The sequence below is a fragment of the Microtus pennsylvanicus genome, chromosome 3 (assembly GCF_037038515.1).
Source record: "Microtus pennsylvanicus isolate mMicPen1 chromosome 3, mMicPen1.hap1, whole genome shotgun sequence".
In the NCBI taxonomy this organism is placed as follows: domain Eukaryota; kingdom Metazoa; phylum Chordata; class Mammalia; order Rodentia; family Cricetidae; genus Microtus; species Microtus pennsylvanicus.
The window spans coordinates 49,261,077-49,405,255 of NC_134581.1; the positions used below are offsets into that span (position 1 = coordinate 49,261,077).

Sequence of the window (144,179 nt, forward strand, 5' to 3'; positions counted from 1 at the left end):
GGATTATTTTAGATATAATAGTTTGTTTGTTTGTTCTTTTGTATGAAGTTGAATAATGCTCTTTCGAGGTCTGTAAAGAACTCTATTGGGATTTTGGTGGGGATTACATTAAATCTGTAGATAGCTTTTGGTAAAATGGCCATTTTTACTATGTTAATCCCACTGATCCATGAGCATGGGAGATCTTTCCATCTTCTGCTATCTTCTCCAATCTCTTTCTTCAAAGACTTGAGGTTCTTGCCACCCTTTACTTGCTGGGTTAGAGTTACCCCATGCTATTTTCTATTACTTGTGGCTGTTGTGACAGGTGTTGTCTCCCTGATTTCTTCCTCTGCCCATTTGTCGTTTGTACACACGTAAGATTTTTAAGCAGCCCCGAGCTTTCACTGTATCACTGAGCCCAAACTCACAGAGGTGTCTTCTTGCCTGGCTTCTACACAAGCTCCACCCCAGGAGAATGTGAAATCAGTCACTCCCTCAGAACTGCAGCCCTCGGGACAGAGACTTTCCATCGGCTTGCTTTGCTTGTTCGAACACTTACAATGGGGCCACACATGGCATGAGTGGTCTCAAACCATCACAGAGCAGTGAGGCAGGTGGGCCATTTTGTCACCCCATTTTAGGGGTAAGGAAACTGAGGATCCGAATGCTTAGTTTTTCAAAGGCGCTTGACTAGATGCTGGTGGAAACCCTTTGGGGTTATTTTCTTGGGTACATTGCTCTCCTCTGTGGAATGAGTGTGTTAAAACTGAAAAACATCAAACTCTAAGGTAAGCGATACGTGTGACAACCTCTGTTATCTGTGTCCCTCACTCTTCCCCGGACCTTAACCGACAAGCCTGCCCACCCACCTTCCCGGGCAGGCATTGGCAGTGCAGGGCTAGGAGTGAACAGTGAGTACTTCCACTCTGCATACTGGTGGGCCTCACACTTCCTTCTGGATCATCTGGGGACCTGAGCTAGTTGTATTAATACAGTGTCTGGATTTTATTCCGGTTTACACAGATCATTCACGAGTGGCCAATGGAGACTGAGTTTCTGCTGTTCCACAAACTACTCCTCTCTCCTAGGTTTTTTTCCCCAAGCTCTGGTTAGCTCAGCACTGAGTTCCTGCTTCTCGCTACTCATCCACCTCTGGGGAGTAATGAGATCCGTCACTTTAAGTGATCAACAGGAAGGAACTGAAGTAAATTTAGCATCAATCCATCAGCTGGACACCTCTGTCTGGAATCACAGAGGGTCTTCCTAGGACCCCAGAAACCTTGTCTTTGGTTGCAGGTGTGGCAGGGCCTGGAGGACTCTCTGGTCCAGCCAGGAGTGCTGGGATTGGTCTGCCTTTTATGCTGCTCCGAACATTAAATATGAGACCTCAAGTGTTTCTCTAAATACAGAGGGAGAGAGGGCTGAAATCAGGCTATTTGGGCAGTGGAGATGGCTTGGTTTCCTAAGCATTTGCCTTGCAAGCATGATAAGCAGAGTTTGCCCCCAGATCCTATGAAAGAAGCTGTGAGACACAAGAGTCCACTGGCCAGGCAGCCTAATGGAATCAATGAGAGACCCTGTCAAAACAATGAGGCAGGCGACACCTAAGGAATGGTATCCAGAGTTGTCCTCTGGCCTCCACATGCACACACACAGGCACATACCTGCACACACATGGGTACCTGTTTACACATGAACACATGCATACAGAGAAGGGAAGAAACAGGCTGAGAGGTTCATGTCTAGCTTCTTCAGCTACCATGTAGAAGGGGCAGCTCTTTCCATGGCTTCCATCTCCTCCCCCATGGGCTCTCACGATCATTACCACCCCACCTGCTCCAGAGGAACAGGAGGAAGAAGCAACTTCAGTTGTCCCAAGACATGTAGCACGTGGGACTTTAAATAGATACCTGCCCATCCATTGAACAGCAGACTTCATGGTGAGGGCGAAGGCATAAGTCACAAACAATCCCACACCAGTTTGGAATTATGATTAATAGAATGGTTATTTATTTAAAGGGGAAAAAACTTACAGATCACCATCCCAGACAACAGCCCTCTGCGCAATCAGGAAGGGAGTCTAGTCCCTGGAAGTGGAGCAGGAAGTAAGAGAGAGCGAGGAGGAAAGTGGCCGCTTTTTTAAAGAGAGAGACCACGCCCCAATGGGCTGGTATCTCAGCGGCTATTGGCTGGAGGAGAGGAAGGACCTCCCACAACACCTCTCCCTTTTGTTTAAGTAAGAGAGTTCTAAACCTACTATGAAATTATATACAATAAGTACAAATATCCTATTCTAACTAGCTTAGGTCTTGTATAATAAATAACTTGGCCAAGTCATGAGAGAAAAGTAACTACATTTCAACCTCATCGAAGATGAGAAGGGAAATAATGTTAACTGGGGAATTAGGAAGTTCAGTAAAACAACTTCCAAAACATGCAACAAATCACAGAGACAACTAGCTATCTGGGCAATCACCCAAAGTCACGTTTGCAGCGTTGAAGCAACCAACTTTGGCTAAGGCCTAACATAACTGACATACCATTTTCAAAGGCAAGCAACTTTTCAAAACTATCTTACCCTGTCTTGGCAGGATATGACAGTCCTGTTTTATCCATTGATGCACGCTCTGTATCTCTGTCAGTGGTTGAGGTATGGGCTTTTCTTTGCACAAAGGCCAGTTCTGCCAAAAAGAAAGGCTCCAGGTGGAGTGTCTTTGGTGCTCAACATTCTCTCGGGAATAGATCGGTGCTCCAGGAGTAATTGTGTCTCACTATCACGAAACTCTGAGTTAGATTAAAGGCCATTTTCTACAGCTCTTTGAAGAGGTTTAAGATTATCTATCTATACTGAGTATAATCTCTATTTATCTAAAGAACATGATTAGTCTAATTATAAATGACAAACTTAGATGACTATTGATCTATATAATTCTCAATATCTATCTAACTTAAAGACTAAGGCAATAAACAACTGTGTAACAAATGAGGATAATGACCTCCAAATATAAACAATGTACAAATATACATTGCAATATGGTAAATATATATCAATACACAAACAATATATATGTATCTTAATCAGAGGTAGAAATGCACACTGCAATATGGTAAATATATACAATATATGTCAATACATAAAAAATGCTTCAAACAGAGGTAGAAACATGCATGCATACAATAGTCAATATAATTTAACTTTGTATCAATATACAAGAATTGATACCAATATATTTGTCTAAAAACAGTAACTCACAATTATAAATCTATTATCCCATCATCCAATTATCCCCTCTTCTTTTTTTTTCAAAAGATCCCTGAGCTTATAAAATTCCTCCCCCAACCTCCCAACCCTCAACCATATCCCACTCCTGACACCAAAGGGGAAATGATGGGGGAGAGTCTTCTGTTTTGTATTAATTTCATTTGTTAAATAAAGAGACTGCCTTGGCCTTAATAGGACAGAAAATTAGGTTGGCAGAGTAGACAGAACAGACTGCTGGGAGAAAGAAGCCGAGTCAGGCAGTCGCCATGATTCTCCCATTCCAGACAGATGCAGGTTAAGATCTTTCCTGGTAAGCCAGCTTGTGGTGCTACACAGAATATTAGAAATGGTTTAGATCAATATGTAAGAGCTAGCCAATAAGAGGTTAAAACTAATGGGCCAAGCAGTGTTTAAAAGAATACAGTTTCTGTGTAATTATTTCGGGTAAAGCTAGCCAGGTGGTGGAAAGAAGCCCGCAGCTCCTATTACAACATTCATGGTCCCTCAGCCAGCTGTGAGGACAACGGAACACCCTAGCTCTCCAAGCTACATTCCCCAGGGAAGCCTTGGGTGAGAGAAGCTTCTGTCAGGAGACCAGACTGCTTGTGAAGTCTTCATCCAATAAGAGGAAAAGGGGGGTGGAGGCTGGTCCGATTGTCACACAGGTTTGAGCCCTGTGTGCTTCGTACACTACTCAGCCATGCCAGAGGGTCATTGCAAGACCTAGAGGCGCTGACAGAGCTATCTTGTCACTCTGAGTGTCCTAGATACACTGCTCATCACTGGACAGGCTGGAGGGGGAACGTGGGGGACCTCCTGGAGTAGCACAAGGCCCCTTTCTCGGCATTCCTTGGTTGCCAGTAATTTTTTCTTTTTATTTATCTTTGTTTTAAAACTAAGGTTGAGTCCTTTTGGGATTTCCCCATCCATGCCAGTGTGTCTACCAGTGTCATTATTGTTCAGTTCTCTTAGGTAGCCAATTGGTGAGATTTTAGGGGCATAGCTCTAATAGGCCTAGGAGACACAGCCTTACAGCAAACTTCCTATTTCTCTGGCTGTTACAATCTTTCAGACCCTTCTTCTACAATGATCCCTGAGACTTAGGCACAATGGCTGTCTTATAGATGTATCAGTGGGTACTAGGCCCTACAGCCACATTTTGATTGGTTGTGAATTTCTGTAATAGTCTTTATTGCAGAAAGGTTCCTTGATGAAGGGTGAGGATGACCCTTACCTTTGGGTGTAAGGACAAACACATAGACCGTGGTTAGGAATTGTGCCGGTTTTGAAAATTGGTGGTTAGAGATTCTCCTCCAGGATTCATGACTTCACCAGCCCTGGGTCAGGTTTCTAGTACCAGGGATGGGCTCCCTTCTGTTAAGAAGGTCTTAAGTCAAATTGAAGATCTATTTTTTTTTAAATCACTAAATGGCTTAATTTCTTTTCATCATGCTCCCCTTAGTCTGTGTCTAGAGATACACTTATGGTTTTAGATTCAGTGTTTGGAGCAGTAGAAAGGGCAGACCAACTCCAGCCTCCTGGACGGACAGTTCTCCAGGCCTTGCCACACCTGTAGCTAACTGCAAGATTTCTGGGGCCCTAGGAAAACATCTTCCGTGTTTCTAGAGAGATTTGTCCAGCTTGTGATGCTGAATCTATCCCAGTTCCTTCTTGTTGGCCACTGAGAGTGGAAACTTCTGGCACTACTGTCCATACAGCACACATGCCGCTTAAGTACTGGGGGCCTCATGCCACGAGGTAAGCATTTCACTGGGCCATCTCTCTAACTGCTTCTTCTGTCTTCTGACCCGACAGAGTGCTGCTCTATTCGCTCCACCACACCAGAACTCAGCTAGTGCCATGGGCAAGGTTGCAAAATTAGGATGGAGCAGAGCTATAAAAGCTGTACCACCTTGGTAAGGGGCTTGTGAGATGGTAAAGAAAGCCACAGTTGGCTGACTTACTTTATGCCGTAAGATTTGCAAGGTAACAGGCCCAACTAGCTTGCCTGTATGCCCATCACCTTGCCAGTGTCTAGCATGGTGAATGCACACTTGTGGAGAGAATCACAAAATGGGACAAGAAAGCTTTCCTCGTAGGCTACTCCTCTGACTACAGCCTCTGGGTGCTCCCCTCTGGCCTTGTTCCATTCTGTTCACTCACTGTCAGGGTAAGAAAGCCATGTGTAGGGTATAGAAAGACACCCAAGCAAAGTCCCTTTTCTCCAATACTTGCTCAAAAGTTCATTCTGGATATCTCTGGATCAACCACAATATCCATGTCCGAAGCTCTAAGTCAAGATCTGCCCCTACAACTTTGATCCATGCTTCAGTTTCTGGGGCAGTGGCCACTTACCTTCCTTCTTACTTGCCTTTGAAACAATCATTATTTTCTTCTTTTAGATTCATTCAAGTGGTGGTAGCTTCTTTTCTTTCCTTTCTCTCCATCCTTAGGACCCACACTAGTATTGTATCAGACTTTATCTGACCTTGGCTACTGTTACTCTGTAGCAAGGCCACTTCCAGGGCCTCTGGCTGGGCCTGTTGCCCGCATGCTGGACCTGCCTGGCCAACCTGTTAGTCTCGCCAGGCTTGCCTCACCTCTGTCTCTGTAGGGTTTTGCTTTCAGCAAGACTGCTCTCCCAAACTCACCTCAGCCATACTGCACATACATACGTGCGTGCGTACACACACACACACACACACACACAATAACCGTGTTCCAAAGGATTCATCACCCTAGGCCTTTCTCTTGCTTCATCTACTTGATGTGAAGCCACTTCATAGGAGCATGGCCTTACATCTGCTTCTGGCCCAAGGGGCTCCATTTTTCATATTCCGTTTGTTCCTGTAGGGGCCACAGCAAGGAATCCCACCCAGTCCAGAGCAGAGCATCTCTTACTCCAGTTTGCTTTGGGCAAAGTCATTTGTTCATGTTTTTGTCTCTTTTGACTGGAACCTCGACAGATTCTGAGGGTTGGAAGTGAGGGGTGTGGAAATCCTAAGGGTGAGACCATTCCCTAAAACCTCCACTCTGAGGCTGATGTAAAGGCTCAGCAGGTAAAAGTGCTTGTCACATAAGCCCAACCGCCGAGTCTGATTCCAGAAACCCATGGTGGAAGAAAAAACCACTCCAACACGGCCTTATCATGTGATCTGGCATGTGCATTCCTATCCCCATCTCTCTCTCTCTCTCTCTCTCTCTCTCTCTCTCTCTCTCTCAATATGACAAATGACATAAAAAATCCACGCTTATTATAAGTAAAGAGTGGACTCCAAGAGCACAGAGGATGCCAGGAAGCCCTAGGCAGCAGTGCCGTCTGACTCACAGCCGAGATGGACCCCATCAGCTTTCCAACCTTCGATTTTACTTCCCTTTGGTAAAAGTGTAGCTACTGAGACACGCCCCGCAGCAGGAGCCCTGATGTGCGCTCAGGGTGTGTGAGTTCCACATCATAGATTCCTTTGAGGTTTGTTCCCAAAACCTGAAGTTTACACATGTCTATATTTATGTGCCACAGAAAACTGTAAACACACAAGTTTTAAATAGTGTGAGAGCACAAGTTTGTTTGTTTAACCTTAATGTATTCTATAAAATACCCTCCCAGACTTCGGCTCAGTCACCTAAGAGTACGCCCCCGCCAAAAATCCCAGCTAAGAAGGAAAGACAAAAATGGGCTCAGTGGGACAGACTCACAAACACAAACAATCCCAAGGTATACACAATATAAATGCTTTATTGCTAGCACAGAGGTTTCTTTTGAAGTAAATTAAAAGTCATAAATCTTCATTTTCACATTCTACACTGTGGTCTGAAGGGAACTAGCTGGTTAATGGTGTGTTCACGTGGGTGCGCTGCAGGAAGAGCAGGGCGCATGTCAGGGCTCTGTCTGCTGAGCACATTGTCGTTCGTCAGTAACGGGAAGGAGAACTTGCTTGAAAGTATGTAGACAGACAGGTTATAAATAGAAAACTGAAAACTGGTTTGTTAGAAAGTGGAAAACCGTTAAATAGAGAAGGCGATAGATAGGTGCCCATATTCTACACCTAGGTTATATTTGGCATTTTTAAATAAATGTTGTTCACCCAGGTTAGAGACTGGCTTCAATTTGGCAGCTGGGGAGAGAAGGGAAGGAAGCCAGCGCTGCCCACACCAAATGAGGTTCACTGGAAGGCAGAGGGAATGAAGGGTGGGGAGGAAGGAGAGTCAGGCTTGCTTCACACCTCCCCCCTGAAGGCTGAAGCTCACTAGCTGTGTGTGGACGAGCGGGCCACAGGGCATGACAGATGAGGCCTGGTGGGACGTGGCAGTCTTGGCATACTGGTGCTCTGCAAATAGAGAAGGGCATCATCAAGCTGGGCCTCATCTTTAAATGCATTGATAGCAGATTCCAGGCAGGTGTCATAGCACTGTGGGCCAAACCAGACAGCATTGGAGTAGCCGGTACTGGTACAGTGGGCATGGGGATGCAGAAGAGGCTGTGGTCCTGACTCCAGCAATAACTCACTTCTCCAGACTTGCCAGCTGGCCTTGGAAACAGTCATTCTTCCAAGGCCTCTGGCATTGCTAGCTTCCTGAGTCTACCTGGACTGTTTCAGTTAGTCTTAAGATCAGCTTTGGAAAATATCTCATTCATCAATGGAAACAAGGGCTGTGGTCCTTGCTCTATTCCAGAATAATCAAGATTTCACATACAGACACACACACACACACACACACACACACACACACACACACACCACAGACTATCTCCAAACCATGCAGTAAGCTCAGGAACTATGACGTACATGTGATGATCTATGACCTTCATTACCATCCATCTATCTAGTGGTTCTCAACCATCCTAATACTAGGACGCTTTGATCGAGTCCGTCATGCTGTGGTGACCCCTAATCACAAAAGTATTTTCGTTGCCACTTCATATTTGTAATTTTGCTACTGTTATGAATCATAATGTGTTATCTGTGTTTCCCGATGGTCCTAGGCAACGCCTGTGAAAGGATCATTTGACCTCCAAAGGGGTCATGATCCTCAGATTGAGAACTGCTCCTCTAAACACACACACACACACACACACACACACACACACAAGAAAGCTAAGAAGCTGTGAACTACACAAGATGACCTCTGACCCCATCTGCATCTTCTTTTTGCTGTGTTAATTATGGAAGTAAGAAAAGGACCTACTACATCCCTACCACTTAGAACATCTGCAGTGTACCAGCTCCTGGCATTTTTAGTCTGCCCTGGCTCTAACTAAAACCATTTCATGTTTTGCTTTGAAGAAATGGATAACATGAAATGGTAATTTGGCTGCAAAACCTTGGAAAATTGTTCCCGGCCCAAACATCTGCCCTAAATGAGCTCAGCTGAGGTCTCCTTGGAAGAGGGAGGAGTGAGGAGTGGGGAAGAACTGGAAGGAGGAACATGAGGACAGTGCTGCCCAGGCAACCTTTCCTCCAGGAAAGCTCTCCGTGATAATGGCACCAAACACTGCAGCTCCCTTATCCCATCCCATGCTCCACACAGCACTGGCTGTGCCAAGCACTCCCCCACCTTGCCTATCTCCCCACTATTTGGTATGATTAAGGTGACTCCTTCCAGAGTGTCTCTAAACCATGCCTCGCTGGCCTGTGTCAAAAGTGCAGTGACCTGCCTGCTAATATCATCAATTCAATATTTAAAGAAGGCCTGGGCTCAACTCTGCACTCCTCAGTGCTGGGCTCTCCAGAGAAAGCGGGGGAGTGAGCAGTACTTCACCTTTCATCTGGGCCTCTTAGGAGTTCTTCTGGGGGATCTTCACCGTCACGGTCTTGACTTCAGAGTACTCTCGTAAGCCAAACTCTCCCCTGAAACATACAAATGGCAGATTCAAACACCAATGGCCCCGGGGATTGTGCCTGGCCTGTGGTGGCATCCTCAAGAAGGTGCAGCTGTCCTCCACACGTAAACTCTTAGTGGACAACGAGCAAAGCCCTCCTCAGTAGAAAGCTGCCCTCTCATGGGCAGATGTCCTGTCTTTAAGGGTCACTGGTTTTCAGAGCACAGGATAGAAAGGAGGTGACTCCTTGGTACCCTGAGAACCAGGCCTGGTTTAGCCAAGGCAGGATGGCTCACAGCTGAACACCACAGCAGCAAAAAGCCAGGCCCGAGATCTGCCTGGGCCACGTTTCCGCCTCCGGTGAGTGCTGGCCCTGCAGGAATGGGTGTACCACTCTGCAGAACCCTGCTCCAGCCTCTGCAGACTTCCGACATCCCCACGCTGATAGCCTACTTAGAGAGCTCTTCTCTACCTCTGAGGTGGAAGTCTTAGACCAGAATCCTTACCAGCATACAAAGTTCCCATTTCTCGTTCCTTACACTTCCTAAATGAAGAAGGATAGGATAGCCAAAGGCCTACTGTGTGAAGACAGAAACCACCTGGACCACCTTAAATATGGCCCTGACAAGTGCTGTCCATGGCCCCACAAGGCTGGTGAGAAGATTTAGGAAGTAATTAAGGGGACCATTAGGGAGCGCTCTCCACAAGAGTCTCCTAAATCACTTCTCTGCTGGAATTGGGGCTGGTGACAGGTGCGGGGCTGTCAGGAAGCATTTACTGAGTTATCACTGATGGATTCAGGGAAAGCAAAGCCAAGGAACTAACTGGTGGGAGCCCAAGTACCTCACAGGTGTGTGTTACACAGAGAAAGGGTCCGCCAGTGTCACTTCTGTCCCCAGTGAGCAGAGCTCATTCATCTTGCTGTCTGACCTCCCTAAAACTGTGGGCTTGCTACACTACCCAGCACACTGAGGACACAGAGGGAGAGGAGGCAGAGGAGAGGAGGAAAGCTTTTGCGTACAACTGTTTCCTCACTTCTACCCTGGTGCCACACTGTCTCCCTCAGGGAGGAACTACTCAGAATGGCGTCGGTATGTGAAAGGCAGTGAGAAAACGCTCTTCTCCATCAGTCAGCTGCAAATGATACAGTTCCTACAGTTGTACAAGTAAGACCTAGGGCAATGGCCCACCCTGTTCCTTTTGGGATCTCATGGCCCTCCACATTGCTCCAGCAGCATTGCCAGTAGCTCTTCCGGGCACCACACCCAAGTTGACAAGGGCCCCTGGGAAACTAACAGGAACCAAGAAAGACTGCAAGCAGAAACGTTACTGTCTGGGCCACTCTACTTGGATGTTCACCTTCCTAGATATGGACGGAGGGGGGAGGACCTAGGACTTACCACAGGGCAGGGAACCCTGACTGCTCTTTGGACTGGAGAGAGAGGGGGAGAGGAGTGGGGGGAAGGGGAGAGGGGTGGGAGGAGGGGGAGAAGAGTGGGAGGAGGGGGAGAAGAGTGGGAGGAGGGGGAGGGAAAGGGGAGGCTGGGAGGAGGTGGAAATTTGTTTTTTTTTCTTTATTCTTCTTTTATCAATAAAAAAATGTTAAAAAAAAAAGAAAAAGAAAAAAAAAAAAGAAGAGTGAACTGGGCCTCCTCAGAAACTGTACCCTTACAACTCCACCCAGGCCCTAGGCGCCTACTACCAGTTTATTCTGGCTTTCTCTGAATTTTTTCCTGACTTAGGACAATTCTGAACGCGTCTCCTCTTTAGAACGTTCTGTGCTTGCTGGTGGCAGTGAGGTCAATCGCTGCCTTCTAGTTCCTTATGCATGCTCTTGGGCAGAAGAATCCTTTCTTCCCACTCTTGTCTCCAATCTGTGAGACCTATGAGGACATATCTGTGGAATCAGAAACATGTCACTATGGCTGCATTCAAGTGTCCCCACTGGCTCCCACCATGTTTGTGTGTGTGAAGCTGTGGTGGCCTCACTGGCTGGAGGATCCTTGTCCAGTCCCAGGCATGGATGAATACACAGCCTGCTCAGAGACAAAGGTGACTCACACCTAGAGTCCAAAGGGCTGCTTTGTGCTGAGGTACCAAGAGCGTCAGTGAGAGGCCTTGGAGTAGTGTATCACAGGCATGATGGAGCAGAAACAGAATCCTAGAGTCAGTGAACAGGGAAACCAGCGACCATCCACTAGTTAGCTGAAGGGCTTGGTTGAGCTACCCCTTTCCTCTTGGTGCCTAGTCACCTCCCTTGTGGCAGCTCCTGTGCCCCAGCATACAATTCTCATTCAAAGAACATGACTACACTATGGCTTTTACCCTCCCACACTGAAGGTTCTGCTTCTGTAGGTCTGGAGAGGGCGAGCTGGTCATTCTGCACAGTCTCTGAGAGGACTGTCCAAGGGACTCTAAAATCTTTGAAGTCTGGATTCTTAAATCTGTTCACTCTGGTTAAAGTCTGTGGCACATCTAGACCTGCAGTTATCAAGGAAGAACCTCATTGCGGCTAAAGAGGCTGGCCCTTCCTTACTGAAGCCTTCATCTCTGATTGGCCACCATCATCACTGCACACCACCTCTTGGGGGCACAGAGACCCTGGCAAGGCCCCAAGCCTGCTTCTCTGCAGACCAGGCTAGTTTCTGAGATGGAGCAAGGAGCTATACCCAGAAAGAAGGGAAAAAATGTTAGGTTTTGGAGGCACCCAGCAAACCATCTTAGAAACTGTTGGGTTTCTATTTAGAGTGTGCATTTCCCCTAGCTTCTATTTGGCTTGCTGCAACAGTTTTCTGAATGAGGTCCCCACACCACCTGCACCAGCACCATTCCAGAAGTTTATTACAACATGAAGATCCTGGGCTGTAGCCCAGATCTACTCAACCAGAGTCTCTGAGAGTGAGTCCCCAGACGAGCATATTTAACAGTCCTAACCACTCAGACCACAGATGACTTCTGTGCACATGCATGCTATGTATGCAGGCATATGCATGCATCTGTGCGTGCACGTATGTGTGCATGATTTGAGAAGCTGCACAGCATCCCATCCCATTTCTCATTCTTGCAGTCCTAATCCGCATTGTCTAAGATGCCCACAGCTCTCTTTCCAACCCTTTGGTTCAGTGTGAACTGTAGCTTGTATTTTCCCACCTTTTATCTCTGGGGACTGTGATAAGGCAGGAGAAAAAGGACAGAAAATGAATGGGACTCTCCGGGCAGGCAGCCTGGAGAAGCACCCCTCTAGCCTCTGATGGGGGCGGGGCACTCATCAGAAAACCTGTAGAAAGCAGACCTCTTAGAGCTTGGAGAAACTGAGGCTAGGTAGTCCGCCTTCCTTGCAGCTTGTTTGTGAAAGGATCACTTCCCGTCTCTGCCCCAACTAGGGGTGGGCAAGGAGACTGGGATGTGAGGCAAACAATTCTTCCCAGAGGGAAGGCGAAGGAGATTCTCTGCAGACTATCAGACTAGATAGAAGGCAGACCAGGCTCTTTTATTTAAAGCATTTCCTATTACTCTAGGTCACTAAGGAAGAGAAAACACGTTTTGAAAGTAAGTGGAGACTGCGCGCCAGGTCACTTACATCGCAGCTTCTTAGCTGTGGCCTGTAATGGCTTGTGTCATGAAAACAGTTCCAATGTAGAGGTTTCTGAATACTCAATGGCCAAAAAATTAATTCAAAATAAAATATACAACATTTGAGGCTTTCTAGGCTGTGTTTGCCCATTGCATTTTGTGGCTTCATGTGTGCCTGCTTGATTCTGAACATGCAACACACACTTAGCACTGTATATGCCTTCATGCCATCTACCAAACTTAACACCTCAGCTCAGATTTCAGAATACTGTTGCTATGAGTCAGGGAATTTTGTTATGAATTACATGTTTATTGGACACAAAAGGTTTCTGCTAGAAACATAATTTTTATTATGAAAAAAGAAAAATGAATAAATTCATTATTTTCCTATCATCCTCCTCAGCCTATCAGTAGCAAATGAGTACATCTTTGGATTGTATTGTTAGAATGTTTGATTTTAAAAATTGCTATCTGAGTTTTACAAAAATTAGTTAAATGAATTTTGACTTTGGATTGAGACAGAGTTTCCAACAAGTTCTGAAATGGTTCTAAACATGCTTTTGCTGCTGGGCATCCATGTTTATGTGAAGCAGTGTTCAGCTCTGGAAACTGTTGAAGACGTTCTTTGTCCTACAGCATCAAATAGCCAGCAAATTTAATTCTTTATGTAAAATTAAGCACATCCATCTCATAAATAGGCAAGATTTCATTAATCTTTTTTTAGGTTTCATTAATCTTTAACAAAAAGTAAAATGACATATATTCCAAGTAATTGTTTTATAAGACATTTCTTTATGATTATCAAGAAATATTTGGGTCGTATATATATTTTGCATACTTACATACCCAGTGGTTAATAAAAATTTCTCAGGCAATAAGGAATCACAAATGGAAAAAGGCTGAGAAACCCTGACTTATGGAAGATGCAACCAGTCTCACCAAAGAGCCCCAGCCCCTCATGATCTTTTAACTACAGTGGGAAGGCCACATGGCCAACACATCTCTAAGGAGACAGACACCGCTCTTCAGGTTTTCTTGGCTGTTGTTCTCTATGGTTTGACAGAGCTGAACTGTCCCCCAACCAGCTTTCCAGAAAAGGGACATTTCTTCTAGGAAGAGACCAGACTTACATAACATGAAAAGTCTGAATCCCAGCAAGGCCTGTTCCGGATGAGGGATAAGGATAGCCTGGGACTGCGCTCCATTACCCAGAGGCCATTTATTACAAGTTTATATTATCCTGGTGATTCACCCTGTTAATGATCTGTAGCAAAACACCAAATGAGAACAGTGTTCCCAGGACCAGTGACTGTCCAGACACTTCAGAGAGATTAGTGAGGACAGCCACAGAGGCCAGAAATGAGCAAGCAAGTGGAATGCAGCCTCAAGCGGGGCCAGAGAGTTAAGGCCGAGAAGAGGTCCTGTGTGCAGGATGGTTTGGAGCAGCTGATGGAGCGCAACCCCTGTGGGAAGAGGATTCCAGGTGGGTTACAGTTCTACTGGGAGACAAGTTAGAGAGCGACACAGGTGCATAGGAGAACAGAAGAGCCGGGCCACTGACTGTGGGGCAGGAAAACTGCCACACTTCAGGAGCAACCTCCTCCTGAAGCAAAAGAAGGAAGAGCCACCATTCTAGCAGCCCCTCCTTGATAGCCACTGGCAGCTTCACTTGCTGGAGAAAGGCTTTCCAGGCACCACTACATGTTTAGCTACTTAATCCTAACATATCCACAAAGCAGCACTCCCAGGCAGGTACTGTAATTATTTTCATCTTCTAGAGAAGGACATCAAAGCTTAGGAAGAAGGCAATTTCTGTCTACAAAAATTTACAGAGGTAGGAAGCACAGTGCCAAGATTTGCAAGCAATATGACTTTCCAAACTGCTCTTAGCCTCAAAGCTGCTCACCCAAACAGCCCAATGCTGAGCGGCTAGCCACGACCAGCCAATGCCAGCCACAGAATATGAAGCTCGTAGATCCCCTTCTCACGTTTAACCGGGCCCCTGCACATCCCGCAGACAGCATCCCTACCTTTCCCCCAGTACTTCTGCTCACACTTCCTCTCGACTACCTTGCTTTGGCCTCCAAGTTCAAAGGAATATTCTCCATTTGCTGAACTACTCCCCTCCTTAAAGGCCGAGTCAACCCAAGTGCAAGACCATGTTGAAACAATGTCCAGACTTTCTCCCTCGTTTCTGGGCTTCTCGTTCACTCCAGGGTTTCTGTCCTGGGGTCCTTCTGATACCTGCAATGTACATTTCATTTACCCAACAACATTCTAAGTGCCTTACTGTGCTGAAGTCTCTGAGACTAAGCCCAGTGCCTTGCTTGCGATGTTCACTACCATTTAGTAGACTGTGGTCTAAACATTTGTTATTAAAAAGTCATTCAGTAATGGCAGAAGGAAGGGGAGGCGATGATGCTCCTTCTTGTGAGCCACAGGGGTCAGAAAACAGATCTACTCTTTTCAAACGGAGATACATAAATAAATGGGGGTGTCAGACCAGAAAGTTTCTGGCCACCATTCAGTCCCTGAAACCACTGAAAGAAAAATCAATTTATACTGAAGCCTGCTCTGAGGAGTCTCTTGTCTATTTTACTTCTGTGGTAGCCCTGTTTCTATAGATCATCAGCATCTCAGGACAACTGTGCTCGTTCTGAAGCCTGTTCCAGAAGAGTCCTTGTGCTTGGTCCCCAAGCTTCCATGGCTAGATGCCATGAGACTATATGAAACCACTGGGCCTTAGGCTAGAATGTCAGACCTGACACTTACTGACTGAGACAAGCTGCTTGACCACTCTACTCCTTGGCCAGGTCTCCTGCACGCAAAGTATATCTATATAACCACACAAATCAAATGGGATAATGTGAGGGAAGGAGTTAGCACAAAGCCAGATACACAACAGACCCTTAGCCGAGGGCGGCTGCTGAGGTATGGATGTTTGTGTCAACCCAAAATGTGTATGTTGGAACGCATTGTGCAATGTGATAGTATTAACAAGAGGGGCCATTGGGAACTGATTAACTCATGAGGGCTCCACCCCAACAAATGGGATCAGAGCCCTTCTAGGACAGGCTCCAGCACACTTCCTTTCCTCTGAACTTCATGAGGACATGGTAAGTACATGTGTGAGAAATGAACCCCTCCCAGACACCGCATCTACCAGCACCTTGACCCTGGACATGGCTTCCAGAAGCATGAGCAGCAGTTCCCACTGTTCACACTGGCAGAAGCAGGCTGGGATGCGGTGCTACTGCTGGTGCACCCTTCTTCTGCTCCCTTCTCCACTAGCCTCTGCCAAGGCACCCCTTATGTGCCAGGCATCTCAGCCTTAAAACTGGTATCTCCCCAGTTTCCCAGCAATTTCCCTGAAAGGCCTGGAGATGTGTTCAATTTGTACCTTCAGCTACTCCCTCCCTGACCCCATGTCCTAACTCTAGTCCTAACTTTTAAAGGACTTACAGGGATGAGCAGGTGGGACAGACAAGTGACCAGGATGGGCACGGAAGGAATGGCAACCAGCAGTTAACCCCTGGAAGCTCCAGGCGTCATGGGAATGCACAACTGTGGAGCTCGGAGCTCTGGCGGCTTTGTTGGGGAGCATGGAAGTAAACACGCCAGCCAGGCTTCACATACAGCCTCATGCTCCAGAGGAGCAGCTCGAGGTTTCTGAAGGCACTGCAATGTTCCTGTGGCAGGCCGTGCTCCTTGGCTTGGCAGCTGGAGAATGCCAGCCCTGAGAACTGCAAAGGTGTGTTCTCGTGGGCTCTTTTCTGCAGACAACATGCAGCTTTTCCCCTGTCCTGACAAGACGCAGCTGAATAATGGATCCATTTCTCTGTCCACTCTGAGTGTGAGGGAGTTGCACCTTGCTCACTTTAGTGCCATGTAATACTCAGCTTATGTGAGTTCGTACTCAGTAAAATGTTAGATTAAGCTGGGTATGGTGTAATCTCAACACTCAGGAGGCAGAGGCAGGAGGATTACTGTAAGTTTGAGGTCAGCAGACACTACAAAGATCCAGGTAATTCCAGGCTGCAGAGTGAGACCCTATCTCAAACAACAGCACAACAAAGCCTATGAACAGAGGCGTGGAGGTGAAGTGAACTGTTGTGTGAGCGCCCTCTGTGCTGGCACATCCTTCTGCGTAGACACCAGAATCTCTGACACTTACATTTCTCTGCCGTTTCCAGACATCTTGAAGCCCCCAAAGGGGCTCTGGGCATTTAAGGCATTGTAACAATTGATCCTGAAGGAAGAAAACAGCATTGTTAATACGAACCCATCTCAGAGAAATAATCCAATTGGTATATTTCTTGGAGTAAAAAGAATTTTCAAAGTGAAAAGATCAAAATGACTTTAATTTTCTGGTCTAGTTGATTAGAGTGATTTCTCAGGTTGACTTCCCCATCCTTGCCGAGGCCCCTGAGAATTATAATGCCTTGCCACAGTCTGGACGTTGTTTGTCCTTTAAGGACTCACTTGTGGACATCTTGGTCCCTGAGGTGGTGGTGCTGGAGGATGAGGAGGAACTGTTAAAGCTGGAGCCTAGTGGGGGCTCCTTAGCCACTGGGGGAGCTACCCAGAAGCCAGGCATTAAGGTAGTTCCTGCAAGAGCAGGCCACTCTAAGCAAGTGCCACTCCTGAATCTTGCTTTCTGGTTTCTGTCTGGCCATGTCCTCATCCACCACCATCTGCCATGCTGCAACAGACCAAAGGCCCTGCGGAGTCGGACCATGCTCACTGGGCTCACAGCCTCCCTGTGGGCTAAATAAAACTCTTTGAAATAAAGTTAGCATTTCACGATAGTGATGAACTGTGAGCTAGCAAGGCTCCTTATATCACCAGTGGATATAAGTCTTACCAGACAGTCCCAGCTTGCATTGCAGAAGACACCGTGAGAGCCTTGTTGATGTCATTAGTGAAGACAGCTGCTACAAGCCCAAAGTCTGAGTTATTGGCTCTTTCTATAACTTCATCCATAGTCTTAAACCGCAGGATTTCCTGAACAGGACCAAAGATCTGCAACAAAATTATGTATGCCAAGATGAAAAGTGTTAAACTTGATGACTGTCCTAACGCTCTGGCAATCCCAGGAAAGATGTGGCCATTGTAATGTGCCCTTGATACCTCCTCCTTGGCAATCCGCATGTCATCAGTGACGTTGGAGAACACGGTGGGCTCAATGAAGAAGCCCTTCCTTCCCAGTCCTTTGCCTCCACACTCCAACTTGGCACCCTCGGCCACACCACTCTGGATGAGCTCCAGGATCTTGTTGTATTGTTTCTTATCGATCTGCGGGAGAAATCACTTGATGACTCTCAGAAGGCCTTCCGTGAAAATAGAAACACGCACATTCTCGTGAACCCCTGTGTGGTTTTCTCCCCCAACTGTCACTGCATCCAGTCAAATCATATGAAATTAATATTACCTACTCAATTTTAAATGGTGAAAAAATAGAATTTTTTTATGGTTGCACCTTAGAGATGGAGGAATCTAAAGAATGCTAATGACTATCTGGCCTGAAATACCAGGTCAAAATTTTTTGGAACTTATCAAAATGCTACCTCAACTATTCACAGTTTCTATAAAGAACAGTTACTTCTGTCCAGATGAATAATAAGCAAATCATATGCTGACACTGAAAAGACAAAAACAGTGGATCACACAGCCTCTTCCACTAGTGCCGCCCTATGTGCTGTTGGGTTCATCTTAGAGGAGCATCTAATGCATGGCTGCTGTCTTTAGAGAGTGAATTAAACTTCCCGGGCGAAAGATTCTGATTGAAAACAGAAGCCAACACCAAAGCTGTCATTGAGTCATTATGGTGAGTGACATAAGCTATATTCACCCAGGTTTCCTTATCTAAAATATCAAACTTCTCACCAGAGGTACCCAAACAGAGATGGTTTCCTTTACTAGAAAATTCTTACTTAGTGTTGCAGATGAGTTTAGACAAACCCTTGCAAATTCTGACCCTGAGTAGATTAAAACCACAGGTTTGGGAACTATCATGGCTACAGCCAGGCTGGAGTGCGGCCTGCTGCTCAGGACATACATTTATGATGTCTCCATTGCACTACAGGTGTAGCGCAGGCACAGTAAGAAATAACTGCACAGCCAAAGAGAACCTCAACCAACCTTTCATTCCTACATGTCACAGACCATTGCAGGGACAGAACTGCTGGCAGCTGGGAAAAGGGAACAGAGTCTGAGAAGGAGATATCCACCTTTCCTGACCTGAGCATCTGAAAAGTGGGCCAGAAGGCGTAGGGTGGGGCTATATTACCAAGATCCACCCTGCCATGCCCAGAAATCTCCTCATAGCTAAATCACCCCAATGTTCCCCAGAGATTATATTTAGTAATGTAAAGAGAGGCAATACGTCAGTGCCTACATTTCAACTACGAAGACAAGACACAGGAATAAGGAGGCAGCTGGAAGTGGAAAAGGCTGTTTTGCCTGGTTCCATAAGCATCAGGATCTGTGCTGGCCCAGATTAAGTTACACAAAGATAATGCTTATGGTTTCTTACCTGAGGACCCTGCTCAGTGGTGGGGTCAAAGGGGCTCCCCACAATGCGCCTCTTGGCCCTTTCCACACTTCTTTTTACGAACTCCTCATAGATGGACTCCTCCACAAAGATTCGAGACCCTGCGGTGCAGCACTGGCCTTGGTTGAAGAACACGCCCTGGTGAGCCTGCTCCACAGCGTAGTCCACTGCGAGAGGAAGCATTGTATTCTTAGCACAGCCTTGCCTGTGGCCTGTTGAGGTAGCACCTTCCTTCCCACTCTCCAAAGGCCTGGGAATAATGCCCTGCTCATCGCAGCCTATGCCAGTGAGTAGCTCTGGACTGAGAACACAGACAACGCTTGCTATGTAAACTTGGATAACACTGCCTCATTGAGCCTCTTTCTTGTTTCTGCAAACAGAAGGACCAGCCCTAATCACTCATAACAGGAGATTTAAATTTCACTGTACAAAGACCCAGGATCATAACTGATGGGGGAGAGTCTTCTGTTTTGTGTTAGTTTCATTGGCTAAATAAAGAGACTGTCTTGGCCCTTTAATAAAACAGAAAATTAGATAGGCGGAGTAAACAGAACAGAATGCTGGGAGAAAGAAGCTGAGTCAGGGAGTCGCCATGGTTCTCCCACTCCAGACAGATGCAGGTTAAGATCTTCCTGTTAAGTGCATCTCATGGTGCTACATAGATTATTAAAAATAGGTTAAGAGGCTAAAACTAATGGGCCAGGCAATGTTTAAAAGAATACAGTTTCCGTGTAATTATTTCGGGGCATAAGCTAGCTGGGTGGCGGGACGCAGCCCAGCCTGCCGCTCCTAATACAACACATAACTATAAATCTTCCAGGTGAGCAAGAAATGCAATGGAGACTAACAGAAGCCACCACAGTTGACTGTTAGCATACATGAATGTAAGCCCAGAGTTTGCCAAACCTTTCCAGTTTGAAGGAAAATCAGAGGTCAGAGTTTTAATGTAACCTTTTAAGATTAGTGTAATGGTTGGAAAAGGAAACACATATTCTATGCGTTTGGCCTAAGGCTGCCCACTTAAGACTCCTGATCAACTGGATCAGGAGTATGTTTAATGATCATTTTGGTGGTTACACGTAATGACAGTGCTACTTTGTAGACACTGTATCTCCTCTCTATAGAATTGTTCAACAGCAGTGTGATAATGCTTCCCCCTCTTCTCCAATGTCTTACACGTCAAGGTAATACTGACAAATCTGCATGCTGGTTGCTAGATGACTGACTGGGTCAGTGGAGTGACAGCAGACTGCCTGCTCCTCAAGAGGAAGAGGCATGAAATCTGAGTGTTTTGAGATTGATTTTTATTGTTTTTAATTATGTGTAGGTGTTTCTGTCTACACGCAGGTATGTGCACATGAGCGCAGGTGCCTTAAAGCTTGAGTTACAAACAGTTGTAAGCCACTTGACTGGATGCTAGGAATGGAACTCAGGTCCACTGAAGAGCAGTGAGTGTTATCTCTCCAGTTCCAAGATCTCTAATCTTGACAAGAAAGCTAAATGTGAACCCTGCAAAGCTCAAGCTGGGAGGTGGTTTCAATCTATGCACGTTCTTGCTCCTGACTTCTCCAATTACAGAACTGAGAGTTGCCTGGAGGGTGTGAAGAAGAAATGAACGGCTGACGGAGACTTTGGAATTTCATTCTGGAGAGTTTTTCAGGATAACAGTGCACAGACTAGGTGGTCTCTTCCTGGAAGGGTTTCCTAGGTTACCAACCTATGCTTCTGGTAAGGCTTGTTCCACACAAGTCCTGAGAGTAAGGGAAATGGGTTGGCATGCATAACTAGAGGAGCTGGTATGGGTTTGGGAATGTGTAGCCAGTGCTCTGGAAGCAGCATTTATGTTTTGATGACTGGCCAGCCAGTTGAGTAGATGATAGACCCAGCTGAAAAGTTTCAGATTTCTTGGATCTAAGCAGAGACTATTGATGGAGGAGGGTCATCTTTCTATCTGTTGATTTCATTGGTTAAGCAATAAAGAAACTGCTTGGCCCTCATAGGTTAAAACATAGGTGGGTGGAGTAAACAGAACAGAAGGCTGGGAGAAAGAAGCTGAGTCAGGGAGTCGCCATGATTCTCCCACTCCAGGCAGATGCAGGTTAAGATCATTCCTGGTAAGCCAGCTTGTGGGCTAAACAGATTATTAGAAATGGGCTAGTCCAGGTGCAAAAGTTAGCCGAGAAAAGGCTAGATATAATGGGCCAAGTGGTGCTTAAAAGAATACAGTTTCCGTGTAATTATTTCGGGCATAAGCTACAACTAGCCATGTGGGCGGCCGCGTGCCGGGGACGCAGCCCCGCTGCTCCATATTACAACAGACTATATTTGAGGTGTTAGAGTCTTGGAATGTTGTCTTTTCCATTACATATCAATGGGCAAACCTTCACCTTTTCTACCCCCCTTCTACAACACCAGAAAGTCAAAACGGCCCTAGACTGTTCAGTGTTGGTTAGGTGTTCTTCTTCCTATATTAAATGATCATCTCAGAGACATTCTGGAAAGAAGTGGGCAGAGGTGGGATTCAGTACAAAATGTGTCCTCTCCTCCCTACATTTATGGGCCCTTCCTTTGGTGAGAAACTGGCAGTGATAATTTTGAACTGGAAAAAGTGAAATGTGAAATTTATGCCATGGCAACAGATAGCTCAGCAATTAAGAGCACTGCCTGCTCTTCCAAAAGGTCCTGAGTTCAATTCCCAGCAACCACATGGTGGCTCACAACCATCTGTAATGAGAACTAGTACCCTCTTGAGAAAGAGACTTGGTCATTCAGCCTCATCAATTTAGACCATGAAACCCAATATGGACAAGTTCAACAGAACCACCATATGTGGGCTGCCCATGCATGTGTCATTATGGCAAGGGCATGAATTTCATTCAATTTTTACTTCAACGATATGACTCTTGACATTCTGTTAAGAGTGGATACAGAAGAGGAAGGGGAAGGGTAGCATTCTGACACATGAGAGATCTGTGGGCCACTTACAGTCAGCATCTGCAAAAATAATATTGGGGCTTTTCCCTCCAAGCTCCAGAGTTACTCTCTTCAAGTTACTTCTTCCGGCTGCTTCTTGAATCAGCTTTCCGACCTGAAAGGAAGGGAAGGCAGAGGGTTGACACATTTTCCACTGCTGCAGTCAGAGGTCAAAGCCAGCTCCAGGCGACAATGGACATGGTAGTTAAGTGACCCTAAAGGCAAAATAATCCCAAGGGACAACTTCTGTGGGCAGCTTGGGAGGATGGAGCAGAGACAGCTGGGGTGCACTAAACACACATGTTGAAGAGGATAAAAGGATGCTCTCCTTTCACCGTGGAAGACACAGGCCAAAGACTCTGTTGGAGATAAATAGTATGCAACACGTGACTAAAAGTTTCACCACTACATTATGGCTTTTCCTTGGGATGTGGCTTCTGGCGGGGGGGGGGGCAATCATCGAAAAACTGTTCATTTATCTCCAAAATTACTCTGCTTTGGGCTACAGTTAAAGTGTTATAGAGAGTTGAGAGTCTGTTTCTAACTAATGTGTAAATGCCTATTCATCTAGAATTCAAGCGAACAAAAGGCCATTTAAAGAAAAAACATTTGACACTAAGTAGATATCAGTCAAGGAATTGAATGTGTCAAATGGAAATAGGGCTATGCCATATAGAGGCTCTGCTCAAGAAAGTACATGTTACCTCAGGGGCTGAGGATGCTTTCCGAGGAAAGACTGAAGCTGCCAGACCCTTCAGGATCTGTCTAGGCAGGGATGGATGCTTTGGGGATGGATGGCCTACATGCACTCAGTGATGCCAGCAGGCTACAAAGGCCCTGTCCTTGCTGCAGTGCCATATATGCCTCACTATGTCTAATGTGGGAGACTAATGTTGTCGAGCCTGCGCTGTGATTTATCTTCCCCTTGGCAGAGATTCCTGATGGATGTCCTATGCAAAAACTATACCTCAGTGATGGCCTCAGAGGATCCACCTGCAATATGGGTATCATACTGGAGAGCACAGGTCACTTCATGAAAACTGCTGACTGTCATGTAGCCTATACAGGAAGTTTGGTCTGTGTCGAGGAAACATTACTCGTATGGATTCTACCGAGAAATGAAACTTTTAGAAGTCCTGAGAAGAGAAATGCTACATTTATGTCTATGCCTAGAGTCTTAGCTGATTTACTGAGACTCTACAGCAGGATAATAAGTTCTCAGGCACTGGAAAGGCATGGTTAAGAGAAAAGACCCCAGTGCCTAGAGTTTTCACTGCCTTATACGCAACTGGGATCTTGAGAAATCAGCCGCTTTCTGAGCTTTGGTTCCCTCCTCTGTAAATGGGGATAAAGAGAATATGTGCATTTGTGTTTAGATATGCTGTGATATAGTGATTTAACTCAGACGGCTCTTAGAACCCAGCCTAGCACACTGTAAGTGTCCACACAACCTATCCACACACAAGGGTGAGGAGCAAGGAGGGCCTGTTCTTCTAAGTTCAATGCAGTTCATTAGGCGGCTGGGACAGTAGGTACCACTAGACTTTCCGATGTGTGTCTTCCTCAGCCCTCCCCAACTATTTCCGTGCACGGTAATTACTCAGGAACCGCCCCCGCTGCCAATGTTGTGCAGCGACGGGGTTGATGCCACTGCTTTCACTGCAATTCTGCCTCACTATCATTTTCTTTTCTTTTAAGTAAAAAATGACCTCATTCAGAGAAAAGAACCTTTTTTTTGTGGTCACAAGGTATTTGTCCAATGACAATCTTCATGTCTACAGTAACTATATAGTCCATGATCATCAGAGAAGAATTTGTTATTTTCAGAGAAGTCATATCTCTAAAAGACATAGAATTAGTTTCTTGTTTTGCACAAAAATGTTATTCATAAAGTGTAATAAATGCTAAAATCTGGTCATAAATATTAATAACTGATTTTGGTTCACCAGCTAAAGTTCTCCTTTGCTATCCTTCCAGCTTGGGTCTCTTCTGCCTCTAGACAAAGTACTTAGGAAGACTTGGGCTCAGTAAAGGCTATGTTTCCAGAAAAGCAAACATGCTTTCTCTCTCTTCTGAGAAGAACACACAGAGACACAAAGGCAGTCATGGCCCTTTGGTCTGACAGACAACAGTATGAAGGAGAAATTATGACTAGAGCCTGAGATACCAAGAAGACGGAGAAGGAACCTGTCTCTGGTAGTTGAAGATCCAGCTACTCTTGGACTCCGTGCCATCACCTATGAGGAGTCCCTGAAGGCGTGGCCATCTGTGACTGTCTGCTCTTGTGAGGAATTTCAATGTGCTAGGTTCTCTCTGCTCCTTGCACATTCTAATGTCTTAGGAGAAAAGCAAGTAAGTGATTTGTCAAGAAAGATAGTTATTGGAATTCATGAATATGTCATTCACGATATGAGTCTAGGGCAGACATTTGCATGTCCCGATTCATTTATGCTGCCCACAACCCCCTGGGGAATATATTATCTCATTCTAGAAAACAACAGATTTAAGAGGCAGAAACTAATAAACATTAATTAGCAGGCTTCCTAGCTGGTTAATGGCAGGCTGACTGTAAGGCCCAGACTTAGGGGCCCACCCATCCCTCCTCATTTTGTCCTCTGCTCTGCCTCCTTCTCTATGTCACCAAGGATGCAGTGTGTGTCACAAACCACCAGTCTCATGATGAGACTCACACTACAAACTGATGGAAAAGGAGAACAGTAGCTTCTGTATTTAAAAAAGAAGTTGCATCAAGGAGAAGTCATGGATTTTATACTGAGCAAGATACTGAATAAATGGTTAAGGCAGGTAATGAAGGTACCAGTCAGCTGGCACTGCTTTTCTCTGAGCCCCCCTCCCTGACACTCATCAGGAATGAATGACCACCAGGCTCCTCTGTGAGGTGTCGGGTTTTGCTGCTAGGTATGTTGTCCATTGATTATTTTCATGGCCACAGTAACTATTCAGTCCATGATCATCAGAGAACAATTTTCCTGTGCCAGCCTTTCCTTAGAAACCAAGATTATTTATGATAAATATTGTAGGGCAAATACGGGATGAATAATGCCTTTCTTCTTTGTTTCTGGACGAAGGTCAAGTTGCAGCTCAGCCTCCAGGAGAAATTGGTAGCAATGAGAGACCACTTCCATCCTGGGTGGTCTGTGAACAGAACAATTCTAAAAATCCACCTGCTGCAGACTGCCTTCATTCAGTGCATATCATCGTTCTGCTCTCTGCCAGATGCGACAAGGAACGCACAGCCAGAATGACTCTTATGTAAACCTAGAGGGTATCCAGTGAGTGTGACTGTTTCTGGAGTGCACTTTTGAAAAATCTGGGTCTAACTTAATACTAGGACCAGTTAGATTAAACCATAGAGGTACTTACACATTAATGTCATTCTTCACTACAACCAACCCAGTCAGGCCACTCTGACTTGTGTAAACGGGCAAGGAGGCAAGAATCTTCGTTAATCGCAGGGCCAGGCATCATATGCCTACCCATGGTGTTCTTAGTTTATAGATCAAACTCTCTGACAAATATACCATAACACATGAATCTTCCCTGGATTGGAGAGTGGAGAGAGGTAAAGTGACCCCAAACAGAAAGTATTCCTTATTACCATTACCACAAAGGGAAAACAGAACCAATGCAACCCCAAAGCAGGGGAAGATGATGTGCTTAAAATCAGAGTCCAGGGAGAACCTGTGCTCATATGTCTGCAAGTCATGAAAATCAAGCTAAGGAATTACAACACAATTCCTTGGAAAGGTGTGACATCAAAACCTATGGGATCAGCAGGTCTAGGGATGAGTGACTGAAAACATAAAACAAATCCCTGGATTGACTGCCCTTCTCAGGTGGGAAGGTTTGGGGGTGATTCCCCAGGAGCATGTTCCACACCTCTTTCTACATGTCCAGAGGTGGGAAGTGCCTGGTGAGTAAAGGAGGTTTAAGGATCAAGGTAATGGGCAAACTGTATGAAAGTCAGGCCTAATCGAATGAAGTAGATGTATAGACGAAAGGAGAACTATTGTACAGTTTGGGAAACGAAATCTTGTGTATGGCATAAACAGAGATCCTAAGGACCTGGTTTTCAGTCTTTAAATTTGTAAAGGTGTCACTGCATACCCTTATCGTTCCTGTCACATCCTGGGATGATGTGCCTGGGAAGGACAACCATAAGAAGGTTTATGGAGTAGTTTAGTTCTTAAGGATTAAAAGTCCTAGGCTTGCCGGGTGTGGTGACCTACACTTTTACAGCCAGCACTCGGGAAGCAGAGTCACAGACCTCTGTGAGTTCAAGGCCAGCCTGATCTACATAGCTAGTTCCGGGTCAGCTAGAGTTACATAGACTGCCTTAGAAAATAAAATAAAGGAAAATAAAAGAAAAATGCTGCGTACTATAAAGTGTGTTTGTTCCTACCAAACTGAGCTGCCCCCTCCCTTCCCCTGGTTTCAGCTTCCTCACCTGCAGAAGGAAAGCTCAATCAGAGCAGCAAATTTGTCCCTCAGCCTCTGCTTAACTGCACTTTAAAAGGACAGATGGGGCTCCTGGGGCCTGTACTCACTCAGAAACTGTTTTTCTTGCCATAAGGAGCAGAAGTAGCGTTTCCCAAGAGCACCACAGCTGTTCTGGATGGTAGGAATGCTGGTCTGTTTTGAGTTTCCCCACACAGCGCTCCTTATGAAAGACCGATAGTGTCCCTATCACATTGTTTCCTAAGGCTGCACTCCCTGCAGAGACTCGCCTCTATCTGTGTTCCCCAAGCAGGCACGGTGTGAGTGGGGGTTCCCACAGACATGTGAAACTGGGCTAATTCTCAGCAGGAATGTTGGCACAGACCAACTCTGCCTCCCATACTTGTTTGAATAGACTTCAAGATTGATATTAGGAGTATCCCTACAAGAGCCGCAATTCTCCAGAATCCTGTTTGCAGCAATGCAAGAGTGGGGGGAAGGTAATTTGGTTCTTCACAAAGAAAATAATTTGTTATCCAGGACAAAAGAAAAAAAAATAAAGAACACAAAAGGCCTTTCAAGGCCATGTTTATACAAGGTGTTTGGTCTCTACAGTTTCTGAGGTTGGTTAAAAATTTTTATGAATTAATTAACTTAATTAAGGTAGGTCCCTTCTCAGAGCTAAAATGCCTTTTAAGAAACAGAAAACAGACCTGTACAAAAGACTCAGTTCACTTTCTGAAGATGCCCGTTTCCTCTAGTATATGCTCATTTCTTAAGCCAAAGCCCAAATACACAGACTCTGATTCTTCCTTTTTCCTCCTAAGCTTCCAGGGTTGTATTTCCTGGTTCCAGTTTAGATGGGAATGGCACAGAAATACACGCAGTGTGCATGTCTGGTCCTTCTGAAATACCAAGAAACAAACTAATCTGTTCAATTCTCACCAGAAAGGAAAAGAACAAGGCAACTTTCCAATGGAAACAGCAATTTCAAAACACTATCTGTGAAATGCAGATCATGCAGATTCTGGAAATCAATGCAACCATGAATATGATTCTGGCCTTTGTTCCCATGATCCTCCCCACTACCCATCTACCACTGAAACCCCACAAAACCACAAGCTCTTCCTGGAACCGTCCCTGGGTCTTCATCCGCAGGCCAGGCTTTCCTCCCTTGGCTTGCTCAAAAGTCCTCGCAGACCTCCGTCTGGGCACCTCCTCTGAGCAGCTAGCTTCCTCTCTCCCACCTTTCCCATAGAGCTTGGTGCTTCTCCTCCACACCACCGTGCTTCACCCAGAACTCTCACACCATACTAGCTTACCAGCTGTCTGTCCTCCTCACAAGACTGAACTTGTCAGTGCAGGGGCTTGATCTGATGTGTGGATGTGTGTGTGTGTGTGTATGTGTGTTATGTATGTGTTTAATTTTCAGTCACATTTGTTGAGTCAGCGAGCCCCAGCAAGGCTTGTAAAGCCTCTGGAAGTGAGGGCGACAGAGGAGAAACTGGAGAAAGCCTACCCAGGAGAAAGGCTGAGTCTGCAGCAAGCAGGGTCTTGAGCACCCCTCTTTCTCATCTAGCTTCACCTATCACGCAGGTGATGCTGCACAGTTGGAGGACTGACTGTAGCTAGGAAGCCAAGGCTCTCACAGCCCTTTCTGTGTCTGGGCTCTAGAGCTGCAGATCCCGAGAGTATTCAAATGTATCACTACCACTAAGAACCATGGGAGCAGGCTGGGGACATAGCTTAGTGGTAGGGTGCTTGCCTAACACGTGCAAAGCCCAAGGCTCAATTCCCAGAATTATAAATGAACCTGGGGGAGGGGTGTCAAAAAAACAAAACAAACCCAAATCCATCTTGAAGGCCAGCCTTCCCCTGTCATCACAGCTCCATTCTAATGCTGCTGTTGACTGAGTGCCTCTTGTATGCTCTATGTTTTCACACACAATTAATCTTCATGGCAATTGTGAGAGGCCAGAGTTATCTTTCTGCTTTACAGTTGGAAGAAAACAGGACTCAAAGAGGTTTATGACTCAGTGACTGGTCCCCATGGAGTGGCAGAGCCTAGACTGGACCAAGAATGCCACAGGGTGTTTCAGGCTTTCCCCACCATGGCCTCTCTCCAGTGGCTCCTCTTCACTAGATGGGCTGGGACCAGGGCCCCTCTGCTATGTAGGAGTCTGATAATTATACACAGGAGCTTATGACTTAGTCTAAACCAGCTGTCTGCCCCACTTCACCATCCTTTTGTTCCATAACACTTCTTCATTTTAGATAAACAAGCAAAAACTCAAGATTTGATTTCTTACTTTACTTTGATAGGAAGAAGTGTGATTTACTCAAGTCAGAAAGATGCATGTCACTGGGTGATGGTGGTGCACACCTTTAATCCCAGCACTCATAAGGCAGGGGCAAGGGGATCTCTGTGAGTTAGAGGTCTATAGAGAAAGTTCCAGGACAGGCTCCAAAGCGGAAGGAAGGAAGGCAGGAAGGAAAGAAGGAAGTCTGAGCTCAAGGGACAGGCTTCTAAGGACCTGGCCATTCAGCCTCAGCCTGGAGGGAGGATTACTGCAGAATTCTTGCTTTAGCAAGTTAGAGTGGAAACCAGAGCAACCCAGACAGAAGAGACAGAAGCACACATCCTCTCAGTCTTTGGTATTCATGATTTAAGAAATTTAAAAAAGAAAGCTAAAAATTAAAAACCTGTACAGTTGAACATTTTGTCATATCAACATTGTATTTTTTCACTAAAACAATCCTTTGATTCACTATGAGATTTTGTACAACTTTAGGAAAAGGCCTTTTTGCTGGTTTGTTTTAATAAAAAAAAAAAAGCTGCAACTGTCCCAGACCACAAGCTGCCTATAAGGGATAAGGCCAGAGAGAGAGAAGAGAGCTGACCTGATTCGTCAGTGCCGCTGCAGCAGCAATGAGCTTGCATCATATAACAGGACAGTCACCCAACTTGGGGAAATGAAAGGGGAACCCCACTGTGTGAATTAGCATCAGAGGTAACACAGCTGCTAGCTACAAACATTGCCTTGGCACAGATCAATCAGGACTTTCCTGTAGTCTGCTTTGATGGTCTCCCTACTATCTTGTTGACTAATGACGAAATCATGGTTTGTTAATCTAACTGAATGAAAAAATAATACTGTACCAAGCAAAATGCAAACTGTCTTCCTGTACTTTGTTGAAGATGTTTATTGACTCTGTGTTTATAAGAGGCCTTTCATACTCACTTATTAAATATTTACATGTACTGCTTACGTATTTAGCTGCATAAGGAGAAGTTAATCCTATCTTTAATCTGAGTACTGAAGGTTTTTGCTAAAGTAAAATGGAAAGCAGCCACTTCAGCTAAGCTTCTTGTTTCAGACTGTTGCAAATGTTTTGCAGTGTGTCAATAGCTTCCCTCTCCCTGGAGCAATCCTAACAGAAGCCATGGTTAAATCTACTTTTAAGTGACATGTTCGATTTAGAAAAATCTATGTGATTTCCCAAGTAATCGGCAAAGTTCGAAAAGAATAAATGAATGAATAAATACTAAAAGGGGTTTGGAGATCATGTGACTATATGCTTTGCCTGTGAGCATCCTCCACTTGCTCACTATTAGTGAAAAGTTAGCTGAAACCATGCACACTGGAGTGTGGTTCTCACTGCGGTACATTTTCCTATCAGTCAAGCATGTCACAAGTCTCTTATAAACACAGAGTCAGTAACCATCTTCAACGAAATACCCGATTCTCTACTAAACTATCCGGCTTTCCTCCTTGTTTCAGCCAGTGTTCTACTACTGTGAAGAGACACTATTCAAGGCAACTCTTACAAAAGAGTTTAATTGAGGATAGCTTCAAGTTTGAGAGATTTAATCCATTATCATCATGGTGGGGAGTATGGCAGCATACATGGCACTGGAGCAGTAGCCGAGAGCTGCAGCTTGATCCGTAAGCAGCAGGAAGAGAGAAAAAGAGACCGAACCTGGCATGGGCTTTTGAAACGTCACAGCCTGTCCCCAGTAAAAACATCTCCTCCAATAAGGCTACAGCCAAATCCTTCTAATCCTCTCAGACAATTCCACTACCTGGTGACTACGTCAAATAGATGATTTTATTGGGTCTATCTTATTCAAACAATGACAACCCCCTCTATCTCTCTTTCTCATACACTACCTCTACTTTTAAAGCATGAGTGCTTAGTTGTTGAGTACTTTCTCCTGTTTTTATAAAGCTGTTGCCATCAAAATCATATCCTGTGGTGTTGGTGAATAGAAACACAGGTAAACAAAACAGAACAGTCTCGAAAGAGCCAAACAAATATGGACTCTCATGCTTTAGAAAGACACAGGGTTATCCAGTGAAGGAGGGCATCTTTTCAAGAAGTGGTGGTAACTACAGCTATTCATACCATCAAGAAAAACACCAACCTTTACCTCATAACAAACACAAGAATTAACTCAAAAGTGCACATACTTCAATGTAAAGCAAAGCCAAAAATCCCCAAAGGAGAAACAGGAGACAACCTTTGAGCTCTAAGTCAGGCAAACGTTTCTTAGACATAATGCCAAAAGCCTGATCTGTAGAAGAAAATATTACTAGACTGGGTCTCATCAAGCTCAGGAGCAACTGTTCTCCTCCAAACTACTGGTAAGACAATTATAGAGAGACCACAGCCTGTGAGAAAGATCTGAAAAGTATAAACAACTGGTACCCAGAATATACAAAGAACTCAGAGAATTCAAAAGTAAGAAAACAATGGTCCCCTTCCCAAGGGGCAAAGATTAAAAGAAACCTCACTGAAGGCAATGCATGGTGACATATATAAGAAACAGCTTAACAGATGAGAATTCTAAGTGAAACAACACTGATATTAGTACCATCCAGCTATTGGAATGGCTTAAATTAAAAAGACTAACCATATCAAGCGCTGGTGAAGATGTGCGGGAGCTGGAAGTGCTTCTACTGCAGGTAGAAATAGAAAAGGTATGAAATCCTTAACTGGCCATGACATAGCCACTCTGTCCCTAGGTACTTTACACTTTATACACACACACACACATACACATACACACACTCATGCATGCACACACACACATACACACATGCACACACAGGTTGGGGAGGAAGCAGGGAATATTTGTCCATGAATTGCTCACAGAATGTTTCTACCAGACCCAATTGGGAAACAACTCAAATGTTCATCAACAGTTGACAGAATAATCAAGTTGTGATCTATACACAAAATGAAATATTGTTCAGCAGTAAGAAATAGTAGAAATATACAGCAGCACAAGTGAATCTCAAACTAATTTTCTAAGAGAAAACACCTGTTGATACTGTGTGTGTCCATTCACATAAACCTGTAGAAAATGAAAGTAACTTAGTCGAAATGCATAAAGTACCCAGCAATACAGGGAGTGGGGTGGAGGAAAGATAGGAGAAGGCGTCTACGTGAGCTGACTGCATGGCACTCTCTGGAGTCAGGCTCTCGCTCTCATTGGCAGATGACTACACATGCCTGCTGTACCATGCTGCACACTTTAAATAGATGAGAGCTACTGCACCTTGAGTATGCCTCAATAAATCTATTAGTAACAATAGTCAAGTAAAATGTCAAGGTATAGGTTAACTGGGCCATACCCTTTGTAGACTACTAACGTGAAGATTACATTAAACTTCTGTGACTGGTTAAGGTATGGTTTAATAGCTTTTACAGTAAAACAGATGCACTGGGATAAATTAATTAAAGTGTTCGGAGTCTGAAAGGAATAATGAAGAGAAGTAAAAGAAGTAAAAAACAGAAACAAAACAAAAATATATAGTGCCCAATAACCTGAGATTTCTGGAACACAAGGAGGCAACATTTAAGGTCTTTACTCCAAACAAGAGTCAGGCGTCACAGAACTGAAGCTCACTAGAGCTTGCTGAGCAGCATGGGTCAGCCGGGAAGAGCTGTTAGAATGGCTACAGTGAAACTGTGGGTCTAGAAGACAATGTGGGTGGTCTTCTAGTGTATACAAGTCTTGTTTCAGCACAAATTAACACACTCAGCATTGTGAAGTTCTAAGTGGTTGTGGAGTGGGACCCAACTAATCCAAACCAAGTAAACCACTGATTCTTGACTATGGGTGAAGAGTTCTTAGAAAAGCTTATTAAAACGCGGATTCCCAGACTCACTGCCAATGCCAGCTTAAGCTAGAAGCTCTGGGGAGAAGTTCCGGAACCTGAATTTGAATGAGTCCCCACTAGCACCATAGTGAGGTGTTCCTGAACAACTGCTGAAAGCAATATCTACATTACATATTCTTTGTAAGTCCTCCCTGCCACAGAATTTCATTTTGGCAAACCCTGGTTCAAAGAGTAGCCCCTACTCTAGACCACAGCAAGGAATCTTAACTGAATTTTTCAATGGGTACCAAACTCTTTTCCTGGGCTCCATTCTAGGTTGTCCACTAATTAACCTAAAAGGTTTAAAAAGAGCTTATCATGCAAGCTAGCACTTGGTCAATTTTCTAAAACATGAAACATACACTGCTTACGAGAAGCCAAAAATATCTGTAAACTATTTATGAAAGCCACAAAACAAATACAAGGAGGGTGAAGCTGCCAGGGGAGAGTGGGAATCAGCCTGCAACAGACATTCTGTGCAGATGGAAGTTTCATACTCAACTAGTGTTTACTGAAATCTTTCAACGTGCCAAGCAATAAGGATAGACCTTTCACATGTGTTGTCCCAACCACAAATAAGCCTGTGTAGAATTACTACAGGCCTGCCAAACATGAACATGAAGACAGGAAGGAGGCCAAGAGCACACAGTGAGAAAGAAAGGTCCTCACCCTTGTCTGGGAGAATCCACTGGTCCTTGTTTTATATCAGTGGTTCTCAACCGGTGAGTAACAAGCCCTTTTGGGGTCTAAAGATCCTTTCACAGGGGTCACAAATCAGATATCCTGCATATTAGATTATTGCATTACAATTATAACAGTAGCAAAATTGCAATTACTAAGTAGCAATTAAATAGTTTTATGGTGTGGGATCACCACAACATGAGGATCTGTACTAAACGGCTGAAGCATTAGGAAGGGTTCCACTGTTTTATACCATACAACACTAGCACAAGAAATTCTATATCCACTTGGTCACTCATCTTAGCCCCTGGAAATCACTAATCTGCTTTGCCTCTGTACATTTGCCTCTCCTAGACACTTGTCAGTTAAGTATGATCATAAAATAATGACATAGCTTGACATTACTGAATTCTTTAAGTTTCATGTCTACACAATTGACTCATGCTATGTATGTTTCTTTCCATTTTAATTATTGAATAATATACCATCTGAGGATATATTACATTTTGTCAACTCATCATTTGATAGACATTTGGGTTGTCTCTACTTCAAAGAATAATGTCATAAACAGTTGTGCATAAGTCTCTGTGTCGGGTAGACTTTTGTCAAGTGCTCTTATATGTCTACTGCGATGATCACGTGGCTTTTGTCTTTCATCCTACTAATCCGGAGTGTTAAATTGATTGTTTTTCTATAGCAATCTAACCTTTTACTCCTGGAAAAATTTGTATTTGGCTGTGGCATATAATCCTTTGTAGATCCTGCTTCATTTTGTTTGGAAGTGTTTTATTCAGAATTTTTGCCACCATAGTCATATGGGATAAAGATGTAGGTTTCTTGTGATTCTGTTAAAAGGGCTGCCTGTATTTTTCCCTCAGTTTTTAATTCAGAATTCTTTCCAATGGCTTGTTTTGTAGATACTGCTTTCTCGTCTGGTCCTAATTGGATGCAGGTGTTCTTTAGCATCTAGTCTTTAGCAAATACTTTAAAAGCAACAGACTCAGTGCACCCAGGAAGAATACTTCCCTTTTACGTCCACATTTTGCTTTGTATGTATGTTTCATACATTGCAAAGTTATGATAGCAAGACAAGTCAAATGAAAGTTTAAAAACAATATAAACTCTTGACAAATATAAAATTCAGTCACTTTTAACTGTAAATTATCATTCAAATCTATTAATCTAATATAAAATCAGTAAGAGTCCATTTTAACTAAATACCATTAACTTTGCATCACCTGACCTTAAGAAGCTTCTAGACCTGCTGTCAGATATGCTGGCCATCAGGCACATGTGGCTATGGAACACTTGCAACGTGCATAATGACACTGGGCTGTGTTGTAAGTGTAAATCATACACCAGAGCTCAAAGACTTCACAGGGAGAAGAATGTAAAATAGGGAGTCACTAATTGTATAGTGATAGGCCAAAATAATGTTTTATAAATATGGTATTAAAATGCTACTAAACCCATTTGTTTCTTTTCCATTTCCCACTCTAACTGACAGACACAGCTCTCATTCTTCCTACTAGGTTGCAACATTGCAGCCCTGAAGATATCTCACATTCAGTGTGGCTGTCAGCCACGAGGTTCCAACAAGGATACCTGTTGCTCTGGAACAGTGCAGGCTCACAGAACAGGAATGAGAACAACATTTCTAGTGCCATTATCCTAACCAGATGCAGGCACTCTGTAGCACCTAGTTTCTAACAACGTTTGAGAACTCTTTTATCATCTGAACCTGAATCAAAGACATGATGGAATAGCAGGTTTGTCACAATCAGGGATCCATAACCACAACTCATATTTGCCTTACTATTTTTGATATGACTTACTAGATTAAAAAAGTCTTTACATTTTCACTATCTAGAAAAAATAAGATATTTTGATGCACAAAAATGACACAGAATTCAAATTTCAGCATCTATGAAAAAAGTTTTACTTGTACACAGCCTCACTCATTAGTTTATTTATATCAGGCATGCTTGGCACCAGTTTGGCATAGTGGAGTATGCAATGGAGAACATATATGGCTTGCAAAGTCTCCAGCACTCAGTACCTGGCCTTTCACAGAAAGCTGGGCTGACCTCTGCTCTGTGGCTTCCCTATGGCATAGAAGGCAGTCAGTTGCCACTTGTATCTACAGACCTGGTGAAAGGGAAAGAAGGGAAGGTTGTCCCTGTATTCTCCACGAGGCTAGTTCAGATTTCCAGCTGCTCTCCTTGTTCTGTTTCACATTCCTGACTAAAAGTAATGTCCGGAGCCTCTGAGGTAGTTTCACACCGAGTCACCAAAGTCAGTGTGCACCTCTGCTTTCACACTCACTGTTGTTCTATAATCGAGACTGGTGTTGCCCCTTCCGGGGCTGGGATGCTCACTGTTGGGTGTTGAGCCTATGGCACTATTTTCAGCATTTAATTTAGGTATTTATTGTGTATATGTATGTACACACACATGTGCACCAGAGGACAACCTCAGGTGTCTGTCATTCCTCAGAAGCAATAGCTTTTTTGTTTTTTTGAGGCAGAGCCCCTTCCCTTTCCTTAAACTTTCCAAGTAGACCAGGATTGCTGGCAAGCAACCCCAGAGATCTGCCATCTCTGCCTCCCCAGTGCTGAGATCACAAATGTGCACCGCTACACCTGCATTTCTGATAAACCCCTTTACTCACTCACGGGACTGTCCCTCAGCAGTTTCCCGGGTACTTACCTCAGTAGAGCCTGTAAACGCAATCTTGTCTATGCCAATATGAGATGCTATTGCTGCCCCTGCTGTTGGTCCATACCCTGGCAGAATATTGACGACGCCAGGTGGAAAGCCAGCCTAAGAAACACAAATGGGAGGGCGGTGTGTGTGAGCATCCCCTTTCATGTCAGCTAGGCTCTGCTTCACAGGTTCCACAAGAAGGAGGTGAGGAAACCCCCTGAGGTCAGTTTTTCCTACCTCCTTGATGAGGGCTCCCATGTACAGTGCGCTGAGTGGTGTCTGCTCTGCCGGCTTGATAACCACTGTGTTCCCGCAGCACAGCGCGGGAGCAATTTTCCAGGTGAACATCAGCAGGGGGAAGTTCCACTGGAAGGGAAAAGCAAGGTTAAAGGGGGGGAAGTTCCTTCATTCCTTTAATTTCCAAGCTGTGACGTCACAGATTTTGAAAATCATCCTGAACGTAAATCCTCTCCACTGCCAAGTGCAGACCTTGGTTCTGATGACATTTAGGCTCTGGCCTTGAAAATCTCTTTCTCTGTGTTCAACATGGTACACCCCAACCATCCACCTAAAGAAACCTCATATTGAAAGGGAGTAGGGAGTCATTTCCAATGATTTTTTAGCTTTACATTTTATTTTGTTTATATATTTTTAAAATTGAGCATTGTTCCTGAATTTTAATATGTAAATTTTCCCCTAAATTTAGGATTTTTATGCCAATATTTTCACACAGGTATGAAAATACTTCATGTATAAGAACTAGAAACTAAAATTCTAGCTGTCAATTATTTTTGAGACAATGTGAACTTCAATGTGGCATTTTTGTATGTATTGTCATAAATGTACAATTATAAATTGTAGAAAATGTAATTATCAATGAGTATACAAAAATTTTATCAGCCTCCTTCCTACTGCAAAATACACCTACAGAAACCAAACTAAAGTATTTTTATGAATATGTGAACGTGGGGATTAACATGATATAAACTGATTTTAAATATTAAGCTTGTGTGGTCATAAGCTCAGGCATGGACTCCTAACTATCAAGTATCATTAACGAAGAAAACAGCACTCCTGATCCTTTGGTTTCAGCCCCTGACCACACTGTGTTTGGGCCTGAAGCACCTCAGCTGCCATGCTTGAAGGATTCTCACTGGCTCTAGCAAGCTGCAAAAATATACAAGTGTCTTGCCTTCACCAAACACCCAATTTCTTTCCTCCTTAGTTGTTTATAAACTTAGGAGTCCTTGGTGATGTTTTAATTCCATCTACAGTGTGTAAATCTTGGAGGCAGTAATTGAGGGAGGAGCTGACAGGCGTTCTTGTCTTGTGAGGGAAGCTGCCGCTCTGAGGATGCTTACAGAGAAGGTGGCAGACACGGGGGGGGGGGCGTCCCTCCTTTCTTCATTCTCTAATGAAAGTCACAAATAAACCAGAGTTTATTGATCATTTAACAAATATTAATAAGCCCCTAAAAATCTTTGGTCCCAAATTCAAACGTTATCTTTGAGTCTTTCCTCTGTTTTGCAAAAGAAAACTTCTTGTCTTATCTATACTGAGAATTTAATGTCAGCACCCCCTGTCCTCCTCCCTATTGAAATCCCAGTTGGAACTATGAGCCAGTACTGTTAGAAGCTTGGGTGACGCCTTGTATTGTGCCAAGGGCGTGTATGGGAGAGAGCGAAGGACAGTGTTTAGTGTTCCAAGCCAAACACTAGTCACTGCATCTATTTTTCTTTACAAGACAGAAAACAGCAGGGAATGGTTTCAATTTTGATTGTGATGTTAACTGTACTGCTGTGTCTTCTGGAGCATCTTTTCTCTAGATTCTTGTGAAAACAGACAGTGGGAAGAAAGGGATTAAGAGACCATATAAAACAATATGCTGGCAAGAGAAACACAAACAAGCAAATACAAGCCCGCATTAATTTCCCATAAACAGATAGACATTCATAGCCAAGGGTGGGTTATTCATACACTGTACTTTGCTTTGCTTATTTTTATCAGGAGAATTCGTGACTTGAGAACTCAACTCTTGGTAATAGGCCTAAACCACTATTCACCTGTTCAAATAAGCATTTACAGAGAGGCTGTTAGAAATATATCAACAACATGAGCTCGAGTTCTTCTTCCCAGTAATGGAAAACACACATCACCAAGGACCATGTTTTATGTGTCTTTAAGAGAACTGGGTCAAATGAAAATAAATATGAAGTGTGAGAAGATACACTCACTGGGATGATCTGTCCACACACTCCAATGGGCTCATGTCTCGTGAAAGTAAAATAGTCTCCATCTGGAAAACAAGAAGCATGATCACTCCACAAAACAGTTTCTGTCAGGGGAAAAATTCAGAGGGAGGACTTAGGTCCTCCCTAAACTTAGGTCCTTCAGTGAAAACCAGAAATGAAGTTGAAGCACATACTACTCGCCACACACCAAAGCTGGTATTTGGTATGTGTTTGTGTGGGGGTGGCTACACATAAACCTACCACCTGGACAGAATGCCAGATGAGAGGACATTTATGACAAAATGATACAAACTTATGATAGGCAAAGCAGTCATGAAAGAGAAACCTTAAAACTGGAACACATTAAAAACTCAATTTTATGTTAAATACTAACACATATAGAATAGTTAAGCAGATTTAAATGCTAAGGTACCTCAAGCTTTTAAACAGTTCATTGGGTATTTTTCAAAATTAAAAGCCACTAAGTAAAATGCTATTGAGAACATTTTTCATTCCGGGCACCTGGAAAGTGTGAGGAAGGAAAGTAAGATATATTCCCTCTCACGCAATGCAGTTGTCACAGTCACAACCTGGGTCCTGAGAACACTGGCATGTCCAAAGTTCCACCTCAGTGAAGCAGGACAAGAGAGTGCCCTTGTAGGTTAGGGGCTTGGAGGAATAGCTGGAGACACTGGCCAGCCTTGATTATCTTGTAGGAATACTAGGCAGTTCGAATAATGATCTAGGAAGCCCAAACCAAATTCTTTAGAAAAATGCTGTTGCTTTTTTCTGGGTACGTTTAAAAAGCTAATTGAACCACATCTTTGTTTCCGCTTCTGATGCTGGCCTCTGGTCACTCCACAAGTGGTTTGTCTGTCAAAAGCAGTGCCCTCAGTCCCCAAGGAGAGTGAAGCTACAGCTAATACTCAGGGAAGCCTCCCTATGGGAGCTGGGGATGAAGGTGGGAACAGGAGGGTGCGGGTGAGACAAAGATAAATGACTCATTAAGTTGTTGATCTTTGTCTCTCAGCACTTCTTAACCACTGACGTTTATCACCCAGGCTTGTTTTACCTAAGTTCAAAATTATGTTTTTTTTAAATAAAGTCTCTTTTTGCTCCTCCCCTTCCCCCACCTTCCCACCCCCACCCTTCCCTGATCTCTAGTCCTTCTACAGATTAGCTGCTATCTATGGCCTTCATTTCTCCAAGGAACTTTCACTTACAGGGAAGTTTATGTGGAGCCTCTCACACAAGGGTAATCAAGCTATTGTCTCCCCCTCTCCTTTCTCATGTAAAGCAAACTGCAACTCAGTCCTGGGCTCAATAACAGGACTGCTGTGAACTCTTCTGAGGGCCATCAGGTGGCTTTCTGCATACTCCTTACTACTTGCTGTAGACAATGCAAAGGATAACACTTAATGTATCTTAGTATATCTTTGGGAGTTCTTGATTAAAGTATATGTGTCTTTAATGCTTTATTAAATGTTGCCAAATCATCTTTTATAAAAGTTATAACAACATTAGTTTCTACTCTTTAATTGGTTTTCTGAATATTTGAATTTTAGCCAATCTGAAAGCTGGAGAATGGCAAATTGTTCTAATTTTGATTCTGTTCGCTATGTTTAATGATATTTAAGGGTGAAAATACTAACCATTTTCAATTTTTTCTTCAAATTTAAAACCTTAGCTCTTTTTCTTTGGGGGCCTTCATTATTTTAGGTGTTTTGAGGAACACTGTGACTATCAAGGTAACTGGTCACTGCCACAGTATTGTGCAGTAATCTTCACCTTGTCTCCTGGGCTTCTTTAACAGATACTATCTTCAATGAAGGAAAGAAAGGCAGGCAGGCTTTGTGTAGGTGGGACAGGGAGCTGGTATGCAGAAACTATCCATAGGATGGCAATATTTACTCCAAGTGGTACTTTAAAGTTCAACTTGACTGCAGGGCAGTGTTGGCGCACACCTTTAATCCTAGCACTCAGAAGGCAGAGGCAGGAGGATCTCTATGAGTTCAAGGCCAGACTGGTATACAGAGTTAGCTCCAGGACAACTAGGGTTATTACACAGAGAATCCCTGTCTCAAACACACACGTGCACACACACACACACACACACACACACACACACACACACGTGCGTGTGCGCACACACACATAGAGAAGAAGATGAGGAGGAAGAAAAAGAAAAATCAGCTAAACTATTCCACCTCTGTATGAGACAAGTCGTGAATCTTCTGAAAAGATACCATCAGCTGTGCGAGGACAAGTCACTACTGCACTCTCTAGAAAGGGTTTCCATGAGGAGCAACAATACTGATGACTACTATATAAAATTCAATTGGCAAGGAAATACTAAACGATAATTTAGCTAAGGTGATGCACTCAAGTGGCTGAATACAAAACACTGATTTGGAGGGCGGTGTCGATCATTGAGATGAGGACAGATTACTGCAGGAAGTAAAGGGAAGATGAACTGAAGAACTCGATGTTTATTTTAGCACAACTGAAGGAAACGGGTGGTTCAGAGCAAATTCATCAGCCATCCACGTGAGCACAACACAGGGATCATAGGTTTCCCATCTCCAGCCTCCACATGCAAGGTTGTAAAGGTATCAGGTAATGTTGAAAGCTACTGAAAAATGAAAGTAAGGAAAGGAAAATGTAAACAATAGCTTTAGAAGCTGATCTTATGGGGAGTAACTTGACCTGATAATTGTGTCTTAAGAGAAACTGAGTTATAGAGGATAAAATGTACCTAATAATCTGTTCATAGATTTGATAGACATGGAGCTAAAGGTTGGTACAGAGAGGGTACTGACTCTTCCAGTCCTCACAAATGACTTCACTAAGTCCTAAATAAAGACACACGGGGTATCTTGGATCTTGAACTTTTCTCAAGAAAACATTGAATTGGGGCCCTGTGCCCTGTGAATGCAATGGGTGCTCCTATATGTCCAAAGGACACCCCCAATTAGACAGCTGTGATTTCTGGAAAACATGAGAGATATACCTTCTACTAGGCCTCCTGGGGAGGACTGAGGGCACTTAGAGGCCCTTCACAGTTATCAGGACCCTGCTACAAGTCCCCCAAGTATCTATATTAGGGTCACCAGGAGCCAGTCCTCTGGGAGCCAATCTTTCCCAGCATCACTAGGCCTATCAATTGTTTGATTCGCCAGGTTGGCTCGTTCCTTAACAATGAACACAGAGTTACTTGCTGGCCTCATTTCGAGGAAAATTATCAAGAGACAAGTTTCAAGGATTAGTAACATTTTTCTTCCCACATTCTTTAAATCTTAGAAATAAAATAAAACAAGTCTACTCACTTACTACTGTATGGAACTAGTTTTGCAGGCTACCCATGCTGTCTAGATGTTGTATGGTGCCTCTCACACTTCAATGTTCAAACAAAGCACCTTGTGATTTTGTGAATAGATTCTGAATCCTCGGGTCGTGAAGAATGTAAGAACCTTCCAGTTAGATATTGTGCTATGACACTGGTTGAACAGTGCATTAGTGTCTGCTGAGTATGCACACACAGTAGGTACATTAGGAAAAGACTTTGTCCCAGAGGCAAGTACAGAATAAGTCTCTCTGATATTTGTGAAAATTAAGCCACTTCCCTATGTTCTTTGTTGGGAATTTGATAAAATTATATAGGGGAGAAGGGAGAGACAGACAGAGAGATAGAGACAGAGAGATGAAGACAGAGAGATTGTAATATTTAGTTAATTAAAAGTTTAAATATTTGGGTAATTCCTTCAAGGCAAACATTACTTTTAAAATCAGAGACTATAAATGCTTTAAAATTTTTAATGTAGCTTTTATTCTCATATTCTGGTACATCCTGCACATAAAATAAAGTCTAATGATGTAATTATAGCCAAAAAAAATCTTCATGTGTCAGAAGTGAGATTTGTGGTATGAATCTCAAGTTCCTGATAACAACCAATGGCTGTAGTGAGTCTTCTATAGCCAGGATCAATAAAATGAGTTCTTTGGCAACACAAGTATCTATAGCATAATTCAGTGAGTGGGCACCATCTTCCTATCTCTAACGTTCACACAGAATTAATCTGGGCTTGAGGGTACAGCTCAGGGCTAGGGCCTTTGATTGCATTAGAATTACTCTGGAGAAGATAACAACTTTTTAACTAATCCAAGTAGTTAACATTTAGACCAAAAACATCTGCATCCTAGTAGATTCCAGTGTATGTAAGCACCATGCAGACCTGTCTGAGCATTTTGCCACAGTGACAGATTCTGTGGGTGTTCATTCACACAATGAAACTTGACATTAGCATAAAGTGGCACTAACACTGTTCCTTCCAGGAGTCTACCGGTAGATTGTTCCTGTGTCTTCCATTAATAGATTTCAGCTCTATCACTATTTCATTACACAGTCTTGAAAATAAGTTAGTTTTCTCTTCTGCAATTGATTCCTGTGCCTATAAAGTGAGATCAGTCTTATGGGTCCCCTGGGTTCTCTGCAGTGTCTTCAAGAGGTTCCTTATGAAGAGCTGACCCCACAGCTTCCTGCCACCATCCATTCAGCTCCTATAACTACCCTGGTTCTCATCAAGTGAATTCAGCAAACAGCCCTCACTCTCGTTATGATTAAATAGAATTTCAGATTTCACCCATGCATTCACTATTATTGACAGTACCAGAATGAGCTGATTGAAGACAAAAGCTTTGCGTCTGATCATTATCTGCATTTTTAGCTCAGTCTTCAGTTTAACAGGTAAAACTGGAGTAAAGTTGAAACAGATAAATAGCTACATAGGACCCAGGTAGTTTTTAACCTTCACTATATGTTGGCATATCATAAAGCCATTTTGTAACAAAATTCAGCTTAAAGTATGGATCCTGTTTTCCTACTTACTATAAAATCAATAAAATAACAGTCATTCAGAGGAAAGTAGGGCACCACAACTGCTCTTTCACTCTTAGCAAACTATAAATAAGTTTGATTCCGATCACAGGGAAGAAAGAGCAGGGAAGGAACAGAGAACTCTTGATTTGAGTCACAAAGATCAAAAGGAGGAAATTATACTTCTCAGGGCTGCTACAGCAGAATAGATAAAAAAAAATGAACAAAAGAAAAGTATCCAATAAATCGAATTAATGATTATTATTAATCATCATAAGTAGGAGTTGCCACAGGAGGGTTAAAGCACAGGATTTATGATCAGAGAGAATGGCTCTACTGAGTGCTGGGCCAGGGAATAATGGATAGTGTTATAAAGAAATCAGCACCAGAGCCCTTTCGAATCAAACAATAGCAGCTAATTGTGGGTCTTGAGTGAGATGAAATAGAGGGTGGTGAGCAAAATTCCAAAGTAAGAGGAAATGGCATCTTGTTGAAGGTTCAAAAAAAAGATCATCTCTTCTCTACTTCCCAAGTCCTTCTAGAAGGCAAACAAGGTAGATACTTGATCTCTACACCTGACTGCTCATTTATATTCAAAGTACACACACATTTTTGTTAGTAGACCTGAAATTTACTGGTTAAGTGACCTTGCTAAGACACTAAATTCTTAGCATCTCATTAGGTATACACTATTTCATTAGTGTTTGTTTTACAGAATCACAGTTCTACCCTAAAAGTAAAAGAAGACTTAACATGCTCAGGTGCTATGCAAACAGCCATTATTTCTTGTGTTATAATGTGAAGAAAAACTGGGGATGTTTTGCAGAGAAACACAGGTAACACATAAAGACCACATGACTTTCCTAAATTCTGGACTTCACTATAGAAATAAAACAATGAAATCAAATTGATATTGAATTATGGTATTACAAAGGACAAATGGGAATGGGATAAACGAATCTGAGAATAAATATCTAAGTAATTATGACCTCTCTTACCTAGTTTCCCCTCAGGAGCCCCCTAGCTTAGTCTTATTAGGCTGACAACCATGAGGTGAGTCCTCATGTCCCCTTCATTTGGTCTCTTTCCTATAAAATTTATTCCACCCAGTTGCTAAAATAGATCCCCTTCTACCGAATGCCCCTCTGCTCCACACACTTCAATCCTGAGGATCTAACCTAGCTCTTAGCAGCTAATCCCTGTATGCTATTCCCTAGCTGACTGATAAATTGATTTAAGTGGCTCTCCACGCTTATATCTATACACATAAAGAGGGACATTGTCAGGGTTAGTGACATAATCTGTTTGGCCCTATGCTCAGTTTAAGCTGCCACAAGTGTCTCATATCTACATTGCATCTGGCTGCTCTTTGTGTTTGGAGAAGTATTTCCGGCAGAGCTCCACATTTTCCTCTTTGATACACTCATGTTTCACATACCTACAGGAATGGTCATTCCATGAATTTTATCAGCCCAGCCTGCATAATATCGCAGGGTTTTGATGACTCCCTGCAGATCGATGTAAAAAGCTTGCAGGAATGGCTTGCCACCATTTAGAGATTCCATGGTCTGTAGGAAAAGAAACAGAGAAGAGTTAAGTCCTCAGAACTTTGCAGTAATACACTGTAGTGAGTCTAATTCTACAGAAGAAGAAACAAAGAATAGAGAGAAGAGGGCTAGACATGACTGGTGATGCACACTCGTTCAACTCCACTTTCCCAAACAGGAAGGTGTCCCGTCCTAACAGACTTGCTTGAGTTACTAGTAAAAGACCACAATGGACATACACGTGCTGTTCTTGTGCCTGTGTTTTCCTTGTCCACTGTCCAGATATATAAACACAACGCTTCTTTAATTGATGATAAAGAAATGCTCTGCTTGTCAAACCACCTTCAGTTATATTAATGGTCAGAGTGGAAGAAGGAACTTTCTGAGAGTGCACTAGTAATTTGAATCCACAAAGAGAAGCAGGGATGTCGGTTTTGTATGCATTCAATGTGGATATAAAATGTTCTACACAGCTGCCAAGACCCCTGCTGAGAAGTGAAATATTCATGGTGCATAGCGAGCTTATTTATTACCACCAAATAAACAAGATCTCCTCTGGGGAAGCCCAGACTTTTAACAATTTAAAGACTGGTTTTTGTAAACATTTATGTTAACAACCATTATCTATTAAGAGTAAAGTATCTGGTCCATTTATAAAAATAGCAATAATAAACAGCTTTACATTATAAACATTATTTTAATGACATGTTCCTAAATTGATTAAGTCTGTTTCAAAAACAATGATCACTGGAACAATGAAGTAGACTACTTTCACCTGAGACATACTAGGCTGTTAGAAGTTTAACAATGAAATAAACAAAATGGATATTTATAATGTAATGTTTCTCTGTAACAGGATATTATATAACATGTACTGGTATAAAACTGTTTGATTACTGACAACACTAAACCTGAAATATTTTCCATTTAATGAAGTTAAATAACACTATTATTGACAGCACAGTTCCCCTCCTTATTCCACAAAACAAAGCTCATTTTTAACTGCTACTTTTCACTCTACACTGGCTCACTTTATAAGAGAAAAGTCAATAATTTCCCAGTCCTTCTAAGACCATTTATATGTTCACAAATGAGACAATGCATTCTCTAATGTAGTTAGCTAAAAAGGTCTACAAAACACAGAGAAAAGAAGTGGAGCCCATAACCAATTGAGGACCATCCAAGGATGGATCCCTGACATACACTGCCTATATGCCTAAGTGGTTCTTAATTTCAGAAAGTCTTCATTCTCAAGAAACTAACTATTTAGAAACTATTGCTTTTTACTTGAAGTGTGTGGCGTGTGTGAGGGGTATGAGCACATGAAAAAAGATGCCTGTGGAGGCTAGAGGTCTGCTTCCCTGGAGTTGGAATTTCAGGGAGTTATGAGCTTACCTATCTGGGTTCTGGAGTCAAACTCAGGTCCTCTGGAAGAGCAGTACTTACTATTAACTGCTAAGCAAACATTTCAGCCCTCAAAGTAACTTTTATTTTAAAAAAACAACAGCAGAAACAACCAAAAGCACCAGATCAGAAGACAATCCTGTGTGTGCTGGGAGTGTGTGATAGTTCTAGCGAGACGAAGTGGCACTCTCTCTCCTAATTCTAGGAAGTGGTAGAACAAATGGAGTAGAATGCATGAGGCTCCACATCCTTCTTTTCCTATTTGATTTACAAAAAAAAAAAAAAAAAAAAAAAAAAAAAAAAAAAAAAGCCGCTTGGCATTTGTCTTTTGCAAACAGCCTGGAGGTTCTGTTCTTGATGCTTTTGTTTTGCTTGTCAAGTGGATGTGTTTTGCTTTGCTTGTGGGAGGTGTGAGGAAATGAGAAGGAAGATCCTTAGCAGTGATGCAATGCTATGGCTTTTTCCCTTCAAACTGCCACGAAGAGCTCCCCAAAGATCTCTCATATTTCATATACATACTACACAATTCATTTACTCCCCTACCCGACAACACTTCACATTCCAGTTGAGTGGTCATTTTAGAGTAGAAACATAGCTGCTTTCTTAGTTTACTTACTGCAAGAACTGCCCTGTCCCGTTCCACCAAGTCTGCAAGCTTGTCCAACAGACGTCCTCTCTCAGAAGCATCCATCCTTCTCCACACTGAACCAAGAGAGAAGGCCAGGCGGGCTGCCTGCACTGCCTTGTCTATATCCACCTGTGAATTAAAGAAGAGGCTCAATTAAGAGAAACACTCAATACAGAAAAAATACCTGCTGTCATCAAAGAAGCGATGCTTGCACCTAAATGTAGCATCTAGCACACATGTCCGTTGTTTTGCTGTTACTGGTGGTTATTCCACAGGGAATCTTCGAAGCAACACTTACCTTGTCTGCTTCTTGAACTTCACACACTTGTTCTCCTGTGGCTGGATTGCAGACAGGGAACACTCTCCCACTCTCTGAGTTCTGCCATTCATTGTTAATAAAGATCTACAGAACGACACAACAAAATGGGATATGAGATATGGGAGATCAGAAGCCCGTCAATGGTTCAGCAGTATGGAGGCATCATAGCAATACCAGTTCTATACACCTATTGGTACAGACATATAGAATCTGGTGTTGAAAGACATTCAAAACAGTGCCAAGTCCAGCCTCACTCCTAATGCAGGAGTATCTTCTCATATCAGTTGCTTCATCCAAAGATAAAGTAAGAATCTTAACTTCAGTGAACATCTGACCAATTAAAGTGTCCATCCACCAATAAACAAAGAAAGACAGAGCATCTTGTATATATGATCCCACACCAAGGTTAACAGTATTGGTAGTTCAATTTCTGGTCATTATCTATGGGGTAAAACCCTGGGTTAAAGAGATAATCACTAAAACTTTCAAATCTGTTTCTCTCTTGCAAGACTTAGGGAATATTTAAGGAACCTGAATATGTCTGGAAAAATCATTTCCCTAATTATAGTCAGTTCTTGAATTAAGAATTAATTGTGTTACCTAGTGTAACTACCGAGTTAAACAAGTCATAAGCCACACATGTTAGCAAAACCAAAGAGTTTCTAGAACTTTCAAGCTAAGATTTTTATTAGAGGCATGGTTTTCTTACATTTGAAAGGATTTTAAAGAGCCCGTCAAGGTGTCCCATTCCTTAGTTTTTCAAATAACAACTCTGTTACCAGATTCAAGTTTAGTTTTTAAATTTTCTTGTGGAGTATATTTCTAAGATTGCATGACTTCATTTCTTGGAAGTTTTCTAAAGATCAAATAGAAAATTACTTCAAAATATTTTACATTTGTTTATTTTCGTGCCTATGCATTTGGGGATATATGGGTGCCCACTGTGGTACGTGTGTGGAGATCAGAGGACAACCTATGGGGGTCTGTGGTCTCTTTCCACTATGTAGGTTCTAGGGATCAAACTCAGATAGTCAGGCTTGGCAGATAATGCCTTTACCCACTAGCAAAATAATTACTTATATTTCAATAGAATAAAACTAACTTTCTTCCTATTGGCACTTCTAGATCCATTCATCACTTTAAAAATATTTAACAAATTTATAAGAGGAATTTAAAGTCATCTCCCTTTCCCTGGATCTTGAAACACTGTACTAGTTCATTACTTTAGGATTGATTTTAATACCATTCACCAAAGAGTTCCAGTTAAGGCTTTAAAAACAAAAATAAAGAAGCAGTGACATCATGGGGTTGTATAGAAATGAGTAAGTCACCATGAGCGTACTACCCTTCAGTTTTCTAGTTACACTGACTACAGTCAGATATTTCAAGAAGCTAGAAAACACTTCAGAGATATCACCTTAGTCATATATTTTTGAGATTTTATTAACACAGTTAAGAATTCAGAATTAAATTTCTTTATCAAGGGATAGAGGGAAATGAACAGAGAAAGATACTTCACAATTGTAAGACAGAAGGTGGAGGCACAGACACGGGCACACTTTGTATTTCAGTGATGATTTAAGGGGCTATCTAGTGAAAACTTTAACTAGGAGTCTCTAATATAGAGGATCTGGGCAAAGATTTAACACTAGTTTTTCAAATTCTTTTGATCTGAAATAATTTTAAAAGAAAAATATTGAACAGTTACAAGTCCTTGATTAGTGCCTTCTTTTACTGTATAATTTCAAAACAAATATTCTGAATGAAGAAATAAATGACACAACACCTTCCTTTTTCTAAAGCATCCTTTAAATGTGGATTTGTGGAAAATAAAATAAGTCTAACTTAAAATATGGACCCATGTTACCAAAAATGCTTAATTTAAGGTTTCCATGTTATTTCAACTTAAAGTCTTGTTAAAAGTAGGAAATTCTGCTTTATGGTGTGATGGATTTCAAGGTGGATGTAAGGAAAGCTGTGGACTTTCCCACTTCAGAGGGCTTTCAAAATAGAAAAGATAATGACTCCCTGTCTATCACTTAATTTCTTTGTAAATGTACAAGCATTCGCTTTTTGGTTTTTTTGAGACAGGTTTTTTCTTTGTAGTTCTGGCTGTCCTGGAACTCACTCTGTAGACCAGGCTGGCCTCGAACTCAGAGATCTGCCTGCTTCTGCCTCCCAAATGCTGGGATTAAAGGTGTGTGCCACTACTGCCTGGCTAAGCATTCACTTTTAACATAATTCTGTGATGCAAGTGAAGGCAGAAGAAACAGATGGCCCATAAAATAAGGAACATGCCCTTTTCAGGTTCCTAAGAGGATGGGACAAATTAACTCGTGTACGCTAACTTTCTTTTCATGGTTGTGAGAAGCTGTCTCATTGATGTTTTATGGGTTGTTGTTGGTATTAGTAGACATACTGGATGTCTACTAAAGTTACTAGAATGGAATGTCTGTTAGGAGGTGACATGAATCACTGTCTAACATTTTTTACAGATAAGATTAGAAAGACCTCTACACCAAGATAAAATCTCAAACATACTGAAAAGGGAAGACTTTATTTGGGAAACAGATTTTTATTATATTCTGTTGTACTTTATACAAAAGGATATGTATAACAAAAACACAAGTTAATATCTATCCTACTGGAACAGTATGAACCCACCACTCAAGCACTAGACTGTTAGCAGTATCAGCAAAACTACCTAAGTGCTTCTTTCTGGTCCTGCCTCCAGCTGGGCCTCCACTGTTACTAGGAATAGCCACTGGCTGGCTTTTTCATTCATCTATTCTAATGCTTCTTCTTTCTGCCTCTTGTCCTGGCATACTAATTATTAGAGGCAGCTCTCTACTTGTGACTCTCATCCTGATCTTGTGTAATAGTTGTTCGGTCATCTTCATAGTCAACATTTATCTGTTCATACTGTGATAATTGAGATGTCTGTTTCAACCTCCCATGATGATAAGTTGTATCAAAAAAAACTTGGCAAAATCTTTTGTCTCAAGACAAAACACCCCTCAACAAAATATGGGCCGAGAAAATGTCCTCAACTTAATAAAGAACATTTATATAAAATGTAGAACCATCAGTACATTTAATGGTGGAAAACTAGATAGTTTCATTTTTAAATTTAATTTAATTAATTTTTAAAAAAGAAAAACTATCTTTTTTTCATTTTACATACAAATCCCAGTTCCCAACCCCTCCCCTCCTCCCATTCCCTCCATCTATCCCCCACCCCACCCCACCCACTCCTCAGAAAGAGTAAAGCACATTGCTTTGGGGTAAGGTCCAAGGCCCTCCCTACTATATCTAGGCTGAGAAAGATATCCATCCAAAGAGAATAGGTTCTCAAAAACCCAGTATAAGCAGTAGGAACAAATCCTGGTGCCACTGCCAGTGGCCCCACAGACTGCCCCAGCCATACAACTGTCACCCACATTCAGAGGGACTAGTTTGAAGCTATAATGTTTCCTTCCCTGTTTGGCTGGAGTTGGTGAGCTCCCATTAACTCCCATAAACTGTTTCAGAAGGTGAACCCATTATGGTCTTGTCATCTTTGCTCGTATTCTCACTCCTCCCACTCTTCAGCTGGATTTTGGGAGCTCAGCCCAGGGCTCTGCTGCAGGGCTCTGCCTCTGTTTCTATCAGTTGCTGGATGAAGGTTCTATGGTGACATTTAAGATATTCATCTCGAATTTTGCATGCAAATGGATGGAAATAGAAAACACTATCCTGAGTGAGGTATCCCAGGCCCAAAAAGACGAACATGGGATGTACTCACTCATAATTGGTTTCTAGCCATAAATAGGGTTCACGGAGTCTACAATAGGCGAATCTAAAGAAGCTAAGTAAGAAGGTGAACCCAAGGAAAAACATATAGTTATCCTCTTGGATAAGGGAAGTAGACAAAATTGCCGGGGGGAAAAGTGGGATCTTGGGGGTGGGGTGGGATGGGGGTTAGGGGAGATGGGGAGAGAAAAGGTAGAAGGGAAGGAGGGTGGACTTGGGGAAACAAGAGGATCGGGATAAAGGAAGGTTGGATAGGGGAGCACGGAACCACAATTCTTAGTTAAGGGACCCACTTTAGGGTGGGCAGGAGACTTGACCCTAGAGGGGCTCCCAGGTGCCCAAGCTGAGGTCCCCAGTTAGTTCCTTGGGCAGCTGAGGATAGGGAACCTGAAATGACCCTACCCTAGAGCAATACTGACGAATATATTGCATATCAGCCTAGAACTTGCAACTGGCGATGGATGGAGATAGAGACAGAGACCCACACTGGAGCACTGGACTGAGCTCCCAAGGTCCCAATGAGGAGCAGAAGGAGTGAGAACATGAGCAAAGATGTCGGGACCACGAGGAGTGCACCCACCCACTGAGACAGTGGAGCTGATCTACTGGGAGCTCACCAAGGCCAGCTGGACTGTTACCAGAAAAAGCATGGGATAAAACTGGACTCTCGGAACATGGCGAACAATGAGGGCTGATGAGACGCCAAGGACAATGGCACGCGGTTTTGATCCTACGCAATGTGCTGGCTTGGTGGGAGCCTAGCCAGTCTGGATGTTCACCTTCCTAGATATGGATGGAGAGGGGAGGACCTAGGACGTACCACAGGGCAGGGAACCCTGACAGCTCTTTGGACTGGAAAGGGAGGGGGAGAGGAGTGGGGGGAAGGGGAGAGGGGTGGGAGGAGGGGGAGAAGAGTGGGAGGAGGGGGAGAAGAGTGGGAGGAGGGGGAGGGAAATGGGAGGCGGGTGGGAGGAGGTGGAAATTTGTTTTTTTTTCTTTTCTGTATCCTCCTTTTATCAATAAAAAAATTTAAAAAAAAAAAAAAGATATTCATCAATCTCCCTACAGGGTAAGGCCAGTTCGGGAACCTCTATTGTTTAGGATCTTGGCTAGGCTGGTGGAAATGCAAACTTGTATAACCACTCTGGAAATCAGTATGGCGGTTTCTCAGAAAATTGGGAATCAACCTACCTCAGGACCTAGCAATACCACTGTTGGACATACACCCAAAAGATGCTCAATCATACTACAAGGACATTTGTTCAACTATGTTCATAGCATTATTTGTAATACCCAGAACCTGGAAACAACCTAGATGCCACTCAAAAAGAATGGATAAAGAAAATGTGGTATATTTACACACTGGAGTACTACTCATTGAAAAAAGAAAACCACAATGACATCTTGAAACTTGCATGGAAATGCATGGAACTAGAAAAAACCATCCTGAGTGAGGTAACCCAGACCCGGAAAGATGAACATGGTATGTACTCACTCAGAAGTGGATACTAGCTGCAAAGCAAAGGATAATGAGCCTATAGTTCTTGATCCTAGAGAAGCTAAGTAACAAGGTGACCCCTAAGAAAAACATTCATAGATCCACCTGGAAAGGAAAGATAGATAAAATTGCCTGACAAAATTGGGAGCATGGGGGTGGGGGAAGATGGGAAAGTAGAAGGAGAAGAGGACTGAGAAGAGAACTTGAGGGAATGGGATAGTCAAGACAGAGGAAGGACAGAGATGAGTGATAGTTTGATTGAGGCAGCCATTATTGAAATAGCAAGAAAGCTGGCATTAGAGACACTTTCATTTTTAGCATTGAAAAAAAAAAGATGAGATGTTCCCTACTGTTATTCATTTGTAATGAATTTGTCAGTGTAGCCCTTGGCTCCATTACCTTTATCTATAAATATTAAGTTATTTTATTTGCTTTTCTCTTTTGTCACACTGTCTTATTACTAGATCTTTTTAATAAGTTGTCTTGAAGTTGGATAATGCTAGCCTTCCAACTTGTCCTCTTTGAATAGTTAACTATCCTGGGTCTGCCGCTTTTCCACATCCACCTTTGAATCTGTTCGCTGACAGCTACAAAGTGCTTTACTAGAACTTTTGTTATCTCATTGAATCTACAGATCAAGTTTGAAGTGTCATTCTAATGTACCAAGTCTTCCTATCCATGCACTCTTCCTCCATTTGCTTAGATCTCATTTGATTTGCTAAATCAAAAGCTAAACTGTGGCTTATAAAGAATATATTCTCACAAAGATACTGAAGACAGTCTCACCTCTGCTCCCTCATTGATACTGTGTGTTCTTAATGTTAATTTCCATTGGCTTGTTTCTAGTATGAAGGTGTTCCTGCAACTTTATAGTAATTTCTTGCTGGTCTTAGGAAGCTTCATGTTTGGACTGAGGAGAACTCTAGAGATTCTACAATAATTATTTCATTTCTTCCTTCCCAGTCCATTCTATTCGATTAAATTTGCTAATATTTTGTTGAATGCTTTGCAGCCATGCTCATAAGGGTCCGCTTTGTGGTTCTCTTTTCTTATAAAGTCTTTATATAGTTTTGGTATTTGGATAATGATAGCCCCATAAAATAAATTAATGTTCCCCTCATTATACTTTATGGAATAGAATGTGAAGAATTTATATGTTTGATACAAGTCACCAGTGGTAACATCTGGATTTGATGCTTTTAAGTTTATTAATTACCAGTTAAATTTCTTGAATACATTTAGGCTTATTTAAATTTATTTTTCCTTGTTTAAGTTTTGACTGAGTGTGAATTTAAAAGAATGTGTTCATTTCACTTAAGTTATGTGGTTCCATGGTTGTTCATAATACATTTAAATTATCTTTTCACTGTCCATGGGCATAGTAGCTTCTTTTTTTCATTCCTAATACAGTAATTTGGAATTAATCATTTTGGCTGTTTGGTACTCTTATTTGTTTTATTTATTTATTTTTTAAAAAACAGCCTCTGATTTTATCATTTAAAAAAATTTTAGTTCATTTTTGCTATAATTTTTAAAAATCTTCTTCTGTTTATTCTAGACTTACATAGTTCTTCATTCTGTTTTCCTAAAACAGAAGCTTAGATTTTTTTAGTATATGCATTCAATATCATTTTGATGTTTTATTTTTATTTAGTTCAAAATGTTTTCACTTTCTCTTGAGATTGTTTTCATTGGCAGTGGTATAGTTTAGAAATACATTGTTTAACCTCCAAGTATTGCAAGAGGGTGGACTGTCTAGCTATCTTTCTGTCCTAGTTCAATACCCCTGTGGTCTGAAAGTATATTTGTCTTATTTCTACTGTTTGGAATTTGTTAAATGGTGTCTATAGTCCTGGATGTGGTCCATCTTGCCGGCTGTCCTCTGAGCATCCTGCTGTGCTGAGTGGAGTTTATTTTACTGTTCCTAGAACTAGCACCAGCATTTGCCACTAGAGAAAAACCTAGATTTTGTATTTTCTTTTAGCTCTCTATTCATTCTCAGAGCATTGTTCTTTTCATTATTAAAAGTTACAGCTGTAAGGATATCTGCTCTTAGTATTTCTCTTTCATGCTATAATATTTCATATTATAATAAAGCAGAGGTTGGAAAAATGTCTTTAGAAATGATAGTTTATTCGTGTGGAAATTCCTAAGAAATTCACAAAAATAAGATTAGAAATTTAACAAAGTCTTAGGAAATAAGACCAATATATAAATCAAAAATCACTGGAAATTGAAATTTAAATATATACACTTATAATGTGCATATATGCATATATACATATTTGTCCATGATCTAGTTGCATTATGACAAAAAGAATCTTAAAGGACATCATTTCCTTCACTGATGAAATACAAATCTTGTGTAACTTAACTACTTCCAGCAGCAACTACTAACCTCTTAAAATACAGAAATTTAAAAATACTTGCTTAAAGAAACATCTGAAAAGGGAAGAGCTATGTATCATGCTTACAATGCAATACCTCATAAGAGCAAGGGACCTGCACAGCTCTCTCTAACATCCTTCCCTGTGAAATAAATTGGCAATCATAAATGGGACAACTTGGAACTAAATGGGGGGATAATTAAGCAGAGATTTTGTTTTATAGAAAGAGAAAAGCCTGTGTTTATTAAAGGGCTATTCTAAATCTGGAATTGTCTGTAAGTACTACTGAAAACTCACAGAAGACATGTCCTCTGCTGTTCTGGGACTTATAATAATATTTCACAGACTAGATTACTTTCAGGAAAGTTAAATGATGTAAGACAGTCTGTGATTTAGTGCCAAGATGGACAGCAGAGATAAGAATTCCAAATGTTCTCTACAGAGAGGGGAGGACTGGTGGGATAGTGTGGCTGAAATGTTAGAAGGATACTCCAGGAAAGAAGAACTGAGGAGGGAGGATGACCTGGGGTAGGGCACAAGAGGTGGAAGGCAGAAACTCTATCCCTAATAAAATGATTCTGCTGCCCCTCTTGGTTGACTGCGATTCCTTTCTGAGGACCATCTGACATCCTGGCTCAAGTGTGACAGAGAAGAAAGAAAGCTAAGTTTAACTTCACTCCCCATTGTCAAGGCTCTGGCCATCCAGAAAGTTTGCAGGATTGGGCTTCCTCTGGCTCCTTAGCACCAGCCCCTACCTCAGCATTATCCTCAGGGTAGGAAGTGAACATTCAGGGAAGACAGGCCCAGGAATCATGGAAATCCATAAAAACAATAGTGAGTAAATCCAAAAACGCATAAAAAGCAGCCAGAGTCATAGAAAATAGGAAGTCATGCCAGCGGAGAAACAATTTTCAGTGTTACCAGCTAATCCCACATTTACAAAGACCAAAGATAAAACTGGGTGAAAATGCCATGGGAAGATGTTCACAATGATACAACGATACATACATAGTCACTAAAACAGTGCTAGAAAAGTATGTTTAAAATAAAGTTCTTTTAAAGTATAAGAAGCCCCAAAGAAATCTCAGAGATCTGATGTTTTAAATAGATAGAGAAGAAATTCATAGATTAAAGGCAAGGAAACAGGGAGGGAGAAACTACGTTCGAGCAATAAATGACTAGAGAAAACATTCAAGGATGAGAGCTGAGGGAACAGAGGGAAAGAGAGAGCATGAAGACAAAGAGAAACCTCCACCTCCCAGGAGAACTCAATGGAAGACCCGCCATTCTGAGTTACTCTGACTTAATAACGAGCTCTTTTTCTTTTCTCAGCATGGAAATATGCTAGAAAAAGCAAGATCATTCAGCAAACAGAAAGTCTGGGATATGAAAACAGGCAAACAAAAGTTGACAGCCATATACAATGATTATGCTACGAGAACTCTTAATTCACTGTAGGCTTGAGTCATGCTCTTGGCTTGGGCAGCCTCTACATTTTGCTAATACTACCCCCAGCAGAGAAGGAACTGCAGGAGTGTGCTGATGTTTGGTAGTGTCATACTGATATTCGTAAGTTTGTGTCCTTGGTCTGTAAGAGTCTAAGAAGCTCTGCAAAGAAATAGAAAAATAAAGACCTGGAGCTAGACCCTGGACATCAGCAGTCTTAGGATGCATGTAGGCAACATACCCAAAGGACTTGGGAGGGGGTCAATGGGGCTCAGGAAATGCTTTCTTCTTTATAATACCTAACAAATCTCTATTTGCATTGATATCAGTGCCTTCCTGTATGTGTTTGCTTGTCTGTTAACCTCAAATTTTCCCTGTATGGTTTCTTCTTTTTCTTTTCCAAAAATGTGAACACAGCTTAACTCAGGACTGTGCCTCTTAGACATGGGCTTCTACGGTCTCTTTTCACTAGCACCCTCCTTCCTTCCCGCCTTCTCTTTGTTTCTTATCTCTTTCTCCAGTATTTGTTGAGAGTCTCCTATCTTCTAGACACTGTGCTCACTAGGGTCTCCTAGATTTGTTTTCCTTCTTCTCTAGGCCAAGTGCATTATGTCTCTCAGTCTAAACAGATCTGTCTGTCTCTGGCATATGATCCCATCAATAAGAGGGCCAAAGAGGGTCCTGACTCACCATTCCAACAGACAAAGACCAGGGCTTCCATATCCATATCACATCATGTGCAAATAGTTTTTAAGAGGGAATAAATGACTCCTGAGACCAAATCACTTGTAGAAAGCAGGCTTGGGTAAAGCAATCCCAATTCTGTACAATCTACTGTCCCATAATTCCTAACTATGCTACTGGCATCTTAAAGCAACCATTAAGTAGGTGGCCTTGATAGAAGCATGGTGAAGGACAGCATCTGAGACTCTGCTGGAACAACATGGCATCAAAGCCAGGCACTCACACCAGTGTCAGTTGTAGCACGGCCCCAAACTGGAAGAAACCAGGTTTGCCATCGTGTTGCAGGAGAAGGCAATGGGAACTGCTACTGGTCCTGGTTAATGTTCATTTCTTCCTGTTCCACTTTCTATAAACAAGGTAATGCCTATACAAGCTCATTACTGTAAACTGAGCACATTTAAATTGGTAGTAAAACCAGAGTATTTACTCTAGTGCGTGTATAAAGTGCCTCGTCCAAGGTTTTGGAAATGTTTCAAGTTTTGAAACCAAGCAGCTGGCAGCTTTACAAGCCAAACCTTACACTGAAATCCCTCACTCTGGAAAGTCTTTTGGTGTCCCGTGTCAGGTAGTACCATTCAGCAGACATTCATCTCCTCCCGCCCCTTGGATTCTTTTGCCATAAATTTGCATTCACGGGGCTCTTATAACTCTTCCAGCACTATGGGCTCCAATGGCTGTTGATTAAATGTATGTATCCTGTGCATTCAATCTGACTTTCATTATGGTCACTTCGTAAAACCGCCATGGGCCGGACAAGCGATGACACATAGCAAGAATCTGGAATCCCTGCAAAGTCTCAGATGAGATCTTTTTTTCTCTTTCTCCCTCTTTATTAATAGTGACCATTCTGTGGCCTAGCTCTAAATCAGCCAATGTATTTGACAGCAAATGTTCCTATCTATGGATTATATATAACCCGTCCTAAACACCAGATGAAAAAGGGATAACCCCAAGAAAGGAAGGGCTTGCTTCCATGTAAATCATGTTACAAATTGGACAACACCCAGAGAGTTCATTGTTCGCCCTCAATTGTGAAGGCCATTCCCATTTACTATTCCCCTGGAATGGATGTTAATTAAGGCCGACCAAGACCATAAATCACTCTGAGAGTTTTACAATGTAATCCAGCATTAAGCATATGTATTTAAATAAAAAGTAACTTATTAACCACTAGTGCTTTTCCAGAAGTTGCTGAGGCCATTTCTTTATAATAGAGGCATGTCACTTTTCATTTTTGAGGAGAGGAAATGAAAGAAGTATTATCTTCTTAAAAGGGTAATAGGATAGTTAAGGAATTCATGACACTTTATTAGGAGGGAAAGAAGAACTGAAAAGAATGAGGAAAAGAAGAAAGCAAAAAGGTTAGAGGAGACAGTTGACACCTATTTCTTATCTACTTTATCATTACTTCTTCATTTGGTCTCAAGCATTTACTATGCATCTATTCTAGCTAGGCACCATGTGAGGCACTAGTAGGTAAGACCAGCCCTGCTCTTAACATTAAGTGTTCAATGCTGTGGCTGGGGAGACCAGCCTAACTGTGGCTTTAGTAATACAATGTTTAGCAATACTTCGAAGTATTTATTAATTATCCCCTATGCATCTAGGCACATGCTTACACAATGATATATCCACGTGTGTGCATGTTCATGTATACAGACATAGGTGTGTGCACAGTGACCATGTGATCATTGAGGCCGGCAGACTCCTTTCTCAGGCATCCTCCACATTTTTTTTTGCAGTCAGGGTCTTTTACTGTACTAGAGTTTACCAGGAAGGGTTGATTGGCTGGCCAGTAAGCGCTAGGGATCCACCTGTTCCTGCATCTCCAATCCTGGGATTATAAATTCATACCACCATGCTTAGCTTTATTTTATATGGGTTCTGGGGATCAACTCACATCCCTATGTTTGCAAATCCAGCACTTTATTAGATGAACTATTTCCACAACCCCAACCAAAATGATGTGTTTTATATTAAAATTGTATACAATAATATCAGAGAGGTAATTTGTGTGCTTCACTGAAATCCAAGCAGAGCAAGCACACCTGCCTGACAGAAGGCAACAGGCACTCAAGGATTTGGGCTTTGTCAAAGAAAACCTTTCTTTTTGAGCCCACAATTTCAGAGGCAGGACTTCTAAGGCTCATGTTTTCAGAAACTGGGCTAAGAATCTAGATGCATGGTTCTGATGACACTTTGCAGAGCAAAGCAACCTGCAGAGACATAAATAATAGTCTAGGGATGTTCTTTGTTTTAACCCAGAGTATATGGATAATAGCAATCCAGAAAAATAATCCAGAGCCGTTAGTATGATTAGTTACTCACAATGTACTAAGAACTTTCACTATTTCATTTGATTTATATAACAAATCTGTGATGTAGACACTGTTTTACTTTCCCATAGAATAAACTATGGTTGTGTTACAAGCCCAAACTCATACCACAAATAACTCACATAATAGAAACTTGAATGTAGGTCTACTGGGCAAAAGTTTTTCCATTCTACTCAGCATTCCTGGGTTTCCTCCTTTTCTCTGCCAAGCTGACAGCCTAAAAAGATCTATGTTCTGTCCAGTCCAAGGCAGTAGGAAATAGTATAACTAGGGAACTCACTGTAAAATCAAACATAAAAACTGGTTATCAAGGGAATAATGAAATCTAACATTGACTCACATGGTTCTAGACACTTGTGATAGGTTGACAGTTTAATACTCAGGACTGTCACAGGAATGAGTTCTTTCTGTTCTATAGACGAGGAAGCTGAAGCTCAGGAATAAAGAACCTGCAAGCAGCCAGGAATGCAATAGATATGGAGTCTAAAACGTCAGCAACCAGACACCTTCCCTCAGTATGAGTGTTGTATTGGAAACAGGGCATGCATGGACTGAGTGGCATTGTACTACCCTAAGCAAGTTAACCTCTGTGTTTTTCTTTGATCTGGCATAGTCAATCCTTCTAGACTTCATCCATGCCTAATCCAGAGCACTGATGTAGAATACTGCCATTTCACTATGAACTCCCAGACATCATATTTTCCATCAAGTACATGTCCATACTTAAATACAGATGGGAAGGGGTGCCTCTGGGAACAACCAGCAATTGTGCTAATGGCAGATAGTGCCCTAAATTCTGTAGTCTTAAGTTCCTCCACAAATTCATTCAACCGCTCATCAAAACAGCATAATGCAGGTGGCTTACAAACAACAGAGAAAAAGTTCTCTCAGCTCTGATAGCTAGATCAAGGTTCAGCATCTAGTGAGGAATCACGTTCTGGTTCACGCTGACGCCTTCCTCTTCGTACTCTCACAGCAGAATAGAAGTGTGAGGTTTCTTTTATAAGGACATATTCCACTCATGGGAAACTCTGTTTAATCACTTTTCAAAGATTTCATCTTGGTAATAGGATTGCAACATAAAAAACCGGGGAGCCATATAGACATTCAGACAGTATAGCACTCTTGGTCCTCCCAAATCCCATATTAAAACTACAGCAATTCTTAAACAAAACAAACTTTTATGAGCCAGAATATTTTAATATGCTGTTCCCTTTCTTTACTTGTTAAAGTATTAAAGTAATGTGTGATCTTTCCAAACACAGTTCAAATACAAGCTCTGGGAAAGACTTCCCAAGCTCCTCAGCCATCTGCGCCTACTTATCACACTATCCTGTATTACATCTATCAGTGTTCCTACTATGCTGTTTGCTCCTAAGGAAAACTATACCATCTTTATTTTTATAGCGATCTGAAAATAGAACCCTGGCCTTAGTAGGTGCTCAATAAATGTTTGCTCTGTGTTGATACTGCATAAGTAGTAGGAACTTCTTCCAGTAGGAACTATAATAATGTGTTAATTAAATAATAATATATTAATAACTATAATAAATTAAGGTTCTTAGAACCCTAGAGACATTCTATCTCACCTTTGAGACAAGCTGTCCCTTAATTAGCACCGAATAACATCTCACTTATGTTGCTTTGCTTATTTTCTCCTTTCACCTCGTCTAAATCCAAACTCCTATTTTATGGCACACTATAGGACATTGGTCTGTATGGTTCTCGTCTAAACTAAGACATACTGTTTTAAACCAAAATATGACTTTAAATAAATCTTGTGATCACCAAAACAATGTGATTAGTGTTCTAAAAACAATGCTGGTATCTTGTGGGGTTTTTGTTTTGTTTTTCGAGACAGGATTTTTCTGTGTAGCTTTGAAGCCTGTCCTGGAACTCACTCTGTAGACCAGGCTGGCCTCAAACTCACAGAGATCCGCCTGCCTTTTTCTCCTAAGTGCTGGGATTAAAGGCGTGTGCCACCATCCCTGGCAATGCCAGCATCTTGTTAAAGCCCTTAGAAAAAATGATTCACAGGCTCTCATGAGTGACACACAGCCTGGGATGCCAGATGAGAACGGCTTTCCACAGCTGACCACCACCAACTGTGTACGGTAGCCAGTTTACAGTTCAGATGTGACACACTGTGTCTTATGGGTTTATTCATAAGGAGATAATACTTTTGGACATTTTTTGATAGCATTGTGGAAGGGCAGAACAGGGAAGAGAAGAAGCAGAAGGAACAACACCTGGCAAATGACTCTGCTTTTCCAGTTTTCAGTGTCTTCCTGAGAGTCTGAGTCTTGGCAACCAAAGAAAGGCTAATATATAACACTTGTGACAAAAAAATCTTTCCCATTCATTGACAGACACTTCCTATATGAATTTTTGGATAAGTTTTTAAATTACACTTTAGGAATCTACTATCAACTAACTGGGAAACGTTGCTTGTGATCAAACCTGTTGTCATTTCTGCTAGCCTTGGCATTCTCATTCTCTTTACATCTGAGATCCCAAAGAGCAAAAACAGCCATCAGTGGGTGCTTGGTATGATGTCTTATCAGAGGCCGTGATAAGGCACAATGTTCTGTTCCCTAAGTGTGCTTCGAGGTTTTACCGCCATTTAGACAACAGTGCTGAATTCATGTTCTGCCTTCTGTATTCACAAGGCGCTTGTGCCATTTCCCCATTATATTTTGGTTTTAATATGTAATCAATGATTATAAAGACATCTTAAAGAATGATAAAATTTAAGAAGAAGAGTTCTAAAACAAGTCACCTGGGACCCTGTCCCTCTCTTCTCCCAGGAAAACTGACTTTTGTTTCTGGTGTGTAACAATCTGTATGGCTATGGTAAGCTAGTACTCTGACAGTCAGGCTTACTAAAGCTCTATTTCAGTATCTACTCATGAATATCTTTGTCTGGTCTAAATATTAACAGAGGCTGGGTTTGGCTAGGAAGAGATAGTTACAGAGCTGGAAGGGGCTTTAGGCAACCTACACATAAAATCCAACTATTTGTCAATGGCTGTGTGCTCCCAGTGAGTGGCAGAATAGAAGCCAGAACCATACCAGTGCTTTTCCTATATCTAATTTTTCTGATGTCCACTTGGAAAGCAGGCTGGATAGCCAATAAGGTATGTAAACTGTTCTTCTCTGTTTCTTCCACAGTTTGTTAGAAGCCTTGATGTAGTCCCTTAGAAATTGTTCAACACGAGCAATTTTACATCTAAGGCCCTTTGTCTTCCAACACAACCAGCGCAGGAAGGCAGTAACTTCACATTTCCTTTTCAAAGGCACAATATGTTAGGGAAACCGTGGATTACCTCAGGAAATGTGACACAACTTTAAATGAGGAGCTGGGACATTTTCACGAGTGCCCCTATGTGTGGAAGAACTACTGCCAGGGAGCAGAGAGCAGCTGAGTATGATGAGCCTCTGAGAGAAAATTCTTTCTCTGGGTCCTCTAAAAAAATAGCTGTGTGCTCTTAAAACCACGAGCCTCGATACAGAAGCTAGAAGGAGAGACTTCAAAAGCAATCTTATCATAACGACTTGGCCCAGAACTGGCTTGGGATGACTGGAAGAAAATGGGACTACCCAACTTTGACTGCATTTAGGAGCTGATTGACTACATCTAGGTGGGTGAGTGCCTTTTACACTCCCCTCCTCTATAGAATCTGGGCATCCAAAGCTGAGCAAGAGAAACACATCAATTGCCAAAGTGTTTATGAGCCAGTCACAGCTGTTTGGCAACAATTCCCTTCCTGGCCAAGGGAATGAAAATAAAAATTCACATTGGCACTTTACTAGAGACACTCAGCGAAGAGCATCTAAAAAACTCTGTACTGAAGTATAATTCCCTTCTGTAAATATTTTACAGCATCCTAGAAGCTCAGCACCTGGGAAGGAAATGGCACATAAAATTCTTTCCTTTCAGAAATACTACCTTCCCAGAGGTATGCTTGCAGGACGCCAATAAGGACAATGCAGCACAGTGAAGGCGTTCTGCCAATCAGAAGTGCCCCTTCCTAAATCATAAAGGAACAGACAACTCATAGTCGCCAGGAGAGATGTTCAGATATGCAAGTGGAGAACATGGCTATACTACCAGGCTAACCAGGAAGACCACAAACATGTGTCTTAAAGTCAATTCAAGACAATCGTGCTGCTCTATGCAACTGTATTTGCTAAGAGACCACTAGAGTGAGAAGCTAGGGAGGTGCCTCATACAGTAAAACAGCTGCTGCACAAGCAGGAGGACCTGAGTTGGAATCGCTAGCACTCATGTAAAAGCCAGATGCACGGTGTGTGTCTGTAAGTTCGGTATGGGGGAAGGTTGGGCGGAGACAGGTGGATGCTTGGAACACCCTGGTGGGTCAGTACAGCCAGTCTGAGAGCTCTAGGTTCACTAAGAGACTGTCTGAAAAAATAAAGTGCAGAATAACTGAGGAAGACATCAAAGTGGCCCTCTGGCCCTCCATATATGAGCATATGCATACACACACACACACACACACACACACACACACACACACACACACACCCCGCGCGCTAACTGCAAGGTAAATGTAGAGTTGCTTTACTTATCCAGACTTGATGACTGTTAGGAGAGTTGTACCTAACGTATGCAAAACCAAGTAAAGTAGGAAATGCACCAAGGACTGAAGTAATTAACCTTGAAAGCACTTTTTAAAATCTTTATTGTAGAACACCCTAGAAAGGGACTACCAGAGCTAAAGGTCTCCCTATAACTATCAGTCTGCCTGTCCCCACAAATCCAGAGCAACTTAGCAAGTTACTTCTTTAAGCTTTGCTTAAAGCTTAAAGCCTCTTCCATAAAAAGGGCAAGAATGACTATCTACCTTACTAAGCCAGTAGGCCATTAATGAGATAGAGTATCTATGTGCCTAAGGCTTAAAATGAAAGGGTCCTCTCTCTAAGTACCTTGAAGAAAGGTCTCAGAGATCCATTTAATTTCTCCTACATCCTATGATAACAAACAACATGAGAAAATACCCAAAAGATACAGTCAGTAAACCATGTTCGTGGGTAAAGGGGGACAGAATAAATGTTCAGATCAGCTATCAACATGACAGATTATCCTAATGATTGTGATAGGTTGGTTTTTAATCTCATCAGTTGCTGGGAAGAATACTCAGCAGTATGCTTTAGCCATGCAAGCTCCCTCACTTAACCAGTTCTGCAGCCGCTCTGGAGGGCGAATCAGGCTTAGCACCCTTTTCAGCTCACAGCACAGTTGTCATGACTACAGTATAGACAGAGGTAGTCATGAATTTTCTGACTGGGAAATCTGAACTCTGAGTGAGGAATTCTCTAAACAGTAGGTATGGATAGGATTTAGGTAGAAGTCATTTCCTATCCTCAATCAATCCTTGACACAGGCTGCCGTGTTATATTTCAATAATAAAAAGCTTTGCTATGTTTCTAGTAAATGCTTTAAATTATGTGCATTAAACAAACCCTGCAGTATGCAGTGCTGTGGGGAGTTAAATATTACTTAGTTTGCCACTGAACTGCATTTGAATCATCACTGGGGAGCACCAGTTAGTGAATCAGTAAGCAGACCTATCAGTCTGCACACCAAGCAGTTCTCTGAAGACTTACTGTACGTAGACATCTCTACTTGTAGGTCTACCAGCTGTCTTGGTGAAAGTACTTGATTGGAGCTTTATGAACAAGAGGCAAGCACTGGTGGCCAGCACAGTACAGTGTTCTGTGAAGTTAGAGCCTTTGGACATTACAAAGGCAGCAAGTCTTTTTAGCTTTTAGAGACAGTATCTCAGCTTACTTTACTGATAGCTAAGAGTCTAAAAATACAAAGTTAAAAGTTGATAGTGAAGCTCAGGTCTTTGATCAAACTTCCTTCTAGAAATATCTACCTGTGTAACTGAGACAAAAGTGAGAACTTCCATTCTATACTTTGCTCCTCACTAAAGCATCTGACTAAGAAGGAAGAAGTGGTAAAACACACACTCTCTCCTCTCTCTCTTCTCTCCCCACTCCCGATGGTATCATATATATATATGTGTGTGTGTGTGTGTGTGTGTGTGTGTATACACATATATATATGTATATATGTGTGTATGTATGTATATATATATATATATATACATACATATATACACACCTAGATGACTGATGGTGTTTTTCACTTTAAAGTCTATGTTTTGGTATTACAGAGGCATGACCTTTGTTCAATAAATGTGATAGTTTATTGACAAAAGCATGTTTTCTGTTTGTTTTTGTTTTGTTTTACCAAGCTTGCTTTGCCATGGCCTAATTTATTAATTCTAACTCAAAATCAATTAAAAAATTTAAATAATGGACCCAATAGTGTGTGACCTAAATGTAACTTACACTCTGTCCTAAATCAAATGACAGAAAAGAGAATAGGCTTTCCAGAATGCAAATAGACTCTTAGAAGTATTTGAGACACATAAGGTCACAAGAAACAAAAAACCAAAGGAAATAGTTTACGACAATTGTTTTTCTGAACTGACTGTTTATATTTTAAATCGAGGATTGAATGCTCAACACATGACACAACATGCAGGGCTGCCATAAGCTGTACTAATGAAGGGAGGAGGAAGCAGGGCACGCAGTGAGGCAGCAGAGATGCGCTCAGTTTCTGGGATGGCCGTCTAGCCGCAAGGTCTCTCTGAAAGTGCAAGGACACTGATGAAAGGAGAGAGACGAAAGGGCAGTCTGACAAATCGCCAGTCATATCCGTCAAGGACAGTACATTTTGACCTGCCTGAGGTGGACAAAGCTAGCTCCAAATTATCCAGGAAGCAGTTAGACATTCCTGGCCTCTTTGGAGGTTGCTTGAAATGCTCAGGGCTATCTCAAGGCATTTACAATAAAAGGTCCTAGAAAATTCCAGAAACGCTGTGATCCAGGTCAGCATGGACCTAGTGGATCATAATTCCAGGCACTGTAAAGGACATTCCTACATCAATTGTGACCACCCAGCTCTCCCAACTTCTTTCAGGCAGAGATTGTGTCTTACACTTGGTTTGATCCGCTGGAGGGCTTTCTAGGTTTCCCCGCCCCCCGAATCTCAATACCCCACTCCTTCCTCTCTCTCTTCTAGTGTGTCTGTCTCTTTCCCTCCCTAAACACACACACTCACACACACACACACACACACACACACTCCATGCTTCCTATAGTTCCTCAAAGGGTCAAATTTCCACATGCATAGCAATTACTGGAGAGCATAACTTAGGATAGTCATGTAAGCATTCTAGGGCTCAATTTTCTCATACAAAATGTAAGATGAAAACACTTTGTCGAGAGGAAATACTGATTGAATAAGGTACTGGATTACAGAAAAGTCTGTCCCAGTGTGCACTGAGATGCTTTACTGATTCTGATTCAAGATATAAACGATCAATTTAAGAGTCTGAAGAGATCGTTCAGCAGTTAAGAGCACTTGTTTCTCTTGGAGAAGATCCGAGTTCTGTTTTTAGCACCCATATGATGGCTAACTCCAGTTCCAGGGGATCTGACACTCTCTTCTTGCCTGTGAAGGTATGAGGCATGCCTGCACATGGTATACATACATACATACATACATGCATACAAACATGCATACAGGAAGAAAATCTACACCCAGAAGATAAAAATAAACATAATAATTTCAAGGCAACCTATGAATGTTCTAATCACCATATTCTCTGAATTTGTTCATTCTTCATTGCTACTTGAAGATCCATTGCCAGTCATCACAGAGAGAGTTGGAGAGGTAGAAGAGGCTGTCCCACATATAACTGGACTCCCTGGATGTCCTTCCTATTGCTACTGGAAGACAGGCTAAGAAAGGCGCTTCCAAACAGTCCTGGCCAGGAAAGGGGCTGATCAGTGGCCAAGGAAATGGGCTTTGAGAAGAAAAGCTTGGAGAAAGGGCTGCACTGCCCACTGGTAGTCTTGAGTAAGCCCAATGTAACATGATTTCTTTTTGTCTTCTGCCTGGAAACAAATGTTCTTTGCCTATCTTCCCTGGGTTTAATTAGTCTTCTGTCTTTCTCAGGATTGACCGTTCATTTGCAAATGGAGGACATCAGAAAGACTGGTGGGTGTGGGTGTTGGAGTGGAAAGAGGTTGGAGTGTTTATTTTCAAAGCCACAGGGGTCCCCATTTGAAAAGCACCCAGCTTATCTCAATGTTTTTGTTTGTATGATTTTGAATTGGAAGGTTGGAGCAATTCATTTAGGAGATTAAGCTGTCCTTACAATGGATCTGGTTGGCCTATCCAACAGCATTGCTAAGGGTTAAGAGAAAGAAGTCTTTCCAGGGCACTCAATGGTCCCAGTACAATTAGAAAGGATTCTTTGAATCTTCCTTCATTTTAATGCCAATTACATTTACATAAGCGGGTGTCTATTTTGCAGCTCACAAGTAAGAATCATAAGCCTTCTGTCCAACACTTTAGGGTAGCCAGTTTCAACAAGATACAGGATGCCCAGTTAAACGGGAATTTATTAAGAAGAGAAAAATGAGTAAAATTTCAACCTAAGTATGTTCCAAATCACTAAGAAATCCTGGGGTACACTTACACCAGAAAGTTACTTAATAATTCCAATTCAAATTTAACTAGATGTATTTTATCTGGCAAAATTAACCAGATTTTCTTAGGCCACCATGCTTCAAGAACACTGAGTGACAAATAGAGCAGGTATCATTTCATTATTGCACTTACAACTTAACTCTTGGCAGAGCTGGGGAGCTTCATCAGACAGAATAACTCTGACGATGAATAAAGTGACATCATAGAAATCAAGCAAGTACTGACTCTCAGGATAAAGGTAATTCTAGCCATGAAAGCTGGGTCCACTTACGTAAAATGCTCTCATCATAGAGAAACTTAAGGCCAAAGAAGCAACCAGCACCTTCAGTTGAATGAGAAATTGATTTACTTCTTTTCACTTGTAAGCTTGTAAATTAATTTCTTCATTTAAGTTGCAAAATAAACATCTTATGTTAGAAGGGCTGAATATCCTCAGACTGAAAGGTCTTTGGAATCAGTAAATGAAGGGTTTCTCATTTCCTCATGACGATAAATAAAAGGCAATCATTTCCATATACTGCTGGTATAGTTATAGAGAGGAATTCGTGAATTTTCGTATGGAAATAAAATAATTTCTAACACAATTATATCTATTTTATACTTAAATGATTCTTTTTTTCTCTCTCTTTGGCTTTAGCAAATGTGCAAAAAGAATCTATAAAATGCCTCCTCCTATCTCAGGAATTACTCTGTAATATTATTTACAATGATTCATTCCAAACATCCTTGACTTAAAAGGATGACGAACTAATAAGTGCCAGGTTTCACAGTTTATAGATTCTGCTTGTTACCTTAAACTCACATCTAATGTTTAGAAAAACTAATGTTAAAAAGACATTTTTGAGATCTCAATGCTCCTTAGTTCATTCATTCATGCCTTTCTTTTTCTATTTCCCTTCCCTCTTTTTTAATGGGTACCTTCCAAGGAGAAGGAATAAGAGGAAAAGGAAGGAAGAAAAGGAGGGAGGAAGAAAGGGAGGACAGAGGAAGAAAGAAAACCAAATGTTTATTTGGTCAAGAAATTGCTAATTACAATTTAAAGGTTAAAAAGTGAGTAGTTGATTGTGAGATAAGCCCATGTTGGCTATAGGACTTCCTACGAAATACCACTGAAAGCTGCCACTTGACATGCAATCCTATTCCGAAAAACTAGTCCTAACTACATGATACTCCTGTATGAGAAGCGGCTGGAATGTCAGCTTCACTCCCAGTGGCCCCATCTGGCCTGAGCACTCTCCCTGGCATGATAAATCACTGACAGGGCCCTTACCTTCCTGCGTTTGATCTCAGCTCAGCAAGATGTGGTTTTGATGTGAAGAACTCCAGAACTCTTAGGTCAGAGACAAATCGCAGTGGCACTGACCTGCCAAGTGCTAAGTCTCTATTAGACTGTGTGAAAAGCGGTGAGCTTCTGACAAGGTTTCTCACCTCAGAGTTTCTGGGCCCTCTGTGGCTTTCAGGAACTTCGCCTGGCAGAAAAGCTGCTGCAACAGCTTAAAGAAGTGGCCGCAAACCTTTCCTGGCTATCTGAAGGAGTAACCACAGCCAGCCACTGCTCTAATTTCGAGGGCTGTAAACCTAGCAGACATGAAACAGGATTTCTGTTGGGCATATTTTTATATAAAGATCTCTTCTTTACATAGCAAACTATTATCTTTTAATATACTAAAAAAAAACCCAAAAAACAAAAACCATGAGAATCCCAAACTAATTCTTACTCAGTGAACTTTACTGCACTGCAAGCACTCAGTACAGGAGAATCATTAACAGAGGTTTTGTGAGCACTCTTTGGTAATCACCACTACACCTTTGGGAAAGTATTCTTAACAAAAGCATCCCAAAATTGGCCCCAGAAAGATAATTAAGTGTGAACAGGTTTAGTATTGTCCTTCCTGTTCTCTTAACCCCAGGTTCTGGGTCTTGGAGAGTGGGGAGTTTTAAAGCATCAAGATAGGAAGGAAAAATGGTTCTTCTAGTTATTTATATAAGTACATAAATAAATATGCATCTCATTCTGTCCCCTTATTTTATAGTAATAAAATATTGTCTCGGAAATTGTCATCCAGGATCACAAAGCATCTTCCTGTTTCCAGGACCTAATTTAACAAGCAATCAAATGATTTTGCTCATTCATTAGTTATGTTATAAGAAGAATCACTAAATGTGCACACCTTAGAGGCAGATCCCCGTCCTCGAATGTCTCACATACTGCCTCGTTCACTGCTTTGTGTGTACCCTCAGTGAGAGGGTCTACTTCAAAGGACTGTGCAAGTCGGTGGGACTAAAGGAGTTTCCTATCCCGGGATGAGTGCTTTCTCTTGAGAAGAAATGCATAAAAGATGGTTATTTCAAAACGATACCTTAGCACTTACTTTCTAATTGCCATTATGCCAATTAGTGACCCCACAAACGAAATTTCATTCTCTATAGTGTGCTTATTAACTAGTTCATTCAAATACCAAAAATTGGGCTACAAAATATATCAAAGCAACCATGACATGTGGTCTTAGGAAAATCAGTTTTCTCCTATGGAGTGTTACTAGGTATATAAACCACACTCCAACATGCCCAGGAGCAGCTGAACAACACAAAATGGACTCCCTGTTTTGGGAACACTTTTTGTTTTGTTTTGGTAAATTTTTTTTGGTCTTAGTGGTTCTTGTCTTTTTTTAATTTATTTGTCTGATTTTTATTTTCTTTCCTTTTTTTTGAGAAAGAACATGAAATTGGGTGGTAGAAAGGATCTGGGAGGAGTTGGGGGAGGGGAAAGTGCTTTAGGTGGAAAAGCATTTTAAATAAAAATACTAATTAATTTCAAAACAGGAAAGTTCAAGTCCAGAAAAAAACCAGTGTAAGCATAAGCAATAATTATACTCCTTGGTGTAACAGCACCAAACATATACATCACTTAATAGAAGTAAGAGATAAATATTAGAAGTAAATCTCAAATATTACCTTTTGGGAGGCTTCTTGCATGAGATTTGGTGTGCTCCGAAGCTATGTGTATTTGTTACTGCAAAAATGCAGAAACTCCAAAAATTGTAAAGTTAAAATTGATATGAAATTTTAGTTGACTGAAATTATAAGGTTCCCAGTAAGCAAAAAGCACACCCCACAGCCACAGGGGTATTTATTATTCACAGGTCTTTCTCTTAAGACACTCACAACAGAAACACAAATCAGACCACACCATCTTCCTGGAAAGCGAAGCCAGTGACTTTGTAAATGCTCATTAAAGGCAAAACATTTGTTTTCCTCGCCCATATTTGTGTACAGACATCTACAGTAAATTCTGAACAATGATCTCCCTCCTTAAAGCAGATTATCAAGGCCCCCCAAATCCCGGTTCTGTACTTCTTTTCTAAGCCTTCTCTTTTTCTCTGTTGGAATTCCTGGTAATGACACCGAATGTGGGCAAACCTCATTAGTCTCCCTGCTGTTTACAAGACAGGATTTATGCTCAGTGTGCCAAACACAATGACACACATCACTAAATGGCTAAAACTACCACCCAGGTTCTAATCTGAGAAAAATTTCACTCGGTACAAACACCTATCAGCGTAGAGAAACGTGGAAGACCAATTACTGCCAACACATGTAGACCTTTAAGAGTACACCAATAAATACCCATTTGCAAAGGTTAATTTAATGCAACCCAGGCTGTTATCTGGAATAGTATATGTCACCAATTCAATCCATTAAGTAATTACTAAATTCTCAAGAGGGCTCATAGAAGTCAAATGTGGCTATCCCAGGTTCATTGCTTCTGGTTTCCCTAAAGGCCATTTAGGTCAACAGCTGGAAGAGAGAGCCACAAAGGTTGCCCAGCCCGACCAGCCATTTTATGAAAACAGGTAAATGAGTCTAACCAGGGGTGCCCACCATCAGAGGTCTGCTCTAAGAACTCCTTGAGGCACAGGTAAGAAGAACACGAGATGGAAAGAATGAGGAGGGGCAGGCCTGTGGCGACGTGAAGAAGGAAAGATTCCTCTCTGAAAGTGGAGACAGAAATTTAAATGCTCTAAGATTACACCAAAGGAGACAACTAACAGTCAACATTTCTTTGCTCAGGATTTTTGAGCCATTTTCAATAAAAACATAAGCACCACCTCCTTCTATCACTGACACGACTTAAGAAGCTTTGACTACTGCCTGGATTGCTCTGCTGTGTTCATGCTCAGATCCATGTAGTAACCATGTAACCTGACAGGAGTTAGCCCTCCTAGCCAGTCAGAGGGAACATCTCCACCCAACTCTTCTGGAAGGTAATTCTCCACAGAGGTAAGAATAAAATTATACAAAATAATCGGCTGGGGGGGCAGGGTCAAAAAAAGACTGTGAAATACATGTGAACATTCAGCAGCCTCAGAGCACACATCCTCATTGCCAAGGGCTCATCATAACCATGACAAAGAGAGCATCTTTTAAATGAAAAAGAAGCAAGCAGACAGGTGTTGTTCAGGGCAATGTGTGAGGCCCAGCCTGTGAGAACCCCAAACACCTCTGCTTTACCGTCACCTGCAGAATCACACCTACCCAGGTGGTTCATATCGTGTCGTGTCAGATTGTCTCCGTTCACTCCCTTGCTTGGTCTTTTCTCTTTAGCCATTCCAACTGTTGCTACTAGTGGCTACAGAAAATACTGATCAACTGGAGGTTTGGTATTTGTAGCCAAAGAGCTGGGTTTAAAATGCACTGTTAAAAGTAAGTAGAGCTGATGGTTCAAACTGTACTGTTTTCTTAGAGTTCTTGTGTGTTTCTTGCTGTTACCAACAGCAAAGAAGAGAACAGCATGTTGGCATTGTTACCTGTTATAGTGGTCGACCACGAAAAGATATTTAATTTAAATATGCTCAATATTCTCACTTGTGAAAGGGAGCTATTACTATAATATTCACATTATAGGATTTCCATAAGAATTAAATATACTCATATACACATCAGCAGCTATTAATAATAATTATACAGCAGCCATTCAGTCAGCAAACATTTCCAATGCACCTACACTGCTACACATGGAGCTCAATGCTTTTGATAAACCTTGATATATAAGAGCTTGCAATTTAGTGATAGAATTATACAGAAAAAGTATAATCTCTAACACAAAAGTTGTACAGTTTTAAAGAAATACAAATAAGTAATATGGGCTCATAGACAATACAAGTTCACTATAGAGAAATCCATTGTGAGGCCAACTTGGTTAGGTGTTACAAGGCACTACACCCACAGGGTCTGGACTCTACACCACGGTCAGAGAATCTAGTAACAGTCTTTGCAGTCACAGGCACAGCTGCATGCATCCTATTGCCTACAGAATCCAAACACAGAGGGAAATGTGGAGCACCAGCTTTGACTTTTAAGACGAGTTACAGTATATTCAAATGGTTTATTTGAATAAACTATGATTTATTTTCAACTCTGATGCTAAGAAATAATTCAAAATTTTACACAGGCAGGATAAAATACTGTACCAAATTAGTTGGGTTTTTGATTCTGAGATTTTGTTTATTTCATGTATGTGAGTGTTTGCCTGAATATATGTCTGTGTACCACATGCAAGAGTTCCCAAAGAGCTTAGAAGAGGGTATCAGATCTCCTGAAATTGTAGTTACAAATGGTTTTGAGCTGCCATGTGGGTGCTAGGAATTGAACTCACACCCTCTGGAAGAGCAAATAGTATTCTTAATTACTGAGCCATCCCTTTGGCCCCTGAATTAGGTTTTGTTTTGTTTTTTTTTTTAAGAACTTTGAACTAGACATTATTTTTCATATTGTCACCCATACATGCTTTCTCCAAAACGTATAAACAAGCAGCTTATAATCAAAAACTTGCTTTATTTACCATCGCCTTTCAAAAATGAGTGGCGTGTGTGTGTGTGTGTGTGTGTGTATGTGTGCGCGCGTATGCGTGTACTCACAGAAGAGAGAAAGCGTGCAAGTCCTCTAGTGTGAGTACAATAATAGCTGACATCTAACACTTACAGATATAAGTAATGTAGGAAGGCAAGGAGAATTCAATTCTGGCATGAGTGAATTGTAATCATCAGTGTCTCGGGGTTTTAAAATAAGTTCACTTAGAAGTAGGCTCGTAGTTTAGGGAAACCAATGTCCTTAAAAGCGACCATCAACTTCTTACAGTTCCACAATAGAGAAGACCAGACTTGGAGACCACACATTCCAGACTTCCTAATTTTATTACAAAATTACACAGAACAACATTAAAAAAACAAAACAATGTACCCATTAATATATCTGACTTTCCATACACTATTTCATTTGTCTTTCATATTTATGTGTCCTTGCACATAAACCATATACCAAATCCAAGGAGATTAAGCATGAATACAAAAATCAAAGGTTTCGCAGGCGGATCTCTGTGAGTTCGAGACCAGCCTGGTCTACAGAGCTAGTTCTAGGACAGGCTCCAAAGCCACAGAGAAACCCTGTCTCGAAAAACCAAAAAACCAAAAAAAAAAAATCAAAGGTTTCAATAATAAAGTAAAACTTTCAGAGCAATATAAAAACACCTCAAAACACCTGGAGGTGGTGGCACATGCCTTTAATCCCAGTACTCAGGAGGAAGAAGAAGCAGGTGGATTTCTGTGAGTTTGAGTCCAGCTTGGTACACAGAGCTAGTTCCAAGACAGGGTCCAAAGCTATACAGAGAAATCCTGTCTCAAAAAACCAGAAAGAAAGAAAAAAAATAAAAGGAAAAAGTCAAAACACTTGAAATTACAATGTATTTCTTAGTCAAGAAACAAAATTTCTTCATTTGCAATTAAAACTTAATGATAATTAGAGGAAAAAGATGGAGAGAAGGAATATAATCAGCAAGAAAATGTTTGCATATTATATATCTGACAAAGGATTGCATTCCTGAATATTAATAAATATTATAAATCAATAATAACACATATACATGGAAAAACGAGCAAAAATCCTAGCCAGTTTACATAAGAGACAAACCAAATAGCAAGTGAGTATATAAGAATCTTCATCTCACAAGAAATCAAGAAAGTGCCAATCACAACTGCAGTGAGACATCACTCTCTCCATACAGAATTGCCAAGTCTGGCAAGTATCAGAACCCAAGCACAGGCAAGGATATAGAGCACTGGGGAATCTGGTAGACGATAGATAGTGGCGCTGGAAACTTACATAATCACGTTAGACAGAGACCTGGCATTTCCAATTGAACTCTTTGAACAGTCACGAGCCAGCAAATCTCTTGTATACATATATTCTAGAAGCTCTCTCATTAGTTATATAAGGAGACATGCTGAAGACTGCTCGCCACATCATTTTTATCACAAAATATTGAAAATATTTAAATGTCAACAGTTGAATAAATTAAAAATTAGGATATAGACAAAGTGTGAAACAATATAAAATCATGACAATGAATAAGTTGTAGGTATACCTGACAATACAGGTGAACCTTGGAAATATGATGCTAAGCAAAGCAAAATATATCATACGATATATACAGCATAATGCCACTTACACAAAATATTGTATCACAGAAAGCAACAACACACTATTTATGGGTGCGTCTATGTGTATGGATAAGATAAAGATTAATGCCTCTGAGGACAAAGGGGAGGGAAGGAGCTTGCAGGAGGGTCTCAGTGCAACTCTTTACGACTTAGTAATTGCAGATGGTCTCCAACTCATGCGGACCTCACTCTAAGTTTTCAGTTTTATGCGGAAAAGCAATATGCATTCAGCAGAAACTACCCTTTAAATGGTGCTCTTTTCCCAGGCAGGGAAGATGTGAAACAATACCCTTGGGTGATTATGGATGGCAGTGGCAGCTCTAGAAGTCACAGGTTGGGTGCACAGCTCTTCCTCTACAGTACACTGTTGCTAAGCTATGATGTCAGATAGGTTAGGCACGTTAAACAAATTTTCTAATAGAGGGAGCTTCAACTTGAGCTGGGGAGGAAATGATCGGTGTTGTGAACTGTTATCATATTCATATACATACATACTTGTGTTCCACCTATACTTTTCTATGTAATTGATTCCTCTTGAATGTATCTAACTACAGTGACTGTTCAGCAAGCCTGAAAAGTCTCCTTACTTCTGACTCCCCAAGCACTTGATCCACTTTCATCCTGTCATCTGCATGGAAGTCACTAGCACGCACCCTCACTCAGTGGCTGAGCAGGGATTCTCTTCAGGGTCTTCCCGTGCTGACCACATCTATGTGTCATTTTGTGCCAGACAGTGACTACCAATGCTCTGTACAAAAGAAGCCTTAACAAATGCTGAATTAATCAACAAATGAGCAACTTTAGGTGAGGGAAAGGATAACTCTGGCTACAGTTAAAAATAAAATTGGCCCTAGGTAATACAATTAGATAGCTTTCTCTGGAGCTCGAAAGATGGCCCAGCAGTTAAGAGCATGTCTTCTTGCAGAAGACCTGGGTTTAATTTTCATCAACCACAACCATCCATAACTCTAAATATAGAGAATTCTATCACCCTCTTTTGACCTTCTTGGGTACCAGACATGCACATGGTACACAGACATATAGCCAAGCAAAACATTTACACACATCAAATAAACAAATCTAAAATTAAAAAAGAAAATAGCCTCTCTTCTAAGTTACATTGTTATCTTAGATATGAGACTCTACAATATTTGCTCAGTTCAGAGTTGGAGAGAATGAAATCAAAGTTTTGTATTGATTCTTGCTCTCCCCCAACCAAGGATTTGCTGAGGAAGTCCAAACTTTGCCCCTATGGAAAGGAGGCCTCCAGTTGTCCCCATGAATGCACACAGGTACTACCTAGTATCATTTTCCCAGCTGAAGCCTTGCTACTGCATCCTCTTACCCTGACCTTTTCCACCATCATGCCCAGTCTATAGATTTGCTATAGGGACTGGTGGCTAAAGAAAAAGATTATTTTTGCCTATTAATGAGTTTGTTAAATTCATAATATCTTGCCAGACTTACTTCTTGGAGGTAGTTCTCTATGTAGGAAGGGACTTGTCACCTACAACACTTTGTCTTGGTTTAATCTTCAGGAAAACTTAGAAATGGCATGAAGCAAAGGGCTTGAAGTCTCAGAGTTGAAATAAGCAGACTTAGGCTGGATGAATAAAAGTTATGGTTAAATATACAAATATAATCTATTTTGAATTGCTCTCTCATCTTTAATAATCAGTATTAGGCTGAGCAGCGGTGGCGCACACCTTTAACCCCCGCACTCGGGAGGCAGAGGCAGGCGGATCTCTGTGAGTTCAAGGCCAACCTGGTCTACAAGAGTTAGTTCCAGGACAGGCTCCAAAGCTACAGAGAAACCCTGACCAAAAAAAACAAAAAAAACAAAAAAAAAAAAACAAGAAACAGTATTGGGAGGAATTTTCATGTTCACCTAAATTCTTATAAATAAGAGGAAAATGCTCGCTGTTTCATCTGGACAGCAAACTGTATCTTTCTGGAGATCTAGCAGTGAAGACACTTCTACTTTGATTCTCCAAAAGTCACATAGTGAACAGGTAAGGAAGTGAAGAGATGACCACTTGAGGCACCAGCGCCCAACTGTTGTAACAGGAAGGCTTCTTTCTAGAATAAAAATGAGCATGGTTACCCCAAGACATTCTAATTTTTAACCACACTACAAGGAAGGCAATTAACTCCCAGGTATAGTCCCAGGGAAGCAAGCATAAAGGGTCCAGCAGAAGTCAGGATGCGGCAAACACCCAGTTATTATTCCTACAGGCATTTCCAAAGCCCGAAAGTGTTTTCAAACATAGGCTTACTGTAAATAAACTAGTAAGAGTTGAGATTCTAGTAGTTTGCTGGCAGAGAGCTCGCCTACTAGGAATGTTCATATTTTAAAGGGAAACAATTGAAATATGACTCAATATTAAAGCAAGACAAGTAATAAATACCACAGATAAGAATTTCACAATTTGGAAACTTTAATATATTTGAAAGGTTACATGGAGTAGGGTTTTGAGAATGTCTGAAAGGCAATTAAAAATTAGCCAAGGTAACATAACAGCAATCAGGTCTATAGGCATTAGATTCGTGTTTGACAGGAAACGAAGGGTTTCAAATTACCTGACATCATAAATAAAGAAATTAATAAGAGGCTAGGAAGGATGTCAATTAGTCACTGGCAAATGCTTTTACTTTCTGGAAGGTGACTGTCCTCTTCCTCCAAATTCATGCATTATCTTGGATAGTCAAAGCCAATGAAGGTTTCTACAGTTTCAGATTACATAAATCAAAGACATTTTTCCACTGCCAAAAGATAACTAACTTCTGAGATCTGGTTACATCTTCATTCAAACTATTTTAAAAGTATTCCTAACTCAGCATTTATGTTCAGCCAATTGAGCATATTGCATGCAATCTATTAATGTTACACCTTGACTCATGTATCAGATAAAGCATTTGCTAGTGAAATACTAGCTTGGAAATTAATTTAGTGACTTTTTGATAAATATAAGACACCTGAGGAAACACCCAGAGAGTCTTTTTTAGTGAAAAGTACATAGCACACAAATAATCATTCAATTCTGATCTTTCTTAAATTTGGCAACCTTCAATTTGGAACTACAAATGTAATTATGATCCAAGTGAAATCATTATATCTACAAAAACACATTTCACTGGCTTATTGTCAGCATAGGTACTTTTTTTGTTTAGTCCTATGAGCCCTGAGAAGCAGGTACTACTATTTCAATTTTGATCAGTGTAAAAATTGAAACTCAGTTTAAAAAAAAGAAAGAAAGAAAACTCATTGAGAGAGACACTATATGCACTCTTGACTACGGACTCTCCAAGACCGGGCACTGCACCTGGCACTACATGCTTACGCTAGCTGTCCAGGTAGTCAACAAATGCATGCCTGGCCAGTCTTTGAACAAAACCTATTTTAACTCAAAGCCCTTCTCTTTCCATGTCAAGAGCTTGTAAACTTTTTCCAAAATGTGGGCCGTATGGTCTCTGCTATAAGGACTCAGCTTCTGACACTGCAATGAAACCACAGACAATGTGTTACTGAACAGGCAGAGCTGTGCTGCAATAAAACTTTATTTACAAAACCAGGTGGGCTGTGTATAGTCTGTGGACCACAATAAACTGTTAGTAAAATAGCACAAAACACAAAACCACGTATCAGTATATGCATCTCATTATTCCACTGAGAAAGACTCAGAACTGGGAATCATGTGCTAAGACTTGAAATACCTATTGGCTTGGTCATGGTTGGATCATCCAGTTTCACTAATGGAAAAGATAAAGAACCAACTCTACATGCCTGGCTTTTCTTAAGCTTGGCTATACTGAAGTTAGACCTCACAGGGCAGGTTCCCAAGTCTATACTGAAATAGAAAAAGATTGTTCATCATTCAGCATATGATGGTTCCATGTGGTAACCCCGGTTATTGTAGCAGAAAGCACTGGAACAGGATCTAAGGAGGATTATCCAATCCAATCCCATGACAGCTACTCTTTGTTTGATAAAAGCATCAAAAAGCTGTATTGCTATCTTTAAAAAGTATTATTTTACTGTGTGTTTGGGTATGGAGGGGGTGTCAGGTACCCTTCTTGACTACTTTCCCAGTTATCTTGTAAAGCAAAGTCTCACGGAACAAGGAGCTCTCCAACTCAGGCAGACTAGCATGCTCGCTAGCCCCAGGACTCCCATCTTCATATTCCCAGCTGTCCCACCAAGCTTTTTATGAGTGCTAAAGACAGCATTGTGGGTCCTCAGGCTTGCAGGCCAGTACTCTATTGACTGAGCCATCTCCCCAGACTCTGAAAAGGTAAACAAACAAACAACAAAAAGCAAGAAAAAAAGAACTAGAAGTCCTCTATAAACAGACATCTAGATGGATAATTTACCATCAAAACAGGATAAATATTTGGAATGAAAACTTAGAATGAGATCCACGATGGCAAGATCCAAGGTCCAAAAAAGGCAAGAATCATGACCAAGAACAAGAAAAATAACAGATAGTAAATTAAAGTCAAGGAATCAAAAATTATAAAGGTAGCACTGGAGATACAGCTCAGTGGTTTTAAAAGCACTTGCTGTTTTTGCAGAGGACCTGGGTTTGGTTCCCAGCACCCAAATAAGTGGCTCACAACCACCAGCTTCCTAAGATCTAACAACCTTACCTGGCCTCTTTGAACACCTGCATACATGCAGTACACATACAAATACTCGAGGATACATATAAAATAAAAATGCATCTTGAGAAAAATTATAAAGGCAACTCTTTTAAGTGAAGTAGATGGATTTCACACTCTCCTCATGTTTCCATTAGAAGCAATAAAAATGAATATTTAATCTTTCTACATTTTAAACCAAGTGTCATAGATAAGAAAAGTAAAGAGCATGACAAAGAATGCATTCTCAGTTTTTCAAAATTCAAGGCCAAGTTCTTCCTTATCAATTATTTCTATTTTTATTCTCCTTCAAAAGATTTCACAGGACTAAAGTGTATGTGTGTTCATGCATGGAAGTGCCAGGTAAATCTTAATAAGCCCCGTGAAAATGCAAGCGGTACTGCAAACATTATCATTACATCGATCAGCTGATCTACTGCTACGCTGAGAAGAACATTTTGGCACTCAATCTTTTTAAAAAGACTTTAAGTTCCTAGAAGGCAGGTGTTCCATAATCCAATTTGCACTGTTGTTAGGATATGGTCCCTCAAAAACCCTTTGAACAGAGCTGGAATTGACCCCAGAAAAAAGACCACACTTATTAAAAGGGTGTTAAGTGAACAAGTAAAAGAATAAACAATAGGTATCCAAATGCACATTTGTTCTAATTTTTCCCAGTGAGCTGCCTTTTGTGTTTTCTCCTCTAGTGCAGCATACCAATGCTCAACAAACGTCCTCTTTCTGGATCCTTGTGCCTCTCCACAGCATCAAACGCTGGGGGAACACAGAACCCTGCATGTTGTCAGTTACGGAGATTTTTCAGTTGTTCATGAAAAGAAGGAGCTAGTGGTGCTAGAAAGAAAGATGGAGCCGACAGAGAAAGCAGAAAGTGGAGTGGAATAAAGAAAAACTTTTTAAAGACCTGGGAATCTGGGAATGGGGGAGAGAGAGAAGGGAGGGAGAGGAAGAGAGGTCCCACAGTCAGGAGCAGTTCCTAGGAGAATGCCAAGCCTTAGTTTTACAATGCTTCCAGAATATGGCCGTCAACACAAAAATCAGAGAGATGAAACAGAAATCACTCAGAAAATCTGAGAAAAGTACAGCGAAAGGCAATCAGATTCCACATTAGCTATTAGGCAGTCTTCAAAGAACACAGGGAGCATACATTCTTTCCGCTCCACCCTGGTGCCCTCCACGCTTCATACCAGTATTCCTCTCTCTTGACTATTAGTCTCAAAAAACAAACAAGTAAGCAAACAATAACCCATATTCCTTAGTAAGGATCACTGAAAGGAAAATAACTTGGGGACTAGGTTCCTGTATTAGGAGAAAAAGGAAAATAGACATATTCCAAAGGTATTATTGTCATTTATCTTTTGTATAAAATAGATACTAGAACTTGGAGCCAGAGACTTAATTTTTAGTGAAATGCAATTGCTTAAAAGCGAATAGAAAGCCATACTTAGGCTCTTTCAGAGTGCTTCTAGATTGAACCTCCCTTTCCTAGCATTTTTACAGAACTTTTGACACACAATGGCATTACCATAATATTGGCTATTTTCCCCATTCTCTTATTAAAAGTGCAAAATTCTTTTAGAAGAAATAAAATGATGAAAATTGCAGAAAATACAGAATCACAATGCAAAATGTCCCAAGAATACTTTTTAAAATTTTCATAATCTGATCAGCTATGTTGGTCACATATTAGTTTATAATGTCAAATCACATAGAAAAATCATATTGTAGATCATTCAATAAGGACATGTTTAACAGGACAAATGATGAATGATAAATCTATTTGCCTCATAGTACCTTTATTTGATGCAAATGTTTTGTTTCCTGAGAAGACATAATAAAATTTACATTACCCTTTAACATTTTTCCTAGCAAATATAATAGCACTAAAGGAGTGCCTGTTTACCTTGTTCATTATTCTGTTTGAAATTTATAATAATATTTTCCTCACATTTAATCATGAATGATTTTTTTAAAAAAAAAAGACCTCCCAACTTTTTCTTTTGAAGAAAAAAATCTTAAGCTATCAAAAGAGCAGTCACTATTCTTTCTGTTAAAATAAAATAAGCCAAAATGGCTTGTTGGTGATTCCTGTCTCAGAAAATTTAGAAGTCTCACTAAAGAGCTGAAGACAGAAGCCGCTGGGAATGCTCACAGATAGCCGATTTTACACGTTTTTGTGAAAGAGCTCGCCTGTGGATTAGTGTTACTCACATTTACGAGGGTTGTTTGTCAAGGCAAAAATAAGGTGCCTCCTCCCCACAAATTAAAGAATCACGTTACAATCCATTATTTCATTTCTGATTGTTTTTCTTGGTAATAAGTGGGAAAGTGGATCCTGGATAAAAGTCTTCATGGAGCTAAAAAAGACTCCGACATTAAAGACTCCAATTAGCTATAAATCAGTTGTCCTTCCTACTGGGGAAGAACAAGAGAGAGAAGAGAGGGGCGGCTAGAGAAAAGAATTGGAGGAGCTTCCAAATGAAATTCTGAAAAAGATATCTACTGCAGACTTTCAGGGTCTGTTAGGATAAGCTGATCAAAAGTCTAAAACAAACCCTGGGCAATCACGTGTGCAGCTTGCCTCTTAAGATCTCTAAAGCGCAGCAGAAGAGGTTAGGGACCCTCATAAAACAAAACTTTTATGTGAATGCTTCCCTGGCTTGTTCCTAAACCGGGAGATGTGCCACACACTGGCACTATTGTTATGCAAACAATGCCTAAAGGGCTATAACCATTAACGACCTCTCATTAAAATGGCTTTCAAAAATTTGTCACAGCATCTAAAAGCTAACAGGTACATTAAATCCACCTAAATCCACATTCAAAAATGCGAATCCTACTAGTCCTAATTTTGAAATTCAATGCAACAAATTTTCAGAAACGATGTTTTTGCATTTCTCTTTCAACCATTGCAGTGTCAGAGGCGACTAACTTAAGTTCTCTACATTTCGTGCATCTTCTAATGCCCGCAGTGGAGCACGAATTAGCTGTATTGTGTGTGCACGCTGCATTTAAGTTAATGGGTGTAAGTTTGAGGAAGGGATGAGAATCAAGTAAGAGAAATCTCAAGAAATGTGGCTTTAAATGCTGTGCCCGCCTCTTTGCTATAACATACATTCCCTTTGTGTATGTATTTCACAAATTTCACCTCATGGATAAAACAGATTCACCCCACCCTGAGAAAGTGTGTGTGGTGGTGGGGGTGGGGGTCAATTTACATCGGGTATCAGGCGCGTATTGCTTTTTTAATGGCGGTTTAACAAAAATAATTCCTGCTTGGCAATCGTAAGACGTCAGAATTCGTTAGGGGAAAAAAACTGAACTTTTTTCAGTGCAAAAGTGAGCTCGCTAATTTGTGCGAATTCAGTTGTTTTCCCTTTACTAAGATGTGCATTGCCTACAAAATCCTGAAGAAATCCTGGCATCGATCTACTGTGCCTCGGCCGGGTTCCCGCGAAATCTGTGGGACCCGGGTCCTGACAACCTCTGCAGCGACCCGGTTCTGAGGTAAGCTGGTCCCGCGCCGCCGCGCAGCCCAGACTCGGAGGGCTGCGGGGCAACGCGGGACTGCAAAGCCACCCTGGCGGGGAACCCCAGTTTGCTCTGAGACTGACGGACCCGGGCAACCGCACGCCTGCGTGCTCTGAGGAGACCCTGGGGAACCACCTCCCAAGCCGGACCCTGGTCTGCAGAGGAGACCAGGGGGACCCCAAAACCGGAACTCCGACTGCTCTGAGAAAACTTGGGGGACCACAGAATTGGACTCCAGCCTGCTCGGAGATCCGAGGGACCGCAGAGCCAAGCCTAGTTCTGCCCTAGGGATATCTAAGGGACCCCAGAACCGGACTTCGGCTCGCCCTAAGGACACCCAGGGGACCCCAGAACCCGACCCAAGCCTGCTTTGAGAAACCCCACCTCCCAAGTGAGCCCCGAGGTCGTCACCGCCATCCGCCACTGACGGCGACCCCCGCGCTGCCTCTTCATGGGGGCCGGTTCCCGGGAGACGCTCCCCGAGCCGCGGCGGGACTTCAGAAGCCCGCATCGTCGTTCCCGCGGAGGCGCGGGGGGTGACAGGCGACCTCTGGGCCCCGGCCTCGGAAGACATCCCGAGGGAAGCTTCTAGAAAGCGTCCGCGGACGGCTTTACCTTGGTGTACTTGATCTCCAGGTTGGGCGTGGGCGACGGCAGGAGCTGCAGCGAGGCCATGAGCGCGGCGGGGTCGGCCTTCACCTCGCCGGGCATGGCGATCTCGCTGGAAGTCATGGGCAGCCGCGGGTGGGTGTGCGCGGGGCGCTGCGCGGCCGGGGCGCGCTCGCTGTATATAGGCAGGTGTCAAGCGGGGCGCGCTTCTTATTGGACGTGCGGCCCATGAGGACGTCCCGCCGCGGCCCGCATTTGCATACGGCCCGGCGCACGGCGCCGCGCGCCCGCACGGTCAAGTCCGCCGCGCCCCCGGGGGCCTCGACGGCCGTGGTGCCGCCTCGCGCGCGGGACCCGGCTCTGAGAGAGCGGCCCTACGAGCCCAGTGGCCGGACGGCCCCGGTGAAGAGGTGCCCTAGCTCAGGTTCCGCCGAACCCCGCGCCCCTTCACTTCTCGCTGTCCCTCCCCTCCACACCCCCGGGTACCGAGCAACTCGAGGGACCCTCCGCCCAGCCCTCCCACGTAGCGCGAAGGACGCGTGGCCACGGGTTGGGGTGATAGATGCGCCCCACGCTCTCAAGGAGAACTTTCTGGAGCAGCCGACGCCGGCCGCGCTGGCCCCCCGCCAGGCTTCTCCGCCCAACTGCTGCCCTCTGCCGGCCCTGCGGCCTAGCTGTGCCTGAGTGCCTTGGGGTGTGTGGTTCTCGGTCCCTTCTGTTCTCCTTTCAACCACACCCGGAAACACGGGATTTTCGGTCTGGTAGCAACTGCCATCCTGTTCGATCCCCAGGTTGAGCTTCCATCTCCATTCCTTCTCCTCCAACAAGCGGCCTATTAGATAGTAGAGATGGCGGAAAAGATGGATACCAATCAAGAAGCTGGACAGCTCACTCCAGATAGGGTTACGGGGAATCATTGGGCTAATATTGGAGCCCCATATAGAAAGAACTTTTAAAGATTTTCTGCCTCATCCCCGTAAAATCCTCACAAACATTCTCCATTTTGTTTCCTCCTATTTTTCCATGGAACATTCTAAACTCCCGAGCAACTGCTTCTTTCTCCCCTCATGTCGTTTTTAGAACCCCTTGACTCAGAACCATGTCTTAGCTTGTACAGAAAACATGGATTTTAAATATGTTCATTAACTAAAGCTGCCTAATGATTGGTGCTTAGGTGCTGTGCAGACAGACAAAATGCTGTGGTCTTACTGGGTTTGTGAGACACGATGCAGGCTCTGAGAATTCAGATTAGCTGCCCGAGGTGACTTGAGTGGAGTGCTTCATAGAGCAGCAATGCATCTTAATTTGGGTCGTTGAGAGATTTCCGTTCACGGAGAATATCTGTGGCCAAAGATTGTGTCTTAATAACGGAGTATGCTCTTGAGAATCTCTTTTTGTTTACGCTGTAGAAGACCAGATACTGAGGAAGAAGGAGAACTTGGTGGAGAAGTAACTCCGTTGGTAGAGTGCTTGTCCAGAATTCTGGACTCAGTTCCCAGCACACATAGGACCAGGATAGTGATGCATGCCTGAAAACCCAGCGGCTCAGCACTCATTCACTTGGGACGTGGAGGCAGGAGGATCAGAAGTTCATCCTCCCTTACACTAGAAGAGACCAAAGGCTGTATCTTGTTGTGAGGTGGGGGTTGATCTCAGGATTTGTTTTTTTTTTTTAAAGAGAAAAAGCACCAGCAAATAAGCAGTTGTTTTTTTGTTGTGTCCTATGTCTTGTCCTCCCTCCACCCAAAGATATTTTCCCCATCTTCTAGGCAGGGCACAGTGCTGGGAGGTCACTTTGAAGCTAGATGTAGGGAGAGCCTTGTTCCCCAGCAAGCTCGCAACCGTTCCTCTAGACATGTGCGTCCCCGACTCTAGGAAGGGCTGCTCTCACAGTGCATCAAGGGCAGGACCTGCTGCTCCAGCCAGGCAGAGGCCGAGAATCTGGGAAGCTGACCTTTGAGCGGCTGCAACTGGAGAAGTGAAACCCGCACAGGTAGAGGTAGGCACACACTGCAGGCAGAGTGTGCAAAGCACCAGGACAGAGCTGTTGGAGAGGGTTCGGGAAGCATTAGATGCAGCCAGAGGAGCAGGAAACAAGGCTGCTAAGGCAGTTAAGCCCAAGTTGTGGGGATGCCAATGTTTGTGGGGACCTTAATGTTGTGGTACTGAGAAGCCAGCAGAAACTTTTGAGGAAGAGAGAAAATGGGGGAAATTTGCGTTGGGCCCCATGGCTGAATAGGTCTGGAAGGACGGTCACGTGCTAGAAACCACTGGTATAGTGAGTGAGTGGTCTCAAAGCACAAGCCAGAGTTTCCACTTCTGACCCACATCTTACTTGCTAGCTCCAGTCTGAAAGAACAGTGTCCACAGACCATACAATTGTCAACATTTGTTCCAGATAGATGGACTTCTGTCTTGGGCTGTACAGGAGGCTACTCCCAGATCATGCTCAGTGACAGCTGGTTTAATTGTTCCCTCATGACTCCTTCCCCAGGACACTTTGTAATTACACAGTGAGGTGATCAGCACAGGATCTGAGTCCTCTGTTTCCCATCTGTCTTCCTCAGTTCCTAAAACAACGTGGGTCACAGTAGCTAATGCATTTCTATTGTCTGCTCGGAGCAAAAGGACCATAGCTGGCCACTTCCACAAGTGGAGGCAGCTTCCCTACCTTCTCAGGATAAGGAACACTTGTTCTCTGAGGTGGTAAGCTTTGTTGCTTGTCACGTCTTTCACTCTGCATGTTTACATTCAAGGCTTTCTGCAAATGGTTTCCTTCATGATTAAGACGGGATAACTCCCCCATTTTAAACGCAAGATTCCGCCACATTTGGACCACCTTCTTGACTTGAAGGTGGAACAAATTTAGCAGGAAACAGAATATTTTAGCCATTTTTTTCTTTCTTTTTTTTCCCTTTGGTTTTTCCAGACAGGATTTCTCTGTGCAACTCTGGCTGTCCTGGAGCTCGCTTTGTAGACCAGGCTGGCCTCGAACTCACAGAGAACTGCCTGCCTCTGCCTCCTGAGTGCTGGGATTAAAGACGTGTACCACCATTGCCTGACTTAGTCTACATTTTGTAGACCCTCAGTACTTATATTCCTCAGTGTTAAAGATCCTCTCCATACCCCTGCTCAATGTTTTCATTCTTCCCTCCATTTCCTTTATTATCTTGTTTTGTCATCTCATTGTCTCCATAGATTCTATAATTATGAAAACAGTTTTCATATTTCTAAGTTTGTTCTTTTCTCCTTATTTGGTTACAACATATTCCCCACCACCACCATCAGTACAGTATTTCTCCTCTCTGCCTTTCCAGCCTGTACTTATTTATTGTTTAGGACACATCTCATTTGAACCCCCCCTGGACCAGGAAACCCAAACTCCAGCATGCTCTGTTTCCTTGTGAAAACAATTTATTAGGCCTAGTGGAGCCAATACCCTGGAGTTGTAGCGGAGAAAAATAAATTCTTGCCTCAAATTTCCTCACCTGAAAAATAGAATGCAACCTTGTAATTTCAAGGCATGGGTTTTATGTGAAGGTCGACTTTAAGGCATAAAACCATAACCATTTGGGCTGCATTTTAGCTGCTTTTAGGACTATGCAAGTATTTATTAAGAACGATGCTTTCAAAATCAACAAGGGAACCCAAATGGGACATAAAGATCCCTTTCCAGGAAGGAACCTTTGTTTCCACGGTAGCTGCACATTCAGCAAGGAAGTCAAGCCCCTATCTACGTTCTGGAGCAATCCCAGTGTCAAATGGCCTGCTTAATGGCTTTCCCGTTTCCATCACTGACGGTGCCGACAACCTACCTTTTCTGATATGCTGACATTGTAATTTATCTTCAAAAAAATAAATCACATGTTATAGCATTTCTATCATCCGGGTTAATCGAATCAGTTCCTTAAATGTCTCCAAGTCTAATGATTTGAAAGAGGCACATTGTTTGAAATATTAAAAAAAGGGGGAGAGAGGGCTTGGGTTATATGCAGAATGATCTCAGAGCTCGTTTTAGATCTAAGTGTCTCCTAATGGTCTCATCCATCTCCAAAGGGATGTGCCTGGCCACTTTATTTAAAATCTTTCCTGAAAACTCTGACAAGCTTAACGCAGAGTATATTTAGAGGGAAATACATTTAATTCATTAACAAACGCTTAATAGAAAGAACTTTGCCTATTTTTACCCAAAAATGTTTAATGAAGTATTTTGGACCCATTATAAAAATTCTATAAAATAAATGTACTTATTTAACATCGATATTAACTTTTTTTTATTGGCCATCTAAACACCCATTTAATTAGCTCTTCCTCCTAATGCCCAGAAGAGGCTGAGATTGGGGCATTTATTAGCTATAAAAATTCTCTAAATATTAACTCCCTCGTTTCTTAATGTGGCCTCTGGTCACTGTGTTCCACAAAAAGGGATATCCGTGGTTTCAGGAAGCGGCTCATTGACTGGTTATGACTCCAAAACTCTGCTTCAGTACATAGCACACCACTTTTTTTTGAAAGAGATCCTCCATGTTTGGGGGATGCCTGGAGACAATTTTAAAAGTGATTTGTGTTTGTTGTAAGGCCCAGTTCTACTTCATGTACACTCTACAGTGAGTGATCTGAGTATGCAGGTGCTACCCTTTAGCAGCAACTTCACTTTACAGGGGGAAACATGAAGAGCCCAGCTGGCAATCTAGTCCGCCAGGGCTGAGGAAAAAGGCTTCAGCGCCCTCTGCAGGTGACTATGTCCGACTGTGGGCAACCTGTGGGTTGTGTCTGATACTAAGACGGCTATCTTACTAAATTTAATTTGAATTAGTTTGCAGGAAAACGTTGGGGATTCCGTCAAATTTTAGATTGAAGTTGGTTTAGAATAAAAACTGTTATTAAAAGATTTTTTTTTAAAAAAAAAGTCAAATTTGTCATAGAAAATGTTCTGCTTAGAGCCTGCTCATGAGAATTTAAAGATAGAGCCATGTGGGCCACAGATTAGGCACAGCTATTACTAGTACTCCATCAGGTTTTGCTTTTATTGTGTTGGGGGGATTGTGGGTGCACATGGTGTGCGTGTGAAGGTCAAAGAATAACTTTTGAAAGTTGTTCTGGTTCCTTTTTTTCCACCATGTGGAGCTCCAGGACCAAACTCAGGTAGTTGGGTTTGGCAGCAGCCGCCTTTACCCACTGAGCCACCTTACCAGCCAAGGTAGGGGATTTTAATAGATGTTTTTAACAATTTAAGTGCTTGGCATATAATTCAGGGTTGTTTTTTTTTTTTTTGTCTTTCATGCTCCTGAGTTTATATTTTGCTTTTGACTGTTAAAACCCCCACTTCTATATAAACATCTTTGTTCTTATCACTTTCCACAGAACTCTTTAATCCTCAGCAAGTCCTTCCTCCCCGGAGTGCTGGGTTTATGCAGACATTGAATTCTGAGGATCTTCGGGGCATAGGAGATTCTCATGCAAACATTAGTAGTGTTTGGGATAGAGACTCATTCATAACCACTAGAAAACAACACTAAATGACCAACCCTTGGTGTCCTCTGTTGCATTCTGGGAGGGGCCACTGAAAGGATACGAGGGCCACTGGTTGTGTTTGCAGCAGAGGAGGAATGTTAACCACTTCTCAACTATACATTCTGTGTGGAAGGTACCAGGCAACCACAGAAGACATTCATGGCTGAGACATGAGCATCCCGTTTGGACATCCAAAACCAAATAGCAAGGAATCTTGCGACAGTCATGCATATGTTCCCCTTCAGGTAAACTGACTCTCTAGAGACTGTTGTTAAACCTGGAAATACTAGCCTATGAAGACACACACATACACACACACACACACACACACAAACCTGTGTGATGTCCCTGGTCCTGAATTTGTAATGAGTCTGAATGACAATAATTAAATATTCAAAGCATTGGAGAGCTGCAGGAGAAATGTAGAATGACTATAAAAGAAGGCATCAGAAAAGACAAAAGTCCCTCATTTGATTTCTCCAGGGCCTTCTATGGGTTTCTTTGTGTTTCTGATTACTATAGGAACAGACATGAAGCCCAAAAGATAAAGACAGGAGTTTCCAACATGAGGTCCAACAGAAAACACCTGTGACGTTTCCCGTGTGTGTGTGTTCATGCGTCTATCCTAGAGTGTAGAGACCAGAGGACAGCCAAGGGTGTTGGTCCTCAAAAAGCTATCTGCTTTAACATGCTTTTAAAGATAGAGTCACTCATTAGGAACTCGCTGATCAGGCAAGGCTGACTGGCCGGTGAGTCCCTGCTTTCTCCTTGTTTCTGCCTCCCCAGTATGTGGATCACAAGCATGAGCCTCGAGACCTAGCTTTTCCCCTGGGTTCTGAGGACTGAACTCAGGGCCACAAGTACTGTAGCATACCGACTGAACCAACTGTCTCCACAGCGCTGCCTTGTGAGGTGTGTGTGTGTGTGTGTGTGTGTGTAAAGGTAACACAGATAGAACCCATCTCTATAAACTGGGATTTCCAGAAGCAAATGCTGGGAACTGGCAATGCTTTCAGCTTCCTGAATCCAAATGATATTATCTCAAGTACGTGACCCTTTGCTGAAGGAAGAAAGAGAGGAAATAGAGGAGAAACCAATGTGTTTTCCCCACAGCAGAGAAGCAGCCATCTCTCGAAGTTGTCAGTTTCCTTATGTGTATGTATTTGGTCATCTTACTCTTGCTGAGCTGGGAGCAGGGGTCAGACATCCATGGAACAGTTCAGTGGTTTTTAACCTTGAGTCTATTTATATTCATTTAGAGAGTTAGAAAAGAATGTCTGAGTGCCTGGCTCCACTCCAGAGACATCAGTTTCTCTCTGTCCAGTCGGGTTTGACTGTCAACTTGGCACAACCTATAGTCACCTGAGAAGAGAATCTCTATTGAGGGATTACTCAGATTAAATTGGCCTATAGACATGTCTATGGGGAACTGTTGTGATTGTTAAGTGATGTTGGAGGGCCCTGGAACATGATTAATAAAGACTCAGAGAGAGAAATTGGGGTTCAACCTTCAGATCCAAAAAGCAAAGCAGCCAGCCACTGGCTCTTACCTCGACCTCAGTCCAAAATGGCAATTCTTCAAGGAATCTCAGAATGAGACTGTGTCTGAGCACTGTTTCCTCCCATTTTATAATCCTCTCTAGGGCTGGGATTAAAGGCGTGCACCACTGGGATTAAAGGCATAACCACGTGGCTTCTATTACAACTAGTGTGGCTATTGGGATTAAATGTGTGTGTTACCACTGCCAGGTCTGTAAGGCTGACCTTTGGGGCTGTTTTACTCTCTGATCTTCAGGCAAGCTTTACTTATTAAAATACAAATGAAATGTCACTGCAGGGCCCAGCCCACTATGGGCAACCCCACTCCTGAGCAAGACCTCCTGGATTATATAAGAAAGCTAGTTAGGCGTGAACCTGGGAGTGAGCCTGTAAGCAGTGTTCTTCCATGGGTTCTGCTTGAGCTCCTGCCCAGTCTTCCTTCTGAACTGCATGTGTAAGCCAAATAGACTCTTAGTTATTTTTGGTTCGAGCATTGCATCACAACAAAAAGGAAACTAGAATACATTCAAAAGGGTCCCAGGGTGTTGATTGGTATTCAGATGGGGGCCTGGGTGTGGGTACCTATCACAGAGGGGCCTGGATGTGGGTATCCATCACAGAGGTCCCACTCTTCAGATGGGGGCCTGGATGTGGGTATCCATCACAGAGGTCCCACTCTTCAGATGGGGGCCTGGATGTGGGTATCCATCACAGAGGTCCCACTCTTCAGATGGGGGCCTGGATGCGGGTATCCATCACAGAGGTCCCACTCTTCAGATGGGGGCCTGGATGTGGGTATCCACCACAGAGGTCCCACTCTTCAGATGGGGGCCTGGATGCGGGTATCCATCACAGAGGTCCCACTCTTCAGATGGGGGCCTGGATGTGGGTATCCATCACAGAGGTCCCACTCTTCAGATGGGGGCCTGGATGTGGGTATCCATCACAGAGGTCCCACTCTTCAGATGGGGGCCTGGATGCGGGTATCCATCACAGAGGTCCCACTCTTCAGATGGGGGCCTGGATGCGGGTATCCATCACAGAGGTTCCACTCTTCAGATGGGGGCCTGGATGCGGGTATCCATCACAGAGGCCCCACTCTTCAGGCTCTGGGTCAGAAGAGGGATCCTGTGCCTCCTCATTTCATCGTGCTCTCGCTTTGCTATTTTAAATTTGGTATCTGAAAAACAGATCGAGCCTCAAATGGACTGACCTTTCCACTAATGTATCTCACCTAGATTAACAGAGATGATTAACTAATTTATATTGGAATTGTGCACTTTCCAGTTCACATTTATCAACTCTTAAATGCTTGATTTGGTGATGCAATTTAAATTTTTTATTATTACCCTTTAAATCTGAAGAAATAGCTTCCGTCTAATTAGTCAAACTTACATATTCAATTAATAGATTCATTATAGGCTAATGAATATGGAGGCAATACAGGGGCAACATCTGCTTGCCGTGTGAAGCTCAAACTTTTCAGTTACAGAAGAGGAAGCAATATCTTATGTAACTGAAACAACATGAACTTTCCATTTGAGAAAGCTCAGAGATGGCTCCCTTTTTGGAAGAATATGGGAATCAGAACTGAAAGAGAAACATATCTGAAATATATTTTGACCCAAAAATATAGTCTATTTTGTCATTCTAAACAATTACAATTTTTCTAATGCAAATTGCTCAGAATATATATATATATATGAGGACACAATAAGTATCATAAATTAAACATTTTAAATACTTTATTTTACTTTGAGTGTGTGTTCTTGGGCATATGTGTAAGTATACCTCCTGCTCTTGAAGCTGTGGCGGTCAGAAGAGGGTGTCAAATCTCCTGGAACTGGAACCCCTGGCTGCTGTGAGCTATCATGTTGGTGCTGGGAATCGAACCCTAGTCCTCTGGAAGAGCAGTGCGTGCTCTTAGTCACAGAGCCATTTCTCTGGCTACGAATCAAACATCTTAACTGTGGTTTGTATTAGGCTCATTCAAGATCATGTGATTTTGCAGTTTGAAGCAGGTGTCTTGGCATTATCTGGGAAACTAGATGCTCCTGAATTCAGCTGTGTTTGGAGTGCAGACAGTTCAGGGAACTAAAGTGAACTTCCATACATGTCTAGTTGGTAGACTCTTGGCTTCTTATTTCTCTGGCCCTAAAGAGGTCATCACTTGCAGTAGCTATGAAAAAAAATCACCAATTTCAGGAAAAGCAGATAAGGGCTGGAATTCACTTGAAAAGCAGCCATAGAGGGCATCAAGACTGCCGGGTGGGTGACACAATCTATGGTGTCCTCCGCGTCAAACCAGGACTGATGTGTCCAGGGGCTGAGGAGATAGTGTGGTTGGCCAAACAACAGGGTGTGATGGCATGCAACTGTAATCCCAGCGCTGGGAAAGAGAAGATGGAGGATCCCTGGGACAGGACTTCCTGGCTAGCCAGACTAGCACATTAGGTAAGCTCCAGGTTCATGTTAACCTCTAGCCTTCATACGCAACTACACACACACACACACACACGTACACACATACAAATATACACATATAAGCACAAAAAAGATAAAATTCATCTCTTAAGTATTTCCGGAACAGCTATATAGCACTCTACTGAGAAACAAAATAGCTTTATAGTTCTTACATGTACACGGATACTTGTATTAAACATCACACTTCTTTTTTAAATATATTTTTTGTTTTTAAAAATTAAAATATAATTATATCATTTCCCTCTTCCCTTTCTTTCTACTTCCCCTTCCATATAACTTCATACTCCCCCTTAAATCATGGCCTCTTTTTCTTTGCTGTTGTTACATATATGTATATGTAACACGCTTGATACTCTAGCCAGGACACTGGGACTTCGCACTTAAGAAATGAGTTTGCCCTAAGTGTAGCTCTCATCCTTCACCAAAGAATTTTCTTTTGTAGCAGACAGAGAACATTAAAGGAAACCAAAACTGGTCAAAATGCAGAGAACAATTGATTGCAGGGTACCCAGACCCAATAGATACATTTACAGAACAACTCCTGGATCAAAGGCCCAGGGAACATTTTGGAAAAGTGGGTGGAAAGATTGTGTCAGATGACCAGCAGTATGCTTTGAAATCGTATTTTCTAGAAATTACAGGGAAGCTACATAAAGTCTCAACAAAATGGCTGCCTAAACAGAACCTGAACAATGGCAACACCGATAGACACACTGTTGTGGAGGGGAACTCTCATTGGTCCGGCACTACACACAGAACCACATGCACTGAGGACTGCTGAGAAGAGTAGAATTAGATACCCCTCAGGATTTGCAAAGGGTCCAGGTTTGATTCCCAGAATCCACCTGAAGGCATACAACCACTTTTAACTCTAATTCTAGAGGACAGTCCTCTTCCAGCCTCCTCAGGCACTGCACACACTGAACCACTGCAAGTGGTTCACAGACACACAAACAGGTAAAACACCCATAAGTATAAAACAAAAAATATTTTTTAAAAAAAGTTATATCCCTTCAGTTGATGCAGGTTCTAAAGAAGAAAAGATTCTGTGGATAACTTTATTTCAACACATTTGAGAACTAAGGCAAAGCAATAACTACATAGAATGTATAACTTTACCCAAACTAATCCAAGAAGAAATAGAAATAGAAATTTGCCTTACTGTTAAAGAAATAAGATCAGAATTATAAAACTGATTTGTGTCAAGGGAAACTCCTGGTCTGTGATTAGTTCCATTACACATTCAAGGCAGATACTCTTCCTGGAAAACAGATAGCTCATATTCTAAGTTTGTCCTAATCCTGATACCAAAACCACACTATAAAAGATGAAGGCTATATATAGGTCAATCTCACTAGTGAATACCATTGAGAAAATAAATCACACATGCAATATTAAGACACTCAAGAGAACAAATCCAAATAATAAGACTCATGAATAAGAATAGCTCTTCCAGGAAAGCAAGGCCCACTTAAAATTAGGAAATCATATTGTGAGAGACACACTATGAGCAGATCAAAAAAAAACCACATGACCTTCTAGGGAAGTACACGAGAAGTTCTTAATAAATGTCAACGCCCATTCATTATAAGAAAAAATAGCAAATAACTAAGAAAAGGGAAGTCCCTTAATCTTAAAAATGTTTTTTTCTTCAAAAGTGCATAGAGTAAACATGACACTTAAGGAAACCCTGTGTTTTGCAAGATTTAGAGAATGATCATACTTTTGGTTTTGAATGAGTAAACTAAAACTAAAAGAATAAGTAGCAAACATCAGGTAGGTAGACAGATAGAAAAACAGGAATAGATAAGACAGCAAAACAACATTAAGTTGAATGCCCAAAACATCCAGCAGAAATTGACTGAGAAAGACCTGTGGAGACAGCCAGAGTGTCTGGCAAAGAAGAGTGTCTCCTTAGGTGAGACTTCAAGAAAAAGAACAAATAACTAAGATAACATCATCAAAACTAGGCAAGGGCCAGCAAATATCCAGTAGAAATTGATTGGGGAAGTTGAGACAATGGGGTAAAATTCCTAATTTACAGCACCCTTTTGACCCCACATGGATAAGCTTCCCATGGCTGACTGTCCGACCTTTTTTCTACTATTCTCCCCGCATGCTCTGTTGAAAATGGTCTACCTTCCTGCTGCTTTCAAGGACAGGATGTTTTCACTCTTGCTATTCTTTTACCCTCTCTATCATTGAGTTACGGGAATCCAGGCCACTGATAGACAAGGGGTCTTGAAGGACACTTGAGGCAAATATGCTTGAAATATGGGGGAGAAGAATCAACCCCACTTCTAGAGCGGGGTTCTCAGTGAGCTCAAATGGCACAGGATGATTTACCAATATGGTGTACATCACAATCTATATTTACTTTATGAATATAAAGTTTAACGATATAAATCTGTAGTTATAGACATATATATACATATACATATATATATATATATATATATATTTGTTCAGGTAAACCTGCATAAGTTAATAAGAACAATAGTACATATGAATGGAATAACCAAGCATGAAGGCTCCTAACTGTAATTCCAGTACTCAGGAGGTAGAGGCAAGAGGATCACACATTTGAGGGCAATATGTATTAAGAATTTGCCTCAGGAAAAGTAATTTAAAAGGTGTGTGTGCTGCCAGACATGATGGTGCATGTCTTTAATTCCAGCACTCAGGAAGCAGAAGCAAGTTGAGCTCTGTTGAGTTCAACGTCATCCTGGTCTGCATAGTAAATTCCATAGTGAGACCCTGTCTCAGATAGATAGATAGATAGATAGATAGATAGATAGATAGATAGATAGACATTAAAATGTACATCTACCTAAATATATATGGAAAATATAATCTTAATTTACATAAATTACATGTGTATTTACATAGATTATATAAGCATGTTTACATAATTTATGACATATACATATTTATTTCATACTGATAGGTAATTAGACATTTATATTATAGATGCAAATAGCAACAGGTTTCTTTTGATTTGCTTGACTGATTCTTTCATTAACTAGAACTTTCCCTTTGTCTTGTTTTATTTCATTGGCTATTGTTTATCATTTCAATGTGAAGAACCAGTTTTCCACTTACCTTTGGGACTTTTTATAAATTTACCTCTGAATTTTCCTTTCTGTTTCATTTCTTGAACTTTCTACCATCCATGCAGAAATCAGGCTTATTTTGGGATGTCCTTCCAGTTTCCTTCTCGTTGTTTTCATGCCTTTTCTCTGATTTTATATATATTTGACTCACCATGACTTTTATCCATGCAACTGGTTAGCATTTTGGTCAGACCTGTTTGTTTCTTGCAATTTCTAATTTTCTTGTAAGGCCTGAAATGACATTGCTCTGATCCCAATTTGCAAATTCTTTTAAAATTAATTAATTTATTATTTGATATGCATGTGTGTGTATGTCTGGATGAGTTTGTGTGTACCACAGATGTGCAGAATCCCTCAGAGGCCAGAAGAGGTCACCATGCTACCTGTAATGGAGTTACAGAGGCTGTGAGCCACTGTGTGTGCGCTGGACACTGGACCATGGCCCTTCTAGAGCAGTAAGTACTTTTAACCACTGAGCCATTTCTCCAGCACCTATTCTTTAGAACGTCAACATCTCTTTTGAACCCGTACCATTTTCGAGAGTCACTTCTTCTCTGGATGTTTATTTTATTGAACTCATAATTCTACCAAGTTTTTAAATTATTTCTTTCTTTTACTTATTTGTTGACAATTTCACATATGTACATGTTGATCACACCCACCCACATTTACTAAGTTCTGCTTGAAGCTGTTGTGGGTCTGCTTCTCTGACTGACTGTATTTTCTTCTGAAAAGATTTCTCCTGGATTCTTGACTTCTAGGGTATAAAAGTGACCTCAGAATTGAACCATGGACTTCTTTTCTTTTTTGTTGCACATGTTTTTCCCAGTCTTATGACCTTAGTGCAAATTGCATTTAAAAGTTTTGCAAAATAGTCCATGTGGGGGCGAGAGAGAGCTTGGTTGAGGTCGAATGCAGCTTTGCAGAGGCCGGCCAGCTTGCTCTCTCCCCAGAAATCTCACTACATTTTGTTGCATAGACTTCTCCCTAAAATGTCCCTATCTAATTCTCAAACTTGTCTTTTACCTTCTGTGGCAAACGGAGGCTTTGCTGATGTGATGAAGGTAAAGATCTTTAACAGAAAAGAAACTAAAGACTTTAGAACAATAGGTACAGGAGTAACTAGCTGCTCACCATATTGAAGAATCAACCAGCCCTTGGAATTCTCCTGTATTTGTTGTTTAAAAGAAATCTGGAAAATGGAGAATAGTGACAGATATAAATAATTCAACCTATGGGCTCTCTACAATCTGGAATTCCTTTGCCTTTCCTATTGCCCAAAAGATGGCCTCTTATAGTTACTGATTTAAGAGATTGTTTCTTCACTATACTCTTACAAGTAAAGGACAGAAAAGTTTGCCATCACAGTGCCTACTTATAATAATTCTCAGCCTAGTAGGAGATATCAATGAACCTAAATAGAGAACCCTTTGTTATACTCAATTCTGAGCTAGTGTGAGTCTACTTTATAGCGTCCATCTTCAAAGAATAGAACAAATTCTAGACAAATAAAGGAGAAAAGACAGTTTATTTGTTGATAGGACACATACACTGTGTTTTATGGAGAGTGACATTAATAATGCTTCTGTTGAAGCCCATGGCAACACAACTCATGGATATGAGGGGCATAATAGGAAGATCCTCATCTAAGAAGAAGATGAACTCAGTCTGAGGATCAGGAGGTTGAGGCGTTCTTAGGACATTTATGTAAGGATGCTATCACTGTATTACAGAAACAAAAGTAGAGGGTAGAGACGATATTTCTAAAAAATTTAGTGGTTTTGTTTAGAGGAGGTGTTTCTCTGTATTGCCTTGGCTGGCCTAGAGCGCAGAGGTCTGTCTGTCTCTGCCTCTCAAGTGTTAGATTAATTACATCTACCATCCTGCCCACCCAGCTCAAGGATTAGAATATGAAGGAATCAAGAGCATAGGAAATAGAAATGAGTCTGCAAAGTCAGTCCCCTTTTCATGTCATAGAGAGGCAGGAAAGAAAGGGCTTATGAAAAAAAGTCATCTACAAAATATTATTCCTAGAGAAAAGATAAATGTAGTTAAGACCAGAAGGAGGAACAAGTGGAGAAGTAGACAGTGGAAGGAGTTCTTGTCAATCACAAGCTCTACTGGGGATTCTGAAGAGGAGCTTGGGAGAACTTGCCTAAGCACTTAGATCAAAGCCATTCCTAATGCAGGAGAAGAGGAAACTACATAATGAGTGCATTTCCGACTCAACATAAACAAACAGCATTATAAGCAGAGTACTCTTCCCCCTTTGAAAATGCCTACATTGGGTTTGAAGAGATGGCTCAGTGGTTAAGAGCACTGGCTGCCCTTCCAGAGAACCCAGGTTGGATTCTCAGCACCCAATGGAGACTCACAACCACCTGCAGCTCTATTTCAGGGAAATGATGCTGTTTTTTGCTTCTGCAGGCATTGCACATGTGTGATACACACACACACACACACACACACACACACACACGCAGACAAATACTCATGCACATAAATAAGAAATTAATATCAAGTTTTTCACATTGCTCTTCTTTTAAGTCTCCTATAAAGGAAAATATCTTCATTGCTTTAAAGTGGTTGAAATAAAAGTAATTTTTCACTAAGTGAAATAATTATTCTCCTATAAACATTTTTCTTCTTTAAGTGATATAATAGAACACATTCCAGAATAGCATTATTGCATGGCAGACAAAACACTCAAATGAAGGTCATAGTGTCTTTAAAGGGTAAAGAATTGCTTTCTGGCAAACATGAGAGAAGGATCCACTCAGAAGCTCCTCCAAACACTCAGAGGCATGCATAGAAACTTTGTCCCAGGAATGTTTACTCCTCTTCTGCCAACAGATGAATGGAAATAATACATGATTACTCTCTGGATCAAAGTGTCTCAAGTCTTTAAAGGAAAACATTGTGGATGGGAAATGATGGGGAAAAACAGTTATCAACAGTCATCCAGTGGCAGAGAGGGGTGGGTGAGAGGAGAGGATACTCTTGGTGGGGCAGCAGTGTAAAACTGTAGAGTTAGGAATGCAGGGTATTAGTGACTTAGGATGTCCCAGCTGGGAGAAACTAGAGATGAGATGAGAGAGATAAACCACAGTCATTTGGCTGAAAACCTGTAAGGCTGGGTACAGATATGGGCTGATCTGATAAGCAAGAGGAAGTCCTCAAAAATTTAACAGGAGATTGACCAGGTAAGAGTTTGAGATTGAGAAAAAAAACCTGCCTGGGTTGATGAAGACTGTTAGGAGAGAGGCACTTCACAAATTTGGGGCATGGATTGTCACGACACATTGAACAATGGCCCCTCAAAGATCCCAGGCCCTAATTTATAGAGTTCATGAATGCTATTTTACACCAGCAAGCGTGGTAGGAGTGCAAATATGGTTAAGTTAAGGGAATTTGGATTGGGAGAGTATCCTGGGTCACCTGAGAGGGGCCAGTGAGTAAGTACTGAGTTGTAGAAGATGTGAAAACCTAGGGCTTCAGTCCTGCAGGGAACAGGCCACAAGCCAATGAAGGCAGCTGGCCTCTGGAGGCGGAAAGAGGTGAGGAACTGGAATAACTCAAAGACGAACAGCCTTCTAAAGACGATTGTTTCAGAATATTTGAAGATACTAATGAAAACTATTAGTTTGCAAAGAAAATGTATATATTATGCAAATGCATCATGTCTTTAAAGTGATAGTAGAAGTTTTATAAGTCCACTCACAGTCATCTATGGGCATTCTAGAGAATATCTTGATTCCACGTTTAAAACACCTTGGAGCTGATAGATTATCTCAATGTATACTTCATGCATATACCAAAAAAGTCTAAGCTATATTAATGAGGTAAGGAAAGTGGTGTAAACCTGAAGTATTATAGCAGAAGTTCAATACCTAATACAATACAAAGTTCTATCAGTGTTCACTCCGGGTTTTGAAACCTGGGAGAACAAGGGAACAGGATTGTCAGCAAGAAATGGAGAAGGTGAAGGATTGGGAGCAGGCTCAATCAGTAAAAATAAGCATAACAACCTGTGACCAGACCCCCAGAAATCACACACGAAAAAGAGAAAGCTAGGCATGTTTGAGTGTGCTTAGAACCCCAGCTGGGAAGGGAGAGTCAGATGGATTTCTGGAGTTCACTGGTCAGCCAGCTTAGCCTAACTGACAAGTTCTATGGTAGTGAGAGGCCTGTCTGTAAACAAACAGAAGAGATGGGCAGATTCTTGGACCAGCACTTGAGCGACAACGCTCTGGCCTCCACATGCATGCACACACATCAGAATGTGTACTTCCACACAAATGCACACCTTCATATACTTGCACTCCCATTCACAAGTAGCACACACACACACACACATACACACACACAAATAAAGACGATGGAAAGACAGACAGGCAAGTTTGTAAGGAAAAGACAAGGGTTAGAATTCATGGTATGGCATCCACTATGTGAGATCAGAATCAAATTCTGAACTTCCCAGGCCTTGGGATCTTGAGGTGAGGGATAGAATATGAGGAAACCCAGAGATCAGAGATGAGGGTCAAAGAGAATGACTAAAGTGTAGCCAACAGCTCTGTTGGTCAGGAGCTATTTTGCTAGCAAGGAACAGAGTGGGGCCAAAGGGCCTGGAGTTGCATTTCACTGATCCATCAGAAGAGGGCGTAGCAAGCATTCTGGAGGAAAGCATGGACTCAGGGTCTGGAACCACCTTGATGTGAATCAGGACTTATCCAGTGCTGTTCATTCCAGGTAGACAGCAGGAAGCCCATTTCCAAGTCATTAAATGCAGTGACAGAGCTGGCGAGAGGGCTCAGCTCTTAAGAACCCTTGCTGCTCTTCCAGAGGACCTGAGTTTGGATGCAGATCTTTTTGTGGTAACATGACATGGCAAGTCTCTAGTTTCCTAGGACCCGTGAATGCAATACACTTGGTACTTTTTCTGAGTCTGTTTTATGCCTCCTTTCATGTCATCATCTGCCTGACTATTATATGAAAAAACACAGAATGATGTTTATGAAGTAACTTCTGTGGTGCCTCATGGCGCTGAGTGGTGTCTGCATGGGGTCAATGGAAAACAAGCTTAACCTATCTAATCACATCTGCCCTGTATCACACGTCAAGAGGGTGTTACTCGAAACCATAACCACTCACCTGTGTTGTGAAACTTCTGAGGCATGATGTTGTCATAAAGGAAAGGGCTGTTTGGAATCTAGAAAAAGTACCGACAGAGAGGAACACCGGTGTGTGGTAGTTACTAGGTGTCCTATAAATGATGATAGACAATCCATTTGCTACTCAAAGCTGGCCTCTGAGGTTTACATTAGAAAAATCTCTTTTGCGCAAATGGGGAGACTGAGAGACAAAGATGGTAATTCCCTACTGAAGGTTCCCTGCCTACTAAGTGGTAAAAGAGAAATAGAAATTCAAGGTCTCTAACTCTGGGGTCTTCAAGCTCAGCCCTGAATTCTAATCTCTCTCAAGAATAAGGAAAATATTTTTTATCACTGCTTGCCCTGAGTGCCAAGTCATGACCAGGGAACTGATTCCTTCCATGGGTAGGCCCACAAAGTTAATACAGGTCGCAACACAAGCCAATGTCGGAATCTCCTCCAAGACAAAGTGATGAGGGTGAAGATGTTGGGCTTCAAGTTTCAAAAGGTTTCTTGGTTACATAAGGAAAGGAATAGGAACTGCTGAGATTTATCTGTGTGTGACAGACAGGTGTGAGGACCAGGACCATCTATCTAAAGCAAGGGAAGACACACAGGGTGAAAACCTGGTTTAGAAAAGGGGAGTAGGAATAATATGGAGTCCCAGGATAGAAGGCATCAACTTTGGGAAGATGTATGTAGAATCAAGAAGGAGAGCCCATGCTATAGAATATGAAGTAATTTCTTCTTTTGGAGGGAATAGCCTTTAGGTAGAAGGAGAAGTTTGGTTATAAGGTTTTGAGGAGCTGATGAAGGCAGCCGGTTCTTGGTCCAGTTCGTGTTTGCTAAGATTCCAAGATTCCTCACCTGTATGATTCCCTGCCAAGAATGCATGCCCAGGTGCCAACAGGAGTAAAACACCTGCCTTTCACACTGTAAACTGAAAAGCAGGCATTTGGTTATAAGCCAAAGTGAACTTGGAATGTGAGTCATCTTCCAGGACCTTTGTTTTTCTTCCTGCCTTCTTCCTCCTCCTCTTCTCTTCTCTTCTCTTCTCTTCTCTTCTCTTCTCTTCTCTTCTCTTCTCTTCTCTTCTCCTCTCCTCTCCTCTCCTCTCCTCCCCTCCCCACCCCTCCCTTCTCTTCTCTTTTCTCTTCTCTCTTCTCTTGTCTCCTCTTCTCTTCTCTCTTCTCTTCTCTTTTCTTCTCTCTCCACTCCCTTTTCCTTTCTCTCCCTCCCCTCCCCTTCCCCCCTTTTCCTATTTTTACTTTGAGTCAGGGTCTTACTATGGATCCCAAGCTGTCTTGAAACTTAATCTGTAACCCAAGTTGGTCCTGAACTTTCATTACCATCTTTATGTATGGGCCTATCTCAGACTTTCGAGAGACAGAATTACTGCCATCTTCCCAAGCATGAAGACAACATATTGAGTCTCAGTCAGTTCCATTCAATCAAAATCCTGCTTTCAAAGAGAGTCGCTTTTAGTACACAATATTTCTTTTTATTCTTTGATGTAAGTTTAACTTTGTTTGATGTAAATTCCATACATTCATAAGTGTATTTTGATCACATCCAATCTTTCCCGCCCTTCCCCGAAATCCCCTCCAACTTCATCTCTCCACTCCCTCCTCCTCCTTCACTCACTGAGACCTGAGACTTAGTGCTGTTTGCATGTGAATAGCTGAGGGGACATCTGCTGGAGCTTGAGCCACCTACCAGAGGCCACACCCCGACTCTCCCTTCCCCAGGAACCTTCAGCTACCACTGGGTTCTCAGATGGGGTTGAGGGTTTGTGAGCCCCTCCTCCATCCATGCGGAAATACTGAATGGCTTGATCTTGCTCACAGCTGCTGTGAGTTAATGCAATAGCCGTGGCATGCGCACGAGTCTGCATTTCACACAATGCACCTCCACATCCTTTGTCTCTTACATTCTCCCTACCCCCTCTTTCCTAATGTTTTCTTAGCCTTGAGTACATGTTGCTATAGGTGACCTACTTAGGGCTGAGAGCTGATTGTCACTTCTTCCATAAGAGAGATTTTCCAGACTTTCATTACCATCTTTATAGGGGCCCAAAGTTGTAGGAATTCTGTATACTAAGACTTATTTCACTTACTCATAACTAATGATATTATATTCCATAACATTCTAGAAACCTTCTACTCTACTTTCTTCAAGTCTCCTCAAGTTTTACTACAGGTGAAATCTATTTTTGATGTAAAATATTCTGACAAGATACTTTGGTCTATTTTTCTCTATCATACACAGAAATGCAAAAGCAACCTCCCAGTCCTTCTTTCAACTAGACTTTTGGCCCTGACCTGCCTACTGTACTTGAAGGAAGCCAATGGACAGTAGTTCTAGAGGGAAGAGCTAGAGGAGGGATTTGTGTTCAGATCCTGACCTCACCACAAGATGACTGGCAGTCACGGGGTCTTTATGCCTTTGTATGGCAAAGCAGGTAGGTTATATATACAAAGAACCACCTTTCCCACCCCACCCCCCAATTCTGTGACCTTATTCGTTTATCTGAAAGAAAGTGGGAGTGTTAATAAGTTAATTTCTTTGACAACAACTTGCCAGATGAAGTGACTGTTACCTAGCAACCTGCTGGTCCTCATCTCTGCTTCAATTTTACCCTAAGTTACTTGATAAGATGGAACTTGTGTACATTCACCAGATATGCCAAGGCCATGTTCAGGAAAATGCTATGTGGTAGAAGAGAAATATTTGTCCTGGGCTCCAGAACTGTTTTTCTTCAATCTCCTGTGCCCAGTACATAGTCGCTCAAAACGTAGTCCATTGTGGTGGCGCACATCTGTACTCTTAGCACCAGGGATGCTGAGACAGGAGGATTTTTTAATTTGAGACCATGTAATTAAACCCTAGTTTAAAATGTTTATCAAATGTTTTTGAATTGGACAAAATCAATGGAGAAAATGAGAATAATAAATCACACTATACAAACAGCATAGGCAATATGTCCAGTCAATGTGTTTCAAGACAGCAGGTCAGACCACTTTTAAGGTATTGTTTACAATTTTCCATGTACCAAATATAAAACATTTCTAAAGTGACAGGAAAAATGTTCATGTGAGGATACTTTGATAACCATTTTGAAGCAAGTTGACTATAATGTTTTCTTTATTGTCCTTCAAAAACACACCAAATGTCAACAGTCAAAAAGGCTTTGATATCATGGAACAAACATGCACTGGGGAGCCTTGCTTCATTTGGTCAACACAATTTCCCTTAAACAAATTCTCTCTGTGCAAATGTTCATCATCTTTGGACCCAAAAGATCAATGGCTAAAGCTTGGGGGAGGGCATGAAAGGCCTGGATCTAAGGATGCTCTATTGATACACACAGTAGCTCTGACTATGTTCCACTCAGATACCTCATTAGAAATGAGTTGACTTTTTAAAGCGTCTTAACTGCCCATGTGATCATTAATCGATGACTTTTCTATTCGTCAATCCAACTGGGAAAACTACCAAGGTAAGTGGCGATGGGATTAATCACTTGGAAATAAATCTATCTTAGGTCAGCAGTTAAAAACTTCAGCAACTAAAATCCTCAAGCCCAAGATCTGAATCCCCAGGACCCACACGGAAAGAACTGACATTGAAAGTTGTCCTCTGACCTCTACAAGTGCATCTGGCATATATACTCACATTCACATGACACCAAATGAATAAAATGTTCAAAGAAAAAAAAGGATGTTAAAAAATAGCTATCTGAATAGACAGGGCTGGAGTCTTCAGATTCTGTGGATTAAACGTGAAGATGTGCACAGGTTCCTTACACAGCATCTGTCCATCAGAACTATGGAATTTCAAGACACACCTTTGGCTCTCAAAGACAAAGGTTTTGCTGTCAGACACATGTGTGCTGTGCACTGAGTTTCTGTGTCATGATCCATTAAAAACTACATTTTGTTTCCAGGTTTCTGGAGGCCATGGAACTGTATTTTCCACTTACTTGTGAAGTTAATGTTTTGATTTGTAAAATCGTCCTCTGTGATTTCAGATGAGTAACACTTGCCCTGCATTTATGTCTCAGTGTCTTCAGAAAGGCAATGGAGAGCCATGGAATGGTCAGAATACCAGGTCTTCTCTGAGGACAAGATAAGGAGTCACCTACCTGAGAAATACATAGGTGACCTCTACTGTTTCTTTCTTTCCATCATTTCACAACAAGCTCTAAACACTGCTCCTCTGTATGTAATGGCCCCACAAGAATTATAAATTGTCTGTATAGAAACTTCTAGAAGAAATGAATTCTGCTGTGGCGCTTTTATTGGCCCAATTGATGTTATATGTGACTGATGGCAGGACTGGAGAGTTAGCCCAGGGGTTAGGACAACTTCCTGCTCTTGTAGAGTGCCTGAATTCAGTTCACAACACTCATATGGTGGCTTACAACTACCGGTAACTCCAAATCTTGGGGATCTGATGCCCTTTTCTGGCCTCTGAGAGCACCGAATGCCTGTGTACATGCACTCAACACACTCAAATAAACACATAAATAAAAGTCACAATTTTTTTTAAAAAATATGATTGAAGGAGACAGTTACTTGCTAGAACAAGGAGCTCCCAGGCTCCCAGGACTGGACTGAGGGCTAGCAAACACTCAATAACCAGCAGAGATTAGGGGGAAAATCTCCCCTTTGGCTGAGCTCAGAAAATAAGCAATGAACTCATGTTCCATCTTCTGAGCAATCAGGAATGCTCTGCTTAGCTTCCCAGCTAGTGAGAGGCAAGCGGGTGGGAGATACATGGAAATACTGGGGAACAAAAGTTTTACTCGGATCTTTTCTAGTCCACTGTTAAAGTGTGGGGCATGAGCACTCTACTTTGACTCCCCGACTTAGTAAATAATTTGGGTTCCTCTCATAATAACATGGCAGTCATAGCGCTAAGTGCCTTGCCGCTTACACTGACTGCTGTGGCAGTGCACTGATGTCCAGCCGTGGGGCTCACTCTTGGCCTGTGTGGCCAGCTGCGTGCCGTCAGGAGAAGCACATGATTGGGACTGTGGAGTCAATACAGGCCTAGTGACATGTACTGGACAAGCCTGTGACCCTGGTCTTACTCTCACAGTGAGCTTCAATTCTGCTCAAGGACTCTTTCCCCAATTTTGTGTATTTATTCTACAAATAACACAGTGATAAAGAAACTCTGAAAGTATAAATTAAACTCCATTTATAATCCCAGATTTCCTTTCAGGTTTTGCTAAGTGGGATTTCCTCATGTGTTTGAGCAATAAACAGTAGGAGATTGGGCTCAGGGCTCCGAAGACTGCAGTAGGGATCCTCACGCACTCATTGTCCTGCAGCATGACTTGGGGCAGGTCACTGCTCTTGCCTGTCTTCGGTTTCCTCACCCTTAAAGAGCGGGGTCTCTTCTCTAACCCAGCACGTACCTGTGGAAGTTCTGTGTGTCGTGGGCATACTAGGTCCTGAGTGAACGGTGAATGCCGATTCTAACCTTCGGGCTCTCACAGTATAGCAGAAAACAAGGACAAATAAGACCTTGCCTCTTATGCCTGCCTTTTGTACCTTAGAGGATTGTTTTGGAGTCTTAAGAAGATACTTCTTGCAAATGTATGATAAATTGTGATGACCTATTTTGTGTGTGCATGCATACACATGTGTACCTGTGTGTGATATTCATGTGAGTGCATGAGTATGGTATGCGTGGAGAGGCCAGGAGACAACTTCTAGCGTCTGACCTTTCTTTTCTTTTCTTTTTTCCGTGTTTTTGAGATCATGACTCTCACTGGCCTAGAGCTCACAATTTAGACTAGGCTGCCTGACCAGTGAGTCCAAGGGATCCAGCCCATGTCTCCCTCCCCAAGACTGATTAAAAGCGTATACTACCGCCGGGCGGTGGTGGCACAAGCCTTTAATCCCAGCACTCGGGAGGCAGAGGCAGGCGGATCTTTGTGAGTTCGAGGCCAGCCTGGTCTACAAGAGCTAGTTCCAGGACAGGCACCAAAAGCTACAAAGAAACCCTGTCTCGAACCTCCCCCTCCCACCAAAAAAAAGCTTATACTACCACACTTGACTTATTTTTTTAAAACATAGGTTTGGGGAATTGAACTCATATCTTCATGCTTGCATGTCAACTTTATCCACAAAACTATTACCCCCATCGATAAAGAGATATTTTTAGAAAAATACTTACAAATTGGTCTTCTGTGAATAATTTCATTGTGAGATGTTCTGTGTCTTCCCTGTAAACAAAAGATCTATAGTTTTATATATAAGAATGTAGTTAGATCTGTGTATGTGCATGTGTGTGCCTGTGTGTATGTATGTATGTGTAGTTTATGGACTTTCAGTACAGTGGGGTGGTATTTCTGATGCAGAATGTTTGGCCCAGCTCTGTAGAAATACAGTGTTCTGTGTTTTGCCTTTTCTCAAAGGCATATCCATCTCTCATCAGTCCCAAAGAGACACCATTCCTGACCAGAGATACAGACAGGAAGACCTCAGGACAAAGAAATGACGGGATACCGTTAACAATAGTCAACAAGCCCAACTGTGAGGAGCTTTTACAAGCAGGCACAGCTGAATTCATGGAGTGGCTATTTGTCTGAGTATAATGAGTGCTGGGCAGCACCGCTGCACTGGGAACCATGTTCCCAGTGAATGAACTTTTCAGGGACCATCACAGCGGGAAATCTTAAGTACGGATTCTGGTCTTCACCTTCAAGATAATAGGGGAGTGTAGGGTAAAAGTCCAGCCAAAGAAACCCACCCTGACTCTGAAACCAGAGCCAGTGAAAGAAACACACCCTGATTCTGAGACCCGAGCCAGTGAAAGAAATGTTTTAGCTGTAAACCCAGACCCAAAGAAATGCATCCTAACTCTAAAAACCAGTGCCAAAGAAACATGCTTTGTTCCTAGAATCAGAGTCGGTGAAAGAAATATGCCCTGGCCCCCAAACTAGAGCCAAAAAGCTTAAAAAGGCCAGTGAAAGAAACAGTTTGGTTCTGAGGCAACATCTCTGTCCTGACCAACTAAACCAACCAATCTCTGAGCAGGGAAAAACTAACCAATCCTCCTTCCCCTTCTCCCTGAGAAAACTCCGCCCCTAAGAAACCCTATCTATATAAGCCCTGTGCCTGTTCAGTTTGTGGCTGCTCTTCTTGCAGCCTGGTAGATGCAGCCACTTTCCTGGACTCTTCCCTCCCAATTAGTCTCTTGACTGAGGTTAGGGCAGAGACAGAGCGGAGCAGGGCTGTAACACTTTCACTGGGGGAGCCTTCCCCTAGCAGAGCAGAGTTGTGGAGCACCAGAGCCAAGTTGTAACAAGTTCCCTAGGAAGCCCTTTCCTGGGTAGCAGAGTTGTCACATTGGGGAAACCTTCCCTAGATCAGGGCTGTAAGCTGCTATGCTTACTGTGGTCTGTGCTATCCCCTGGCTCCCGGCTGCCAGAGCTCTCTTCCACACAAGCTATAACACTCAATATTCCCTGGTTCCCAACCGCCAGGATCCCTTTTCTTCTGAGCGGTGACACCTCCAGGGAGTCACTGATTGTTACAAAAGAAAAAGGTATAAAACCATTTTTTAAAAAGATTTTGTCCTTTCAAGCAATATGATCCACAGGCAATTCTGACTTGGGGAGTGGGAGCTCATTTAGTCCAACTCAATGTTATTTTTTCTTTTCAATTCAAAATGAAGGGGCAGGAGAGATGACTCAGTTTTAAAGAGCACTTGCTGCCCTTACAGTGAATCAGAGTTTGTCTCCCAGCTCCCAATCACCTGTCACTCCAGTTACAGGGAAATCAGATGTCCTCTGCTGACCGACCGCATAGGCACCTGCGCGAACGTGCACATACCCACACACAGATATACACACATGTACATAAATTAAAAAATTATAAAAACAAACCCTATACATTTCTTTTATTATTCCTATTAATACTGACATTTAGAAGGTTGACTTTGTTTACAAAAAAAAAACCCTTTTCTGTAATGTTGAGAAGCCACTTAAGTTTCAAGATCTGTTGGCTTATAACACTGACAACATAAATCATTGTGAAAGGGTAAGAATTTACAAAAATTTGTGTGTGCGTGTGTGTGTATGCACATCTGTATTAACACATTACAGCTGTAAATTATAATGGCAACAAGAGGGTCTTGTTTACTATGTGCTGGTTAACCTGCTTACGAGAACTCATGCCCCTACCTCTATTCTATAAGCCTACTGCACAGATTTACTGAGTCTGGAACATTCCAAATACATGCTTGTAAAATGACCTGGTACTGGTAAAATAAATCACTCTACAAGACTGACCATAAACATAAAATGTAGATCTAATTTTTATTCAACAGATTGAAAACTGAGGACTGAGAGGCAAGCAAAAATATAACCAATAAACCCCTTAAAAATGGAAGTGGTAATTATTATTTAAAGAAGAAGACATAAAATGTTTAATGTTCAAAGAGAAAAGTTGACTTTGACAGAAAGCATAGCTTACTGGGAAGCTGTGTTGATGATGAAAATTCATACAATAGCAGCTTAGGGTGCAGAAAAGCAAAAACTACATACAGCAGTTTCTTTTTCATATATACAGTTACATATGCATGAGATCTATGTGGTATAGATATATATGTGATTTTACTCATAGGCATATGTGTGTACCTACCTATATGTGTATATAAAGGAACAGATTTCAGGATTTGGCCTTGTGCAGTTCTAGGAACTATTTGGCTGCCTCTGACAGATTTATTGCTTCATCCCTGAAGCTTGAAGTTCATAAGATAATCAGGAAGAGAATATGGGTGGGGGAGGTCACCAAGAGGGAGGCATCAAGAGTACTCTGGAATCTGCCATCATCATCTGGGGTTTATGAGAACAGACTGATATCCACTGAAATTCATCAGTTCCAATTGTCTCTGACCTTGGATAACATGAATAGCCTACAGAAGCTAGGAGGAATCACTGTGGAGTTCAATATGGTCACACCTCGTGTGGGGTTGAAGAAGCTGAAGAAAGAGCCAGGCAGCGTGGAAAGGCTGCAGGTGTGGATATGGCCTCATTCCAGCAAGGTGAGCCATCAGCTGAGTGACAACATGTGAACTACAAACCTCTGACCTCTGGAGCTGTCGCAAGAGTTTCTCTCAGGACGCACCCTAACAAGAGAAAGGAGAAATGGGGGTGGAGGAATACACTCGGCTTACCAGAGTCACAAGCAACACAGCGCTGTCACAGACAGCAAAACTTTCCACTGAAGCTGGAAGGACTTTACACAGCCGCCATCTTGGAAGCTTTGACCATCCCCCCCCATTGGAAAATATGAGATAGATAAAGAGGAGCAAACAGAACTCTAGGATGACCCCTGAGTTTTCCTGATCTAGTGTATGTATGCACTATAGTCCTCTGAGTATGAGCCAGACTTCGTGAACAGAACAAGAGCTTGCCTATACTGTGATTAATTTATGTTAGAATGCACAGGGGCCACTCGATGCAAGATCCCCAAATCAGTAGACGTTGAGATGATAAGAGGATAATTATTCCCAATGGATATAGCTCATTAGGTGAGCCCTTAAAGTGTACTAAAATCTCCTCAAAGTAAATGATTTCAGCCTGAAAAGGTCTGGGGAGGAGGTCACACTGTAAGAACCAAAGGACAGCTGCTAGCAACCCACAGCCAATTGCTGGCCACACAATGAAAGCCTTAGTCTCTCAACAACAAGGAAAAGGAAATCCGCCAACACCTTGAGGGCGCCCACACACTGATCTTTCCCTGGCCGAGCCTCCAGATGATGGCATAGCAACCAACACCTTGATCTCAGCCTCATGAGGTCCCGAGCAGAGAAGCATCAATACCAGGCTAGATTATTGGCCCCTTGAATCTCTGCCATAACACATCTGTGTTGGTTGGAATTAAGCTTGAAATAATGCTGGTAATTTTGTTATGCAATGTAAGAAACTACTACACTAGTTATAAAGCAGCACAAGTTTAAATAATCACAAACCTTGACTATATAAATATATAACTTCGTGCAATGCAAAGATAGACTTTGGAAGTTTCCAGAACTTTAAAAGTTTTCATCAAAAGAAAAAAAAAGCTTTGATCATATATCCTAACCCCACAGACTTTTAAAAGATATTTCAAAGCTGAAATCTTAGACAACACATTTCTTAAATATTCAGAAATCAAGCTAGACACTATCAATAAAACTTTCCAGAATGAGCCTTCCTGAAATCACGTTATGGACAGTCATTTGGTCTTATCCATTTGCATCTATGCAGCTACTCAAGAGTGAAACATTTTATAATGTAATTAGCTAATAACATAAAAATGGAAGAACTTATTTAACATGAACTCATTCATTACTCCAAAGCCATTTGGTGAAATTTAATGGCCATCCTTGTTTAATTTTACATCTTAGAGAGTGTGGAGCTACAGCTTGGTGATTAAGAGTTCAATCTGGAAGAATAACAAAATAAGAGGTTTCTAAAAAAAAAGTGAATGAGTTATTTGTTTTTATAGCTGATTTCTCAACTTCTTTATGTGCCTTCTTTTTAGAAAAATTTCAGAGATTAAACGCTGCTTTAAACTATGGTACTTAGATTTTGTTAGATTGACAAATATGTTAATGTAGTTAATTGGTTTTAAAATACATATTTTTTTAATATTTTTTATTTATTATGTATACAGTGTTCTGTCTCCATGTATGACAACAGGTCAGAAAAGGGCACCAGATCTCATTGTAGATGGTTGTGAGCCACCATGTGGTTGCTGGGAATTGAACTCAAGATCTCTGGAAGAGTAGTCAGTGTTCTTAACCTGGAACCAAAATCACATGCTGAGACTAGTTTGACCTTGGAGATGATCATCATTTGCAGTGAAACAATGTTCCAATGAGCTTTAAAATATATACGGTGCTAATTGGTAAAATTTTTAGTAAAATATTGGCCTCAATATTTTACTGCTAGCTTGCAAAATTACAAGTGTTTTTAAATAAGAAAGTACTTAAATTTTTTTTAAGAAAAGAATTTGTTCTTTTTTTTTTCCAGAGGACCTGACTTTGGTTTCCAAATCCCATATCAGGCAACTCCCAACTTCTTATAACTTCCTAGCACAGCTGTCTGCCTTCCCAGGGTACCCTCATACATGTGGCACACACATACACGAGAGAGAGAGAGAGAGAGAGAGAGAAGAATGAGAGAAAGAAGTGGGAAAATATATATACTTATTTAAATGCCTTAGATTTCAGGCATGCTGGTGTACAATACACCCTTAATCCCAGCTAGCCTAATTATTAAGATCCAGGTCAACCAAAGTCTAATAGTGGGGCTTGTCTGGATGAGTAAACAAGTGTGTGTATTAGAAATTAACAAGAACTCTTAGCATGATAATAGAAGTGTGAAACAATGAATGGTGGATCACCAAAGGCATTGTGCTTAAACGGAGGAACCATACAAGCATGCTGGTGTTATCATTGAATTATTACTTTTGTAAAGATTTCAAACAAAGCAATAAGAAAAGGAAATAAGGAAATGTTCATATTGTAAGAGAAGAGATATAAATGGGTATTATTCAGACTTCATTAATCTGCTACTTCAAAACATAAATAATTGTGCTTGCAATGAATTGTGGTACCCACAGTAGGTAGGTAGTACACAGTAGTAGGTCATCTGTTTTTGTAAGAAGTCTTGTTCAGTCTGTGGGGAAGAAAGAAACACTATAATGGAATCCTGTAATACACACCTATCTACCTTTACAGGACTTTGTAGAGGCTGTGTTATTGCTTAATATGCACATGAACAAACTTTATTTTTAAATTTGTGTGTATGTTCCTGCATCTTAGGTACACACATGGAGGGCAGAAGAAAGTCTCAGATCGTCTGCCACACACACACACATACACATTATATTTACACAAACACACACACATACACACACACACATATTCCAGAATTAAAACTGTAATTTTAGTTATACATTTTATATTTTTAATCTTTCTAGTATAGTTTGTTTCTTCTCCTCCTCCTTATTCTTTTTATTATTATTATTATTTTGGTTTTTCCAGACAGGGTTTCTTTGTGTAGCCCTGGCTGTCCTGAAACTAGCTCTGTAGTTCAGGCTGGCCTTGGATTCAGAGATCCACCTGCCTCTGCCCCGCAAGTGCTGGGATTAAAGGCGTGCGCCACAAATGAACAAATGAACTTTAGAATTAAAGTTCAATCTTTTCCCAAGCCTAACTAGTGACGCAGCATTAGCTTTGTGACTAAAGTAACAGTCTGGTGTTTTCCTCATCAGATACCTAGACAGTCTCTCCGTTTACCCCTTTATGTCTTCAAGTACAAGGGCATCATTTCCTCCCCCAAGGCTTAACAAACTTCTTCAAACTTCTCTTTTCTGGAGGTTTATCTGCGCTTATTTTTGGAACTGGGATCTTGGACAAGATCTTATCCTTCTTTCTATTGTTCACTAAAGTCTAAACTGGATTTCTGTGTGTATGGCTGTAATGGAAACATGTATTTTCACAGGAGAGCCCTGTGCCAGTTAAAGAAGGAACATCCCCCTTCTGAGTGGTGAGCCCAGCTCTTTGGTAACTTCAGAGTTGACACACACAGGGTGACTAACCTCTGGCTTGCAATCACAGTCCTAGATACCAGATCTCTAAAGTCAGAAACCATGACAATAGCATGCAAAAAACTATCTCAGCAAAATAAAATCAGGCAATAGTTTCCTTTGAGACAGTCCTAACTCCCGACAGCTTTATTCCATCTCTCTGCTGAGATGTATCGATCCCCAAACGAGCCCTAGTTTTAAGAACCACACTAACTCAGTGTAAAGGTAGTGGAAGAAACTGTCCATTTATTTTTCTTTAAGAATGAGTGGGACAGAGGGAAAGAGGAGGGGGGAGGGTCAAGGGGGGTGGCTATTTGGAGAGGCCGGAGGATCAGGAGTGCGGGGATATTGGGGGTGGGCTAAGGAGAGTGACACTCGGACATAGCCCATCATATGGCTACCATTTCCATGCACCCCTCCTCCAGTTCAAAGAAAGGTATTTATGGCCCAAAGGTTATTAAAACTATAAACACCATTGTGCTATGAGAAAACAAACAAAACTTTGCCTGTGTATGTAAAGAGGTGCTGAAGATCTGATGTGGAGAAACGAGGAAGACAGGGCAGTGGTGAAAGTCAGCCTGTTTCTAGTGTGCATTTTGGCCAACTAGAGGCCAGGTAGGTGTGTGTCCATAGAGCAGACTTGCTCTTAAAAAGGAGTAAGAAGTTAAAGCGAACCTAAGTGCTGAAGTCTGTGATTACAGATCAGAGCACTGAGCCTCAAACCTGTAAGGAACGAGTTTGGTTCTCACAAGAGGGAAGAGATAGAAGGTCTCAAAAAGATCAGACCAACTCTGGCTTTTCAGGTAGAGCCCTCCACCAGAAAGACCCACTAAGGTAGGACCAAAGAGCAGGGAACTGTCATGACTAGATAGGAGGTTATTTAGACGGAGCAGCCTTGAACCAACACTCCAGGTCAACGCCTTCTCCTGTCGGGTGCACGGCTCAGGGCGGCGATATCTGGAGATCGGGGCTTTGTTTACTGTCACGTTTCTCTCCACAAAGATGAAAGGAAGATGGAATCACTGGTTGAGGAGTCCACCAGAGCCTCTCCCAGAGGATGGCTGAGTGACAGGTGACTTCAGCCGCATTCAGCTTTCCACAGCTAGCCAAGCCCTGCAACTGGAGCAGGGATCTCCCAGGGTGTTTCACACGCCCAGTTCACATGCTGAAGGTCAGCAAAGTTACTATTATCTTACTATAGAGAGGGCTGGGCATCTGGACGGTGCAGTGGAAAATGAGACTGGCTGTGCCCAAATGTGTCTTCCTTGGGATTCAGGAAGGATGGCTGGAATCTTGCCCTTCCCATCCTGGCTGGTCAAGAGCTGCAGTTAGCATGGGGTGGGGGGCAGGGGAGGTGAGGAGGTGACATCACAAAGTAACTGTTAACAGCTCCTGTTGTTCCCAGCACCGGGCACTGTGGACACTTACAAACGTCTCGCAGCTGCCTGGTAAGGGTCTGCTATTGACATTTTACAGTGGTAACATCCCAAATGGAACTGGGAGGTCTGGGGCTCCATTTTAATAGAACTAGAAATAACCAACTTTCTGTTAAAAGGAGCTTGCTTTACTTAAGCCTTATATTTATGGTACATTTGTACACGAGAATATTGCACAGTCATTAGAAAGATGAATTATACATTAGCATAGAAAGGAACAGAATAGATTCTAAGAGGGCAAAACCAGTTTGATCAAGTAAATATCTCACTTTTAGGAGGAAAAGTATTGTACATATCTGCTAATGAGAACCTTATAGGAGAGCATTCCAATTCTGGTTATCTCTGAAGCCAGGAGTGATATTTTGATGTTTTACTTTAAACGTTTATAACTTTTTTGAGTTAATATGATTTTATATTCGGAAAGGTTTATCCTCACTCCACCCCCCAAAATGGGGGGAAAATGGAACAGCCAGATGAAATGGTAATTTGAAGTAAAACAACTTTGAAAGACTGTTTTCAGCATAAGAGAAACTTGGCCTTGTTTGGGGGCCCTGGGATAAATGTCAGTTTAGGAAAGAAAGGAGGTGAGGGGAATGTTAATTGGCTGGCCTCCCCAGAGGCTGAATCAGGGAGCCAGAATGGGGCTCACTGTGGAAATAAGGCAAAGGAGATGACACAGAAACAAACCGAGGCAAACTTTTGAGAAGGAAGGACATAAAAAAAAGTATAGCCGATGAACCTTACTTGTTTTTCTCTGGAACCCCTAGGGGAGAAATTAGCTGTGTGGGAGCTGGAAGGGCCTAGGGGAGGCATGTGCCTGCCGTGGAGAAAAAAGCTCGGTGGGATCCGGATGACCCAGTATTTGTGGGAGAACTTGGGGGTCCAGCCCCAGAGAGATGGATGATTGTAATTCATGGTGCAATCTGGAGCCATGGACAGGAAAGGTTAACTAAGGGTGCGCTAGCAGTGCAGACGCTGTGCCATAATTACCTGCCAAGGGACAATCAATACAATGATGTGAGTTTCCCTAGAATCGTCCAGCTGTCAGGGAAGAGAACACTTGAGACAAATCCACGGCCAAGCATACCCACAGTTGGGTTGCGCAACGAGGATGGAGACGAGAGTCAACAGGTCAGTGGAACCCGAGATGCAGGTAAGTGCATCATGAAACGAGGCAAACCGACTGTTAGAACTTGGTGGGAAGAGAGGCTGGCTTTGTGAGAATGCTGCCAGGCAGATTTTAGGAAGAGCACGGATGAAAAAACAATGAGGAACGGACATTTCAATCAGTGAAACGAATCTTAGTGTTAAAGACTTTGAAAGAGAAACAGTGCCGGGATATGACATAGTTTCCAAGTGTGAACAGGCAGAACTGGAGTGGAGCCCAAGGGACAAGGCAGAGGAAGTAAAAAAGTGATATCAGGGTAGGGGGGGGGGGGTCAGGTTTGTAAACAATGGATAGTCTCCTGAGTGGGAAAAGTCAGGCACACCAAAGAGAACGCTGGATCCAGGGAGGGTCACATTCAAATGGAATTAAATGCACATCGAAGGCTGGTCTTGAACACTCACTATGGAACTGAGGCCAGAGAGCCCAGCAACTTTAGTTAGAATTGATAACAGCAGAATGGGTCAAGGTGTTGACTAGTGTGGAACAACCTCCTAGGTGTCTGCCTTTGGGTTTTGGTTCAGTGTACTTCTTATTTTATTGGGCAGGACTTTGTCACTTAGACTATTAATTCTTAGCAGAAGAAATCTGGTTTTTAATCTCCAGGGCCTAATGCTGTGTCTGATTGATGGCTACTATTTAGTGAGAAGTTTTCCTAGATGAATGAGAGGGTTGGATGAATAGATGGATGCATGAAAGGATGGGTAGATTGAAGGGGAGGATGGATTAATGAATAAATGAAATAGGATGGATGGATAGGATAAAGACTGATGAATGGATGGGATAGGATATAGATTGATGGCTGGGCTGGGATAGATTAACTTATGGATAGATATCATTCATGGATGGAAGGATGGATGGATAGAGTGGATGAATGGATGGGATAGATGGGGCAGATGGATGTGTGGGTTGGGTGAATGGATGGGATGATATATGGATGGGGTAGAAGCATGGATGGATGGATAGAGAGGAGGGATGGAGGGAGGGAGGGAGGGAGTGGATGGGTGGAAGCGATGGATGGGATGGGATAGCTACATGAATGGAAATTACCAGTAGCCCCATGCATCCATTTAGAACACTGAAGGGGACCACAAAGGCCCCTCCCAAGGTGGAGGAAGGCCAAGGTGATATTCACTGCTTACTTTCTTAGGGTACTTGGGAGGTTTTACTTGGAGGCTAGGGACAGAAGTGAGAAGTTATGTTTGATGGTGAGTTATGGTGATAGTGAATAATAGATGCTAACCTTCGTATTTGCTCAGTCTCCATTTCCAGGCTCTCCACACCCTCTCTCCGGGTCAGTCCTAGTGGCTTTATCTGTCAGCTCCCTGGACACACCCTTTTCGAGTGGGCCCACATTTCTGTCTTCCTCCTATCTCTCATATGCACCTGCAGCTGCACTTCACACAAGTAGGATTCACAATGCTCACTATGGTCTGGCCTTTCCCAGGGCTCCTCTCCAAGGGCTTTGTGCCGCTTTCCCCAGACAGCTAAGGACCCAGCAAAATACCTTGATGGGTCCTTTTATTTTCCACATCCCATCAACCCTTCTCATTTTAGAATGCAAAGAATCATTAAATAGCTTCCACTTCTTCATTGTGAAACCTGTTCCTCAGATCTAGAATAAGGTAGCACCCCTATGTGGCTCTTATGTATGGCTGTTTTATGCTCCCTTTAATCTGATCTCCAACTCACAGCTAGGATTATCATTTCAAATAGTTAAATTTGTTCATTGACTTTTTAAAAAAATTATATGCACTTACAGTCTCTCTGTGGAGATTTTAATTTTTGCCATTGTTCTTGTTCCTCCTTCTCTTAGTATCCCACCTTTTCCTGCTTTTCTCCCTTTTTTTTTGATTGAGCTATACATTTTTCTCCATTCTCCTCCCTTCCCCTCCCCTTCTACCCTCTCCCATGAACCCCATGCTCCCAATTTACTCAGGAGATCTCATCTTTTTCTCCGGCCGTACCACCCTGAACGTGCCCAATCTCATCTGTTCATTGACCATGTAATGTGTACTTAGGGCATTCTGTTTAATCTTGGTCCCTACCCTTCTTTATCTCACGCCCCCACCCCTGCCATCCTTCCTCCTTCTCCCCATTGGACCCTTCTCACATTCATGTCTTTTTGTTTTGTTTATGACCTATTCGTTTGTTTCTCTCTTTTTTTGTTTTTTTGAGATGGGGTTTCTCTGTGTTTGTTGTCCTGGGTGTCCTGGAACTTGCTCTTGTTGTTGGCAGGGCTGACCTCAAACTTATAGAACTGCTTGCCTCAGCTTCCGAATCAAAGGCATGTACCACCACCACTTGACTTGTGACCCACTGATTTTAACCAGAGACTGTCTGTGTGGCCAGGGGTTTGGGGATACTCCCTGGAGCCTGGTGGGCTCACCACTTGTTAACACAACTGAAGAAAATGGCTACCTCTTGCACAGAATCCATCAGTTGCCAGTAGTTCATCAGGGACTGTTAGCAGAGGATGAACTTTTTAAAACTTGAAGATCTAGTGATCTCATTTGCCTGCTTAATCTTCTCCGATGATTTATGACATGTCTACCCTGACACACAATTCACAAGGCTCAACAGAGTCTGGTGCCCTGACCCCAGCTTATCTTGCACACTGCTCCTTCATTCTCTCTGGAGGCTAACCGCCGTGGGTGTGTCTCTCATTCTCTGATAGGTACCATGTTGCCCCACCTACTCCACCCCTCAAAGTCTTACACATCCACTTCCTTCCCCATTTCATGTGAGTAAGCCTTGTGCCTCCTGATCTCAGCTCAGACATGACATCCGGGAGACACTACAGAGATCTCTCCAACAAGGTGAACCTCCCTTGTCATATTTGAGCATAGGAAATGGCCCCCACCTGTGGAGCATGTGTCTCAGCTGCAAATGTCTATTTGTGCCTGTGTGATTGTTTCCTATCTGTTGGTCTCCATCACACTCAGTTCTATGACAGGCAGGGAAGACTGCCCTGCTTTTTTTTTTTTGCTAAGGGCTGTGCTTGGCACACAGCAAGTATGCCATAAATATTTATCAGGTGAGTGGATGAACACTCCGAAGAACACCCTTTGTCTTTAAGCTGAAGTCAGAACAATAAAGTCCTGTTTCTCTGGTCTAGCAACCAGGACTTGGGCATAGCGTGGTCATAGGAAACTCTCCCAGATGATGCTATCCATAATCACTTCTGTGTTTTATTATCTTCTCCATGGTCGTGTAATCAGGAGCTACAGTCAAAATGCTAGGTTCTACCCTGGGTTTTGCTATAATGTGACTTCTTTGCTCTGAACTGTAAACCTTACCTACAGCTTAGGTGTTTGGTCCTGCCCTTGGGCTCTCCCCAGCTGCTCTCCTCACATCCTCTCCTCCCTCCTGCCTGCCTGCCTCCTCAACTGGAAAAGACTGGAGGCCTCCTGCAAAGGTAGGGGAGGGCCCCAAAGAAGAATGAAGCCCAGCAGGCTGCTCTGTGGGAGGGAGGGAGGGATGGAGCACAATGTGGGTTCTAATTCAGTGGGACTGCCTGGGGGGTATTGAGAGGCTATGGCTGAATTTCATCTTTTCAGACAAACCAGCTTTGGAAATCAGGCCTTGCTTATTGGGCAGGACAAGAAACTATTGTCAAATGTAGTCTGTTGCCTGCAAAGACCTTGATTCATCAGATTTGAACTAGGCGCCTTAGTGAGCCATAGCCACCCCTTTCTTCTTTAATTGGGGTGGCCAACAGTCTGACTGCCCACCCTTCTGGCTCAAGGGACTAGAAGCTCAGCTCTCTGGTGTGTATTGCTCCTTTCTCTGTCATTTTGATTCTTGAATCCTAAACTTCGCTCAGTAGGAAGGGAAACCGTGAACAAGGGGGAGTTCCCATCTTGTCCAGTAAACTCGCCTTCTTAAGCCTTTCAGATGGCCCCTTGGGTTAATTTAGCTGTCTCTAAATCAGTTCTCAGCCACTCTAGAGGACTTTCATGAAATCCCTGAGGCCATGCCAAATGGAAATGAGGGGACTGATCTCTGGGACAACAAGTCTCTTTTGCCCTCCCACCTTCTAGTCTGGTTGAAAACCTTGTGCAGAGAGTGTTAGCTGATCTAACAGTTCTCAATTAACACCCAAACCACCCACTTCCGAATAGGGAAAACAAATCATCAGAAAGACTAAATTGTGTAACATGTGACTCTCTTCGGGACTAAGAGTGGTTTGGCAACACAGCCAACACAGCATCTCTTTTTCTCATCTCCCGGGCGGGGGTGGTGGGAGAGTCAACAACAAAAAAAAGCAGTCAGAGAATAAAGGTAATGATTAATCTATCAGGATCATTTTGAGGATTTGGGGGTTATAACTCACCAATTCAGCAGCAGGCAGGGCAGTCCCTGAAAGCAGACAAAGATTAAGTCACAGCCTCTAATTAGGACAGCCTTTGCATAGCCAGTATCTCCTCAGCTGTCTCGGGGAATCCGCCAGGAGCTAAGTGTCCGGGTTTGTTTTCTTTTTATGTGGTAGCGAAGGCCAAGGAGCAAAACAAGCGGGCCTTGGTGGAAAGCGCCCATCTGGCAGAAACTCCAAGATGGAACAGAAGGAACGCACCAAGAGGAGCCTCACACAGAGGCTGGCCCTAAAGAGCCGTATAGCTAAGGAGACAGTCTCTGAGTTCCTGGGCACCTTTATCATGATTGTGAGTATTTCCTGATTTCCCCAGTTCTGATCTCATGCCACCTTCCTGGCTGCCAAGCTACTGAAACAGGCACCTGTTTTGGTTTGTCTTCTTTGATTACCAGATCCAGCCTCTTCCAGGAAGCAGCATGTCACTTTCTAGGTTGTCTGGCTATTTGGTGACCATGTAAATTTCATTTGCTCTTCAGGTTTATCCCAGACAGCTGATGGGAGTGGAGGATGGGGGGGGGAGGCGGTGGAGAGCTCTCTTCGTTGCGGTTTCTCAAAAGGCTATGTGATGAAAGAGTGAGTTGCTAGAAATCTCTACTAGTTGAAGAACTGATCTGTGTGCTCCACTTGCTTCCCATCAGGTGACTGGAATAAGCAATAATGGTCAGTAAAGATGAACAGCATGAAACAGGCTACCAAGAGAGGTGCCTGGCAATGGCAGCGCTGTCAGATCATCTAACTTTAAAAAAAACAATCACACATCCATCCATTTATTTATTTATTTATTTATTTGCCTTCCCTGAGGGGTGTGTATGTGTGTGTGTGTGTAAACAATCTGCTGGAGTTGGCTCTCCTTCTACCAGGTGGGGTCACGGAATGGAACTCAGGCCTTCAGACTTGGTGGCACCTTTATCCACTAAGCCATCTCACCACATGGGGTTGGTGGTGTGTATATGTAGTCATGTGTTGATTTCATATAATGTCCCCCTTTTGATTTAACTTGGCTTCAGCAAATCTCTAAAGATCTTTCAATCGACAGAAGAGCTTCTTCTGTTAATGAGAACTGGGCCTAAGAATCTCCGCAAAGATTTGTTCAGCTAAGAGAAGTGTTGGGGGAGAAGAGAGAGTGGGCAGAAACTATTGCTAGTTACTAAAGCGGTGTGAGCCCTGGCCCTAGGCTCTTACTGTGCCACTAATAATGGACCCTGAATTCCTAGCTGGACTCTGATCCTTTGCAAAGAGAAAATTATCATCATGAGAAAACTATTTATTTTTATTTAACTTTTATAAAGCACTAAAAAACCCTACTTCGGACACTTCATTTTCTCAAGAGTTTTAGAGAGTTGTCTTCAAGTTTTACACATTAGGAAGTTCTTATGGGGGATAGGGATAGAATGAGTCAGCTGAGTCAAGACAAGGAGAGTTAAAAGATAGCTTTTGGCGTCTTACCTTTCCCTGGCAAGAAGCTCCTCCTTATTCTCACCATAGTCAAGTTCAGAACCTCAGTCAGGGCAGTTAGAAGGATAAGAGAGAAAAGGAAAAAGGCCCGGAGTTTTCTTATTCTGGTCAGAGCTTCCTGGGAAATTGCCCTCTGCCAGATATGGAGATGGTTGGGTCTTCTTTTAGATAAAGTCTCATTATGTAGCTGTAGTTGGCCTAAAACTCTATAGATCAGGCTGTCTTCAAACTCATAGAAATCTGCCTATCTCTGCTTCCAGAGTGCTGGGATTAAAGCTGTGCACCCCTCATGACCATTTGGGCCATGATATTTGGCAGTCTAACCCTAAAAAAGCATCACCACAGGCGGATTTCAGCCTACAGTGACTTATGCAGAAAAATGAAGTCAGGCCTATATTAGCTCTCAGTGCAGGCAACAAAGAAGTGAGCTCAGCTTCCTTTTTTACAACTGAAAATGTTTTAAACTCTTCCTTGTTTCTTAAGAATCAGTTTCATAATTCCATTGCTCATTGAGGAGGTGAACGTTGCTTCCAGTCATTCACCATTGTGATCATGCAGCCTTGTATCATCTTCCCCTATGTCAATATTATCATCCCATCTCTATCCCCAGCGCTGGCCCCGGATAGGAGGGCTTGCTGTTTCCCAGGCCAGAAATTTGGAACCTCCACCCCTGCCCTTTTCAAGCTGGCCATAAACCCTGGAAATACTCCATGTGATTATAGGTCATAAGACCCTCATTTCAGGACTCAGCATTATACCCTGGAAGGAAGAATGCTGTTAGAGAGAAGGGCAGAGAAGATTCGGGGCAGATGAGCCTTGCTGGCTCTCTGCTCAGTGACTTTTATTAACTTTTTTTGATGCCTGGAATCAACCCCAAAGTCTTGTATGCAATATGCACACACTTTGCCTCTGAGCAATGCCTCGCAGCCACAACCTAGTTATATAGCCTTGCACAAGGCTTTGACACTTCCTCACTTGACGTTTTAGTCTTGTTTATGTGGTGGTGTCGCCATAAGACAATTGAACCGAACTGAACAGTCCAGACTACAGCTGAACAGGAGGAGGTGCCTACAGGGATAGATGTGGATTCTGCACCCCTCCTCTTAGCCATCATTCTTCTCTTCCTCTGTACCCCTTTACAGAATCTTTCAGGAGAAACATGTAAATTCAGGATTTTCCTGAGTTCTCTGAGATGCACAAGCCAAACTAATGGTACCCCAAGGAGGGGCTGGTAAGAACCTCAAATTAGAATGGAGCAGTCAGAAACACAGTTCAAACAACCTGAAGTTCACAAATGGGGTCTGAAGTGGGGGAAGGTGACTCTTGAGGCCTGAGCTTCACCCTGTAGGATCCTTTGCTGTCTCCACGGGGAATGTATCAGCGCTGAGTTGGAGGGCACCTCTTTGATGTCTACTGCAAACTAGATGGCTTGGTTGCCAGTGGGGAGCAATCCCACGCCTTTTGGGGTCACTGTGTTCTTCTGCATTGACTTCTATGGTATGAGAACAGTTTCACCCACACAAACCAATTGTTCCAGGAAGAAGCTAGACATAGACGATCTGAATGTTGCATGGTAGAAAACAGAACTTTAGGTCTTCTGACTAAAGGTAATTCTGTCATGAATGATTAATTCCTATTGTACCAGAGAGTTATTTGCTAAATATAATCTAGAACTTTGGTTGCCATGTACTGTTTTGTTGAAGCCTTAAAGAGAAATGCAAATAAGAAATGTAATTTTTTTCAAACAATGAATTCCCATACAGCTGGATGACAGATGCGGCCCCTAGAGATGGGATCAGCCTCATCCATATTGTATCCAATACTTTCCCCAGCACGTAGCAGCACCAAGGTAGGGTGGTGCCGTGGATTAGCTTCCTACATCACAGACTCATGTGCTATTGCCGTCACTGATTTCTGAAGTCAGGCATCCCTTCCTCAAAGCTCAGACATCCCTCCCTCCAAGCTCAGATAGCCTTCTGCTCTAAAGTCTATACATGGAAGGCAGCTCTGTGGGTTGCTACTGCTTCCCCAGCTTCTCCACGTAGAGGCTGGCATTGTCAGGAGATATTTCACTGATGTCCACCTCAGCTCATTTCTCTATCAAACCTGGACAGAGTCCTTGTTATTTGTAACACATGGTTTTGCTCAAGGTCATCCCGTTACATTATTCCTGGTCAACTGGCAAATGCAAGTCTTGCCTATATTTTTCTAGTAACAATTTGCCTATTGACAAGATCTGAGAGGAGAACATTGGAAATATGGCAGAAGCTGATCAGAAGCTCCCCTCTCCTTAGATCCCAGGAATCTGATGGCTTCTTAAAATCTGCTTTTGTTGGAGTCCCCTCAAACTCATTCTCACCATGGTTGAAATGGCAAAGGCCTGTTGGTTGCCTTTGGGAGAGAAAATGAAAAAAAAGTCTTTGTAAACTGTGGCTCAAAACAAAAATCACCAAGACATAAGCCAAAGAACAAGCTGAAATCTGGCCTGTTTTTAGACATAGACTTTATCCTTTCTGATGTTAGGGAAATGCATCTGCCTTCTTGCTGAGGGAAGGTTTGTCATTTTAAACTGAAAAGAAGGGAACCTGTGGCAAGTTCCAGACATGTATCTGGCTCTTTCGTTGTTTAATCACCAAGGTAGCCATATTCACTGTTGCTATGAGTAAATAGTTCTATCAGTAAAAACAAGTCACAGCTAACAGTTGGCTTCCTTATTATCATTCATAAACAGTTGAGGGCAAGGGAAGGGAGAGACCTCAAGGAGATAAAGGCCCGCACTCAGAAGGTGTAGATTTCTTTCTAATTCCGGATCTTATACTTGCCATTTCACTTCTTATCCAAGGCTGGAATCCCTTGAGGTAACTGTATGGTAGGTCTGACCCCTTACCCCTAGTTCTCCACACACCTGCCTCAGCATTTCCTCAGATGGAAGCCATGAGCTGGGGGCCATAGGAACCGAATGGTGAATGGGTAGCCAGGCTGATGATACTAGGCATGGCAGCCAGGACCCCGTGTCCGGACACACATGAAATGCAGATATGAGAGAGTTGAAGGCTGGAATCACTTACACCTGGGGCGGCAGCATGGAATAGGAAACTGCAGAAATTGTATTGGCCCTGAGATTCCCAGAGAAGCTAGTACTGTCCAGTTGTCCCATGCTGCACATCTTTTGGTGTTGAAAAGTGAGCTTGGTCTCCTTGAGTCTCAGCACAGTGGTGAGAAGTCAGTGTACATGACATGTAAAGTCCCTAGCGTCAGAAATAGTCATAGAATTTTTTTTGGGGGGGGGACTCCCTTTCCCCTGTTCCTGCCTGGGGGTTCCCCCATCTCTGACTCCTCCTGGGCATCTTAAGGTGGCTTTCCTCTGTATCTCCCACCAAGCTCTAGGCAAACACAAATAGGACCCCATAAGTACACACAGACTTAAAGCTTCTTCCTCTTCTGAACTCCTCAGGACCTGATTTTGTGTGATTTCTTCTAGAGGTGATGTTTGCCTTTCATTGTTCTGTGTGCTTGCATTTTTTTCCATACTTTTCAGGATTGTTTGGTACAAAGTTCCTCTTAACCTTGATGCTGAGAGAAATGTCCCAGCCAGCTTCCTCCTCAGGAAGGGCATCCTTCTGATGTGGAAGCTACGGGCAGTGGGGAAGACCCTTAATTCTCTTCTTACTACCAAAGCCTCTTCCATATTAGAGACGGCTCTTTTGGCATCTCAGGAATAAAAGGAAAGCATAACTACTTTAAATAGCTGTATGCCCTTGATCTGTGCCCTCGAAGGAATTCAAAAGAGATTGTCTTGGACCACAGAATACAGAGGGGCAGGGGCCGTGGGCAGTGAGGAAGGGAGGAAGCAGACAGAGTAGGCCGCAGGCATCCCAGACCCCGCAGAGTACAGGCTCTTGTACTTCTTGTTCTTGTCCTCCTCCGTGACCGGTCCCTGTTGGTGGGTGTCCTCAGATTTCTAGTTCCATTCTGGGAAGATTTTTTGTAAATTATACTGATCAGAAAAGTTGTCACCAAAAATTGTGTGTGTTCCAGTCGGCAAGAACATTTTTAAAGGAGAATATGTGGTCAGCACTTCAAATGAAATAGTTACGTTTTTTTTTTTAAATCACCCTCCTGATTAAAGGAGACACCCACTTTATAGGGCATAAGCCAAGGTAATTTTGGTCTACTCCATTATTCAGAAACACTGAGTACTAAGATAAGGGTGGGTAGGCACATGTCACTGACCCTTCTTGTTGAAAGAGGAGCTGAGGCCCAGGCTGATGCAATTCTGTGTCCTTTGAATCAGCCCTAGAGCCAGCAACCCTGCCTTAGGCTGCTGGGCTTCATCTCTGCTTTGCCTCCTATGAACACAGAGTTCTCATCTGGACTCTCTTTCCTGGAGGACAGAGAAAGGAAAGTGACCAGATCAGTTGGTCCAGATGGGGAAGCAGAAATAGCAGGGCCCTAAGAACTTTATCCAAGATCTGCTGGCCCTTGACTACAAGAGCTGGTCTTGATACCCTGACAGCAGCCATTCCTAAAATACTACCATTTGATAAGAATTAACCCCTTTCCCATGAAAAAAAGAAAACTAGATTGATTTTTATAGCTTACAGACATTATTAGACACATTAGAGGTGTCAAAGGATGACTACTCAGAGCAAATATGATTGTGGTTGGGGCATTTGCTAGAAGGTTTACTAGCGGTTTGGATACATCTTTGTTTCTTACAAACGTATTCTTAGCTCTTGTAACACTTGGTTCCTGAGGTGATTCAGCCATATGTTCATGGCTCTGAGGCCCTATTGACCATATGGCACATAACTTTCTTTTAGGTTTTCGGTTTTCTTGACTCCCCTGAAGACCTCTTCCCACCCCCACCTCCATCCCCAGCACAGGGTCTCATAGTTCTAGCTGGCCTGGAACTTGCTATGTAGACCAACCTGGGCTTGAACTCACAGAGATCTACCTGCCTCTGCCTCTTGAGTGTTAAGATTAAAAGTGGGCATCATTACTCCTGGTATGAGGGCCCTCTGTCTCATGACAAAGGACCTACTGAGAATTGGGTCTCAAGAGACCCCTTGCTCAACTTCTCTCCTTATGGGTCAGTCATAGCCTTTCTGTTTTCTTCCCCATATACTCTTCTAGCTCATTGCTTTGCAAAACCACCTTTGACTTGAAGCTTTGAATGATGAACACTGGGGGTCATAGGTAGCTAGAGCTTCCAGTAATCTTGTGAGTGGTGAGTTGTATCTGTCATATAGATTCTAACACAGCTCTCTTGCTATTGTCAAGGATTTCTTTTTCTGAAGATAATGACAGCTTTACTATGTTCTGTTCTCTAAGCATTTGATTTCTTCTACTGTCATTTTTGTGGCTTAAACCTCTTGTGTGGTGTCAGTAGAAGTCATATTAATCTTATCATTTTATAGTCAATTTCATGATGTTTTCTCATTAAATGAATATTCCTAGGGGATTCGGGAGAATACTGTATGATTTAAGAGAACTCTTATTTAGGGCTGATTTTTTAATATTTTAGAATACTATTTCTGCATCAATGAAACACATACACTTATGTAAGAGTTTGAAATAAACACGTGAGTCCCCTTTATAAGCTCATGCAATCAATTCTGTTGATAAACAATTTTAGCATTAAACGAGCCCTGCATTCTTGGTACTAATCCCTAATTAATCATACTACACTTGATATGTAATGCTTTATTAAATATTTATATCATAAAAATTTGAAGATTTATTTGTTTTTCATTTATATGTATAAACATTTGGCTTACATGTATGTATGTATATCATGTGTATTCATGGTATCTGCAGAGAGCAGAAGAGGGCATTGAATCCCCTGGAACCTGATGGTCGTGAGCTGCCGTGTGGGTGCTGGCAACCACATCTGGGTTCTCTGGCAAAGCAGCAGTGCTTTACTGCTGAGCCAACTCTCCAACCCCCAACACCGTAATTTCTATATATTATCTTCGTCTAGTTTTACTACTAAGGTTTCACGAGCCTCCTGAAATGGGTTGGAATTATTTCTCTCAGACCTATTTTGTAGAATGCTTAGTTTTTTTAAAAATTTTTATTTTATTTCTTTATCTTTTCGTCTATGTGGGCATGTGCATGTGTGGAGGTCAGATACCATTTTTCCAGTTCTTGCTTTCCACCATGGGAATCCTGGGGTCAACTCAGGCTGTCAGACTTGGCAGCACGTGCCTTTATATTCTGATACATCTCACTAGTCCAAGATACTTTCTATATGCTGGGGAATTATCTATTTCTTAAAGATCACTTAGTATAAACACTGAAAAAAGAAGAAAGAGAAGAAACAAGGAGGGGTAAGATTTACTTAAACGTCATAGGTCCAGTTTCTATTTTTCTGTTCTTGATTCCATTTTGGAAATTGATATATTTGTCTAAGAAATTCAGCTAAGCACACACATGTGCTTCTAGTTCCTGGTAGTCAAGAGGATCAGGATTCATGGCCATCCTCAGCTAGAAGCCACTCTGGTCTACAGGAGACCCTATTCAACAAACAGCCCCAATAAATTAAAAAAGAAAGGGAAAGATAAAGATATCGTGTTTCATTTGCAATTTCATGCACACTTTTTCAAAGTTGCTAATCCTCTCAAAACTAAGGTTTTGAAAGCACTGATTTCGAAATGCATTTACAGAGCCTTCTCGGGCCCTTGAAGTCTCCACCGAATCCCAATAGCCATGTCCTCTCTATGGTTTTCCACTCCAGTGGTTTCTGCTTTGATCGTTCTGTCTTCTCACTGCCTCCACAAGCTTTCCTCACCCACAATCCACTTCACTCCCCCATGCACCCTCTGGGTGCCCTAAGTGCTTTGCCTTGTGTGTTTGAGGAGTTTACAAATCCAGACATCAAAACTCTGACCAACTATTCCAGCTCCTCAGTCTTGTTTTGTTTCCCAGTTCTCCATCAGTATCGTTATTACTGATTTTAAAAAAGATAGGACAATTTCGTTTATCCTTTGACAACACCATATCTGTAAACAATGCATCTTTATCATATACATCTCAGTTTCCCATCTCTTTCCAGGAGCCCAGCTCTCCCTTCCCACTACCTACAGGCACCTCCCTTCAAGCTCTCTCCTTTTATTTTGTTGGTAACGTTACTAGTGCAGACTTGCTTACATTCACTATCAATTATATTGACTCATTTTCTAATTAAAAAACTAAACGTGTTGTTAGCTTCTATTTCATTAAAATAATAACTAGGATAAGTTCTCAGACTTAACTACCAACCTGTCCTGTGTGCTGCTGGTCAACAATTTATGGTTTGACGGTATTCCTGAGGCTTGCACTCACCTTCCCCATTGTTTTCCTTTTGCTAAGGTCGCCCTGTTCTGCCCTCACTCAGCGCATACTTTCTATTCCACCCAACCTTATTTCTCAGGCCCAACACACTCGAATAATCAATTGTGCCTGTTTGGCATTTGCTGAGACCAGGTGTGTTCAGATGAAATACTAGAAACCAGAGCTTCTGAGCCTCCAGCTTTGTCTTGACGGCACATCTCAAAGTACCACTCCCTGTCTACATACACACACACACACACACACACACACACACACACACACACACACACACAGACACATTTTTGACTGGTATGGGAAGCCTCTGGAAAGGTAAAATCTTTGTCCTGTCCTTGTTGCTTTCAAAGAGGTAGACATGGAACAAACATGTCTCCACCTCTGTCTTGACTGTGCTCCTTGCTAAAAGATCAATTAGAAATGGCAATTTGTAAGTAGGTACTTTGCAGGCATCATCCCAAGTCACTTTTATTTCTGTTTCTGGTCTGCTGTCAGCCTTTAGGTCCTTAAAAATCTACATTTCTTTGGTAGATAATATGAGAATTTAAAAAAAAATGAATTCTAAGATTTTCTATCAAATAGCTGAGGGGAAATATTCATGGTTTGTCTTCAATGTAAATATTTCCTGTTCTTGCCGATTGTGGAGAATTGTTGCCTTTGCCACCTTGTCTTTCTTGTGATCTGTTTTTGGAAATGGTGTGACTTTCTCCACTTTTTTTTTGTATTGAGACAGGGTTTTTCTAAATCAGGCTGTCCTCAAACTCACAGAGATCCACCTACCTCAGCCCCCCAAATTCTGTGATTAAAGGTGGATTCCACCATGCCTGACCTTCTCCATCTTTTTCTGTTTGTCTCTTAGCCACTATTTTATACTTCTCACCACTTTTTCCTTTGTCCCTGTGAGCACTGAGTGTTTATCTCACATCTACCTTGAAACTCACTAATTCCCCACTGCACTGTGTCTAATATGGTCAACATCAGCCACTGGAACTCTGCAGTGGTATATTATTTGTATTATGATAAATAAATTTTGCCTGAAGATCAGAGGCAAAGCTAAAACCACTAGAGGTCAGGCAGTGGTGACAGCCACCTTTAATCCCAGGATTTGGCAAACAGAGTCAGATGGATCTCTGTGAGTTCAAGGCCACTCTGGGCTACACAAGATCTATGCAGAAATAAACCCAGGTGGTGGTGGTCTACACCTTTATCCCAGTACTAGGAAGACATACACCCTTACTCCTAGCACTAGAGGGAATATAAAATGGGAGGAGAGAGAGGCTGTCTGCTTAGTTTGTGGTTTCCCAGCCTTGGTAGACCTAAGACTTTTCTAGTGGCTTGGCTGCTTTGCTTTTCTGGTTTGGGGGATGAACCCCAATTTCTGTCTCTGGGTCTCTATTATTTATGCTACATTTGGTGCCCAATGTTTGGAGTACGAATTAATGAAAAAGCCATTTGCCTGAGGTTTTTAGCTGCCAACATAGGCCGGGGCTGCATGTGGGGCTCCCATTGGAGCTGCATGTGGGGCTGTAGCCCCACCCAACTAGGCTTTCTTTTCTTTTCTTTCCCTTCCTTCCTTCCTTCCTTCCTTCCTTCCTTCCTTCCTTCCTTCCTTCCTTCCTTTCTTCCTTTCTTCCTTCCTGCCTTTCTTCTTCTTCTTCTTCTTCTTCTTCTTCTTCTTCTTCTTCTTCTTCTTCTTCTTCTTCTTCTTCTTCTTCTCTCTCTCTCTCTCTCTCTCTCTCTCTCTCTCTCTCTCTCTCTCTCTCTCTCCCCCTCCTGTCTCTCTTTATCACTGGTGGTTCCAGATTCTCTGTGAACCCCCTTCTCAGGCTGCTGCCAAACAAGGCAGCTGCCTTGAAATCCAGCCAGGCTTTTACTGTTCTATGCAGCAGCAATCAGCCTCAGATCTCCATCAATATCATTGGTAGATTTGGTAAGACAATTGGGAATTCTTAAAGGGGAAAATTAGTTAAAAAAGAGATTTTCCCCCACATTAAAAAAAATGGGGAAAATCGGGCTGGAGAGATGGCTCAGCTGTTAAGAGCATTGCCTGCTCTTCCATAGGTCCTGAGTTCAATTCCCAGCAACCACATGGTGGCTCACAACCATCTGTAATGAGGTCTGGTGCCCTCTTCTGGCCTGCAGGCATACATGTAGACAGAATATTGTATACATAATAAATAAATAAATATAAAAAATGGGAAAAATCATTATAATGGTGGGATTTGTCTCTATATGATGATATGGTAGAAACTGTTCCATTTTCAAACTGTCAGACTGGTAGACAGTTTGAAAATGGAACAATTATATGAAAGAATATTAATTTAGATCGAATTTATATGATGCCAATTGTAAACATCAGCATTATGATTTTCGTCTTATCACTAAAAAAGTTGATTAATCTGAGTGTTAATATACAGGCCTTAGAAAAATCTAATAAAACAGATCACAGAGAGATTCAAACCCAGACAAAATAATTTAATGGAGAGCCAATTTCAGCATTGCATAATAAGAATAGAGGAACAGCCTAAGGTTTTCAGACAACCAACCTTAATATATCCAGTAATCTTACAGAAATTTCCAAATGGCAAAAGCTCTGTTACAGCTAACTGCACTCCTGTGCCATTGTTAGATGTAAAGAGATTCAAGGAGGCAATTGTCTCATTTGACATGCATTCACTTTTTGTGAAGCAAATGTTAAACTCATGGTCAGTTTGTAATAAATTATCCCTAATGACTGAAAAAATTTAGTTAATGGAGTTTTAAGGACTAGTACACAATTACAATTGAATACCTGGTTCAGAGAAGAGGCTAAGATTATTGAACAATGGAGTAAAGCTAGAGGTAGGGAAATCTAAGATCAAATTCTTAAAGAAGGAGACTATGCTACTATAGAAGGCAAGTTCTGTATGATGACCACACCCTGGATTTAGGCCACACAGCATCTTTGAATGCATGGAACAGAACTGGAGAATTTGGAAAGAAAATTGAGTTATTTACTAGAGTTGAGCAGGGGTCAAAGGAAGTCTGTACAGATTTCTTACAAAGAGTGACTTCAACAGTAAATAGAAGGATACCAAATTCAGAAGCTAGACAAATAATAATTGAATCTTTGGCTTTTTAGAATGCCAATTCTCTATGCAAAAGGATAATTAGGCCATCAAAGGCAAGGTCAGCACCTTTGGGGGAATGGATAAGAGATATAATTAATATAGAATCTCATGAACATGATGATGCATGGATAGGAGAGGTGATTTCCAAAGGTTTGAGAAAAAAATCAAAATGATGAATGTTATAATTGTGACAAAGAAGGTCACTTTTACAGGGATTGTAGACAAAATATTCCTAGAAACAATGCTTTTTCCTAAGAAAAATTCTTTCAGAGCACATCCCCTCTTCTCTGGATAATGCGGAAGGTGTGGCAAAGGCAGGCATTGGACTAAAGAATGTAGGTCAATAAGGACTATTCATGTTAATCCTTTGCCATCAGGAAGCTCCATGAGGGGCTATGCCAAATTTGGCCCCTGTGCCAAATCCAGTTCAGTCCTTTCCTGCCATCCTAGAGGAAACTCCTTTCCAGAGCAATTAAATAACCTAATGCCTATTGTAAGAAATCATACTGCTCTGGATGATAGAACAGTTATAGAAAGGAGACCAAAAAATTCAGGAGAAACCATAAAGCAAATATTTTGGCAAACTTCTATAAATGAACAAAGATCAAAATTAAAAATATGAATAAATGATATTGTCATTGAAGGTTTGGTAGACACAGGTACAGATGTAACAATAATTACATCATAATTTTGGCATTCAAATTGGCCTCGTCAGGATGTAAATGTTCAGGTTTTAGGGACCGGAACTTTATCTCAGGTAAAACAGAGCATGAGACGAGCTGAATACATAGGACCAGAAGGACAGAGAGAAATATTAAAACCATATGTAGCTATACATAGTAATGAATTTGTGGGGACATGATTTGTTACAGCAATGAAATATTCAGATTAACATTCCCCAAATCTTAGAAACAAACCATAAATTATTGTATGTTTCTGGGAAAAATATTAGAAGGTTTTATAAAGAACAGTCACCAACCATTCAGGTTGTACAAGAACAGGGTACAACAGCTGCTGATATTTCAAAGGCATCAACAGCCCTACCTTTAAAATGGCTGACAGTCACACCTGTATGGGTTAAGAGAAACTTCAGGCTTTAGAACAGTTGGTACAGGAGCAACTAGATGCTGAGCATATTGAGGAATCAACCAGCCCTTGGAATTCTTCTGTATTTGTTCTTTAAAGGGAATCTGGAAAATGATGAATAAAAACAGATTTAAGAGCTGCTAATAAGGTGATTCAGCCAATGAGCTCTCTATAGTATGGCATCCCTTTGCCTTCTCTATTACCTACAGGACAGCCTTTTTTAGTTATTGATTTAAAAGACTATTTCTTCACTATACTTTTGCAAGAAAAGGACAGAGAAAAAAATTGCCTTCACGGTTTCTGCTTATAATAATTCTCAGTCTACTAAGAGATATCAATGGGAGGTTCTACAATAGGGAATGTTAAATAACACCACCCTGTGCCAATTTTTTAAAGTCCGACATTGGAAATGATATATAAGCAATTTCCGCAATCTATAGTTTACCATTACATGGATGATATTTTGCAATCTGATTCAAATGTAGATACTTTAGAAAGAATGTTTGAAGAAGTAAAGAAAATTTTGCCCTATACCACTCTTGGGAATATACCCAAGAGAGGCCTTATCATACAACAAAAGTATATGCTCTACTATGTTCATAGCAGCATTGTTTGTAATAGCCAGAACCTGGAAACAACCTAGATGCTCTTCAATGGAAGAATGGATGAAGATAGTATGGAACATATTAGAGTACTACTCAGCAGTAAAAAAACAAGGACTTCTTGAATTTTGCATGCAAATGGATGGAAATAGAAAACACTATCCTGAATGAGGTAAGCCAGACCCAAAAAGAGGAACATGGAATGTACTCACTCATATTTGGTTTCTAGCCATAAATAAAGGGCATTGAGCCTATAATTCGTGATCCTAGAGAAGCTAAATAAGAAGGAGAACCCAAAGAAAAACATATAAGCATTCTCCTGAATATTAACCTTCATCAGGCGATGAAAGGAGACAGAGACAGAGACCCACATTGGAGCACCGGACAGAAATCTCAAGGTCCAAATCAGGAGCATAAGGAGACGGAGCACGAGCAAGGAACTCAGGACCGTGAGGGGTGCACCCACACACTGAAACAATGGGGATGTTCTATCGGGAACTCACCAAGGCCAGTTGGCCTGGGTCTGAAAAAGCCTGGGATAAAACCGGACTTGCTGAACATAGCAGACAATGAGGACTACTGAGAACTCAAGAACAATGGCAATGGGTTTTTGATCCTACGGCACGTACTGGCTTTGTGGAGCCTAGGCAGTTTGGATGCTCACCTTACTAGACCTGGATGGAGGTGGGTGGTCCTTGGACTTCCCACAGGGCAGGGAACCCTGATTGCTCTTTGGGCTGACGAGGGAGGGGGACTTGATTGGGGGAGGAGGATGGAAATGGGAGGCGGTGGTGGGGAAAAGACAGAAATCTTTAATAAATAAATAAATTAAAAAATAAAAAGAGAAAATTTTGCCTTGTTAAGTATTACAAATTGCTCTTGAAAAAATATAAAGAGGAGATTCTATTAATTATTTAGGCTATAAAAGAGGGTTACAAAAAATTAAACCTCAAAAGGTGAAAAATAGGAGAAACCGATTGCAGACTCTTAAGACTTCCAAAGAGTGTTAGGAGACATTCCCAGCTATGACTCACTATTGGGATAAAACCTGATGAACTGATTAATTTAAACAAAATCTTAAATGGTGACAAGGATTTAAATAGTCCCAGGGAATTATCAGGAGAAGCTGAGGGAGAATTGACTTTTATTGAAGAAAATTACAGAAAACATATGTGGAACATGAGGATGCAAACCTAACTGCATTCTGGTCATATCACCCTCCAAATATTCCCCAATAGGAATTTTAATGCAGAGGGAAGATATTATCTTAGAATGGACCTTCTTATGACATAAACCGAATGGAAAAATTAAAAACTTATGTGGAAAAGTTCTCGGAGTTAATTCTAAAAGGAAAATTGAGACTTCATCAATTAGGAATAGACCCAGCATAAATTATAGTACCATTCACTAATAATGAAATTAACAAATATGGGAAGAAAGTAAACCCTGGCAAAGAGCTTGTAGTAATTTTTTTTTGAGAGATTAACTATCCCAAAAGCAGGAGAGTTTGTCTTATGAAGATGGAAATCGTGGATACAGGACTCAGCTTTCTGTGGGTTCTGGGATTCAGAACTCAGGTTATGAACTTTAGTGGCAAGTGCTTTAAATATTGAACCATTTCTCCAGTCCACAGAATGTTGTTTTACACTTTAAAGAAAGTGATAAATACACGAGACCCTTGAGAAGGATCAAAAACAACAATAACAAAATCACGAAGGCTGAGTCTTCCCCCTTACTCTTTACTGCCCCCAGCAGTTCATGAAAATCACTCCATCATGTTAGGGTCCAGGTTGTGTCCAATAAAGGGTTTGTCACAAGGTTGTGACTCACCTTGTAACTTTTGGAACTTTGAAATAATATTTCTTAGAAATCACACCTCTTTTTCCTTAATCATCTCACCCCAAATTCATTTTTTCCTCTTTTCTGTACTCATGATTACAAGGAAAAAAGTTTTAATTTTTTGCTTGTGTTTAATTTTTCATCAAGTATTGTTTTAATATGAATATTAGAGGAATAAACAGTGCTATTAGACATTATAACATTATGGTCTTTTGGGGGAGGGTGTTGAGACATTGTCTGACATAGGACAGGTTGATCAAGGAGATAGATGAGAATCTCCTTAAATTCTGATCTTCCTACCCCCACCTCCCAAATGTTGGGACTACAGTTGGGCACCACCATGCCTTCATGTGGTGCTGAAGACTGAGCTTGGTGCTTTGTGAACACTGGATAACCAACTGGGCTCTAAATCTGGGTGGACTGCAGTCTTGAAGGAACACCACAAGATAATGTGACATGTCGGGACCACAGCATTTGGAAATGTTTCATAAGGCCAATGAGAGCTCAGTGGAGGTGGGGACGCTTCCTGAAGCAGGAATTTTAGTTCAGAATTAAGAATGGATTGGGTTTGGAGGAGCAAGTGAAGAGAAAAGCACACTGTGAGCAGTCACATAGAGGCTGAACCGGCAGATATCAGTTCAAAGGACTCAAAGTGGCTGGCATGTGGATCTGTGTTGGGCAGAAGGGGACTGGGCTTCATGGGACAAGACAATGGAGACCCTGGATGTGCAGTGATGCCTCTTGGGCAGCAGAGAGACTTTCAGTACATCTGTAGCCTACCTTCTGGCTCCATCACTGGATCGCAAGAGGTTGAAGGTGGAACTCTGGCTAGAAGCTATAGACAGAAAGTTAAGCAAATTATAGGTATTGTCACTTTCCTATCCAGAACAATAATACACACACACACACACACACACACACGCACGCGCCAAACAGACAGACAAACTCACACTATAAAAGAACCAGTCTTTGGAAAGTCTTTGAAAACAAGTAAGACCACTTGAATCTTTGCAACTTTGCCCACATTTGATTCTGTGACTAGCGGTGGCACAGCAACTACTCCAGCTGCCTGTCATAACTGTATCCTTGCCCTGCTTGTTTTTGCTCGTAAGTGAGCTCATGGTGAGGTTCATGGATGCAATCATTTGAATTCACTGACTCTTAGCTTTCCTTTAGAGTTGACACTTAAAACACCAATATCCTGTGCTTCCATTTTATGATCGCCCTTTGCTGTTTAGATAGTGCTTTCATTAGTGTTATCTCCTTTGAACCTTTATTGGAAATACCCATGAAGCAAGTCTGAGGTCAGGCTTTTGCTGTGTTCATTTACACAACCACAAAGCATGCTTTGTTACCCAACAGAAAAGGCAACACTCTGATTATTTGACATGAAAAAGTTTGAAACTATTACAGAGACCCAAAAATTTAACACATGGTTCCTTTTTTCTCTGTGTAAGTATGTATAGTATTGGAAGAATATCTATAGTAGATCCCCTCTGTCTGCTATCAAGTTCAGAATGATCAAAATGGTACAGACAGCAAGGGACATGATATAGGAATTAAGAACATAGACTCTGGGGCTATATGATGCTCAACTTTTACAGCCAACCAGCATGCTATGGAGAAGCACACCAGCATGCGGCAGGTACTCTGGTCTGCACTCTTGTTAAAGCCTCAGTAGGTAGCCAGTACCTACAAGGCAGACATATGAATGCAGGAAGAACTCATATGTCTTCAGACAATTTCAGTGGGACAGAAATGAAATGTCCTGCTGAACCCTGCCTGAATCTAGGATTCATACACAAAATAAACATAATCTTAAATTTGAGGTAGTTCTGTGGAGGTAGAACTCAATGCTCACATGATTTTCTGACCTTCCAGTCTGTGTCCAGCAGAAGACGCTGTTCTTTGTAGGCTGGCAGTTGAGCGGGTTGAGCTTGTGAGAGAATGCCCAGTGAAGATAGCTCAAGAGTATAAATAGAAGATGAAAGAGGCTCTGGATGTACAGTGAAGGACACAACGAAGAGCAGATTCGTGGCTTTATCACGCCATCCGTCTCCTACATGGTTGAGGGATTTGTCCAGCTCCCCTGGATAAGGAGCTAGATTGAGCACAAGCGAGGTCTTGTCAAGAATGTGGAAGACAAAATATTACATATTTCCTCTAAGGAGCTTAATCCATCAAGCATCTATCTATCTGTCTACCTACCATTCATCATGTCTCCCTATCTATGGCCTTAAAGTAGAGGGCATTATCTGGGGGAAAGAGAGGACAATGGATGGCAAATTACAATGATATATTATGAAATTTTAATAGTGAAACACATTGTTTTGTATGTTAACTAAAATTTTTAATTAAAAACTTTAAATTTACGTATGTGCGCGCGCGCGCGTGCGCGTGTGTGTGTGTGTGTGTGTGTGTGTGTGTGTGTGTGCAACGTATACCTACAGGTACCCTTGGAGACAATAAGAGGGTGGTAGATCCTCTGGAACTGGAGTTATAGGTGTCGTAAACTTGCCTTACCTGGGTGTTGGGAACTGAACACAGATCTACGAAAGCAGTAAAGTGCTCTTCGCTCTCGAGCCATCTTTCTAGCCCGTTAGTTTTTGTTTGTTTGTCTTCTGTTTATGTTTTTAAAGACCAAGTCGTGACCTTGTGGGTCTATGAGATATGCAGAGATGTGTAGGAAACAAACATGAAGAGCAGATATTAGCATATGCTTGGATGTTTGTCTGAAAAGAAAGCTTAAAGATTGTTTCTAGGTACAGAAACCAAGACCAACGCAGAACTGATTGTAAACTGAACACAGTATAATTGGATGTTACAGAAAACTTGAATTTCAGGTTAGGTTTGGTGAGAAAAATCCCAGTAGATAATGTAATTAAATAGGGTTTCCTGATAGACCAGGAAAACAAAAGCAGGATAAATATAAGCACTGGCTTCTTCTGGGCTCTGAGACTAGGGAAGGAGTTCTAACAGTTCGGCCTACACCACCACACAGGACAGCGCTCTTCTTTTTGGAGGTTAAATAACACAGTGTGTGTGCACCATTTTCCTCATTGTTTTTCAGGCTACAACAGAAATATCCAACAAGACACAACACTGGGTCTAGGCAAATGGCTCAAGCCGGTAAGAGTGCTTGCATGAAAGCAGGAAGGCCAGAATTCAAAATCCCAGCAGTCATGTTAAAAAGCAGGGAATGGCCACGCATGCCTGGGACCCCAATGTTGAGGAGCAGAGACAAGCGGATCCCAGGACCTTACTAGCCAGTTCAGCTGAAATGATGAGCTTCAGGTTCATGGTTGGAGGAAGTAAAGGATGAAAGCAATAGAGGAAGATGCTAGACATGTGTCCTCATAGACGTATACAAGTGTGTATGCCTGCGTACACATGCGCAAATACCATATGAAGGCGTAAGTCACAAACAACGCCACACCAGTTTGGAATTATTATTAATAGGGTGGTATTTATTTAAAGGGGAAAAAACTTACAGATCACCGTCAGCCCTCTGCGCAACCAGGAAGGGAGTCTAGTTGCCGGCGGAGCAGGAAGTGAAGAGAGAGAGGAGAGGGAAGTGGCAGCTTTTTTAAAGGGAGAGAGACCACGCCCCAATGGGCTGGTATCTCAGCGGCTATTGGCTGGAGGAGTGGGAGGACCTCCCGCAACAACCATACACATACAAACAAGGCAACCATAATGCTACATATCTGTGCTACAGTCTTTTGGGTGGCAATTCTGATGAGGGTCATGGAAGTCCCTAATGGCTCACCTTTCCTCCTGCCCCCCCCCCCTTCAGCCTACAGTATATTTATACCCACCCCATGCCTCCCAACCCCAGGCGATTTCAACATTCAGGCTAGAAAGGGAGAGTTTTACTCGAGTGAAGTCAGACAGGTCAGAGGCCTCTCTGAGGACAAGACAGATCAAGCTGTTGTGTTTCCCCCTAGACCCAAACTAGAGGCTGTGCAGCGGAATTCTGCCCAGGAGAGGACTCTTGTTAGGAGAGTTAGCAGTCACTTCTGCCCTGGCTGTCTAGAGTAGTTCATCTCAGATGACAATAATGTCCAACCTTACTTTCTGAGGATGTTATTCAGTGCTACTTGCTTAGTTTTGAAGTTGTACTCAACATTCATTTGACTTGATATTACAGTAAAAATGAAGACAGGAATGTTGGCTTAATTCAGACACTCTTGATGATAGAGATTTGGAGAGGAGGTGATGACCAGTTGGCAGGCTATAAGTGAAGCCAGGGTGATCTAAAATGGAGAAGAGCATACTGTGATTGCAGCTTGATTTACTACTTAATGTATGGTGCCAAGGCTGTGGATCAAGTCAAAGTCTTACATGTGTCGTGCGTATCAAGGGCTTCTCTCCAGAAGCCAGACTCTTCTGTATCTCCTGAGTCCAGAAATTTACAAATAAGATGAGTGGATGTATTCTTGAAGTGGGAACAGTGGGACATCCAAAGGCCCCCTGTGTACCATCTGCCTTCTGCCTTTGGAGAGATGTAAGCTGAAATCACCCTGTATGTGTTGAATGTCTCATATATGAATTCTATTTCTCCAGGGGGCCTCCTTGGACAACCTTGTAATGGTCACATAGAATCACTAGCAAGAAGGTATTTGTGTAGAATTTTTACACATCCAACTAGAATCCTTATTTTTCATCCCTTTGAGAAGAAGAATCTAGATCATGGTGTGAACTTACCTGATTTATAGGTTGTAGGCAAGGTGTTTACACCATACACCCCTAGTAAGATTCATCTGCAACTTAGCTGTTGCCGTGGAGACAGCCAGAGCATTACAGTTTGAATCGTTGGGTGTTGAAGGGAGCTGAATTTATGACTTTACTAAAAATCTACACACTGTGAGCGTATACTGTGTTAGAGAGTGGTCATGACCACTTCTTTAATGAGTTATTTTGTCCTTTCTTTCTAGGTCCTTGGGTGTGGCTCTGTTGCCCAAGCAGTCCTCAGCCGAGGTCATCTTGGTGGAATAGTCACTATGAATATGGGATTTGCAACAGCAGTTGTGATGGCTATTTATGTCACTGGCGGTGTCTCTGGTATGCAGTAGAAGTCATTATTACAACGATTAATGCAACTGTCCCAATGTACTAGCGGGATTGGCTGATTTATGTATCTTATGTATTATGTCTCTATAATCCGGCAAGAATATGTATTGATATCTTTTTATAGATGATAAAATTTAAATGCCAACAAATAGCTAAGTGGCTTATGGGAAGGCAACATTGAACAAGGACCAGATGGGGTAAGCACTCATACCTCAGCCATCCCTGGCTACTGCAGGGTATACTCCAGCAATCAATACTTCTTATTTTATGAATCTCATGCTTGGAAGCCATTTCCCAGATAAGCCTGTGACTAGCTCGGCAAAGGCCACACCAGCAGAGGCAAGTTCTTGGATCTTTATCAGCTATAATCAGAGCGGCTAGGTCTTTCGCAATGTCAACTCTGTCTTCATGACAGTCTGTGCCTGAGCTAGAAAACATTAACCTGGTTCTTCCCTAGTGACCAGGCTGACCATGGCCATTTCCAGGGCTCTGCAAAACAAAATGATGGTGTGCTATTGAATGCAGTCTGGAAACTTAGGAGGGGACCTGGGGCAGGACCAGGTGTTCTGAGCCGTAGTGGAGCTACTGTTATGAATTATAATGTAAGTGTCTGATATGTAAGATACCTGGTATGTCATCCCTGTGAAAGGGTCCTTACACCCCAAAAGGTCATGACCCACAGATTAAGAACCACTAGTTTAGAGTATTTTGCCTGCGTGATATCCTGAGCTGAACATTGTCAAGCAATCATTTGCTACTAATTCCCCTTGAATTCTGTTAGTGTAATTGACCCTGGCCACAGCCACTGCAGGTCATAGATCTTTGCATTCATTGTTGTATTTGGGGGCTTGAGGAGTCATTGTGGGGGAAAGGATTGAAAGCAGCAGCAGGAAGAATAAGAGGGAGCAGGAAGATGGCAAAGAGCTGTCGCCTCTGGCCTGGGGACTGAGTCCGAGCTCTTGGGAGTGAGAATCTGAAATGACTAGAGGCTGCATTTCCAGGTCAGGCTTTGACTCTGACCAAGTTGTCTATGAGAGGCTGTGAGAGCACCCAAACCCCACAAAATGGTGGATGAGCCCGGCTGGTGAATGATAGTGTTGGGCTGGAGTGGGAACACGTATCATGACTCTGTGTGGAACTAGCGTAGTTCATGCTCAGCAATGTGCAGGAGCAACACATGCACGCTCCATGACATCTACACAGGCCACAGCATCAGTCTTGGCATCAGTGGTCACAGGCAGGAATCAGAGTAGACAATTGTGCAGGAGGTGTCTCTATCAAGATGGCTGTACCTAACACGGTTTGTAGCCGCATGGGAAGCTCTTTATGAGGTCTCTAAGAACAACCAAGGCATACCAGACATGAATATAAATGTCCCATTTTGTGGCCACAGACTGGTGAAGTCAGTGGCTTTTCACTTTTAAATATAAAGAATCAATTTTCTGGGGCTGGAGAGATGGCTCAGAGGTTAAGAGCATTGTCTGCTCTTCCAAAGGTCCTGAGTTCAATTCCTAGCAACCACATGGAGGCTCACAACCATCTGTAACGGGGTCTGGTGCCCTCTTCTGGCCTGCAGACATACACACAGACAGAATTGTATACATAATAATTTAAATAAATATTTTTTAAAAAAAGAATCAATAAAGGAGTTTTAGCATCCTGCTCCATTGTGAATGTGCCATTCAACCAATCAGAGCTTATTGTTATACACACCTAATTATTATATACGTGTAATTATGTAATATGCTACTCAAAGCATGTAGGCTGCCGGGTGGTAACTATTTTTTAAAGTAGCATGTGTATGTGTGCGCGCGCACATGTGTGTGTGTGTGTGTAGACATGCATATATGTCATAGAATGCACATAGAGTCCGTAAGTTCTCTCCTTTTACCATGTGGGTCTCAGGGATTGAATTCAGATTGTTAGGCTTGGTGGTAAGTGCCTCACTACACCCTCTCAGGCATCTCAATGGACCCTGTTGGTGACTATTTTTGACATAATTTCTAAGTGAATTAATTGAAAAAGCAGAATAGCCTTGCTCAGT

General features: G+C 42.1%; 2 protein-coding genes across 2 annotated transcripts in view; one reads left to right on the plus strand and one right to left on the minus strand.

Moving 5' to 3' along the window:
* Window positions 1–6,962: 6,962 nt before the first annotated feature.
* Window positions 6,963–84,415, minus strand: Aldh1a2 (aldehyde dehydrogenase 1 family member A2). Its single transcript, XM_075965309.1, has 14 exons — window positions 84,273–84,415; window positions 47,158–47,262; window positions 46,848–46,988; window positions 44,719–44,848; window positions 38,411–38,472; window positions 36,414–36,542; window positions 36,180–36,293; window positions 22,177–22,279; window positions 19,174–19,358; window positions 17,769–17,933; window positions 17,503–17,660; window positions 16,813–16,887; window positions 9,005–9,093; window positions 6,963–7,572 (listed from the first exon to the last, which is right to left on the minus strand). Exons 1-13 carry the CDS (start codon window positions 84,387–84,389, stop codon window positions 9,021–9,023), a joined length of 1,557 nt encoding a protein of 518 aa, XP_075821424.1. The 5' UTR covers window positions 84,390–84,415; the 3' UTR covers window positions 6,963–7,572; window positions 9,005–9,020.
* Window positions 84,416–116,696: 32,281 nt separating this feature from the next.
* Aqp9 (aquaporin 9) overlaps window positions 116,697–144,179 on the plus strand; it is a 41,750-nt gene continuing 14,267 nt past the window's right edge. The window contains exons 1-4 of the mRNA XM_075965314.1: window positions 116,697–117,254; window positions 120,572–120,684; window positions 121,759–121,930; window positions 142,000–142,126. Coding sequence (XP_075821429.1) covers window positions 117,213–117,254; window positions 120,572–120,684; window positions 121,759–121,930; window positions 142,000–142,126 — 454 coding nt within the window. The 5' untranslated portion in view covers window positions 116,697–117,212. The remainder of the gene's footprint in view (window positions 117,255–120,571; window positions 120,685–121,758; window positions 121,931–141,999; window positions 142,127–144,179) is intronic.

Bases quoted from the DNA above. Each gene is read 5' to 3' on its own strand.
- Aldh1a2 (XM_075965309.1), bottom strand. From the start codon at position 84,389: ATGACTTCCAGCGAGATCGCCATGCCCGGCGAGGTGAAGGCCGACCCC. The intron at 44,849-46,847 runs GTAAGTAAACTA...CTTTTCCTACAG, and splicing joins GGGACAGGGCAGTTCTTGCA to ACCATGGAATCTCTAAATGG. The intron at 19,359-22,176 runs GTAAGTGGCCCA...TTCCTCTCGCAG, and splicing joins TATTTTTGCAGATGCTGACT to TGGACTACGCTGTGGAGCAG.